The 117,591-nt window shown below is 42.7% G+C and overlaps 2 protein-coding genes across 2 annotated transcripts; both read left to right on the top strand.

Moving 5' to 3' along the window:
• Positions 1 to 23,591: 23,591 nt before the first annotated feature.
• Positions 23,592 to 46,282, top strand: LOC141796146 (zinc finger protein 536-like; the record flags this gene model as incomplete). The annotated part of the gene is made up of 2 exons (XM_074677113.1): positions 23,592 to 23,943; positions 44,966 to 46,282. A coding segment is annotated over exon 2 (1,128 nt), but the record flags the coding sequence as incomplete, so codon positions are not given.
• A 6-nt stretch (positions 46,283 to 46,288) lies between these two features.
• LOC141795995 (uncharacterized) lies at positions 46,289 to 98,632 on the top strand. The gene is made up of 3 exons (XM_074676844.1): positions 46,289 to 46,721; positions 55,358 to 56,290; positions 98,201 to 98,632. Exons 1-3 carry the CDS (start codon positions 46,298 to 46,300, stop codon positions 98,434 to 98,436), a joined length of 1,593 nt encoding a protein of 530 aa, XP_074532945.1. The 5' UTR covers positions 46,289 to 46,297; the 3' UTR covers positions 98,437 to 98,632.
• Positions 98,633 to 117,591: the final 18,959 nt, after the last annotated feature.

Genomic DNA, 117,591 nt, shown 5'->3' on the forward strand with positions numbered 1-117,591 from the left:
TTGTCTATTTAGCAGCAAATATATTTTATGTTTGGCGTCCAGGCTCCGGCCTCATCACCCCTCACAATAAATTTACATAGTGACATTGAGGAGGGATGAGCAAAACATACTGAACATAATCCCCAAAAACAAAATTTAGGAGCCTGGGCCAGAATTTAGAGCCTTCTATGTGTGGCCATGGCACCAGCCGCTGTGAGGCCATTCCCCGCCAGTACAGCGCCTGTCAGGGAATATACTATCTAGTGTTCTCTTCTATGTGTGGCCATGGCACCAGCCGTCGTGAGGCCATTCCCCGCCAGTACAGCGCCTGTCGGGGAATATACTTTCTAGTGTTCTCTACTATGTGTGACCATGACACCAGCCGCCGTGAGGCCATTCCCCGCCAGTACAGCGCCTGTCGGGGAATATACTATCTAGTGTTCTCTACTATGTGTGACCATGGCACCAGGCGCCGTGAGGCCATTCCCCGCCAGTACAGCGCCTGTCGGGGGAATATACTATCTAGTGTTATCCTCTATGTGTGGCCATGGCACCAGTCGTTGTGAGGCCATTCCCCGCCAGTACAGCGCCTGTCGGGGAATATACTTTCTAGTATTCTCTACTATGTGTGACCATGGCACCAGCCGCCGTGAGGCCATTCCCCGCCAGTACAGCGCCTGTCGGGGAATATACTATCTAGTGTTCTCTACCTTGTGTGACCATGGCACCAGCCGCCGTGAGGCCATTCCCCGCCAGTACAGCGCCTGTCGGGGAATATACTATCTAGTGTTCTCTACTTTGTGAGGCCATTCTCTGATAGCACTGTGGCCGCAAGGCAACATTCTACGTGGAAGATGCAGACCTATAGCATTTATTAGATACTTTCTTTAACCCAGCAAAACACCTGATATGCATTGACAGTATTAACCAGCAAGTAAATTCAACTTTTCTTTTATTAACACTCTCAAGCAGAAGTTCAAGGGCTTTTGAGCAAACTGGATCTCTTGAGAACCATCGTAGCATTGCTAGCAGAAGACAACCAGCAACCCAGGGATTTGAGTGTTGAGGCAGGCAGATGAGCAGCAATGGGCATCGTTGATCGTCAGGGACTGAGGGGACTAGAGTTCGTCTGGCAGGCAGTAGCACAGGCAGAGAGCAAGCAGCTTTTGGAGAACCACGATCTCATCATAGGTTTGTGACCATCGATGATGAACAGGAGGACGATTGATGGGTTGAGGGATGATAATGCCAATATTCCATCATAAATAAAAACAAAGAACAAATAATGGTATTAGTTTCAGCAAGGGGCTGCACGGTGGTGCAACGGTTAGCGCTGCAGCCTCACAGCAAGAAGGTCACCGGTTCAATTCCCCACCTCGGCCGGTGGGTCTTTCTGTGTGGAGTTTGCATGTTCTCCCCGTGCATGCGTGGGTTCTCTCCGGGTACTCCGGCTTCCTCCCACAGTCCAAAAACATGCGTACCAGGCTAATTGGTCACACCAAATTGTCCCTAGGTGTGAGTGTGTGCGTGCATGGTTGTCTGTCTATGTGTCAGCCCTGCGATTGACTGGCGACCAGTCCAGGGTGTACCCTGCCTCTCGCCCAATGATTGCTGGGATAGGCTCCAGCCACCCGCGACCCTAAACAGGATAAGCGGTATAGAAAATGGATGGATGGATGGATAGTTTCAGCAATAACCATTGGCAAGATCTGTCAGAGTTTCAAGAATATGGAATACATGTGCTCTTCTAAGTTAAATCAGAATAGTGAGCTCAAATGATAATATAGGAGAGGCCTAGATTTGGATTTGCCACTGAGAAATTATAAAGCCATGAAGAGAACTGCTTCTCAAAGAAGTACAATAGAAGTCAAAAAGGTCTTAATCTCAACACTGACTTGTGCACCAGTGATTTAAAGAGGGGCATTCTTTATCATTGCTTGGAGGATATGCCTTAAACCATTGAAAGCAGCAGAATGGAAGGAAGACTCTGAAGTCTTAGCACCTAATGTAAAACCAAATCCAGACGAGCAAACCATTAACCATAAAGAATCCCCCAAAACCAACTAATGGAGCAGGATCATTATAAACTAGAGAGAATCTTAAGTCTCCACAAAGTCATTGCAACTGAAGAGAGATCTAATGAAACCTATATTATTATTATAACTTTATTGACATTCCTTGTGGCAACACCATAGCTCTTGCTCCAAATGGAGAAGGGAGTTTGACCTTAACTTACTGAGAATTTGACAAGGTTGTTTAAAGAGCACAGGACTGCTAAAATCTTTTAACTAAACCAGTACTCAGATGATTCACAAAACATCTATTGGGGAGAATAGACCGAGCTTTGGAAAGAGCCAGCACGTCACCGGAGTTGAAAGATACTTCCTATTAATTCCTCGATTTAGCAGGAGTGAGCCTCCTGAAAGACAGAGCGAGGGTGGCTGTCTGCACACCAACTCCACATAGGCATTATTTAACAATTAGGAAATGCAAAAGTCGAGACCCACCCTTTGAATCAGAAACGCCGAGAGACACCGCAATCTACGCAGCCAGAAGGTAAAATCACGAGTGGCAAAGAAACATGCAGCATTACAAACGCAGGGCAGCCAAGGCATTGACAGGCAGAGAGGGATGGGAGACTCCCGGTTTAAATAGACCGCCCAATTGAGAGAGTGTGATTGCAAGATGGTTATGACGTGTGAGACACGTGGTATGTGCATCGCAGTGCTGCTCGAGTTGACTGCCTGAACTAGCTCGCGGGCTGGCCCCATTTATTGTACAAGGGTTTAGAGACAAATGGCGTTTCCCGCAAATAGCAGGTGCCATTGATGGTGACACAGATTCCAAGATGGCCGCAGGGGTGCAGACACACAGCTTGGCAGGTCCTGTGAGTTTGCTTAAAAAGTCTTCCCGAGAGCAAAAAAGGCCCTGGATTGTGCTATCAGTGTATTTCTTTGTTGTGTGGATAACTCTTTTTCTGTTAATAAGTTCAACATGTCCAAGAAAAAGGGACACTTTAACCCTGTATCCAGTCAGATGGAGTCAACACATGCTTTTTACAAGTGTACTGGATTGTGGCCATGCCAGGCCACCACCACCTGAACAGGAACAGGCAACTGCAGGCAGACCATTCATGGGTGGGTTCAGACTTTTGTTAATACTTCTTCTGGCTGGTGATGTTGAACTAAACCCTGGACCAGTGGCAACTGGGCCTCTACCTCTGCTGGCTGGATCAACATCACTGCTAATTGAGTCCTCATGTCAGGCAACCAGGCTAACATCAATGCAAGCTGGGTCCCCTTCTCTGCTTCATGGGCCTACTCCACTGCTAACTGGGCCTTCACCTCTGCTAGCTGGGTTTCCACCCATGTTACCTGGGCCTCCTCCACTGCTAACTGGGCCTCCACCTCTGCTAGCTGGGCTATCATCACTGACTGAACCCTCTCTTATAGCAGACAGGCTCACACCTTTGCTAGCTGGGCCTCTACCTTGGGCAGCTGGGCCTCCTCCACTGTTAGCTGGGCTTCCTCCAAGGCTAGCTAGGCCTCCACCCATGCTAACTGGGCCCTCTCCACTGCTGGCTGGGCCTCCTCTACTGCTAGCTAGGCCTCCACCTATGCTAACTGGGCCTTCTCCACTGCTAGCTGGGCCTCCACCACTGCTAGCTGTGCCTCCACCTATGCTAGCTTGGCTTCCTCCACTGCTAACTCGGCCTTCATCTCTGCTAGCCTGGCCTTCACCTCAGGCAGATGAGCCCCCACCACTGCTAGCTGGGCATCCACCTCTGCTAGCCTGGCCTTCACCTCAGGCAGATGAGCCTCCACCACTGCTAGCTGGGCTTCCACCTCTGCTAGCCTGGCCTTCACCTCAGGCAGATGAGCCTCCACCACTCCTGGCAGGGCCTTCACCTCGGTCTGCTGAGCCTCCACCTCAGTCAGCTGGACATCCCCCTCGGGCAGATGGGTATCCCCCAACAGGTATGGTGGGAGAAAATCTGGTGACCCCCTGGGTGCTGTGTAAAGGTGACCATGATGTTGCTGGATTCAGTAAGCTAGGATCAACATCCACTCCTAAACCTAGAAACCCTGTATTGAAGAAACATCGTGCTACTAAAATATTTCAAACTCTCAATCAAGCTAGGACCATATGGGATGTACAATATAAAAACAAGGGGCTGCTTGGGGGGCATCTGAATATACGGAGCATGGCTTCAAAAAAAGAACAACTGGAACATCTTCTCATAAACTCTAATATTGACTTCATGGGGCTCACTGAAACGTGGCTATCTCATTCCTCACCAGAGGCACTTGTGACACTGCAAGGCTATAATGTCTTTAGAAGGGACAGACATTTTGGGAAGGGAGGGGGTGTCTTGTTATATGTGAAGGATGCTATAAAATGCTCACAGATATTTTGGCCTGTTGATATTCTACTTGAGTGTGTTGGTATTAACGTGTCACTGTCTGCAGAAATGTCCTTTTCTGTGATCTGCATTTATCGTCCACCCTCTTCAAAGGTTGATTTCTATGAACAACTGAAGGCCCTATTAAATAACTGTGATTTTAATAAAGAGGTTATCCTTATGGGAGATTTTAATATAAACTGGGACAACAAAAATGATAGAAAAAAGCTTAAAGAGATCACCGACCGTTTTAAATTAACTCAAATCATTAATGGCCCTACGAGGATAACAATTAACTCTAGAACGCAAATAGATCTGATGTTCTCTAACAAACCTGAAAGAATAATAAAATCCCACAATTTTTTGACTGGCCTTTCAGACCATAATGCTATTTTTATTTCTAGAAAACTTACTAAAAAGCGTCATAATCACAAAAGCTGTAATCCAAAGCGGTTATTTATACCAAAAAGTCAAGAACAAAATGTAGCTATATTTTTAAATAACTTAGACTGGTCTGAAATGATGGCCTGTGATGGCGTTGATAAATGCTGTGATCTCATGTACTCTTCAATTAACTTTGCATTGAAACAGTTCCAGAGAAAAACATTTTGTAAAAAAGGTGTATATTCTTTGCCCTGGATCAATAGGGAATGTAAACAACTCATGATTTATCGGGACAAACTCCTTAAAAAATCTTTGCAGTCAGGTTTAACAACTGATAGATTACAATTTGTATCAGCAAGAAATAAAGTCACTCAAACTTTAAGAATGGCAAAAGCTAACTTTTTCATGGCTGTGATAGATAATGCAAAAGGTAATTGTAAACTTGTTTGGGATAATATAAAACGATTAACTGGTCAATCACGAGAAAGTGGTCTAAAAGAACTTATACTTGAATTTGACAATGAATTGGTTTCTGAACCTGTTATCCTTGCAACTAAACTAAATGATTATTTTCAGAGAACCATAAATGATGTCACACAAATATTTACAACTCCCTGTGACTCTCACCCAAGTTATTGTAAGGAAATAATTAATTCAACTCCCGGTACTCAACTTGAGTTCAACCTTAGAAGAGTTGCAGAAACTGATGTGTCTTGTATAATCTCCAAAATGAAAAATTCAAAGGCAACGGATGAATTTGGTTTCGATATCACTTTTTTGAAACAACACAAGTCTTGCCTCCTAAAGCCCATCACACATCTGATTAATTTATCAGTCACACAGGCAGTTGTTCCACTGAAATGGAAGGTGGCCAAAGTAATTCCCATATATAAATCAGGCGACAAAAGAGACCCTGCTAACTATCGGCCCATCAGTATTCTGCCAACAATCTCAAAAATTGCTGAAAAGTGGGTGGCCACATCGATCACAGAACATCTTAATAACAGTGGCCCAGGCCTGCACCCCATGCAATTCGGGTTTAGGGCCCAGCATTCAACTGAAACAGCTGTCTGTGTGTTCGTTGAAAAGGTAAAGTCGTACTTAGACAAGAATAGTTGTGTAGCAGCCGTCTTTATTGATTTTAAACGTGCCTTTGACACAGTGAATCATGTGAAACTTCTTTCCAGACTGTATGCTTTTAACTTTAGTGACCTTACAGTTAAATGGGTGGATTCTTACCTTGCAGACAGAAAGCAGTCTGTCCAAGTCTGTGACAGCAAGTCGCCATATCTTAATTACACAGTAGGGGTTCCTCAGGGATCAATTTTGGGTCCCCTACTTTTTTCTCTCTATGTTAATGATTTACCAACTGTTTGCAAGAGTGTGGACACTATTATGTATGCTGATGACACAGTAATTTTTACAGAAGCAAAAAGTGCTGAGGAGGCAGCCCTTAAACTGTCAACAGCCCTAAATGAGCTACAGAAATGGTTATTAGATTCATGTCTTTGCCTTAATGTAAAAAAAACTGTGTCTATGTTTTTCACTAAACCAATAACTAGGGTAGCCCCAAGCAAAGTTTACTTGGGAGGGGAGGCTCTACAAAATGTAGAAGAGTTTAAGTATCTTGGGGTGGTGTTAGATTCAAAACTGCTGTTCCAAAAACATGCTCAGAAAATAGTAAAAAATATAAATTTTAACATACGTAATTTTAAACATATTAGAGCATCTTTGACTGATAAAGCAGCACTTACATTTCTCCACTCAATGATACTCTCTCATATCGAGTATTGTATTACCAGTTGGTCCTACACTGGCCTCTCTGTCATTAAACCCATTGAATCATGTTACAAAACGGCACTGAAAATTTTAGACAAGAAACCCTTTTCTTACCATCATTGTCAAATACTTGATAAATATAATTTACTAAATTTTTCAAATTTTAAATTATTTAAATCATCCTGCTTAATTTATAAAGTTTTACACCATTTGGCCCCTCCTGCAATGAATGAGTTCATCAAACAGAAATCTGTCTGTGGTCCTACACGAGTGACCCGGGCCACGGCCAGAGGAGACTGTGAACTTCCACTGAGACGAACAGCATTCTCCCAAAACGTCCTGTCAGTTCAGGGTGCAAAGATCTGGAACAGTCTTCCCCTATCAGTGAGGGACTGTCCAAGTCTGCAATTATTCAAGAAACACCTAAAACTGTGGCTGAGAGAAACGCAGTCATGTGAGCATGTGTGACTTTTAAGTTGCTCATGTTGGTGCAATATAAGCTGGTGCAATAATACTCAGTGCAGTGGGCTCTGTGGGATGTGAGGTTGTGCAACATGGATGTTTCTGTTTCTTTTTATACTTGTCTACTGTTCTGTCTACTTGTCTTCTGTATTTAGTTTGCAGTGTCTTGTTTGTGTTGTTACCATCAACCTGCCAGGGGGTCTGCAGATGGAAATTAGCCGAAGGCTATAATCTGGCATATTTACATTTGTAAAAAAATGTTCATTAATATGTGCTGTGCCCTCTTTAATAACCAATAAATAAATAAAATAAAAAATAAATGGTACGCATATCAAAATACGTGCTCCATCACAAAACTCTGCCTCCTACTACAACCGTAAAGGGGACTACTCAATAATTCTTCAGGCTGAAGTAGATTATCGGATGAGATTCTGGGACATTAACGTGGGTCGTGAAGGTAAAATACACGATGCTCGTGTATTTGCTTTGTCTTCTTTGTACCAAAGAGGCATTAATGGAACTTTATTCCCAAACTGGACAGAAACATTTGAGGATGTTGAAGTGCCACTGGTTCTGCTGGGGGACTCTGCTTATCCACTCCTCCTGTGGCTTATGAAACCTTACCCTGAAGGAGCAGGAGTTACAGCAGATCAGATCAACTTTAACTTCAAGCTGAGCCAGGCCGGCATGACAGTTGAGCGTGCATTTGGAAGACTTAAAGGATGATGGCGCTGCCTGTCACAAACATGTGATGCCCACATAACATTTGTGAGCCGAATTGTCTCAGCACGTTGTATTTTACACAACTTTACAGAAATGCACAATGAAGACTATTTGAATGAAGACAATGAAACTGAGGAAGATGCTGAAGCTGTTCTGGAGGTGAGATTTGGTGATATCAGCAACAATCAGACATTTACGATGTCCTATGTAGATATTTTTCAACATTGTAAAAAAACAAAAAGCATTTTTGCTCTAATGAATTGATAGTTCTCAAGTTCCTCCTTAAACACTCACACATTGACATTAATTTTGTGGATTGCTATGTTACATTTTATGCGGCATATTGAAAAAATATGTATATTTTTTTGTAGCTAATGAGAAAATAAATCAGCTCATCTACCTTTAAGGTGATAAAACAACATGTAAACTTCAAATTTTAAAACACACAGGTACAGCATAATTTGCAACAGACCTGACAAAATATATGCTACACAAAAATCTTAAAGGTTGTAATTTTCTGGATTTGTGTTGTGATGTGCTGGGGCTCCAGACGGTGGCAGCTGATGAGGGGTGCTGTGTGGAAGGTGATGAGAGGGGCTCTGATGAGATGGAACACCAGACCAGGATGTTGAAGCAGGAACCTGTGTGTGCATCTTATTTATGAGCTGTGAAAAAAAGATGCACCATCAGCTGATTTGAGGCTTGTTGCTGGGCTTGGAGCTGGGTCATCATGTCATTGAATCTTCTTTTATCTGCTTCTTGTTGAGCACTGAGCATCTCCTTCTGTAGAGCCTGATCCTGTTCAACCTGCCTGGACTGTTCCTCCCTCATTTCCTCCAGAATCTTCTCAAGCCTCCCATTGGCTTGGGTGGGTTCACTCTCATGAGCTGATGAGACATCACTGTCCACGCTGATGTCTGCATCCTCCGCTGTAATAGAGTACAGCACAATATCTATTGAAGTTAATAGTTCAACGTCTTAACTTTGTTATAAGGAAAAGTTTCTTACCATCGAGGGACGCAGATGGCCCGGGGACAGGTTCGGTCTCAGTGTCAACATCTGTCAGAGGCTCCATTGTGTCCTCATATGACTCAGCAATGTCAACAGGTTGTACATCAGGTTTAGTACCGAGAATTTTGTCCAGTGCATCGTACCATTCGAACTTTTCCTTAATATATAGATATACAGATATAATGCTGTCGAAGTTTTTTGGTTTTGACGCGGCACTGTTCAACCGATCGCATGAACCCGCGCTCTGTCATCTGTTAGCTGAAAATTCCAAACATTTCTGCATTTTTGTGGGTGCTGGACAGTTGAGCACAACTGTACTCATCAGCCCCAAATTTTGATGAGGCACTGTACCTCCTTCTTCGACCATGTTTGTCCTCGATTCATCTCTAGCATCTCCAAAACAAACTTGTGCGGAGCAATGAAAAATGCTCTTCCCAGAATGCACCACGTCCACAGATGCCTCCGTAGACCAAAAAGGACGCTACATTACAGAGCTGGGCTGAATCGAGGCCAGTAGCGTTCTCACCATCAGGGAACCGCACCAGAGTTCACTTGAAACCGCACCGAGACCACCTCCAATTGGTGGTCTCAGTGCGGTTCTTTAGTCCGAACTAAAAAAAACTGGTCCCCTTTTACACCAGGCCAAGTAAACCATTTATGCAGGTGTTCTGGACTCCAGTCCACTTTATGCGGACTAAATGCTTTGGGTGTGAAAGCCACCTGAGGGCGTATTCAGACCTGAACTGTTTGGTCCACTTCAAACGGACTAGGGTTTGTTTCCCATGCTGATACTTTTCATGCAGGTGTGAATAGACACAAACGAACCCTGGTGCGGACCAAACAACCAGACCGAGACCCACTTTTTGAGGTGGTGTTGGTCTGCTTCCAAACTAACTCTGGTGCGGTTCGTGGTTCCCTGGTGCGGGTCTGAATACAAACCAAGGTCCATCCGAACTAACTACAGGATACATGCACCTTTTTGGCCTATAAAGCCACCGTAACCTAACCGTCTTTGGTTCATACCTGATCCTCCGTCTTCTCTTTAGCCACGCTGTTATTAGCATGTTGTGGGTCAGGACACGCAGAGCATAGCGCCTCCTTGCTGTGATCATTCGTCTTCACTGTCCCAAAATTGTAAACGGTGTTGTTAAGCTGCTTTGAAGGAGCTGCTCTTGAAACTGAAAATGATTTTGCAGCTCTAATAAGAGCACAAACACACCTTTACCTCCATTTCCAGGTCTGTACTCTGTATGCCACCTCTGTCAGTGCTGTCCAATGAGACACGTGGATGTGTTTACAGAATATAGCCCACTTGCAAAAAGTACAATCTGAATACGAACTGCACCAAACGAAAAAAATAAAGTCTGCTTTGGTCCTGACCAAACAAGTGGAGCAAAGGACTTTTCTGGTCTGAATACAGCCTGAATGTGAACACTGATCATGAAGCTTAGTGGAGCTTAGCTTAGCTTAGAATAGTGGACAGATCTGGGGCTGTCAGGCTGAAATGTTCTGTTTTTAGCATGTCCACCTTTTCCTATTACCCCACACCTTCCAGTCCACTTGACTCCAGCGTGTGCCAAACAAATAGAATTCAGATCATGATCACTTCCGGTCAGTTGACTGTCCTGGCCCCAGATCCTTGAACAGAGTAATGTTTGTGCTCAGTTTTAGTCCCAGATTCAGCTTACATCACAAATCCTGCGCACAGACTTTTTTCCACAAACTCGTCATTGTTTTTAGAGCGCTGAGTTTCTTTAGGTTTAGCTTTCCTCTAAAATCTGTCAACATTTTTGGATTGTAAATCCCAAAAAACCTGTCCTTGTTTTGTACTTTAGTGTGGACTGTTAAATTTTTTCAGATCCATGAACATGGAGAAAAATCAGAGTTAAAAACACTGACTCAATGTGTTTGTTGTGGTCGTTTTGTCAGCATCACAATACAGTAAGTGCAGGGTGCTCTCTGTAGGTGGTACCCAAACCTCCAGACAGCAATTTAGGCATGTGACTTTCCTGTGACAATCTTAATCCAGAGGTTTCTTCTCATTTTTTTTCTCACACTGTTTTTTATTTCTCTTCTTTATAGTTGTTTTTCATATTTTTTTCACTGCAGTCAGGACAGCCAGAGAGAGGGGCAGGACTTGCACCTGTAAGGACCAGGAATTCATCCCAATTAAAAGTCAACATCCTTTAGAAATTTCATTTTTCAGACATTATTTTATGATTGTAATAATAAAATATTTTTATTCATCACCAATTATATCTTATATCTTGGATTACATGAACTGGCATGCAAAAAAGCTGGTGGGGAATGAATAAAAAGAGGGTTAAAATGGATACAAGGTTCTCTGTAACATGTCAAACTCAACACTCTGTCCATATAGACACCATCCACTCAGTTTTTAAAAGACATTGGCACATTCTACAGTCGGACAGTGATCGTTCCTTTGTGTTTAAGGACCCTTCCCCTGGAGACAGAAGAACACTGTGGACCTCTCAGTCCTTACTACTTTTGAGTAAAATGTACCCACTAGACCCACTGACGCTCCTCTGGCCACTCCCTAAAGGAAACTATCGATGTGGCATCTGTGCTCAGTGCAACAACACCCGGAAGACTGACAATTTGTCTCATCCCTGCACAGGTAGACTATTTCCCATAACAAAGCGTGATCACCTGGGCATCCACGCACATGATCTACATAACACGATGCCCTTGTGCCCTTGCCTATGTAGTGAAAACAAGAAAATTAAAGGGTCACTGAGTATAAAAGCGCAATAAGACCCAATGACAGAGACTGTCCTGTGACTGCGTATTTTAATGATGCACCCCATGACATCAGTGCTGTGCTTCTGTGGGACTGAACAAGTTACCCTCCTTTCCCTTGTTAAACTATTATAACAGTAGGAGGCAAACTGGATCCACAATCTTCAAACGCTGGCTCCAAAAAGGATCAATGATGAAATCACCCTGGATGTTTTCTCATGAACGGTTGTTTTGTTGGATGTTCTTGTGATGTATTTCTGATTTTTCTAAGGTAAATCTTTTCCCTGGGCTAGAGTATCTTGCTCCCTACACACATATGAAATAAGCACATTGACAACCAGGCTCAAATTAAGTCACCTGTTTTTGTGCTTTTTGATATATATATATATATTTTCAGACATATTTTATTATCCCCGAAAAAAAATCACAAGGATGGCAGTCGTCAATCATTGTTAAACGTAACGTAAAACCTCATTTTCAACCTCTTATAACTAATGAAAACAAAACTTTTCAGAGAAAAAGAGAACTTGAATACAAGGCAGCCAATTAAACCTTTAAATCACCCCAACAAAAGAATGTGAGAAATATTTCTATGAGGTGTATTCAATTTTTAAAGTTTGACCACAGCCCATCTGACTGGAGAGCCTTATTTTTTGACCTGTACTACAGCCAGCCACCAGGGGAAGCAGTTTTTGTGGCAACTTCACCTCAAACCTAGCAAGATGGCACCTTTTTTTTTTTTTTTTAAGTCTATCATCTTGATCAGTTGAGCTCTGATGTCATGAAGGTGGCTGCAAAGGTTTGGTACAGTTAAGCCTGATCCTGTTTGTGTTTCAACAGCAAACTGTGCCCTCTCGTGGTAGGTGGGGTGTAAGGTGGATTTCGGAAGCTGCAGCTGTTAAACAATAGCGTGATGCCATAGCACATAGCAGCTTACCCCGCTATTAAATCCAACAAAGAAGAAATATGTGGCACAGTAAACAAAGAGCACAGATGGAAGACATGCAGCATTTCATCCTCTCTGTGAATGTCATGTAGCTCTTTGATACAAAGAACAATCAAGCTTTGTTTCAGAGAAGTCTGTGAGCCTCCAGGAGAAATGCAGCTGCTGTCAGGTTAAGTGACGATTCTTTTTGACCAATCACCGTTCTGCAGTGTGTTGCTCTACCTTTCGAGAGCGGATTGGTTCAGTCTGGCACCCATACAGAAGGGTCCCAAAAAAGTAGGCCGGCTCTTCTTGGTTTTTAGGGATCTGTCCTGGGATAAATTAGTGGAAACGTTGCAAAAAGCGAGCTGTACCGAGACGAACCGAACCGGTCTGCTTGGTGGAAAGCAGCTCAAGTGTGGCTGCTGTCCAACATGTCCTGGCCTTTTGAACAAACTGTTTGCTGGATCAAGGTCTTGTCCCGAATTGTTGCAAATAATCAATCAATCAGTCAATCAATCAATTAATCAATCAATCCATCAATCAATCCATCAATCAGTCTTTATTTGTGTAGCGCCAAAACATAACAACTGTTATCTTAAGAAACTTTCCAGAAAGATTAACAGGTCTACCCCATTAATGTTAATAGAATTTTATCAACAGAAACCCAACATCAAGACCAGACAAGGAGTCTTATCTCAACCTAACCCAACATAAGTACGGCACTTTGCAGCATTTAGCAAATTACAGTGGAGAGGAACAACTTCCCTTTAACGGGCAGAAACCTTGGACAGAACCAGACAGACAGACATCTGAGAAGACTGAGATGGCATGAGAGAGAGATAGATAGAGGAGAGAGGGAGTGGGAGAAGGAGAGAGGGGGGTGATGAAATAGGGAGAGGGAAGGAGGGACAGGATGTGAGGTAGAGGAAGACACACACTCTCATACTCTAACATACATGCGTGCGTGCTGTAACTGTAATTTCATTGTCTCTGTTTTCACTTCTTGAGACGCCCCATCTCCTGATTCCTCAATGTGGATTCCTGCAGCAGACAGAGGAGCATGAAGAGCACTTTAGGGGGCGTTTCCTCAAGTATAAATGTTTTCTCTCTCCATCGTTTAAGGTCTTTCTTCATTCTGACAGCTTGGGTGTTGACTGACCTTTTCTTTGCAAAGAAAATAAAACCTTGCTGGCCAGCAGAAGTCTCTATTTCATTCTTCACCAGAAACAGGATAATTTCCACAACAGTGCGGGCACACACACACACACACACACACACACACACACACACACACACACACACACACACACACACACACACACACACACACACACACACACACACACACACAGAACAATCCGAACTTTGGCGATGAAGCGATTGTTAAGGTGAAACTTATTATGGGTCCACAGCAGCAGGCCCTCCACAGCTACAATCCAGAGGAACCTACAGGAGAATCTCAGAGCCTCCCAGAGAGATGTAAGTTAATGTAAATAAAAAGCCACTTTCTTTACAGGTTGGACAGTCTGTGTTCACTTTTGAACTGTTTGCTGGATACCCAGCCCTCCAATGCACCTGTCCCGAGAAACAGATGTGTGGAGTAACCTTTCCATTGAGAAGTGGTGTGTATATTATATTTAAGCAGATACAGATAGTGTCTTTATCATCTTTTAAAACTACTTAGATCTCACATGTGGCCAAAGGGAAAATGAAAGTTTTTTTTTTTTTCAGTTTGGTGAAAAGTTTAGAAATGAAGTGGAAACATCTCTCACACAGAGTTATTAATAATTGAATCAGGGTTACCAGAGGTGTTATTTTGGTGTCACCTGCAAGCACAGGGCCAGACCTGACTCCTGAGGGACAGCTGAGGGCTGTCTCAAACTGACTGAGCTGCACTGTGTGATGTAGTTGATATTTTCTCAGCAGGGCGGCTCATACACACCCTGTATTTAAAGCCCTCTACAAGCAGCTTTAATTAAAGCCATGGCTTGTGAGTTGAAAGGCTATCACCCCCCTTTAAGCTAAACGGTGGGAGTGCAGGTCTCTGATAAGGAGCTTTTAAACAGGTCCTTAGGTGACTTTGCCCCCTCCTCTTCATCAGGATTATTTCTCCAATATGAAAATCCAGGTAGCATGAGACAGATTAGGCGATGCTTAACATGCTGACGTTGTGTTGGTGAGACACAGATCAATGGGCTTGTGTAGGTTAAGCTGTGAAGGTATATGCTGGAACATAGAGGAGCTACATTAGAAAGAAACCAGGCCCACAAACTATTTAATGAACCTGAAACACACACAGATCTACACTCCAGGGATTAGGGGGGATTTGTTGGGAGTTGTGCAATAAAGGATCAAGCAGGTATTGTTTTCTGGACAGGTACTTCAGCCTGAGACGAGGGGAGGAAGAGCTGCTCTGCATGTCAGAGTCACTGGATTAAACAGCAGCCAGTAAGAGTGCTTCTTTGGACACACACTCAACCTCGAAGAGCGCCTGCTTCTGCTGCTCAGATGAAGCTCAGTGGGAGACAAACATGTTCCGGTGTTCAGACTGATGTCACAGCTCTGCAGTGTCACCACACATCCATCCTCACACTGCTGCCTGTGTCCTACAACAGGACACACTCAGAGTGTCTGCCTCGTTGTTTTCTCTGAAATAATCTTCAGAGAATAACCAGGGATTGAAAGGATTTATGTAGAAAATCATTCTGGGCTTTTTTTCCTAATAGATTTTTTCAAATTTTAAAGCAGAACAATAGATTTATTGATCATGAGAGTCATAGGATAAACTGAATCCAACAAGAATAATCAAGCCTATTTGAAACGTAAAAATCTTCCTTTGATTATTTTAACTGCCAGAATTATAGACACAGAGCATTGAGACTTCAAATTCACTCGACTACACCAAGACCAGGACCTGTTTCTCTGTTGGTTCCTTTTCTTCTGAATTTGTCAGTCAATTTTTTTCTGAAGTAACAAATACAAAAACTCTATATAGACCTTCTAGGTCATCAAGAAACAGTCCCACTTTTATATATTTGCTTGTTAATAATCCACAATTAAAATGAGATTATCATTACCAAATTTCCTTTTTTTTTCTCTTAATACAAACAATAACTATGTGAATACCCCCCTGTACCTTTGCATCAGAGAAAAGGTGTCTTGAACAGAATAAAGTAGAGTTAAAAAATAGAATAGAGTAGAACAGAATAGAATAGAATAAAATAGAATAGAAAAGGATATTCTTTATTGATCCCCCTTGGAGGACATTTTTTTGCCACGGCAACTCACAAAAAAGTGCAGCAATGCAATAACAATAAAAATAGAATAATGATAATAGAATATAAGATTAAAAATTAGAAGAAATATAAAGAATATAAGAAGTATAGAAAAATAGAAAAAAATATTACTATTTACATATTTATACAGGAGTGAGGTATATATACAAGATTGGTTCTGGAGAATAAAAATGAAAAGCACTTGACAATGAGAATTTACAGTGAGTACTGGAATGGGGTGCAAAAAGGCATGCATTTTTAAATGCTTGATGTCATGGTGTGAGTTCAGGTTTGTGTGTTATAAAGTCTTATTGCAGGAGGGAGGAATGACCTGCGGTAGTGCTCCGTCTTGCAGGGTGGGAGTCTGAGTCTGGTGCTGAAGGAGCTGCTCAATTCCCTCACAGTCTCATGTAGTGGGTGAGAGGGATTGTCCATGATAGATGCCAGCTTAGCCAGCATCCTCCTCTCACCCACTTCCTCCAGGGAGTCTAGGGAGCAGTCCAGAACAGAACCAGCCCTCCTGACCAGTCTGTTCAGTCTCTTTCTGTCCCTCTCTGTACTCACTGCTCCCCAGCAGACCACTGCATAGAAAAGTGCTGAAGCCACCACAGAGTCATAAAAAGTCCTGAGCAGAGTCCTGCACACTCCAAAGGACCTCAGTCTCCTCAGCAGGTGGAGACGACTTTGACCTTCTTGTACAGGACGTCTGTGTTGTTTGACCAGTCCAGTTTATTGTTGAGGTGAACACCCAGGAACCTGTAGGACTCCACCATCTCGATGTCCAGACCCTGGATGTTCACAGGTGCTGTCTGGGGTGTCCTCCTGCAGAAATCCACGACCATCTCCTTCGTCTTACTGGCGTTGAGCTGAAGGTGGTTCATGTCACACCAGTTGACAAAGTCAGAGACAACAGTCCTGTTTTCCCGCTCGTCCCCCTGTGGTACGCATCCGACGATGGCTGTATCATCGGAGAACTTCTGGAGGTGACAGCTCCCAGAGTTATAAGAGAAGTCCGAGGTGTACAGGGTGAAGAGGAAGGGGGAGATAACTGTCCCCTGGGGTGCTCCTGTGCTGCAGATCACCATGTCAGACACACAGTCCTGGAGCTTCACAAATCCACAGTCCATGTAGCCAGGTGACAGTCCACCCCTGCTTCTTGAAGCTTCCCCCTGAGCAGTGAAGGCTGGATGGTGTTGAAAGCACTGGAGGAGTCAAAAAAACATGACCCTCACAGTGCTGCCGGTGTTCTCCAGGGGAGACAGGGATCTCTGCAGGAGGTAGATGACAGCGTCGTCCACCCCGTTGTTCCGTTGGTATGCGAACTGCAGAGGATCCAGATGAGAGCTCACCATGGGGCGGAGGTTCCTCAGAACGATCCTCTCCAGGGTCTTCATCGGGTGAGAAGTGAGGGCCACAGGTCTGAAGTGGTTGGGCTCCCTGGGGTGCGCTGTCTTTGGGACAGAAATCATGTTGTCTCGATGTTGTCATTCTTAGCTCACAACTTAGAACCAGCACATCGCCCTCACCTCCTTCTCCTCACCTTGTGGGGAAACATCAGGCCTTGCACTGGTTAGCATTGACATGCTACAGGCTGCTAACAGCTGGTGTCACATGTAAATAATGCAGCTACAGTTACATGTAGGATCTCACAACAAAGACAAGGGCAAAAAAAGTAAAAAATATCACCTAAAAAAAAAAACATTTGGGTGTCCCTGACCAACAAATGAACCATACAAAGTAATGATCCACTCTAAATACAAAGATGACAAAAAAGAGATTAAAAAATGACAAGAAACAGACAAGGAAGAGAGAGCTGCCGCAAAAGGCAGCCACAATGGGGCAGCACCTGGCAAACCAATAAAATCAGAAAAAAAAGAAAAAAAATTAAAAATACAAAAAGAAATAAAAAAAGAAGCTCTGCCCTCCAAAACAAACACGCACTTTGGCAAGAGTGGCATCTGTGTAAAGGCGGGTGAGGGGGCTTATGGGAAACTGAGTCCTTATCGAAGAAGACCACCACTGATTCCAGCCAAAGGTGCCACAGCTACCAAACTCAAACAGATTGTCCTCACAAAAACTGTGTCAGCATTCCTTTTGGTCCAAAGTTGTGGCTCTCTCTCCTGTAAACAGACTGCGCAGTAAAGGTTAGGAGGTTGTAGAAATGTGATTAAGGTTACAAGCACCAAATTTAATTAAGCCATGTACCAGCTAAACACTGAACCATCTTTTCTTACACTGTGAACATGGAGCAAACACAACACCAGCCTACCACGTGTCTGGCATCTGACACTCAGCTCCTGATTCTGCTGTGAAGGTTTACGAAACCTGGCCCTGACCCAAAACCACTACAAGACTGTTTGATCTGGATTCTATTTTCTAAGACTCTCCAATTTTTGTTCTAGAGACTAAACTCTTTACTATGGTGGCCCTGAAAGCTCACGGTGCTGCAACTTAAGAATCACATGCAAAAACACAAGACACAAGCAGATTAAGAAAACATCTTGATCAATTTGAAGACATGTCCAGCATCTAAAAAACGTACTGCAAAGACCTCAACACAACACATTAGAAAAACAGGCTGCAAACACCACAATACAACACATTACAAAAATGAGCTGCAAATATACTACGACACAATGGAAGTGTTACCAGAGGACACTTACAGTGATGCGCATCTGTAGACACGCTTGTTGTTGCCGGGGATTTACTGAATGTTTGTCGTCAGATCATCAGAAACGGTGCATTTTTGTTGTTGCTGTGTGGTTAATTTATATAGTTATGTTGATGATTTTAAGTATGGCTTGTTTTTTTACGCGCTGAAGGAAGTAACGTGTGATTGTACGTAATGTCCTTTTATAGACGGAATGACAGCTCTTTCAGCCTTCTCCACACCACTGCTGTGTGGAGTAGGACAGATATAAAATGCTGAATAGAAATAGAAATAGAAATAGAAAATACTTTATTTATCCCCGAGGGGAAATTCAGGAGTCACACCAGCAATCAATAAAACAAAAGTAAGCAAGTGTATTGAAAGTGCAAAAAGGTCTATAAGAAAATAGATGACAACATCCCGTCCACCACTCTCCAGCCCAGCCAGTCTCCACCTCCACAGGGTCCAGGACTGAGCCTCCCCAGCAGTCTGTTCAGTCTTTCCCTCCTGTCTCCTGGATCCTGTCTGCTCACAGCAGGCGAAGCTCCTCCAATGTGGCGCCAGCATCCGATGTCAGCTCCGTCAGCCACGTCCTTGTACAGCACGATGCTGCTGGGTTAGCACGGCTAGCTCGTCCATCCCACCAGAGATAGATCCCACCAGTGGCGTCGTTAGGCCTAATTTGAGGGGCTGAAGCCCCCCTAAAGTATCATCAAGCCTCCCTAAATGATTTGAGGTGATTTCAACATACTACTCTCACCCTCTATGGTTTTCGCGGGAGATGTGAAATCGCGAACGTGTCGAGTCTTTTGTATAGCTTTTTCAAATGAACGGTGAGAACCAATTGACAGTCGTGAGTGAGCTGTTCGTTCTGAAACGTGCAGGCAATTTGTATTCAGTAATGGCCTGCAAACAAAGGGCTGACAGAGCAGCGAATCAGTTATTTTTGTTCACTGAAAAGCGCTGTTCGAAAGAGTCGACTCGTTTGAGAACGTCCCATCTCTCGCGAAAACCATCCCAGTACTAGTACAACTGAAGTTACGAAACAAAGCCTCTTTTTAGTAGTGAAAGGAGATAACACTTTGATAGTAGAAGCTAGCTTAACTAATGAGGTAAAAACGACTCACAAAGGGCACACAAGACCGTTTGGAGGGCTGAAGAGTTTATCTGATGAGGCAGAGACAGGCTAAACTTTCATATTGGCTTTCAGCTAAGCTAGGAGCGGTGGGCAGGCTTTATCCGTCTCTTCTTCCTTGTTACTGGACGGACAGTCAAAAGGATGGAGGCTATCTTCTTGTCATGGACTCAGGAGTAAAGGAAGACACAAGAAGTCTTTATTTAAGCCATCAATATAGAATGGATATCAGGAAGTTTTTCCAAAAAGTAAGAATTTATCACTGATGGTAGTTAACAATTGACTCCCCCCCCGGCTAACAGTAGTTAATGATTGTTCTTATCATCATATTATTGTGATGAATATAACAACAATAATACAATAATACATTAACAATAGCCACTCCACCATCCCTATTGATCTGTAGGAGTCAGGGCAGAGGAGCACAGGGAATGAGATGACCTCCACTGGAAAGGTGAGTCATTTGTCTGTAGGACACTGAAAATAAATAAAATAAAATTTGAATAAGTAATATGGTAAAAATGAGATAGCCTAACTTGGTGGGTAATAATAACAGCTAAAGCAGAGCGGTCATAAAATTAGAAGTGATAGATCTGGTCTAAAAAGGAGAAATAAAACAGGTTAAGAGGATTTAAATAAATAAAATGATACAATAAATTATACTAAATACAATCAGCTGAAAGCCAGACTAAAAAGGTAGGTCTTCAGTTTATTTTTAAAAATATGAACAGTAGGAGCTACCCTCAGGTCTTGAGGTAGGCTGTTCCACAGATGGGGGACATAATAATAGAAAGAGGCTTCCCCATATGTTTTAATTCTAACTTCTGGTACCATTAAAGTTGACTACCTGATGACCTGAGAGCCCTACTTGGCTCAAATGATAAAAGCAAATCTGATAAATATAAAGGAGCAAGACATTTAAGAGATTTTTTAGACTATTAAAAGAACCTTAAATTCTATTCTAAATCTTTTCTAGTTACTTATGTGCCAAAATTTTATCAATCTGACTTCAAAATAGAAAAACTATTATTGTGTTGTCTGCAAAAGTCATGGCATTAGTCTCTATGTTGAGCAGTAATTAACTCTATGTGTTGTGTTTCGTTTGTTACACATTTGATCATTTGCATCTCCTGGGGCTGAAGCCCCCCCCTGTCCCTAAATCCTAGTGACGCCCCTGGATCCCACGTTCCCAACAATGATGGATGGAAGGACAGGTCCACGTCATCACCTCCCAGCTCACACCTGAGAACCAGCACGTCGTCCTCACCTCCTCCTCCTCAGCTTGAGGGAAATCATCAAGCCCTACACTAGTTAGCATTGACATGCTACAGACTGCTAACATCTGAGTTCACATGTAAACAATGCAGCCATGGTTACATGTAAGATCTCCAGACAAACACAGGAGAAAAGTAGTAAAAATATCGCTGAAGCCACAAAAAGTTTGGTGTCCGTGTCCAACAATGAACCATACAAAGTGATGATCCACTCCAAATACAAATATTACGAAAAAGAGACAGAAAAATTACAAGAAACGGACAAAGACTAGAGAGCTTCTGCAACAGGCAGCTACTTGGGCAGCGCCTAGCAATGGAAAGAGGATGGAATGGAGAATGGATTAACAATTAATCTCTTAGGAGGAAGTTATGTACATTTATTTGTTCAGTGATGACAGTTGATATTTTGCTGGAAAAACAACGTTGTATCGATGTGTGCTAACCGCTAGCATATTAATGCAATGTACGTAAGCATCAAGTTAGCGCTAAGTGCTCTGTAGCGTTTTGGTTGATTATGATGTGAATGGATTAAAAATAAATCTCATGTGCCAGACTATGACACTTTTCTGTGTGTTCAGTGATAAAAGTTGATGTTTTGTGGAGAAATGGCGTTGTATGGATGTGTACTAACCGCTAGAATTTCAATACAATTCCCATTGTACGTTAGCATCAAGCGCCAAGTGCTCTATAGTGTTTTGGTAGCTTAAGAGCTATATAATATGTTGAAAGTATGAAATAGTAATCTCTCGTATGAGAGTTTTGTATAAAGCCATTATGGGGCTTTGAGGGAGATCGCTAGTAGCCCCATTTCTACTCTTTACTTTTATAAAAGTACAAACACATTAAGGAAGAGTTATATACATATGATTTAACTTATTTTACAGTATGATTGACCTGAAACAAGTCTTTTAGCTCAGGCTTGGCAGTGTTAGCAAATTACCTTCAAAGCTCCAAACAAATAAAAGCACATTCATTTCAAGGCCTACAACTTCTTAAAGGGATAGTTCAGTTTTTTTGAAGTGGGGTTTTATGAGCTCTATGTGACCACTAAGGACATTAGATACAGTAGAAAGGTGTCTCCTCTCCCTCAGTAAGACACAGACTGTAATCGATGGTGACGAGGAAATAGACGCTAACAGGGACAGACCGTACCAAATTCAAAGGCTATTTTCTCTGCCTACAAGAACTAAAATCAAAAAGAAATACCACAGTTTAAGAGTACGCTATATCAAATATTTTTTAAGTGCATTAGGTCTTCGGAAATATAAACATTTATCCGGACCTAACTAACTGGTCATTTATCCTTCCGCCCAGCGCTAGTGCGCTCCGTCCCCCCTCCTCCTTTCAGCTGCAGGGAATGTAAACAAGCTTCGGCGCCGGTTGTAGCCTCGTGTAAGTTTGATCAAGTATCGTAATTCTTTTGTTTGTACTCTAAGGATTGTGAGGCAGCGGAGGAAATTCAAAATGAGTGACTATGACAGCGACGATGAAGTTCCATTCACTTTGGAACCAAAAGGATACCTGTATGAACCGGAGTACACAGAAGAAGAGCTGCTACAGATGGCGACTGAAAGGAATACAGAGGAAACATCTCTGAATTTGGTACAGTCTCTCCCTGTTAGCGTCTATTTCCTCATCACCATCGATTACAGTCTGTGTCTTACTGAGGGAGAGGAGACAACTTTCTACTGTATCTAATGTCCTTAGTGGTCACATAGAGCTTATACAACCCCACTTCAAAAAAACTGAACTATCCCTTTAAATGGTGTTGTACTCGATACCTTTAGAGTTCTCTGTATACCACTGTCAGACACTTTAGGCACCTCCAGCAAACACCTTATTTATTGAAACTCTGCAACCATAACACTGTCTACTGTTACTTTCTACTCTTTCTTTCAGTAACAGGAAATGCCGAAGCCACCTCGAGGTAATGTGGAGCGACCTGTGCATATACTGTAATACAATGTAAAATAAATAGAAAACATGCACTTTTCACTTCATTTCTCAACGCAACTGACGGAAAGATAATAGAGCTGTGACTGTAAATCCCCGGCAACAACGAGTGTGTCGACAGATGTGCATCACTTTAGTGTCTGAAATTAGCTACTTCCGTTGTGTTGTGGTGTATTTGCAGCGTGTTTTTCTAATGTGTTGTGTTGTGGTCTTTGCAGCGCATTTTCTAAAAGCTGCGCACTTGTCGTCAAATTGATGAAGATGTTTTCTTAATTTGCCTGTGTTTTGTGTTTTTGCATGTGCTTTCTAAAGTTGCAGCGTTGTGAGCTTCAGGGCCACTACGCTACATGGAAAAGTATAAATGAAATAATATAATGGGCTATTTTTTCTGTGTTGGCCACATAGGACCAGGTCCTTATTTTGACTCACAAAACCTAGACCTGTCAGATTTAGGCTAGATTACTCCAAGCCTCACAGTTTTTCAGAAATGCCTTAATTCGGCTAAAACATCCCCTCTCTCGATCTCTTTGTTATTAATTAATCAATTAATTAATTAATTAATTAATTAATTAATTATTATTTATTTAATTGACCTGTTTCTTTTTTAGGTTTAAAAAGCCTAATGGTGTCCAGATCTGTCGATTCTCTGAACAGGGAATCTGAATTAGGACCTGATCTGATGTGGTCTAGACAGAAAAACCTTCTTCAATTTCTTTTTTATTTCGCATTTTTTGATAGTTCTTTAAAAATCTGAACCGTTTTTTTAAAATCTGTCTGTAGCCTTCACTTCTCTGACCCTGAGTGCCACAAACACCCAGGATTCTCTCAGACACGCTCATCAGAAGGAGGATTGATGGGGACGGCGGTGCACTATTTACGCGCGGTGCTACACTTACACACCAGCGGCCAGATGAGGGAGACATACGGCTTCGGGACAAGTCGAAGTATCTCCAGTTATTTTATAAGATTTCATTAGCTCTTTTAGAGAGTGGAAGCACTCCAGAGCACCGCGTTCCGCTGCCCGTGTCTGAGGAGAGCGTCCGAGGCTTCTGTGAAGACAGGAAGCGGCAGCCTGAGGAGAAATTCGAGTTCCACTGAGCGCTCTACGGCCGTGACAAAGCGTGAGAAGCAAACAGCCCGTCAGTCAGTCATCCGGTTCTACATTACTGAGTCTCTGCTCAACTTCAGCCGTCACCGCGTGTCCTCCGCGCCTCCTCCAGCCGGACAGGTAAGAGGAATCACCGCCGGCTGTCTAACATTTCCTCGGACCGTTAGTCAGTCTGTAGTGGGAGAGTTTTAAGTTTCTGAGCAGGTCCTGGTGGACCTGCGCCTTTCTCGTGGCGTTAAAGAGTAAGTGTGACCGAGGGCGAGAAGGGAGCGAAGAATTAAAACGATGTGTAACTAAAGAAAATACCATTTACCAGGCAAACAGCTACTGTGTATGTTTCCAGGAGGTGTGTGTGAAAAAGAGTCATGGCGTTCGATTTAATGTTTCCATACGTTCTCAGATCACACGTCATCCTGCTGATTAGTAGCCTGTTTCCTTATGATCAGTTTCAGGTTCAGGTCAGAAAGCAGAACTGAAGCAGACTCACACGAGTCTTTAATAGCAGGAGCTATTAAAGACTCATAGTGTGACTGAGAATCTTTAAACATCACCCTGTGTGTGTGTGTGTGTGTGTGTGTGTGTGTGTGTGTGTGTGTGTGTGTGTGTATGTGTTTTCTTATGAATTCACCTTATGACAGTTTTTTAAAGTTCTGCCCCTCAGTTTTTTTTTTTTTGGAGTGCATGCTCCAGGTAGTTGCGACCTTTTTTGTGGTGGTTCCTGTCACCTGTAAAGAGTGGCACAGCTTCTCTTCAAAGCCCCTCGCCCTCTGCCCCCTCCCTTCTTCCTCCTGTTTCCAAATGCTCTCCTCTGAAGCAATGATGCCCCATCTGTCATATGTGAGCAAAGAGAGACCATGCTCTGCTCTTCTCAATTACTGAATTCTCCTCATGCCAGCTCCGGTGGGACAGGAGGAGGAGCAGGTGGGTGGCAGTCAGTAAGATCAATCAACATGAAATATTCAGCTTTGAATATACACATCATTTACTGCTGCTGCTTGCTGGCCTTGTTAGAAACACGCACGCCAAAAAGAAGAGTTTCTTTGAAGAGTGTGTGTGAGGCGTTTTCTTGCCATGATGGGGAATGGGCCTCAGGTGACCACCTTTCTTTCCTCTAAAGTACGAACCCCACTGATGCCCATATGGAAGCTGGAGGAATGCTTGAAATGCTCACCATATCATGGAGAGGAAATGGAGGTGGGGGGGATGAAGCAGTATTAAATGTAGCACCACAGCCACTTTTCTCATTATGCTGCAGTGAATTCATACAGCTTACATGACAAAGCTCTGCTTGGCAACTTTCTCCCCTGATAGAAACACTTGTTTAAACATGAGGCACATGATTTGAATGTCTATAATCCACGCTGAAATCAACAGGCCAGATGAAATTTTTGGCATCCTCTTACAACCACATTGAGTAGGACCCCCCCCCCGCCCCCTCCGCTGAAATGCCTGAGCTAACCTACACTTAGGCTTAAAACCACTTTAAAGGAAAAAAATGGAGGCAAAAGTTATTTGGTTAGTCTTTTCTCAAACTTTGAAATCTTATCAGGGAAAAATGTAGGATCGCTTCGATTGCTCAAACTCTTCAGGAAACTTTTAATCTCAGAATGTGTGTTGTGTGATAATAATATCTCTGTGATGTTGCCTGGTGAAATTAGCCGGAGTACCATGGCCCTAAGTATTTGAGCTATGAGGCAATACAGTGAAAAGCATAGCCCCCTCATATGAGAACACAACAGTGAATAATTAATAACCTTGCTCCCAATTCCAGGAAAACAATAGCATATTGTAGGAACACTGCGCTAATTTAACTAGAGGAAGAAAAAAAACAACTTTGACAAAATGTGGAGTGCACAGCCTTTGTTTTAAAGCATGTCTGCACAAGTTTCACTGAGTGTCTCTGCTCCTCTCTCAGCGCCGCCGTCTGCTGCTGCTGGATCCTGAGGGGTTGCATGCTGCATTATATTCCAGTGTCATGTTGTTTGCCTTTGAGATTAATCAGAAAGCATTAAATACCCCTCTCTCACCTGCTGGCGCTATGTGAGGTGGAAGTGCACATGCAGGAAGCTATTTTGCACAGGCCTCCGCTCCTTGCTGTCAGCTCCCATTAAGGGGGAAGGTGTCATATCTGTAACACAGCTGAGTGCAGATGGCAGAGTGGAGGGGATGGCTCACCGATTTAAACAATGATTAATGAACAGAGATGGAAAACAAATTACATTGGACTATTGGAGGCAGGGAATTGTTTTTATGAAAATGTTAATTGTGTCTGCCAGGCTGATACCCGGAGTGGGGGGAGGGTGGAGAGAGGGCACGGCAGCAAAGCAACTGAGGGGCTACTGACAGGACAAGTACGACTCCCCCAGCTCAGATTATTGGCGTTTCTCAGCACGCCATGTTTAGTGCCATGCCTTGGCTTTAAGACCTCTTATGTGCCATAACTTTCAAGGTTTGGCTTTTTATGATGAACCCCGTGAAGAATTGTCGCCCACCACTGCACCAATTAGCGTTATCTCTAATAATAAGTGGTTGTAAGTGACGGGAGAAGGCGCCCTGTTCTAGTTGTAATTATTGCAGGCGGGTGCAGCTGCACTACTTAGGGAGATGATGATAATTATTTTTCCTTTTTTTCACTGCGGGTTGATTATTTAAGAGCATCATACACTCATCAGAGTAATCAGGAGAGAGTGATTAGTGAAAATCCACGAGGCTAACAGCTGCCACATTAAACACTTGCCTCTGTTGCCAACACACAGAGTCAGAGCCTTTCCACAGGACAGAGACGAAGAAAAAGCACTTCACTTCAAGTCGGGGGCCACATGTGTTTGTTAGAAAGTCAAGGCCGAGGGCATGCAGAGAATTAGAGTAAACACAGTGCTCCGTGAAAAGGTAGGTTGGCGTGCTGCAAGGTCAATCTACGATGCCTGGATTCACAGGAACAGAACCTGGACAGGAGGAAACTTAGACACACGAGGCTGATGGAGGGAGAGGTTTTCCTTTGCAGTCTTTTCTTTGTTGCAACATCACATGAAATACACCCTCACAATCATTCACACTCCACATGCAGATATCAAATGGAGTCAAATCAAACCTTAATTTCCCCTACAGCTCTACTGTTTCCTCTCAGGGGAAGCCTCCACAATGCTCACCCAAACCAGAAGGCCTATTCAGAGTCTGATCTCTGAAGGGACAAACTCTCTGGGACAAACTCTCATGTATTAAAAATTTTAAAAAATCCCCATGGAAACATTTTATATCCTGCTTCACAATGATAAAGTCATTTCTTTGTAATATTTATTATCTGTGCTTTAGTGATCTTAAACACACCTCATTCCAAGCTGCCTTATCTTCTTGTAGTGTAGTGTAGTTTATTTGGCGTCATCCTAATGTTATCCTAATGTTACTGTCTTTGATATGCTGAAGATCCATGAGCCTTTCATTACCTCAGGTTTGATAGGTTTATTGACCAGGCACAGAATCATGCAGTTAAAAAACAGTTCTTCTAGGTGTAGTGGAATGAAAATGGGTGCTTTATTAATTAAAAAAAAAAAACAGCCAACACACACACACACACACACACACACACACACACACACACACACACACACACACACACACACACACACACACACACACACACACACACACACACACACACACACTAATTCTGATAAACAGGTAAACAGGAGGTGAAGAAAGCAGTCTTTTGACACAGACCCAGACTCGGGGTCAGTAACAGACCTTCTCAATTGTATTTTCAGAGCTCAGTCTGTAAATCCCCTTATTATTTAGGAAAATTTTCTGTGCGTGTGCAAATCTTTTTTCTGGTGGGATTCTGCATCAAGGTGCAGGTTTTATGTCAGTGTTGTGGCTGTTTTGGTAGTGGCACTGTGTATGGATGGCACAGGAGCTTGCCTCCTGCCTCCTGACTTTTCACCCTCAGCAGAGCCTTCCTCTGCCTTAATGCACCCAATGCTTTGCAGTGAACAAGTCTCTACAGTGGTAACATCATTTTTTTTTAAATTAAACCTCAATGACTGCTTGAACAGTGTGTGAAACATCAGGACATCTGAGAGGTGCTTAGTGTCACTTATTCCTCTTAAGGTTGTGTCCATGTCTGATTTTGTCTGGCAGACACCCGTAGCTCACTCATTAAACTGCATGTGGACAGCTGACATGCTTTATATGTTGGAAATAACAGCCCACTACAACTTGTGTGATTTGTTCACCATCAAATGAAAATGGATACAATTAAGGTTATCTATGGTTTTGTGTCCTGGAGTATCTCTACCTGGAGTATCTCTACCTGGAGTATCTCTACCTGGGGTATCTCCACCTGGAGTATCTCTACCTGGAGTATCTCTACCTGGAGTATCTCTACCTGGGGTATCTCTACCTGGAGTATCTTTACCTGGAGTATCTCTACCTGGAATATCTGTTGTTTCTCTGCTAAAAGAAAAGAAAGCAGACTCACTGACAGTCTCTGAGAGGGCTGTCACACCTGCATGGTTCTGATTCCAGAACCAGTTTCCCTCTGTGTTCTTAAAACCTTGGTGCTTTCTAGCAAACTAGCCCAGTTCATACCAGTTTAAGAAGAACAGAGTGGGGTGTGTGTGTTAGTCAGGTGGATTATCTAATCTGGTGTTCAGGTGTACCTAGCTTGGGACTTCCTTCTCACACTGCTCTCCTGATTCAATTAAAATTATGGTGATGCCCAAATTGCCATCAAAAATTTAGTCTTCTCACTCGACCTCCTCTCAATTTTCCTCAACCTCCTGCTCATTGTGTCATCACAGAATATGACACGCTAGGGCCGGGGGATATATCAAATATACTCAATGTATCACAGGTTTTTGCACCTAAGTTGTATAAAATGACTATATCGCAATCCTTGAGTACAAACAGCAACTTAAATGTTGTCAGACGTCAGAACGTAAACCCCTTCGGTGATTCGCTCGTTTCACTCTCTGCTGCTCAGCCGGTGCTCATCTCACAGGGAGCACCACGTCCCCCCGCCCACTCAGAAAAAGTGTTCTGCGCATGCACGTTTTGGTATCAAGAGAGGAGAGAAGAACAGCTCTTACACATCTCATCAGTCGCATATTGTTGGTTCCCAGGGCTTGTTTACTAGTGTGTACTTGCTTATTTGGGTTTGCTTTGCTCCCTGTATGATTTCTCATACTCAAAAAAAGTCATATTATCTTCAACTTTTGTTCATGATATTTTCAAGTATAATATAATATAATGTAATATAATATGATATAATATAATATGATATAATATAATATAATATAATATAATATAATATAATATAATATAATATAATATAATATAATATAATATAATATAATATAATCAGCCAGTTGAAAAAATATGAATGAATTATTTTACTGTAACTAAAAATATGAGACTAACTACTTAAAGTTTGGTTTAAAATGAAGGGTTCGCTCAACTTAACCTGATTGAGATTTCCCCTTTTTGCGTTCAAATTTTAAAAATCCAACTGAAAGGTCTGCTTAAATCATTAAACTTATGTCATTTTATGCATCAAAGGGCTGAATTAAACATTCATTTAGTGATTTAGAGGAGAAACCAGGGTATTGAGATGTATATCATGTATCGAGACATAGCCTACAAATATCGAGATATTGGATTTTGGCCATATCGTACAGCACTATGACACGCCCACTGATAATGTCACAGTTCGTGACCTGGAACAAACTACTTTTGGTTCCAGCTGTTTATTACTAGTTCTTCAGGGTTCAAACTATATTTTTTTCTGCTCTGAACACGCTTGCCGGTTCAAAATTAGGTTCAGATATTGGAACTAAAGCTCCCTTCTGGTATGATTGACAGACTTTGATCATTTTTTTGAAATCTGCACACCAATCAAACATCAGTGAACTACAGCCGATATAAACATAGTTTGTGCAAAAGATGAGCCAATCATTGCTCTCTGAGGAGGCATTGTGAACCACTGAAGTCACTTCATTGGAAATGCTGATTCAGTCTAAGGTGTAGTCACACTGACCATCCATATCGTGCCTGAGCATGCTTCAACCATAAAGTCCAGTTCTTGGATATGCTGTGTGATCCATGATTTCTGATTGCTGCAAACGCTCCTCTCCACTATCATTTTAAACAGTAGTGGGGTGTTAGAGGGCTGTGTGGGACCAAAAAGACATAACATAAACCTAAAAGTCTCTAAAAGTTGTAGCAGTGCTCTCTGTGTCCCATTGTGCTGACTCTGATGAGATTGTGCTTCATGTGAACACACTTCAGGATGAGGCCATGCATGTGCCTTAACTCCAGTTTAAAGTGGAGCAGAATGGCCGTGGGCTGTGCTGTTCAAGCCAGTGTTTTGCGCTGCAGGGGGGAATCCTGCTTCGAGTTTCTGGCCTGTGTATCCACTCCCTAACTGGATTATCGTAGACACCGGTGAATAGGTGGAGCTGAGGTTGGCCTGTAGCCTCCTGGCACTCAGCTACCATGCGCCGACCTGTCAGACAAGCAAGTCTTGCTCTGAATATTCAGATTTATACCGAAACTCTTTGTGATGTAATTGAAACAAATGTTTTCTGAAGCAAATAAACACCTCAAGGTTTACAGAGACCTGTGTTTCTATCAGCATGCTGAAGTCTGCTGCAGAAACAGGCTGTAACAGGGATTTTAATGCTTTCAGCCTCAAGTGGACACTAGAGAAACTGCAGTTCTGATGGTTTTGAATTTTTAATACTTAAAGGAAGTATATTTTGGGGATCACATAATGAAGGTGTCTCCTGTTGCATAAACTTTTAACGGTTTGATCAGGGCTTCTGATTACGCACAGTTCAGTCTGAACTGAAGGTGTGTGGAGGTGTTTGGAGGTGTGTGGAGGTGTGTGGAGGTGTGTGTATGTGTGCGGCATGGCCGTGTCCGGTGTTCATGCTGCGCTGCTTGCCACTGTGGAAGGCTCGCTAAACTAAAGGGCTAATTCTCTTAGCCCAGATGTTGCCTGAGCACAGTCCTGGGATCCCACTGGGTTGATGAGCTCAATCAGTGAAATGATGAAAAGATGATTTTGTCCCTGTAATTACAGTGTGTAAACTACTTAGCTAGGATTGCAAAGGAAGTCATTTTCTAATTACGCTGGTACCCCGTTGTCTAATGGTGGATGTTTTGTTGTTTTAGAGAGCATGCGAGAGAGAGAGAGAGAGAGAGAGAGAGAGAGAGAGAGAGAGAGAGAGAGAGGAGGAATATATATGTTGTTGTGTGTGTGTGTATATGTGTGTGTGTGTGTGTGTGTGCGAGAGAGAGAGAGAGAGAGAGAGAGAGAGACTTCATGAGGGGTCTGTGCTCTGCTGTTGTGGCTGAAAAAAAGACCATCACAAGGGCAAAATGGCTGCCAAATGAGAGCTGATTGAATTATCAGCCCAGTTAATGTGCCTTGGATTATGCTCTTTGTTTGTCAGTTTTTTCCCGTCCATGCCATAGCTTAATGAGATACTGTAAGTGGCATTACCAGACCCTTGCTGTGATTTTGTGATGACTCGTTTAATGACTTTTCTTTTAGTGCCTCTGAGTGTTTTACCAAACTGAAAGCAGATACTGTATTTAACCCTGTTTTATCCATCTCTATGGGGTTTTACAAACATTAAGCAGAGCAGAAGACAAGTGAGGCTTGAAACTGAATTATCCTGTCTCTTTGAATGATGTAGGGTTCGGATTGGTGACGGGGCTCTTCTCTCACCACAGGAAGTTGTACTTTTCAAGAAAAGCGAAACATGTCAGTGTGTCGCAGACAAAAGGAGCTTCTTTCTTGGAGATCTGTGTGAGCTCTGTTGGAGCTAGCTGCTGCCCTGCAGGGCCCAACCATCTGATGCAGCCTGCACCATGTGGACCGGCTTCTCTTGTGCAAGGCATCCCCTACGCACCCCACACTGTTAACACACCCTGCCGTACGCCAAAGCTTTGTTTGTGTCCAGAAAGAACAGGTGGTCTGTGCAAACAAGAGCAACTGTTTACACATTAGTGATTTAAAATACATTCCATATGCATGTGTGTGTGTGTGTGTGTGTGTGTGTACAAGTGTGTGTGTTCGTCTGTGTGTGTGTTAGATTGGGAGGTATGTGAGACCTGCTGTCTTTGCATGTGCATGATGAGGATGAGTTGAGAACACAGTGTTTAGATTTCTGAGTGTGTGTGTGTGTGTGTGTGTGTGCACCATTGAAAGCATCAGAGAAGGCTCATGAATGCTGAGTTTGTCTAAAACACACACACACACACACACGCACACACACACACGTGCACACGCACACACACACACACACACACACACACACACACACACACACACACACACACACACACACACACACACACACACACACACACACACACACCCACGGCCTGTATAAACAATGCATGCAGCAGCTCTGACATGGCCCGTTGGTGCCTGGACTGTGTTAAAGAAGCCATGAGTTCAGCATCTGGCAGTTTTTAGGAGCCAGAGGTGACCGCATTAGGCCAGCTGTTTGTTTATTAGCGGGATGAAGTGAAGAGGAGGACATGAAGAGAATGTCAGGTCATCACCACTTGTTACCTAAATAACTGGTCATCTGAACACTTGCATTACAAACCCATAACTGATAAGTTTACCTGCAACAACATAAGCAGAAAAAAACTTCCTTACTGCACAGCTCTTACTGACTAATTGTAGCTGTTTTATCACTTATGAGAAAGTGACCCCAACTCCAAGGCTGTTTATGGCTTAAATGGTGAGGTCTTCAAACAGAGGAATGGTGCCTTCAAATAGAGATACACTGATCCTGATCCTGGTATCGGGTATTGGCCTTATCCAGCCCCTCAAAGCTGGGTTAGATTTCAGTGGTAAGGAACTGATCCAGGAAACCCGCCTTGTTTTACCGGCACCCTCGGATACTTGATTTGGACTGTTTCCTTTGATGCACTTCCTTTTTTCGCTGCATCACCAGTCTGCATGTGTGAAATTTGACAGTTGAATGAAAATTTCTGTACATTCTAAAGTAGGGCAGCGACTAACAATTATTTTAGTAATCGATTACTCTCATGATCATATTTATAATTAATCGATGAATTAAGAAAAAAAAAGAACATGAATGACATTAGGGCTGGAACGATATGCTACTATTGCGATTTGATCCTATTACGATTTTTTGGGTGCCAATTCAATTTAAAATGTGATTCTTTGATATTTACATTTTTTGCAATTGATTTTTAATTTGCTTTTTTAACACTAGACCATAAAAATGAGTGAACTAATGATGACAATGTCTACAGACTATATCAGGAGCCATATTTTCCCATAAAATACACATCATATGAGTCAAAGAGAAATATTTCACCCTCTGCTGGAGAAAAGTGGTAACTTTTATCCAATCCAGTTAATAAACAAAGACTGAAATGAAGAATTTGAATTCGGAAAAAAAAAAGAAGAATTTTCTGAATCCTGATTTTGATATTGTCGAACAAAAAATCCTTATAAATTGGTTTTCTCCCCCACCCCTAAAAAACATGAATGTATCGTCACTTAGAGAATCAATAGTATGGGCAAAATAATAGAAAATATAATGTAATGTCATCAGATTATTATAGAAATCAGTGGGCCAAAAAGGCAGATGTATAGAAATAAGAGTGCGGTCACACTTGCCAACCAAAACGCCGTGCCTAAGCACGATTGCCCCCCTGCAGCGCTGTTCCCCAGCTGTATAGTACGGCCGACGGTCACACTACCCCAATATGAACCAGACTTTAGCGGGTATCAGACACGTGCACAGCCCGCCTTCGTCATTGTGAAGCGTCTGTTTACATGAAGGGCGATCTCATCAGAGTCAGCACAATGAGACACAGAGAGCACTGCTACAACTTTAGAGACTTTTTGACTTATATTAAGTCGTTTTCGCCTGACACAGCCCTCTAACACCCCGCTTTGTTCAAAATGACTGTCGAGAGATGCGCTCGCTGTGATTATACGTAATGAATTGCACGCACTGTCCGCGTGCTTGTGCTCGTGCTCGTGCATGAAGTAAACTGTGCCGAAGCCCACCTCTCTGAAGCGTGCCGAAGCACGGAAGCGAATCGTGCTTGAGCACGGCACAGTTGCGGTCACACTGGCCATTCCAAACATGCTTTAGGGCTGAAGCGAGCTTAGGCACGGCAAGATTGGCCAGTGTGACCGCGTCCTTAGTCCTCAATCTGTTCACCTGCAGGTCAAACAGTACACCCCCTCTGCACTACCACTATCTGTAGCAGCTAACGCTAATGCCAACGTTGTTTGAATGGACTCCTTGTGGTTTTTAAATGGGGTGACAAGAAAAAGAAAAAAGTGTCCTAAAAGACACACCATGCGTTTCATGACATAGAAAAGAAGTATATGTGGGATTTTGTAGCTCCTCACCTCCCTGTTGAGCTTCCTGGCTTGTCATCAATGAGCCCAACATGTTTGCATCTTAAGTGCCGGGTCATCAGCGGCGTCGTATAGGGGGTTAAGGTTACGATGATTATAAGGACCCACAGTCCTCTAGGGCCCACACACAGCCCCCAGTAGCTTCTATGACAAATTATCATACATACACTGAAATAATATATATTCATACGAATGAATCCGAATTAAAACAAAGCCACAAGGCATACAATTTTCTAATTTTAATCATTTCAATAACCGCCTTTGCCCCTTCTTAAAAAATGGTTTGGTCCACACCAAGATTTGTTCTTCTTCAGCGAAAGTTAGTGAGCGCGAGCAAACCCCAGCAGGGCTCGGATGGCCCCCAAAAAACACAAGTCTGGTCACTAAAAAAGAGCTGAAAGGAGTCCAGGAGTAGAAGCAGCAGAGCAGGGGCCCAGGACATCAAAAGCTTTTTTTCTAAGAATGGTGAGAGTAAAACTACAGAAGGCGGCTGAAACACTGCCTACTTGTTCATTCGTTTAATGTCTGCAACATTAGCTTACCTTTAAAGAGCGCAGGCTGGAGCCCACGTTAGCTGTCATCTGGCCGAGCTACACTCTGGACAAGTCGTCAGCTCAATAAAAAAAAGTTACCAGTTCCTAATTATTACTATTTCAGAGACTACTGCAGTAACTGTGTGTTTCACCCATATTGTCGGACAGTGCTCCAGTACGCGCCCACTCAGAGGCTGCATTGAATTGTATTATGATGCATTCAGGATCTGCTCAGTAATTATGAGCATCCGACAAAGGTCAGTTACATTACCACGATGTGTTCAATGCAGTGTTGTAAATGTGTTATTAGTTGGACTCAATACAAAAAAATGAATGTTCAAAGTTTTGTTGTTGTTTGTTCGTTTTCATAGCAGCATGAAACAACAACATAATAGCTGACAGCAACATAGAAAAAAGACTATTTAGAATTTTGGACAGTTAACACTGACTTTTGAATTGTTTAAAAATATTTTTTGTCTGGGAAAGTGAAGCTGTCCACTTAGAGCTATGGTACTAAGAAGCTCATTTGGATGTTTTCCATGAATAGGTTAGTTCTGCATCAGGTTTTCCATGAAACATAATATTTGATGTTTATTTAATGTAATATACACAATGGAACAATAAACCTATATGCTCTGCTGCTCCAGAATCACCTGAATTTGACCCCACAGACGCCCCCCCCCAGCAGTCCAATGATGCTGGTGCGTGACGTAGACACTGGTCGCCTATTTTGGTTCATTAGTGGATTTATTTTCCTTATTTCAGCCTGGACCCCTTCAACTTTTCCTGACATGCTCGAGCCATTGTCAAAGCCCTGTCCTCTGCAATCTGCAATGTCAATGTGGTGCTCCTCTAATGTCTTCAGTATCATCTCTGATATTTCATGGCCAGTCTTGCCACTGAATTCTTCAAACTGCAAGAAACGTTCAGTTACATCCCACTGATCATTCTCCTTCTGAACAACATATCTCAACAGGATTACATCCTGTTCCTTGTGGGAGACATCAGGAGTCACATCACATATTACTGAGTAATAAATTGCACACCGTCAAGAACACTGAAAAACAGGAAGATTGAAGGTTGTAATGAACGGGGCAGAGGGGCCCACACCAATATTCTTTCAGGGGGCCCAGAATTCCTAGCAACTGCCCTGCGGGTCATCACAGTTGTACTGCCATGCCATGGGAGGTCATTTTTGAAAATTTGTCAATTAACATGCTGTGTGCTTTTACTCAGTGTGAAATACTCTCAAACTCTGGAATATTATAGACAAACGGCTTTCTCCAGCTCTGCCATTATTTACATGTTACTTGTTTCCCTCACCTGCCGGCTCGGCTTCCCCTCTGCCACGCTGATCTGTTTACATGTGACGCATGCAGCCCCGCAGCCCAGGTAATCTACAGTCCAGTCAAGTAGCTGGTGATGTACCTTCAGCCAGTTGCCAACCACTAAATAATACGACAAAAAGGAAGAAGACAAATAAACTAAAGACAAGCATTGATTATGGAAAATGGTTGTTGATGCTTTATTAAATCGTTTTTTTTTATCAATTTTATCTATTCATCGTTGCAGCCCTATTCTAAAGCTTTTTTTTAAAATCAAACTGCTACTAAACATTTACATATTTTATAGTTTAAATAAATATCAACTTCAGTAATTCCATATACTCACTTTTTGTCTATTACCCGAAACTGACTAGTCTCATCCCACAGTGGGTCATCCTGAATTCGGGTTATTATTTAATACAGGTGTCAGATTGGTATAAATATTGGTTGATACCTAAAGCCCAGGTATTGGCATTGGGGCATCCGTACCTTTAAATGGGGTCATGTTTACCGAGATCTAGGCCTGGGCGATACATTGATTATATTGAATAATTTGAATTTTTCCTTGTGGACGATTTAAAAAATGAAAAATTCGACTTTTTTCTCCCCCGCTATTGTGCACCTTCTATACCACGGCAAGCACTGACTCCGCGTGTGTGCAGCGTGATTTAACAGTTCACTATCAAAACAACAGAAACCTAAATGTCATAAAAATGTTCGTGTGCGTCTTTGAGACCCAGCACCTTGACGGACACATGTTCCTTATAGTCTGTATCAACAGGCCAAAGAAGTTAATATAATCTAGACCTGTCGTCAGTAAACGTTCAAATCCCTTTCCTCCAATCCTCTGTTTTCTATCAGTCACCTTTCAGGAGTTTGATAAAGATCTTTGACTCAAACATTTCCAACGCCGGGACCCTTTCGTGTTCACCTGCAGATTATTAATAATGTGACTGAGGCGCGTAAAACCTGCTGCTCTTCAAAGTTAATACTCTGATCATTTTGAGATTTAGATAGTAAAGAAGTATACATTATTTTTTCTCAGAACATCCCCACTTTACTGAAGAAAATCCCCTCTTATGGTGATTTGGATGGATCATGATATGTGATAGCAGACTGCGGGGAGGGAGACAGGACAACGATAGGCCATCGAACAGAGCAGCGCTGCCTGGACAGACATGACTGAGAAGTTGTTAAACTTTTACCTGGGGGGAAGCCGAGTTCTGTCTTTCCCAGCAAGTCCCGCTGTTCCACCAACTAAATCCTCCATTCAGCAGTAATCCATCCGCTGACGAGCAGAGCAACATAACGAACCAGCATCGAGGTGCGCTCTGTCAAGCAGGGGCGGACCAGACTTTTTAGACTGGGGTGCCCCCAACCAGGGCACTGACTTATGCAGGGAGGCATGACATTTGTGAGCCCGCACTTGAATAAATAGCATTTATTTTTTACTTATTTTTTTGTATTAAACTTTAAGGATAAAGAGGCTATAGCCTTAAAAAATAAAACTAAACAGAAACAAAGTGTTTTTTTTAATCATTCAAAAGTAGAATATAACTGAATAGTGTTGTAGTGCACTGAAACAGTACTGTACACGCTTTTCCTGGCAGTATTTTTAAATTCAAAATGTACAAAATGGTGCAGCTTTCAATGTGAATGTAAATAAGTCTGCCTCCTTTAAAACTACAAAGTGAAGTTACTGAAACAGAAGAAAAGCTGAAAATTCAATTCCAAGAGTCAAATAGAGGTTACCGCATTTTCCGCACTACAAGGCGCTTCGGAGTATAGGGCGCACCTTCACTGAATAGCCTATTTGAAAACTGTTTTCATATATAGGGCGTATCGCATTATAAGGCGCATAGAGTAGAAGCTATAGTAGTGGCTGGGGCTGCGTTATGCATCCACTAGATAAAGCTGCACTAAAGGGAATGTCAACAAAACAGTCAGATAAGGCAGTCAAACTCAAGCGACATCCACACGGAGCCGCACATTTTCCTATCCAACTATTTTCTGTGCCGTTTTCAAAAAAAGTGCGCTGTAAAGACAAAGCCGTTTCTGCCGTCCACAAAAGTGGTTTCCAGAGATCATTTCACATGCCAGACCTTTTGGGGGGGGCGCTGTATTGCTCTAACAGTAAACAAGAGAAGACGCCCGGGCCAGCCTATGAGCTGATGCTAGCACTTGGCAGAATTCCTCTTTACGGGTTCTTACTGCTTACCGCTGTTCCTCCGGCGACGCCCCCTAACTATGGTAGGGGTATATATAAGGCGGATTATAAGGTGCACTGTCGGCTTTTGAGAAAACTGAAGGCTTTTAGGTGCGCCTTATAGTGCGGAAAATACGTTACTTTTATTAAGTTTTTGACTAAATTAAAACAAGACTGGTTTTGAGTTTTCTCTGTCATTTGTACTTATTGTTTTTCTTTAAAAGGAAAAAAAAATAGTAAAAAAAAATTGAAAAATCAAATTTTTTGTGAAAAATCAGAGATTTTATTTTTAGGCCATTTCGCCTAGCCCTACTGTGATCACATAAACGCTCTGTAATTGTGGTCACAACATCGTAAATTGGATTTTTCTGAATCTTGAGTTTATGAATTGTGACATTGAAAATTACACTAGGTTGTAACATCATTGACAAGGTCTGTAGTAAAAGAAGTAATGGCAAGTGTTTAGAAAGCTAGTGCTAACTTTGTTGTCTTTTTTTCTGTTATTCTATTTGGTATTTCACTCAAAAACATCATCATTTAAGTATTTCCACACTACACTTGGATGCAAAGCTTTCAAAGCACATCTGAACCATACCATGCCCAAGTTTTAGAGAATTTTTGGTTTATGTTAAGTCTTTTTACGTCTGACACAGCCCTCTAACACCCCGCTGCTGTTTAAAATGGTTGTCTAGAGGAGCGGCCACAGTGGTCATACGTCCTGCCCGTGTTGTATTTCTGGGCTGGTGCTTGTGCATGAAGAGTACTGTGCTGAAGCCCACCTCTCTGAAGCGTGCCAAAAAGAAGAAGTAAATTGTACCTGAGCATGGCAGCAGGGTTAAAGCTGTGTGATCATATTCTGAAAACCCAAAACAAGGGCCCCCAGGCTTCTTGGAAGTACAACAAAAATACCTTAAGAGACTAACCCCTAAATTCCACCGCACGCGCAGCGCAGCGTCGCGCCCTTGTGGAGCACTTAGATTACATTATAATCTATCAGGCAAATTCCACGGCAAAGCGCCCAGGCGCGAGAAATACGCTTCAGGTCTATTTTCTGCGGCCGCTTCCAAACCTTGTAAATTCACTGTCGATAAGAACGCACTAGACAGGAAGTCACTGTGTAAAGTACCTGGAAGATTCCAAATTAAACACAATGCACAAACTCTTGAACGTGAATTCCCCCCATATGTTATAAATACGTCACATCTGGAGGCACATGCATCAGGTAAACAGTCGGTCAGAGGGTCCCAGACCGATGAAGAGAAGCTGATCTTGGAAGTGGAGAAGTTCAACATTCTGTATGATTTCAAACATCCTTTTTATAAGAATACAGGCAGAAAGGACAAGGTGTGGACTGACATATAAAAAATTATGGGAGTGTATGGTGATCGTGTGATATCGCTATTCATACGAGAGCCTGTGAGAGCATGCGCCTCGCAGCATCTGTGGACTTTAGGGGTAAGAGACTCAAAGACAACAAAATGGCTCATTGAACCAAACACTTATTTTAAACAGTGGTTCCTAACTTCTGGACAGTGTGGCCCCGCCTTTTACTGTTGTACGGTTTTTAAGTCATAATACCCCCGTCACAGGCACCACTATTGTGCTGTCAGAGTCTGTGCAGGAGAGACAATGAGGAACTCTGAGAGAATTTGAGTGGAGGCAGGTGACAAAAATATATATATTTTTTTCTAGGGTGTAATCTATTCTCGTCTCTCCCTCCTGACATATTTTAAAATCCCCCAACAAAATACACAAAAATGTCAACTGTCAATCATTGTTAAACATGAGGTGAAACCCCGTTTTTATCCACTAATAACTAACGAAAAAGAAACTTTTCAGAAAAAAGAGGACTGGGACACAACCCAGCCGAATAATACCGTCATATCACCACAGCATACAGATGTGAGAAACATTTAAACACATTCAGTGTTTTTATGTTTTAAAGTTTGACCACAGCCCATCTGGAATACCAGAGGGGAAACAGAGTTTTTGACCTTTTACTGCAGTCAGCCACCAGGGGGAGCAGTTTTTGTGGCAACCTCTAAGAGCTGAGCTGAGCTGAGTGATACATCTGCCATTTTTTTTACAGTCCATGGTTGGGAATCTTTATATGATGTAACACAAATAATGCCTCACTGCGTGCTCAAAGAAAAAGAAGAGAGGTAGACATTGCTTAAATTTCTTTGTCTTGTGCAAAAATATGAATAATACTTTAAAATCTTGGTTAGACTTAACTAAGATTTAAAGCCTGACTTAAATCCGCTGACACATAGGTGCCAGCTTTATGGACAGTTCACAGAGCTTCCCACCAGTCACAACCACAACGAAAAGAGGGGAATGTTTTCTGCACTTCATCTGTAAAATTGCTTTTACACTTCAGCGTCTTCTGTCTAAAAGCACAGTGCAGACAGTCAGGGTATGTTTTCTGTTTTGATCTAAAAGTGGGGAATGACTTACAGCCACAGGCTGAAGTGGAGCCTGGGCCACTGGCTCAAGGGTGAACCTCATACGACCTAGACTGCTGGTTCATCTGTGCCCCTAAGGCCAAGGGTTTTGCATAAATTTGCATGGTTATAGACATGGCCGAACTGACTGACTGTTTAACAGAGGACTTTGGGCCCACCTTGGCTCCACTTATTTTCTATCTGTAGACTGAGTCAGATTTGGATCAAGCCACAGCCCCAATCTAAAATTCAAAGCCTTTGTAAAAGTGCAAAAAACTGCAGTTCCTCTAGTGTACACTCAAGGCTGGCTCCAGAAACACCAAAAACCACACACACAACCATTCAAAAGGCCAATACTTTCAGCTGAGACTAACGTGTTAACAGCCTGGGTCTGAACAGTTCATTTCTCTATCAGCACACTGTATGGAGGAAGAATTTCTTCATCACTCCTGATTTTTGTAGTTCATCAACATCACAGAGACTGCATCCATGTCTTATGCAGACTCTGGTTTTGTGGTGTTTCCGTTATCAATCACCATCTATAGGCTTCATCACATCACTCAGATTACATCAATGTTTTACACAAGCTGAGCATCAAGTTTTTGGTTTCTCCAGCCAGCCTCGGTGGGACGGCAGTTTGTTGAACTTCCCCTACTGTGCACCCCCCCCCCCCCCCCCACCCCCCCCCCCCCCCACACACACACACATACAAACAGTGATACGGTTATGTCTTACCAAACACTCTCTCACACACTCTCACACTCATGCCGTCTGTGTGGAAAAAGACTTTTTTCTTCAGACACACAGGTACAAACACAGTTGATCACCTCTTTACGTGCTGCTTGTTTAAAGGCTGTTGTCAGATGAACTCATACTTCTTCCTTTGCTTTCAGCAGCAGCTATCTGCATCCCTGAATGACACAAACAAAACCAACCCAAGCCTCTTTTCACTAAACATGTGGATTAGCTGACTCTCAAAAAACCACACGTCACCGCTGCGCCACATGAACGGCAGATTTATTTTTGCGGGGCAGGAGCCAGACTTTTTGATAGTTGTGAAAGGAGTGGCATAGATTTACTGCATCCACAACAAATGTGCATGTATTCCTTTATAAGTTCTTTAGCTATTACTCACAAGGAGCCGGTTTGTCAGTGCTGTGTGTGCTCTTTCTGTGCTCCATGCTCCTGCAGTAATGAATGGTGCTGGTTAGACTATTCTGTCTCCGTCAGGCTTTTGGGGGGCCTACAGAGAAGCTCCTATAGGGTTTCATTAATCTGCCTGTCAGAAAGTATATGGGTGCTATCCTTTGTACAGGTCATGGTGGGCAGCTGTGCTACCACTGCCCCTTCCTTGTTCATCCTCTGACAGGGCAGTCTGCGGGGTGGCTGGCTGCTGGTTTGGTGGGTGGGCGTGTGGGTGAAGTGAGGCACAGGGGGCGTGGAGTAGGGCTGCTACAGTCTGCACTTAACAGCGCTCTGTAATAATGAATAAAAGGGTTGTTATCTGCAGACTGGGAATCCCAGGAATCTGGGAAGTCATGATCTCTGGTTTGGTGATTTGGACGTAGACTGAGGTATGTCCCTGAGAGTGTGGGACATGAACAGAGATGTGTAGCATGGCATGAGATTATTAAAGTGTACACCAGTACTCTGTCACAGTGAGCTACTGGATATGCTCTTTGATGTATTTGATGATCACTGCAGCTTTATCTGTATGAATACAGTGGTTGTATATTCCGAGCCTGACCGGAGCACAGATCCACCAGTTCACCCTGGATCAGTGAAAATCTCTGACATCTTGATTCCAGCCTTTGAAATGATCTGTTGAATGTGTGCCGTAGGCATGTTTTGCATTAGTCTGTCGTTGATTTAAAGACTTTCTGGTAATTTCCCTCCTCTCCTGGCTGTAGATCTCAACTCATTTCAGACTACACTGGCTGGGCTTCTGTAGCTGTTGGGTGCAGGCTTATGTAAATGTTTGTGGTGCTTTCATTGTAGCTTTCAGCTCCACCATCCACATAAATTATTAATGCTTAACTGCTCTTAAAAAGAAATATGAAATATGCACTACTGATCTATAAATTTTAGTTGCGTGTTTCACTACAGTGTCACCTCTTTATGGATTTACAATATTGCCCATCCATCCTTGCTGACAAAATGCTACAACACAACATAAAAAGATTGGGCTGCTCTGATTAGATGCAGAGACGCAGAATCTTTAGCCTGTCTGCGGTGGAATAACTGTAACAGTGTGGGCTTTTGTCTGATCTGGAATCATCCAGCTCCTCTTGCTGCTCTTACTGCGTAGCTGACATATTTCTTTCTTTTTATTGCCTTCTGCTAAATCACACCTGCTCCTTGTTCATCTATGCACGGCCACACCTAAGAGCTGCTATTGTGACACAAAGCTTGATAACAATCAAGCTCTCTCTCAATCTGCAGCAAAAGAGCTTAATCCAGTCTGACAGAGAAAACACCTGATGGCCCTGCATGCTGTTCCCATCTCCAACTATTCATACATACACACACACACACACACACACACACACACACACACACACACACACACACACACACACACACACACTACACGCTCACACACTGCTCACACACTGCTCACACACTGCTCACACACTGCTCACACACACACACACACACACACACACACACACACACACACACACACACACACACACACACACACACACACACACACACACACACAGGTAAAGGCTTCTACCTCCTTGCTTTGCTTAGCTAATCAGAGAAATACCACTTTAGAAGATATGAAGTGGATCCAGTGTATGCTAATATGGTTGGCTCTCTTTCTCCCTGTCAGGTATGATTAGGTCAGACTCCGATCTGTGCACTGATTCAGAGCGACATGCTGCTCACACCGACTCTCTGTCTGTGAGCCTCTGAGAACACCGTCCTAACTGACTGCTGTTGGTCATCCTCAGCAGCAGCAGCAGGTGGCGCTGACACTGTCACAGACCTTTTACTTTGAAGGCTGTTCCTGTTGGTCCCATGACAGGACACATGTTGTCTTTTTGGATTATATCACAAAATGAAAGGAATCTAAATAAGGGTGTCAAGTGCTTGTTAAAATAAATCAATGAAAGAAATAATCACGGCATTATCTCTGTCCAGGCTGGGCCTTCTAAAGCCTTGAACTGATGTGCTTGAAGAATTCAGGTCAGCTGAGTCAGTGATCTTCTTGAAATCCCAGCAGTACTTGGTGGTGGATTGTGATACTGGGGTCTCTTTCTCTCTGATGTGATTAGACGGGGGCCACATGTGTACCCTGATCCCTGGTCTGATGCAGAGCCCAGCCTGCTGCCTGCTATCTATCTGTGTGGGTTTGTGTACATCATTTTCATGACTGACTGAGGTTGCAGTCCAGGATGATGTAAGCCTGTGTTAATTCAGCGTGGACAGTGCAGGCTTTGTTCTGTGCCCTTTGGTGATGCAGCAGAGCCGTGCAGGGCTCGCTTATGTGACCTCTACCATTGTGGCACTGTGTGAATCTGAAGCTTTGTTTTGCTGTTGCAGTTCAATGAGAGAGCGGGGAGCTGAGCAGGAGAGAAGTGAAGCATATTTCATCGTCTCTTTAAATATTCTTCCTTTAATTTTGCATTTTTGCATCATCAAGTTGTTTATTTCCCTTAGTGCTCCTGTGACATAATTATTCAGGTAAGGGTTTTATTTAAATATGCATCAGACCTGATGAAAACTCTTTCACTTTAATCTTTTTTTTTAAAAGCGTTTCATGATTTGTGAAATGCAAAGGAAGGCCGAGTGGAAGCAGACGCTCTTTGATGTTTGTGCTGCTTTAGTATTGTGTGTCAGAACAAAAATGAGATCAAGACAATGATTTTCACCTGAGTAAAGATGAGACATTTGTTGAGGAAGCCTTTGCGGTTAAACTTAATCAGCATTTTAACAGTCTCCAACAATAATCTGAAACCACAGGTTAGCTTCACACAGGATGAGGAGAGTCGCAGCTGGCTCGGCTCTGCTTCCTGACCTATTTGTGGTACATTACCGGCATCATTGAGCTGCAGAAGCACAGATTTACTCATGACAGATTGTAACTACACTCACATTTTATTGAAGTTCTCTGAGGCTTTGGGCTTCCTCTCTGTCTTTGTATAATGTCTTTGTTTCTTCAGAATCTGAAGCACTTAATGCCTGTTTTGTTTCCTTTTTAGGTCTGAGCTTCAACCAACAGATATTTGATGTGAGCAGCATGAGTCTGCATCCTGTTTGAACTGAATAAGAGCAAACAGTCAGCTCACAGTTCACTGCTTGCCCCTGACCACCATACTGTACAACATCAGCCCGGTCCTGAAAGGACAGCTTCACTACCCCGTCCACCCACCCACACAATCAGGAGCCAGATGGCGCTTCTGGCCAATCAAATAATGGACGCACAGGTTCTAAGCAGTATGAATGGGAGGGCAGAGCTCTCCCAATTCTTGAGAGTCACCAATCCAAGCATGATCCCCCATGTAAATGCTGCCCAGGACGACAACCGCAAGAACAGGAAGTACCCCTGCCCGCTGTGTGGGAAGCGCTTCCGCTTTAACAGCATCCTCTCTCTGCACATGCGCACGCACACCGGGGAGAAGCCCTTTAAGTGTCCGTACTGCGACCACAGGGCTGCACAGAAAGGCAACCTCAAGATACACCTCCGCACTCACAAGCAAGGCATTCTAGGTAAAGGCAGAGGGCGAGTTCGGGAGGAGAACAGGCTGCTTCATGAGCTTGAGGAGAGGGCGATCCTGAGGGACAGGCAGACTCGAAGTGGTGTTAACCAGCTAACACCGCCAGTGAGCCAGCTTCAGCTTGCACACATGCTCTCAGCACAGCCCCACTTCACAGCTCCCTCTGCTGCAGAGACACAGCCTCATACGTCATCATCTCCAATGGCGACCACCCTCCCTGATGACCCCGTCTTGCCCCAACCCAACGGATACCGCTGCTCCTTCTGTAAGGGCAAGTTCAGGAAGCAACAGGAGCTGGAACGTCACATCAGGATCCTGCACAAACCGTACAAATGCACCCTGTGTGAGTTTGCCGCCTCGCAGGAGGAGGAGCTGATCAGCCATGTTGAGACCACACACATAACTGCTGAGTCAGGACCAGGTCAGAAGCCTACGATAACAGGGGCAGACAAGAAGAAGCCTATGGGTGAGTTCCCCTGTGAGGTGTGCGGGCAGACCTTCAGCCAGGCCTGGTTTCTGAAGGGTCACATGCGGAAACACAAGGACTCCTTTGAGCACTGTTGTCAGATCTGCAGTCGACGATTTAAAGAGCCCTGGTTCCTCAAGAACCACATGAAGGTGCACCTCAATAAGCTGGCTGCAAAGCGAACAGTCCCCTCTGAACACGAGCCCACTGTGAACCTGAGTCACCTGACCCCAGATCACCGGACCAACGTCTACTCCCAGTACGTCTCCCACATCCACAACAGGTTCCTCACAGGTGAGATGGTCGAAAGGATGTTTGCTCCTATCGGCATCAACATGAAGGTCAGGGGGATGTTGGGGAGGACGATCTCCTCAGGTCCGGGTCTGACAGAGACACAGAGCTCCTCATTGCTGGGTTTAAATCCTCCTCAGCATGCACAGAGCTCCACCGGTGTGGAGTACCTGCGGAAAGTCTTGTCTAACAGAGACACACACAGCAGCAGCTTCCCCGGCTGGCAGATCATGACCCCAGGTCTGCCTGTGGACCAGCAGACATTCAGCCCTAAGGAGCAGCAGTGCTCCCCCTTCCTGTCTAAGAGGGGTCTGCCTGCGGATGAGGTAAAAGTGTGCAACTCAGGTGCAGAGGCCATCAGCAGACCAGGCAGCCCCGGCAGTATGACTCACCATGGACCAGCAGGGACCAGCACAGAGACCAGGACCTCCCTCTCTGACAGCAGCCTGGATCATCGACCAAAATCCACCTCTCCAACTGCAGGTAACTGATCGACTTATCAGATTCAGTTTAAGAAGAAAGTTTGAACAGAGGGGGAGATCTGATTGAGGGGTGGGGGGATTTGAGTGAGGGACTGACAGTCGACCCATGTGAGAAGGTCTTGGGGTCGGATCCTAAAATTTAATATAAACAAGGTAGTTGGAGGCAGTGGAAAGTGCAAACAGAATTTTCAAAACATAAATGTAATATGTGTTGAGTGGAGCAAGCAAACATGTCTGCCACAAGGGGCGCCAAATATTCCAAGAACCTTGGGGAAAAAAACCCTGTCCATTGGCGATGACGGCTTGTCCATCATTCTTCAGCCAACCTCCACCTTCACAGGGTCCAGGATTGAGCTGGACTTCTTCTCTAGTCTATTCAGTCTTACTTCACTGTATCTTGTCTGCTCAAAGCAGGTGAAATCCCACCAGTGTAGCATTTATGTCCTGTGTAAGCGCTGTTTGCCATGTCTGTGAATAGCATGATGCTACTCTGCCCTCTGGTATTCCCTCTGGTTCTGGGTTAGAACTGCTAGCTGGGCCATCTTATTGGAGATAGATCCTACTTCCCCCATCACAATGGATGAAAGGACAGGTCCACATAAGCCGCGTTTCCACCGAGCAGTCCAGGTCGGTTCGTCTGGTACGGTGCGCTTTTAGCGGCGTTTCCACTGACTCATCCCGGGACGGATCCCTAAAAACCGAGACGAGCCGTCCCACTTTTTTGGGACCCTTTAGTATGGGTGCCAGACTGAACCGATCCGCTCTCGGGAGGTGGAGCAACACACTGCAGATGGTTGATTGGTCAAAAGAATCGTCACTTACCCGACAGCGGCTGCATTTCTCCTGGCGGCACACAGACTTCTCTGAAATGAAGCTTGATTGCACTTTGTAACAGAGAGTTACATGAAAATCACAGAGAGGACGAAATGCTGCATATCTTCCATCAGTGCTCTTCGTTTACTGTGTCGCGTTTTCTTCTTTGTTGGATTTATTAGCAGGGTAAGCTGCTACGGCGTCGCGCTATTGTTTACCAGCTGCGGCTTCCGGCATCCGGCTTACACGCCACCCACCACGAGAGGGCACAGTTTGCTGTGGAAACGCAAACTGGATGAGACTTAACTGTCCCAAACCGTCCCAAACCGTACTCAACCGACCCGGACTGCTTGGTGGAAACGCAGCTATAGTCTCTTCTTAGCACACAGCGTGGTACCAGCATGTCAGCCTCGCCTCCTTCTCCTCAGCCTGCAGGGAACTTTGGACCTAGCACTGGTTAGCATCGACATGTTGCTGGCTGCTAACAGCTGAAATTTGGAGTGTAAACAATGTGAACATAGTTACATGTAGGATCTCCAGACAAACACAGGAACAAAAATAGAAGGAACACCACTGCAAACACAACCAGTTTAGTCTCAGTGACCAACAAATGAGACATAAAAAGTAATGACAGGTTCCAAATACAAAGAGAACCAAAAAAGGAAGACAAAAAGGGGAAAAAATAGGGAGAAGGCGAAAGCTGCTGCAACAAGCCACAGCTCGAATGGCGCTCAGCAAAAATAAAATTAAAATAAATGTCAACTTTCAGCTGACTTAGAAAACCTCTTATTTCTCAAACTGGAGGACTTTTTCTTCCTCTGTGGATACAGGCAGCTTATGTTTTATGAGCTGGAACTGAGTAGTCCTCTAAAACCTAAAGAAGATCCACTCAGGTGACATGCTTTGTTCCAACTTTGCTTGTTCTTTGTTTTCTCTTGATGGAAAACAAGCTGTAATGGGACTACTGTTTCGTACATGAAATAAACTGCTATAGGTTTTTTTTTAATGAGATAAAACTGTTTTATCAGAGATGTAATAATCTCTTTTTGTGGGCTGATATCCACCAGCTCCATATAAGTCTCATCTTTCGGGACATTTCAGAGCATAAATTAAGAAATGAGTAATCAGACTAAAAACCTGAGAGAATAAGGTAAAGAGAGTGGTTCCAAGCACGTGTGCAAATGTTTGAATGTTTTTATCGCAGTGTTGAAGGGTAGGATTACAACAATACAAAACAAGACTCCATCACCACTAGAATTGCCATCAGTGGTTGCTTTGACCTCTGGATTCAAAACGTTTTAATGTGTCTATATGTAAGCATATCTCTATAAGAAATAACACAACGCAAGCATTAAGTTTGAACATGTTTAATAACACATTTATCTCTGACATCACAATGACTCACCGTCTAAAGCTCGCAGCATCTCCTTCCATCCTTTTTCTCACTCAAACCTTTGAGACATTTTATTAAAACTTTTTCCCCACTTTTAGTGTTCACAGTTGACCTACTGTGCAGAATAACAGTTGCAAGGTTGCTAGGTAACCAAAATGTGCAATTTTGAGAACTCTTCCTTTAGTGAAATCTATGTAAAACCCATTACACATTAAACAAATAACTTTTGGTACACTTCCGTTGGGGTGCTAGACATACTGATTCAACCCCAGAAGGTGGAGCCAAAAACACTGCAGTGTGGTGAAATGAATTGTCACTCCCTGTGTGACAGCAGTAAAGAACAGCACATAACCCTGCCATGTTTAAATCTCCAGTCCCCCTTCCCGAAGAGAACTTGCTTTGTGTTTGGAAAATGGCCTCACCAAACAGCGTCAAACTGCTGTTGAAGCAAAACTGTTGTGTTCTTCTTCTTCGTTGGGTTTACTAGCGGGGTACACTGTGTTGCGCTGCTATGGCGTCAGGCTATGTAGCTGACTCAGTTTTTGGCATCCAGCTTAAACCCCATCTACCAAAGGGCACGGTTGGTTAGCTGTGAAAACACAAACAGGATCAGGCTTTACCGATCCAACCCATACCATACTGTACTAATCCATACTGGACACCCCAGGGGTACACAAAGTTTCATAGAAAGTAAAGAGAATTGATAGCAACCCCATGTCTACATCCAAAACAAAGTGATAGATTTGCTCTGATGTGAGGCAGGATGGAAGGACTGAAGAAAAAACTGAAGAAGTTTAAAGGTGAAGCTCATACACATAAAGATACAACAACATTTCATCTGCACATTCTACTCAATAATCTCCTGAGTCTACAAAAGTCACCCATCAACAAGGACACAGGGACAGAAACAGGCTGAAATGAGTTTGACTGTAATAAAAGCATTAGTGATTGTTGCAGGAGCAGACAGTGTATAGTGAGCAGGTGGTTGTGAGAATTGGAGTCCCAGTACACATGAAGAGATTCTCATTTGCATGACCACCTGTTCACTATACAGTATCCCTTTTATTACCCAGCTGCTGACTACAGATATAAAGTCATAATTTTACTGATTCAAAAACACTTTATTTCTTAGGACAGATGAGAAAAAAAACCCTGTTCCCATACTGGCTACTCTGCCATGGTAGCAAACCCTATTATATATGTACTAACATTTTCCTAAAAGCTAAGGTTAGACATGGTCTAAGTTTCTCCCATGATATGAGCTGTTTGAAGTAATCATCACTGATGGGGTTTTGCCCAATCAGAATGAAGTATTAGACACAGGTAGATGGTAAATAAAATAGGATACAGTAACAAAGAAACCCTTTTTTATCACCATCAGCTCTGATAAAACAGATCAGTTTTCTTGACAAACGTGAGCGTATTTGCTTTGTAAATACAGCTGTATGGTGCTTTCTGTGGCTCCCTACCATGGGTTCCACATTTTTAGAGTAAAAGCGTCCCAAAGATGAAGAAAACGTTTTCAGGTGGTCCATCTGTTTACTGTCAGAACATGAGGAGGTTGAAATGCAGGGTGTCTCTAATGTTGATGTGGTAAAACCTTAAAACACCTTGTCTAAAAATACCTCAACACGGACTGCTTCATGCACCTCTCATGTTTTCTGTTTTTTTTTTCTGTATTCCTCATGAAAGGTGCAGTTTTTAGTGACAGTTTTGATCTGATCTGTCTCCTTGCTTACTGTAGGTGTTCATGCAGTGTGGGGTCAGTAACACCAGCAGTGATATTACTGTTATCCTGAGGACTCTGTCTTCTTTTTAAAGTTAATGGCATCATGTTGAAAGCAGGGATAATTAGTACCCTCTATTTTTTATCCATCACATCCCCACCCCTTGCCTACGGGGGCACAAGATGTTAATGCATGCCATCTGGTGTTTTTAATGATTTGATATATACCACCCAGTGATTTTTATGATTTGATCTACCACCTGGTATTTTTATTGATAGTCTTCTGTTCCACCTGGTGATTGGGATGATTCAGCTCTCTGGGTAAATGCCTTTCTTGTCATGGCATCCTGCTAACATGTTATCATGAGCCTAAATCACAGCTTTAACAGCACTGCAAAGAGCAGGAAAATACATCCAAACTTTTGCTCTCGTTCCTCAAAGCTTCCACTTTGATTATCCTGCTGCTACGTACATCTAAGTCTGATCTAGTGGGATTGCATCCAGTATCCTCTTAGATGTTGGTCCGTATAGCAGAGATAAATGGATCAGGTCTAATCTCATTAGATGTTTTGTTTCCATATCGTACGCACATGCTTCATGCTTGTATCTGCATATTTACATGGAAACTCAGGCGATTTATGTCCAAATCCCTCACTGGTTGCTCTATACGAAACGTACCCAAGCTCTATTGTTTTTACTTTACCCCTCTTCCCTATCGCCACCACCATACGGTGTCACTCCCAGAAACATTTATGATCGCTGGCTCAGACTGAGGATTTGAGTGCACACAGTTCTGGGATGTTGCATTCAGTATCAGACTCTAATTTCAGTCAATATTAAGCATGGAAACTAATTCATTGTAAAGGTCAGGCGTCATTGCTTTAGTCAATGATGGATCCGGCAGAACCCCCCCCCCCCCGTTCTTAGGCTTGTGTAATGGTAGACTCACTCTGGGGGCTTAGCACCGCATTGTTTAGCTCTGACAATATATCCCAGAGACCTCTGCAGCTGCTCCCCGCGCTCACAATGACAGATTAATTAACACAATCACACGCTGCTGGCCCTGGCTCAACACACAGGTCTGCTGTGGGACAGATAGGTAAATCCTACACATATGGAGAACACGCACCACTTGATGAGGGTTTAATAACAGGGGTAAGTTTGTTTCTTAGGGAGATGTGTGTGTGTGTGTGTGTGTGTGTGTGTGTGTGTGTGTGTGTGTGTGTGTGTGTGTGTGTGGGGGGGGGGGGGGGGGGGGGGGGGGTTGCAAGTGATCGAGTCTGTCTGGATGGTCGGAGGGACGTGGAGGGAGAGAGCGAGTGTGTTCTAATTCAGGAGAGCAGAGATGCTGGGGAAGAATTAGCACTGCCAGATGTTCAGCTTGAGGAACATTGATTAGTCCAAAATTACTAGCTGCATTATTCATAGTCAGCCTATGGTAGTCATGAAGTTATTGATGCTCTCAATATGGATAGCAAATATAGTACAGTCATGGCTGTCAGAGAGACACACACACAGGAGACAGCATCTTAAACTAGAAGTCCAGCTTTGATTTTAATAGGCAAACACACCCTTCAACATGTCAGCAGAAGATGTTTAAAGATGCACTTTGGCTTTAATTATGATCTGAGATTTAGAAGAACGACTCTGTTTAAAATGATAAACTAATGAAGGGTGCATGCCACAGGCCCCTGACCTACATTGGCCCAGCCCATACTAAAACATACCGAACAAACATAAAATGCTCTGACAGTTATTAATAAGTCCCATTCAATACCCTTAACCTCGAGGTCAGCGAGGAGACACCATGTAATGATGTCCCTGCATGTGTTTTGCCCCTTTTACACGTCTTTTACTGTAAATGTTTAGGGCTCAGAGCGGCTGAAATGAAGAGCAGCCGGATGGAAACGTGAGCCGAGGTTTTACCCAGAAACACAGATAAAGCAGCTTGTGCTCAGAGTATCACTTTACATTGGGCCCTTCCTGTTAGATCAGTCTGTTCTTTGTGATTGCTGACATTCAAAGCATCTCTCAGATAAACCTTATCTGTCTCAGCCTGTGTGTGTCAAGCTTTACAAATCAGCTCTTTTCTAGAGATCAGAGTCAGCCTGCACTGATTACCTGTTGGCTTTTCTGTCTCCCTCTCACTTCTGTCTTTTAATCCTCTTTTTAATTATTATTGCAGATATGAGGCTCAAATTAAGCTCAAAATGCTTGTTTTCCTAGCATGCAGATAAAAAGATTTACCCTGGGAGTTCTGAACACCTGCCTTGAAATATTGTTCCACTGTCTCCTGAATGCCATTTGGCTTAATTGACTTGGAAACGTCCCAAATGCGTCATTGACTATGTGGTCTAATTAATATTAATAATATATGCTATTATAAACATCAAAGAACATCTGGTGCCCCTGTTTCACCGCTCTTGTGTGTGACTCTCTCTCTCTCTGTTTCATCTTAAACCAAAGCATGTATCTCTGCTCTGCATTTCAGGTACTTTAAAACAAACACACAGCTACACCACACACACACTTTGATACCTACAATATAACTGCCTGTGCAAGCAGAGTGTGTGAGCCTGTGATTGCATTGACGCTGATGTATGGGTGTAAATCTTCAGGTCTATTTCCATATGAAACGAGTCACTCGTCCAAGCTCTGCTGCGACGTGCTTCCTCCTTACACACGGCTCACTTCAAGCTTCTTCTTTTTTTTTGACACGTATTTATTTACCTCTTCTTCCTCCGCCTCACACATCCAGTCAGGGTAGATAACTGGAACGCATCACTTCATTAGATGCTCTGTGTTAGGTGAGAGAGGCTGGGGTTTGTAATGATGCAGTAATTGGAGTTTTGGTTGATAAATCTGAGCTCTAAAATTACTCCCCTCACATAATGTGAGCCTCGGCAGTGTAAGTAAATCTTAAACTGATTAAGTTAGCATGAACCAGGCAATCACAAAGATGGCACCTGTCCAAAGAAAGAGGAAAAAAGGCAGTGTGTTCAGCCTTTGTGTTGTTTTACTGCTCTCATGGAGGCTGGCGGGTGGTGTTAGGAAGGTCCACACTGAGAGATGAGGTCAGACTTATGTGTTTCTGCATCTGGGGCTAATGTCATCGTAATTTAAGCCACAGAATAATTGAGATTAACAGCATGTCTCAAACACGTCCATTAAGCTCTTTGGATTGTTTTTTTTTTTTGGGTCTCTTACTGGAGTGGAGGAGAGAGTGGCGCTGGGGAAGCCTCCTTCCCGCTCCTGCACGCCCTTTCACATCGCCACATACATTAAACGTACACAGATGTAAAATCAAACCCCCTTTACTGACTTAACACACACACACACACACACACACACACACACACACACACACACACACACACACACACACACACACACACACACACACACACACACATACTCAGGAGTGACTGAATCTGCCTTTTCAGCAGTGATTTCTCCAAATCTCACCGTGTTCAGCTCTATTTAATTAACAGGCGGGTGTTATTTTACAGTTTTGAACGTCTGAAACACTCTTCCTTCCTTTTTAACAGCCTTCATTTCAGGAAGGTGCTCTTCTGTTAAACTCTGAGCAAAGTAAAGGAACAAGCAGAGATCTAGATTTCCCTTGGAGAATAAGCTCAGGGTCAGATCCTGAGTTGTATGAAATTGATATTTCTCTGGCAGAATGAATCACTGTTGTAACTCAGATATTAGTCCATTAAAGAAGAACAATAAGGCATCAATATGCATAGAATTAAATTAATGGTGGTGGGTTTATCTCCCCATCCCAGACGCATCCCTAAAAGACACAGTATAATGTATGACCTGACCTTCAAATGCCAGGAGAGTGTTGGGCAATAAACTGCCAATATTTGTGGCTTAATGGCGTCGGATGACTTTTACTGTAATTGGAATGGCAGCGAAACAGCTGGGCTGTTTAAAGACAGAGCAAGGCCGAGGTCTCCCACAACCACTAACTCCAGACGCTCTCAGGGAGTGTGTTTAACCCTGTAGACACGGCTGTGATGGCTGTGAGGATTAAACTGTAGGTAAACAGAGGGGCAGAGACATTTAAATCACCTTTAATTAAAAGTTATAGCCAGCAGGATTGTGTCTGGGCTGCACACAGACATTTTTTAACCGGCTCCACGCTGAGAAAAATTACCCTTTGTCGTTCTTTGCCATAATACACTTTGTACTTTGTGAATTATGGTTCCAACACACCATTTTTCAAGTGTGAAGCAGAAATAAACTCAGCTTCAGTCCATAGGGTGGTTAATCAGAGCCGCTCATGTTGGGCCCTGTTATTTCTGACTGGGAAACCCACTTACTGGTTTTGATGGAATGAGGTTCTTCTGGGCGACATCTGCCTTGTTCTGCTTGTTTTAAATGTTCACTGTTTATTATTTCTGGAAGAATCTTGTTTGCTGTTAACATCTTTGGGTGTATTTATTGCACACGGTGGTGGCGTCCATACTCTAAAATGATGGATCACTGGAGCTGAAAGCTGATTACAAGCTTGATTTACTGCAGGGCAGCGCCTAAATCATTCAACTCAGCCCGCTGCAGGATTGCAACATTTTTCATGTTCAGACAACAGTTGTTGGTCCCTACATTTCTCAGGACAAAACGCTCACTGTGCCTTTTATACACTCTTTCCTAATTTAATCCGGATTGTGTTATGTTCTGCTGTTATTGTCTGTGTTAGGGGAGAAAGTCTACAGGTGTCAGCTCTCCTCTGACTACACCACTGCTCAGTCCGCCCCACTCTGCTTCCATCTGGATCGCTACTGCTTCCCCTCCTGGCAAACCGGCAGGGACCTCTCCTCTCCACTTCAGCCCAGCAGCAGCAGCTCCAGCCCCAACCCCAACCCTAAACTTAGACCGAGATCCAGGGAGGACTGGAGCCCAGCTGCAGGTCTCTGTCATGGTCTTGAGATCCACAGTGAGACCTCCCTGCTCATAAACAAAACGCGTGACAAAGAAGCAGGAGGAGAAACCTCTTCGTCTGCAAAAACCAGGAAGTCCCAGTATGAGCCCCTAGACCTGTCAGTCCGGCCCGAAACTGTCACGTCTCATTCAGCACAGGTGTCTGCTGTTTTTAGTAATGGACTCTCCACCTCCTCTTCCTCCTTTACCTCCCCTTACCCTGGTACCCACCGGCTGCAGAGTTACACAGCAGCTGAACTAGGTGTGAAACCTTCCTATCAGTGTGACCTTTTGGGGCACGGAGCAAAGGAAGACATGATCTCACAGAATGCAGATGCTGAAGATAGATTTGAGAAATTGGAGCTGGAGGCTGAAGCTGACAAGGCCGTGAGGAGGAAAGTAGTGAAAAACAATGTCCTGAAAGCAGAGGAGCTGGGACACACCAAGCTCAACGAGCCAGGCCCTTGGAGCCGACCTGTGTCTGAGTCTCCCAACTCCTCTCTGGAAAACCTGACTCCAGTACAGGCCGACCAGCAGCAGCAGCAGCAGCAGCAGCAGCAGCAGCAGCAGCAGCAGCAGCAGCAGCAGCAGCAGCAGGGCAGCCTCCTCTCTTTCCTCAGGACCCAGGGGAACCTGAGCCGATCACCTGCAGAAACACACAAAGCCAGCGTGAACGGAGGAGGAGGGGACACAGAGACGGATGCTGCATCAGGTGAGCATCATTCTATGTATCATAGATGTTTAATAGAAGTGTCTGTTAAACCCTTTTCCCCTAGCTGCATGATATTTGAAGAGATCTACTGCCATCTAGTGGACAAACATCAGCCCTGTTATCTGCTGATCAGATCCACGCAGCAGTGAAAGTGACAGGAACAGGAGGTATTAATTCTGAGCTAACTTGGCTCTGTGTATGTAAGAATGGTGTGACTTTGTCAGCCACGAGGATGCTGTTATCAAAAGCCTAAAAAACTTGTTGTTGGTCTCTCAGCAGAGGTGTGAGGACTGAACGTGAGTGTGTAAAGAAATCCTGTCAATGACAAACACCTATCTTGCTTTATACTCACAGCACTTTAGTGTGTGTTTCCCTCTTGCCATATCCTATCTGTGATCTCAAATAGAGGCTAAAGAAGACACAGGTGTGTGTGGCACTGATTACCCCACACTTTGAAGGCTGATATAATCTCCTAGTGTGATAGGTTACAAATCGCCCGATCCGATGGAGCCCCTGATGGAGTGGCTTAAGCTCTAGTGCTGGTGTGATATGCTTGCTGAGTGCAGATTTAATAATGCTGTCTCTCAGGAGAGGGAATCTAACAGCTGGGTCTTTGATATGCATGTATTATGAGTGCAACATGATACACCTTCCTTCTGATCTCCTTCTTATTCAGAAACTCAATATGTTTGTGTGAAAGACAGGAAAGTGCCTGTCAACTCCATTAGGGATTAACATCTGTTCCCTTTCTTTATGCTTCCAACAGGAGATGTAGTTTTCTATTTGACTGTACAGATGGTTGCTATGATGTGCCCGAAAGAAACCCCTCCATCCTGTCACAGCTGCCACTCTGTGCATGTTTCTGCTCACATTCATACAGGATCAGCTTCAGATTAAAGCTGCAGTAAGGAACTTCACATTTGGGTTGATTGTTGTACACCCTGTGGACAAAACAGAGCCTCTTACTCCTCTGGTATTGTTCTGTACATTTGTAAATAGTGTAAAATCTCCACACAGCAGCTCCATGATAGGCTTTTCTCCTGTTCTGATTCTTTTACAATTTTTGGGGTGCTGATCTGATTTATAAAACAATTCTTTGACTTTTGTGATTTTTACTTCACTTTTTAAACACCATATGAAAAAGCTGAATGATAATGAGGATGATGTCTACAGACTATATCAGGAGCCATATTATCCTGAAAAATGCACATCACACGTTAGTTTTTAGGATTGATTTAGGGATCTGACGTTACATCACTAAATGGTGAAAGAAAAACATTTTGCACAATGTTGGAGAAACACGGTGACTTTTACCAGCCCAGATAGAATGAAAGATATACATTTGAGAAAAAAAAGATTTTTGTACAAAATAGTATCCAGGGTTATAAATCGCATGAATCATTTTTTCTCCCAACGCTAGGCTCCAGGCTTTAAGGTCTCCACAGAAACACGGCGTGCTGTCTTACAGCAGGACACAACTGACAGTCTTTCTCTCTCTCTCTTTCTTACTCTCTCTCTCTCTCTCTCTCTCTCTCACACACACACACACACACACACACACAAACAAACACACATCAGTGTTAGTTTCTGTCCGTTTCAAAAAATCCCTCACAGCAGCTTTAAAGTCTTACATTCACAGGCTTGGATTAGGTTATTATCTAAGTCTAAAGAATTCTGAAAAGCTGTGAGTTTTGACTTGCCTTGAGCAAAACTCGTGCTTTAAATCCCTAAAAACTCCACAAACAATTGGCAGCATTGAAGGTTTGGAACCTAGAATAATTCCCCCTCTTAGTTTCAGAGCAGTCTGATGTTTGCATTGCTCACTGCGGCTCTGTCACCTGTTCAGATCCTCTTTAATGTTTCCCCCTCTCTGAGGAAGGGGGCATCGGACACACAATAAACAGCTGTCAGTCAAACTGGACCCTGAGATGAGGAGCTGACATTGAGAGTCCATGGAGTGTCCTCCAAAGTGGAGCGTGGCAGGTGGCCCGGCAGCCTGTCCTGTCTGCAGAGCTGACCAGGTGGCTTTGTCACAGGGCTGTCTCCTGTTGCCCCATCCTCTCCATACTGTACAGCACGTCGAGTGGCGCGCTGACATATTGCCGGGCAGTTTGGACATGGAGTGATGTGTTTGTGATGACAGTTCAGGTCGGCTCCAATGTGCCAGCAGTGGTAATTGGCCAGATGGTGACCTCTGGTTGAACCTGTCTGCATGCTCATTAGTCTCCCTGAGCTTCCCCTGTGTTTTAAATGCGCAGGCTTCTCTCTGCACTGCTTATGCTCAGCCACTAGAGGGCAACCTTTACCACCAACCAGGCTCTGCTGCTGAAATCCTGCTCATCATTCTGCACCTGCTTTCATGGCTTCCATATTTCACAGGCACATTTAGGACACCTATTCCTGGGGACAAAGGCATGAGGCATGGGAATCCAGAGTTTGTTGAAGACCTGCACAAAAAGGTGCCAATCCATCATTTTTACATCATGAGAAAACAAATGAAACACATGCCAAAAGTTTGAAGTTTATCACATTACCTGCAGGTTCAGGTCCTGACGAATGGAGGTCTGAGTATTTTTTTCACCACTTACTATTTGTAAATTTCATTGTTATTGCAGACAAACAACACACTGTGCATGTTCTTCTTATATCCTGCAGGCCTGAGCCCGCATGCACGTTCAGTTATTAAACAAAAGGGACCATTAATCCTAACATGCTGTTATGGAAGCACCCGTTTGGCTGCAGCATTAGCACAACTGCAAATAATCAGCCAGTTAACTAATCACACCATGAAAGAGACGCAGGTGCAGATTACATCATAATTCAGGGGAACCTCCTGGAAAACCCTGTCAAATAAACTCGAACTGCGCATGTCTACCACTCATAAACAGTAATGAACCTGGCGAGCAGTAACAGTGTGACTGAGAGAAGATCAAGAAAAACATCTCTTAGCTGTAGAAATGGGAATTTTATTACAAGAATACACATGGATGAACAACTGTTATCAGTGAGTCAATCTGGTAAACAAACAGAAAACGAAAGTTTGAAGATCTTGAACTGAGTACATGTGTGTGGTGTTTCTGAGCTCACAGTAGAAAACCTCAATAATAAAATCAGTAATATGAAAGCTGCTTTGCGAAACAAGTGCTGCAGCAATGCCCCAGTACCTTGATGAATAACTTTTAAAGCAGTTTATGAACTCCAACATTTTACCACACACATCTTGAAGGACCCAGATGTATAAAAGCAAAGAGTGAATCAAACTTATAAAAGTTATAAAACTGACAGCAGTGAGCCTTGCTGGTTTGAGACTTCGATTGTCTCCTTTATCTCATCTGTTCACTTAAAAAAATATTGTGCCTCCTAAATCTGTATTTGCTGTACACATCGCCCCCTTTCCAAAAGATTATCCACCGTCTTTGTATATTTTGTCTCAAACAGTAACACATTGCACAATGTCCACATTTAAACAGCCGAACAGGTGCTGTAATCCTGCTGTTAGCGCCTGTAATGGTGGGGTATACCTACATTAAATCTAACACGCTTTTGGCCTGTTAACCTTGCTTATGCATAGCACTAACCAATTTTTTTTCGCCGTTAGTACAGAAGGCCCGTTTTCCCCACTAATGGCTTGACATGTCAACAGCCCTGGTCTCTAACTTTGAGACTGTGATACACAGAACTGTCCCGTTTCTCCTCGGTGACATCAGGTCAGGCCTCTCAGACACGTGAGAATTAGAGAATATGAGAAGATTGATGAAGAAAGAATTGAGAATGAAAGAAAAGGTCCAGATTTGAAAGGTTGAAAGGCCTAAGTCATTATCTCATTGTCTGACCTGTGTGTAGCCTGAGCAGAGGGGGAGAAAAGGAGAGAGAAAAGGGAGCAAGAAGGAGATCACCATAGATGGAGATAGATGGAGTGACAGCAAGGTGAAAGAGGAGCAGTGGAGCGGCCGTCTCCATGAGCAGATGTCGTTTGAGGGCAGGGAGAGGGCAGCGCGGCCTGCCTTTGTGCTCAGCCTCTCCCCGTAGAGATAATGAAGGGTGGAGCTGAGGGAAGGATGTGCAGTCATCACTCACTGTCTGTGTGCCATCAGAGCTCAGCCCTGTGTCATCCGTCACCATTCAGCTCTCCTGGCCCCCATCGGCCCCCGCTACTGTCATCATGGTCATTATCTCAGCCTGTGACACACAACTACAAACACACACAACTGAGCACGCTCACAGGAGCACATATGTGCAGGTGCAAGCAGTTCACGCAGATATGCTCTCAAACAGTGCAGTGTCAATACGTTTCATCACTTAGACCAGGGGTGCCCGAATTCTTTTCAGTGGAGGGCCAAAAACGAATCAGGGTGGAGGGCTGCGGGCCCAAACTCAATATTCATGTTGCAGTGCATGATATTAAATATGCCTATAGCATAATTTTGCTAAATAAATACTCATACAAGTAATTTTGAAAATGAAAACACCTTTGTTAGGTGAAATTACTGAACATTCTTTCTTTTTTTTTCTTATGACAACTGTATGTACACTAATTTAAACTGGCACAGAGCAGAACATGCACCAAAGTGACATAAATTTTAGGCCTAGGCCTGAACATTCTTCTGTGCTTGAAAAAGATTATTAGCTTGCAAAAGAACTCAATACTGTTTTTATAGAATGACATTTGTTGCAGTGAGTAACATAAAACACAAAATGACCTTCTGGTCCAAGAACGTTACACCCATCTCTACCTGGAGCGTGCATTTTAGGCATACAATCCTCAGTGCATATTACATGCAGAAGGCCTATCAGTGGGAGACATGGAGCCTGTCCTTGGTTTTTAAAAGTCTGTCAATGTCAGGCTCCAGCTGACTGACTGACAAAGTGAGAATGTCGTGCAGGTGAGAGTCAGACAATGAATTTCTCAATTTACACTTATTGAGATTCAACAGACTGAAAGCCTTTTCACAGATGTATGTACTTCCAAAGAGGGACAGCATCACCTGTGCATGTTTGCGGATCTTGGCATACCTGTGTGCAGGAACACTTCTGCAAAAGTCCTGTGAGGGAAGCTCTCTGAACTTGCTATGGAGGTCTGAATCAGACTGAAGTTCCAGCAGTTCCATTTGAAGCTCCTCACTGGAGCTGCGCAAACACCTCAAATGCTATAGCATTTTCTTGGAAATCTTTGAAGTGGTTGTCAAACTCCGCCACAAGATTGCTGACAATGTCAAGGTATTTTGGTTTCTTTTCCTCTATCAACCCAACTGCTCTGAGGCTGGGAAAATGTGCCAAATGTCCTGAATGTAGACACACAAAAACAAAAAGAACAATTTAAGATGCTGAAGTCACAGATACAAAATGTGGATGCATAGGTAACACAATTAATACACTAGGATCAATAACAAGCCTGATTATTTTTTTCTTTTTGTTGTTGTTGATTATAATACTGAAACCAGACCTCACCTGCTGAGAGATGTCTGCTGAGCAACAGGAGTTTTTGCTTGAAGGCTCTGAAGTGATCATACAGCTGACTGATGATCTGGTCCTTCCCTTGAAGCTGAAGATTCAGGATATTCAGCAGCTCTATAACATCCACAAGAAAGGCCAGGTCACAAATCCAGTCTTTGTCTGAAGGAACTTGGATGTTGTTTTTCTTCGTAGCTTGAAATGCCCTGATCTCCTCGAGCAGTTCAAAGGAACGCCGTAAAACTTTCCCCCTGCTCAGCCACCTGACCTCCTGGTGGTGCAGCACGTCTGTGTACTGTGCATCCAGAAGAGCTTTGAACTCACGATGGGAGAGTGCCTTTGAGCGAATATTGTTGATGATGGAAATGACATCTTGCATCACGTTTTTCAAGGGATCCGAGGGATTTTGCACACAGCTGTTCTTGGTGTAAAATACAATGGTATTTTAAAATCGACCCACCAGACTCGCGGACTTTATCTGACACCAGTGCAGTGAGGCCCGTTTTCTTACCGACCATAGCCGGCGCTCGGTCTGTCGTGATGCCGGAAAGGTTTTCCCACTTCAAGTTATTTTTTTCCATAACTCATTTAAACAGCCATAAAAAAATCCATGCCTTTTGTTGTCCCTTTGAGTGTCTCAAGGCCCGCTAGTTCCTGACACACTTCGAAGTCCTCATGAACACCTCGCAGGAAGACGAGCAGCTGGGCTGAGTCCGATATGTCCGTGCTTTCATCACGCGCAATGGAGAGGGCAGAGAACCGACCTGCTCTCTGGACAATTTGGGCCCGAACGTCTTCGGCCATACCCCAACACGGCGGGTGATGGTATTCCGTGACAAGCTTATCTGAGAAAAGACCGCGTCTGATTTGGGCACACAGTGTCAGCCGCAACTGTCAGACACTGTTTCACAAAATCGCCCAATGAAAAGGTCGTCCACTTCTGGCAATGATGGTGCTAATCTGATAACTTGCCCGAGTAACACTTTCTTGTACAGTTTATGGCTGGAGCAGGGTACGTTGTTGCGAGGTTAGCTTCGATAGCAAGTCCCTAGCCTTCACCTTTCGCTCCTCTCCGGTGTACTTCGAGAACAGATGGGCATGTCGCATTTCGTAGTGGCAGCGAAGATTGTACTCTTTTAAAACCGCGACTTTCTGCCTACATACCAGGCATACTGCCGTGTAATCAATTTCTGTAAAGAAGTATTCCTGTTCCCAACTATTTTTTAATTTTCTTTTGTCAGAGTGCCACTGCCTCATATGATCTATCGCAGCCATGACCCCGCACAATGACCATTCTCCGGTCATCGACTTCCAGATCTGAGCTGAGGGGAATACATAAATCATGAATTAGATATTCAGGCTGCCAGCAGTGGGAAAATAATGATAATAATAATACAAATTCGAACATGGGCGGCGGGCCAAAAAAAATTGCGCCAAATTGGGGCCCTGACTCAAATAACCAACAGTCCACTTTAAGCCTTGTAGTGGGGTTTCATGTATGGGTAATTTCCCATTTTCATGTTAAGTTGATGCAAAAGTTGTTTTTGCACTTCGAAAATGATTGAAGGGTCTACAGAACAATTTTGGTTAGAGGGTCAAGCGAGCAAATCAAACAATTACCCTCTAGGTGGCGTTGAAGGCTACAAACCCACCACCAGCCTTAACACAACATGGAAACTGTATTGATCAGATTAACTAATCCATAATTAATAAGTATTGATTCAGGATCAGGAGTAGCAACTGATATTTCTAGCGTTTGGCCAATGTAAGCCATTTTTTCAGGATCAGAGCATAACTTGAAAAATAGTTTGAAAATCATAGGTCTGCAAAACATGTAAAAAAGGTGTCGTTTTTTTTTTTTTAATAAACTTGGTGATTAGTGGTTGGTCAACCACTAACAGAGGGACTTAAAAGGGATTAAGGTGCTCTGTTGTCTTTTTAGCCAGTCTATAACAGGAAGCAGTACTTTGGGACAATATTCTTTTGCATTGTCAGCTGCTGCAGCTTTCGACATGTTTTGTGTCAGATGCACATTTCTGTTGCATGGACTCACAATCTGGAAGTTCAGCATATGGGTGGAGACCAGCACCAATTGCTCTGAACTGAGATGCAAGGCTGACAATACCTGTGGATGCTCCCTCTTTACGACTGGCAACTGGATTTGCAAGAATAAAACCAATTTTGTTCTCATTTGTTTTTGATAACAAACAGACATTTGTTATCACAGGTCATCTCAAGACACTTTCCTAAAACATCAACATATCTAAACCCCAAACACCAAGACAAGATAAGGAGTCTGATCTCATCTTAACCCACCATGATTACATAGCTTAGCAGCATTTTTTAGCAAGTTACAATGTAGAGGAGCAACACTTCTTTAACAGGAAGAAACCTTGGACAGAACCAGACTCATGTTAGATGGACATCTGAGGAGACTGGGATGGGGTTAGAGAGAGATGGGACGCGCACACACACACACACACACACACACACACACACACACACACACACACGCACACACACAAACTACAGGTAGACAGAGAGACACAGTCTGTAGTTTGGCCTTGTAGTGCCGATTATGGTTTAACTATAAAAAGCCGTAGCAGCTGGAGGCTGACCGGTCCACGGCAGCAGGTCGTCCAAATCACAGATCCAGAGGAACCTACAAAACAAACTCAGAGCCTCCCAGAGAGGTGTATGGTGAGCAACTATAACAGGACATTTAGACTAGAATTTAGACTGACAGATAGAATAGAATAGAATAGAATAGAATAGAAAATACTTTATTTATCCCCGAGGGGAAATTCAGGAGTTACCGCAGCATTTAAGAAAACAAAAGTAAGAAAGAGTATAGAAAGTGCAAAAATGTCCATAAGAAATTAGATGACGACATCCCGTCCACCACTCGTCCACCACTCTCCAGCCCAGCCAGTCTCCACCTCCACAGGGTCCAGGACTGAGCCTCCCCAGCAGTCTGTTCAGTCTCTGGCCCCGTTTACACGGAGACTCCCGCAACGATTCTTCCTTTGCGTTTTCAAAAGCCACCCGCGTTTACATGAGGACGGCGTGAAAACGATCCGCGTTCATACGACTCCAGGAGGAGAAGTCTCCTCTTCTGTTCTTTCTTTTTCTGCCGTTTTGTTGTGTGAGACGGTCGGCAATCCAACCATAATGCGCATTACCGCCAACTACTGGCTCAACTGGAAATGTGGCTGAGCGCGGAGCCTTCACCTAAAACTGCGAGTGCGCATGCGGTGACGTCAACGTTTCACCCTGAGACGCTCCGCTTTGTGTTTACACGAAGCTGGATGGAGGAGCGGATTCAGATCTTTCCACTCTGGATAGCGTTTTCAAAATTTTGCGTTTTCACTGAAAACGCAACGTGGTCTCGTCTAAACGGAAGGCCAAAACGCAACGAAATGTTTGCGGAATCGACCGTTTTCGGCGTCGTGTAAACGGGGCCTCTGTCTCCTGGATCCTGTCTGCTCACAGCAGGCGAAGCTCCTCCGATGTGTCGCGGCGTCCGATGTCAGTTCCGTCAGCCACGTCCGTGAACAGCATGATGCCGCTGGGCTAGCACAGCTAGCTCGTCCATCCCCCGGAGCGAGATCCCACGTTACCAACAACGATGGATGGAAGGACAGGTCCACGTTGTCACCTCCCAGCTCACATCCGAGAACCAGCACGTCGTCCTCACCTCCTCCTCCTCAGCTCGAGGGAAATCATCAAGCCCTACACTAGTTAGCATTGACATGCTACAGGCTGCTAACAGCTAATTTCGCATGTAAACAATGCAGCCATGGTTACATGTAGGATCTCCAGACAAACACAGGAGAAAAGTAGTAAAAAAAAAATACCGCCGAAGCCACAAAAAGTTTGGTGTCCGTAATGATCCACTCCAAATACAAAGATGACGAAAAAGAGACGAAAAAATTAACAAGAAACGGACAAAGACGAGAGAGCTGCTGCAACAGGCAGCTACTTGGGTAGCGCCTAGCAACCGTTTAGATGGAGAGAGGAAGACAGTAGCCCTTTGTGTCAGTTCCCCCCGGCAGTCTAAATCTATAGCAGCATGACTAAGAGCTGGTTAAGATCTGATCCAGCTCTAACTGTAAGCTTTATCAAAAAGGAAAGTTTTAAGTCTACTCTTAAAGGTTGAGACCGTGTCTGCTCCCCGGACCTCAACCAGTAAGTTATTACAAAGAAGAGGAGCCTGATAACTAAAGGCTCAACCTCCCAGACTACTTTCACAGACCCTAAGTACAACTTGCAGGCCTGGTCCTGAGAACACAGTGACCTAGACGGATAATACAGAACAATGAGCTCTTTAAGGTAGGATGGCCCTATGCCATTAAGCGCTTTGAAAGTCAGAAGAAAAATTTGAAACTCTATTCTAGATTTTATAGGTATCCAGTGTTAAGACACCAACACTCGGGGGGTTGTGCTCTCTCCTCCTGGTCCAAGTCAATACCCGAGCTGCAGTGTTCTGAACCAGCTGAAGAGTCCTCATAAACTTATTAGGACAGCCGGATCCAACCTGGAGGAAACGAAAGCATGGACTAGTTCCTCAGCATCGCTCTGAAACAAGATGTATCTAATTTTCCTGTTATAACGAAGATGAAAAAATGCCGTCCTTGAGACTTGTTGAATGTGAGAGTTAAAGGACAGGTCCTGATCAAAAAGAACTCTCAGGTTCCTGATAGTGGTGCTGGAAGCCAAGTGATGTCGTCCAAGGCGGCGGTGTTGTTCAAGAAAGCTTCTCTGAGATGTTTAGGTCCAAGAACAATGACTTCAGTCTTCTCTGAGTTCAGCAGTAAGAAGTTTCTGCTCATCCAGGACCTTACGTCTTTGAGGCATGCTTCAACTAACTAAATGGAATTTGCGAATGAGGCACAAAGCTGAATGAACTTGATCACATCAAAGCAGTAGAAGAGAGAAAATAATTAAATAATGAAATAAGACATAAAAAACAAATAACTAACAGACATGCAGTCTTTGTAAGATTACAGAAACTCCCTGACACACATACCAAAATTTTTTTTCCGAATACAATAATAAATAAAAGCCTTCCCTTATTCACAATACTTCCCTTATACACAATAGTACAAAATGAGAAACTGAATGAAACACTTCTATCTCAGTGTAGCAGCCGTACTGTAGCGGCTAATATATTCAATGTGAAAAAGCTATGAAAAATGGCAGCCATCTTTGATTTCTGCCAATCCATTATATGCGTGTCCACGTCCACATATACGGACTCTGGCGTTCCCATGATATCAACTCTGCTTTGTTCTGTGTTCAGATGTTAGTGTTTCTGAGCCTCAGTGAAGGCATCAGGAAGGCTGTGAGTGGGTCAGAGAGCAGCAGGAGGGAGGAGTGTGTGTGTGTGTGTGTGTGTGTGTGTGTGTGTGTGTGTGTGTGTGTGTGCGTGCGTGTGTGTGTATGTGTGTGTGTGTGTGTGTGACAAAGAGTAGATGAGCTGGAAATTATGATTTTCATTTAGTGTTTTGTTCCTGCCTGTTTGGAGTTGGTGGGTCACGGCCGACGATGACCAGAGAATAAAAACACAAGTGTTCACCAATCACCATTGTCATCATCACTGCAGTGCCCGGACAGATGTTACAATATTCAAACACCCTCTGCCTTCATCAGCAACAACAGTAACACCCATCAAAATGGCAGTTCAGCTTTTCAGATGTTTGGGGTATCCATGGTTACCACAGTTACAGACCTTCTTCCTCCATTACACAAAATGAATCTTGTGGGACAAGATTTAACACAAGTTGTGCACAGTTCTAGGACTCTAATTTCGTAGACCAGGCGCAAGCGCAGGTGCACCAGCCCTGCGCCGGCCTTCCCTGCGCGGACAGGGTGTGACCGGCGCACTTTGCAAGTTTCCTGCAGTGCCAAGAGAGGCGCAGTCAAGGGGCAGAGGAGCGCGTCCACGCCTCCCGCCGCGCAAATGGCAGAGAGGGAGGAGAAAAGCCGTGAGTGGGTTTAACACAGCCGAACGCTGTTTTCACCAATCAAACGAGGGCTTCTCCTCGCCTTTAAATGCGCGGTGGCCGCGGGGCAGCGTCTGATTGGTCTGACTGATTCCCGCCACCACGGGAACAGTGTGCTGGAAAGACCCGGTAGTGGAGACGGTCAGAGCTGCTGTCCCTGCAGCAGGAGAATGGACAGCGGGGCGCATTGGAGGACACGAAGCGCGTCACCGTGTGGGCCAGCTCCCGGGACAGATGTAATCTGTTCCTTTGTCATTAATAGGAGTACAAAATGAAGAGACAGTTACACAGCTGGCTTATCCATTCAGAATACTTTTGATCCACCTGCACTCCTGGTTAGTTATCACCGGATAGCAGAACCTTTGGTGATATACTGTATACTCTCCCAGTGTCTCCACCTCATCCTCCTTACAATAATGTACTCCATCTTTTTAGATCAGGTTAAAAATAAAGACTAAAACAGAGAAATATGGGAAATCACGGGTAAATCCTGAGTGACATACATTTATTTTGTCTCTTTTTTCTTTGTCTTTTCTCTCCCTCTTTTCTTTGAATTAAATGAAATGAGAGAAGCCAGATATATACTCAGTATCAGATGTTAAGGCTGTTTATTGTTTAATTGTAAGATGTGCATCAAACTTCCAGCTGCCGTCAGGTTAACTTTCCATTATGACAAACGGCTTTAATCTGACATCAGATGTGACGGGACAGTTAATATAGATATAAATGTATATGCTGGTTCAGACAGTTACATTAAATAGTGATTGCTGTGATTGTTTCTTGCATTAAAATGTGCCTGACACTCTGGAAACCTGCCTCTGAGGCTTTGTTGACATGTGCGCACATGTGCGCCTGTCACCAAATTACAGCTGCAGAGGGAGCGCTCCGCGCCGAGAATAGACCAGGTTCGAGCTGGCGAGCTTTCAGCGCACTTTCTGTGCTGTTTTTGGCACAAAATTGTCATTGCGGCAACATGAATATACTGACACCTCCCCCTGGTGCGCCGTCAACTCCCCCTGGCGCGCTGTCCCACCCATCTCTGCACAGACGGTCTACCAAATTGACAAATTGGCAGCACACGGCTGTGTGCCACACGAAATTAACACTGCGCAGGCTTGCGCCAGGCTTGCGCCAGGCTTGCGCCAGGCTTGCGCCAGGCTTGCGCCAGGCTTGCGCCAGGCTTGCGCCAGGCTTGCGCCAGGCTTGCGCCCCCTGCGCTGCGCCATGAAATTAGAGCCCCTAGTCTTAATGGAAACACCAGCAAGGAGTAATTATACTTTATCCTACAGCAACAGGTTCCTGCAGAAGCTCTTTACTGTGGCGCTCTCCATCAAACTAGGTTCCCAGGGCTGACCTCTGCGCCTATGATCCTCAGCATTTCCTGTTTCTTTGTGCCTCTTCCAAAGAGCTTGGACAGCATGTGTTAAAGCCAAGTCTACGTCACACCTGTGTCTGCAGGTTCAGATGGTCTACCTGCTGTCTTGTTGCTGTGCTCAGTCTTGTGGTGGTGTCTGACCTGTGACATGAGACTCTCTTTATCATCCTCACCTTTGTAGCGGAGTTTGTTTGTTCCTCTTTAGTTTTAAGCCTCCTCCAGACTTTTCTGTTTCCACAGGTGGCACTGATGGTCATTAGCTTCTGTTTGGTATGACTGGCTAATTAAAGACCTGACTATAATCATACTACTTCCCTGACTTTGTACAGGTGTACTTACACTGTGTGCACAATAATTGGGCAAATTGCATTTTTAAGGATTAATTTCATTATTGAACACAACAGTCAATCAATCAATCTTTCAATCTTTATTTATATAGCGCCAAATCATAACAAATGTTATTTCAAGACACTTTACAAAAACATTTACAGGTCTAGACCCGTAAATGTTAATAAAATTTTATTAGCAGAAACCCAACATCAAGACAAGTTAAGGAGTCTTATCTTATCTTAATCCACCATGAGTACAGGACTTTACAACAGTGCTCTTGATCAATCCAAAATATTAATTTACCTCAATTCTGAATATTTAGGGAAGTAAAAGTGAGGTTTTGGCTTTAGTGGAGAATATTTGTGTGTGCACAATTATTAGGCAACTATTAGTGTGCAGAATTATGAGGCAACTCAAAGAAAACAAAAATATTCCCATCTCACTAAGTTATTTTCATCCTTTTAAGTCAGAATGATAAACAAACAACTGAAACTTTACAAGTTAACAATTCTGATCTTTCCAAAAATAAATCAGTGATCGTCGTAGCCACCCCTCTTTGTAATAACATGGAAAAGCCTTCTCTTTGTGGAGTCTGTCAGTTTCTTGATTTCTTGGCCATCAGCTTTTTGTGCAGCAGCAGCTAAAGCTTCCCAGACACTATTCAGAGTCAGTACTGTTTTCCTTTACTGTAACTCTTACATTTAAGAAGAGCCCACAAGTTCTCAACAGGGTTTAGGTCAGATGAGAGCGGAGGCCATGTCATTATTTATCATTTTTAAGGCCTTTACTAGCTAGCTACACAGTTGAGTACTTTGATGCATGAGATGGAGCATCGTCCTGCAGAAATATCATGGACTTCTTGAAAGATGTAGACTTTTCCCTGTACCACTGTGTGAAGAAATTATCTTAAAGAAACTGAGTTTGAGCCTGTCTTTAACCCAAAAAAGCTCAATAAGCTTATCTTTAATAACTCTAGCCCATACCAGAACCCCACCTCCACCTTGCTGATGTCTGAGTTGGAGTGGGGCTCTAACCCCGCTGCTGATCCACGGGCCCATCCAACTGGTCCAACAAGAGTCACTCTCATCTCACCAGTCCATAAAACATTGTCAGATATTTCTTTGCCCAGTTATAGCATTTCAACTTGTGCGTCTTGTTCAGTTCTGGTAGGGTTTAAGCCTTTCTTACCTTGGCCATGTCTCACTGAACACTGTGTACTTCTGGACACTCCAGGTAGGCTACATGTCTAGAATATGACAGTACTTGTGGATAATGGGTTCCTGGTAGCTTCACATTTGATTTTCCTCAAATCTTTGGCAATTCATTTGCATCCTTTTTTCTCGTTTCTTGTGCCCCTTTTGGGCATTTGCGAGAAAACATTTGATGGTTTTGTGGTCACATCCGAGTATCTTGGCAATTTTAAGAGTGCTGCATTCCCCTGAAATACGTTTTACAGTTCCTAAATTTTCACAGTCCGTTAAATCTCTTTTTTGGCCCATTTTGCCGGAGGAAAACAATCTGCCTAACAATCCTGCACACCTGATAAAGGCTGTAAGGACTCTCACGGCCACACCCTCCCTCATCACACACATGCACATCATCAGGCAAGCTTGAGTCCATTGGTATTCGAGTACGTTCAGCTTGGAGTTGGAAAATATGTATAAAAATTAAAATATTTTCAAAATACTCACTTGCCTAAAAATTGTGCACACAGGGTTAAGTAGAACATTTAATACTGATGTGGTTTATATTTTTCTTTTTATTCTCTAAACTGATGATAATTTATATTTTTGTCAGTACTCTTTGTTTTTAGTTTTTCTTCACACATGCCAGAAGCTCACGTCTGTTAATGCTGTTCTGAAACTTTGGATCTACAGGTTAGTAAATAAAGCACTCAAACGCTAATTGTCCTTTAACACACACACTGGCGACAGTTTCAGCAGGAGCTGGGGGCAGTCTTTACTCATTTTTCAATCCCACACAGTCCCAACCCGCTCATTTCCTCTCAGCCTTTTGTTTAGCTGTGCATTTGCTATAGGTATAACAGGTTGCTGGGCGCCGCCCTGTTGGTTGTGGCTGCCTGTAGCAGCAGCTCTCTCTTCCTTGTCTGTTTCTTGATAATTTCTCATCTCTTTTTTGTCATTTTTGCCTTTGGAGTGGATCATAACTTTGTATGGTTCATTTAATGGTCGTGGACACCAAACTGGTTTTATCATCAGTGATATTTTTACTATTTTGGCTCCTGTGTTGGTCTGGAGATCCAACATGTAACCATGGCTGTAGTGTTTACATGTGAAATCAACTGTTAGCAGCCTTTAGCATGTCACCGCTAACTGGTGCAAGGCCTGATGATTTCCCACGAGGTGAGGAGAAGGAGGTGAGGGAGATGTGCTGGTACTGAGGTGTGAGCTAAGAAGTGACGACATCGACCTGTTTTTCTGTTCATTGTTACTGGGAACACAAGAGCTTTCTCCAATAAGATAGACGAGCTAGTCGTGCTAACCCAGCAACAGAGGGAATACCAGAAGGCAGAGTAGCATCATGCTATTCAAAGACATGGCTAAAGGAGCTAACAAGAGCTTCACCTGCTGTGAGCAGACAGGATCCAGGAGACAGAGACTGAACAGACTGCTGAAGAAGCTCAGTCCTGGACCCTGTGGAAGTGGAGACTGGCCGACTGGACAATGATGGACAAGCTGTCATCATCTATTTTCTTATGGACATTTTTGCACTTTTTCTACACTTTCTTACTTTTGTTTAGTTGGTTGCTGCTGTAACTCCTCCTGAATTTTCCCCTTAGGGAATAATTAAGTATTTTCTATTCTATTCTATTCTATTCTATTCTATTCTATTCTATTCTATTCTATTCTATTCTATTCCATTCGTGCAACTGTACATGTATAGAAGTGGTCGTGTGTGTGTTTGTCAGTGTGTGTGTGTGTGTGTGTGTCTGGGCTAAACCTATGGCTCTGCAGCCTGTGATTGGAGGGTGGTGTGGTGTAGAGATGGATGGCTCGGAGCTTGCTTCTGTCTCCTCTAATTGTAAAATATTAGTTACATTAGACCCTGGCTTGTGATTAATGGAACTTATTTGGAGGTTGCCCTCTCTCGGACCTCCCCCCTCCTCTGGTGGGAGGAAAAGAGGAGAAGGGGGGAGAAGGCACAGACTATGGAGGCAGAGAGGGACTGACAAGAAGGGCAACAAGCGTCTGATGCTGACACAAGACCTTTTGGCTTTTTATTAACGGGCTTTATGAAAGTGGAAAAGCCTTCACGATCGTTCTCATGGTCTGAGGGTACCCAGAACAAAGCCTTATCCTCCAAAATACAGAAATGGAGTCATAGAGCATCAAACAGAAGGAGAGGAGTGTGGATGGAAAGAAACAGTGCTTAACTCAAAGTAGGATAAATCAGGTAGTGTTTATCTGCTGAATAGGAAAGTAACCGTTACACCAGCAGTTATACAGGGAGGTGGTAGGAAGAGAGAGCAAAGATGCACACGTGTCAGAGGGATGCTCAAGTCTTTTTAAAGTCAGGTGGTAGAAGTTACATCACCCGTTTCCGCTAACACTTGAGCCACCCAATGAAAAGTCATGTTCTGGTCTGAACATCCACACTAGGTTAGTGTGACTGTGCTTGTGCTTTTCCTCTTTGTTATTAGCAGATCACACAGCACCACCCACTGTCAGAATGTGCAGTCTGGTTTGCAGGCTTGGGAAGTAATGGACTACATGTAAAAGCTTTATGTAATAAGGATACAAAAAACGTAACTGTAATCCATTACATAACAGAAGAAATGTGTCATCAGATTACCGGTCCATGTGAAAAAACAGGGATTATTTTACTTTACAAGGATCACATTTTAAAATCAAACAGGGTTTACTACAATGCAGCAGACACATGCACAGTAAGCATGCATTGTGACACAATATGACACAACACCACAACAAACCAACATGTGGAGCTACCACCCTCGTAGCCTTGAGCGGTATGTAAATGTGACACTATTCTGCTTTGCGCTGCTGTTTATCAAAACACTTTCAGGACACTGGATGGACGTAGCATTCAGGTTTATTCTGCAGTATGGGACACAAAACAACCACAAAAGCTTAGTTTCTTCATAAGTTGATCATCAGTTCGCTCCTGTATAAACCCCAAGCAAAGGAGATGAGAAGATGAGACCACTGTGTGCACATCTGGCTCATTAGCAGCTAACTACAGCTATGCTAGTCACGCTGTTTTTAAGTTCGTTATCACTTATCAAAGATATTAAAATGCAGTCAATGCGCAAAGAGTTTAATTTAAACACATACTCCTTCAGGATTTCCCTTCAGGACACAAATACTCGAGAAGTTGTTCTGGTTTTACCTGGGGGAAAATTGAGTCCCGTCAATAACTGTAACTCTGTCTCTTCCATCTCCTGAACTCTCCGTTTAGCATTAATTCATTCATTGATCAGCTGAGAAAAGAGGTACATGCTGACAAGTAGAGGTGTGTCTGGACTTTTAGACTGGGGTGCCCCGACCAAGATTATGACTTATGCAATTGGGGGGCATGAATTATGTGAACACAATAAATAGTATTATCTTTGCTTATTTGTATGTAATAAAATTACAGGATTAACAAGCTACAGCTTTTCACACATAATAATATTAATAATATTAGTAATAATAATATTAATAATATTATTGTTATTAATAATAATAATAATAATATAAAAAAGATAAAAAAGACTTTATTAATCCCAGAAGGGAATTCATTTGGTTTGTAGCTCATCTTCCAAATATTAAAGAATTGAAGACTCTGATGGCTGCAGGGAGGAACGATCTTCTGTATCTCTCGGTCCTGCAGTGCAGAGAGGTGAGTCGTCCACTGCTGCTTTTTCTGTGGTCCAGGATGGTGTGGAGTGGGTGATCAGTGTGACGAATGATGACCTTCACTTTCTTCTGTGTATACCTTTCCACCACAGCCTCCAGTGAGTCCAAACTGGATCCAACCACAGAGCTAGCTCTCTTCACCAGTTTTTCCAGTCGCCTCTTGTCCTTCTGCTTTAAACTATTTCCCCAGCAGACTGCACCATAAAACAAAGCACTGGCTACCACAGACTGATAAAACATCTGCAGCAGCTTTCCACAGACGTCAATTGATCTGAGCTTCCTTAAGAAAAAGAGACGGCTCTGCCCCTTCTTAAAGAGTGCTTCTGTATTAAGGGACCAGTCCAACTTGTTGTCCAGATTTACACCAAGATATTTGTAGGATGGCACCACCTCCACGTCCACCCCATGGATGTTAACTGGCTGATGGCAGAGCCCAGACTTTCAGAAATCCACAATCATTTCCTTTGTTTTTGAGGTGTTCAGTAGGAGACAATTTCTATGACTCCAGTCACAGAAAGCTTTTATCAGATCCCTGTATTCAGATTCCTGTCCATTTTGGATACACGCCACAATAGCAGTGTCATCGGAGTATTTTTGGATGTGGCAGGACTCAGAGTTGTATTTGAAGTCTGCAGTATAAAGTGTGAATAGGAATGGAGCCAGAACAGTTCCTTGTGGAGCCCCCGTGCTGCTCATGACCGTCCCAGAGACGCAGTTTCCCAACCTGACAAACTGTGGCCTCTCTGTGAGATAGTCTGTGATCCAGGAGACAAAGGATGGGTTCACTCCTATGTCTTTGAGCTTATCTCTCAATATCATGGGCTGGATGGTGTTAAATGCACTTGAAAAATCAAAGAACATAATTCTTACATAGGTGCCAGGTTCTTCTAGATAGCACAGGGCACGGTGGAGCATGTATGTAACTGCATCATCCACTCCAATATGATTTCTATATGCAAATTGCAGAGGTTCTAGTGTGTCTTTGACCTCAAGTCTCAACAGATGTAAAAGCAGCCTCTCAAAGGTTTTCATAACATGTGAGGTGAGGGCAACTGGTCTGTAGTCGTTAAGTTCAGCTGGGCATTTGAGTTTTGGTACCGGCACAATACAAGATGTTTTCCACAGAGCTGGGACCTGACCCATCTGTAGACTCAGGTTGAAGATGCTCTGAAGGGGTTCACACAATTGGGCAGCACAGTCCTTAAGCAGTCTTGGACACTCACCATCTGGACCAGCAGCCTTCCCTGAGCACAGTCTTCCTAACTCTAAGCTCACTCCTAAAGCTGTGACAGACGGTGACGGTGGAAGAGGCACAGGTGTAAGAGGGGATGTAGCAGGAGTGGTGGAGAGACACAGATGTGTAGAAGGAGCAGCAGTAGAAGAGGAAGTGGTCGCTGTGTCAAACTTGTTGAAGAACTGGTTGAATTCATTAGCACGTTCAACATCACCCACAATTGGCTGCCTTGTCTTTGTGTTATAACCAGAGATGTTGTTGATTCCTCTCCACACCTCCCGCATGTTATTATTTTGTAGTTGTCTCTCAATTTTCTTTTTATATTTCACCTTAGCCTCCCTTAATCTCCTCTTCAGCACTTTTTGCACCAGTTTGAGCCGTTCTTTGTCGCCATCTCTAAAGGCTTCCTTTTTCTGATTGAGGATATCCTTGATGTCACTTGTGATCCAGGGTTTGTTATTGGGGAAACGGAGTACAGTCTTTGATGGTATGATATTGTCTTTACAGAAGTTGATGTATTCAGTAAAACAGTCAACTTGTTTATCAATATCTATACTATTTTCATCTGTTTCTAACAATACATTCCAGTCTGTGCACTCAAAGCAGTCTCTCAGAGCCTCACTGGCCTCAGGTGTCCATTTTCTAACTGTTACAGTAGTTGCATGCTGCCTCAATACGCAGGGTCTGTAACAAGACTGAAGTAAAACCAGGTTGTGATCCGACCTGCCCAGTGGTGGTAATGCAGTGGCACTGTATGCATCTTTGACGTTGGCTTATAGAAGATCAAGTGTTCTGTTCACTCTGGTTGGGCAATTAACAAACTGTTTAAATCCAGTGAGATAAGAGGAGAGGCTAACATGGTTAAAGTCTCCAGATATTATTATGAGAGCCTCAGGATGTTGAGTCTGTAGCCTGGCAACAGTTTCTTGGATAACATCACATGGAACTTCAGCAGTTGCTTTGGGTGGAATGTACACGAGGATTGTTATTATATGACTGAATTCTCTGGGAAGGTAATATGGCCTCATACCAACTGCCAACAGTTCAATGTCCGGACAACACATCTTCACTTTGACTGTAGTATGATCAGGATTACACCATCTCTGATTGATGTATAAAACCAGTCCTCCACCTTTTGACTTGCCACTAGCTTTGGTGTCTCTGTCCAGACGTATCAGCGTCTGGACAGAGATTATTTTTGTAATAATAATAATGATAATAATAATAATAATTTTTTTTTATTATTATTATTATTACAAAAATAATACTTTCCCATGTGAAGAGGTTGCTCACGTCAATATTTATTATTCCTCACAGTTATTAACAATGATTTACACAACAATGGTGGTCGCAAAACAAATATGTTTAAAAGTTCAACATTTATTTATCTGTTCCAACTAGTGCTGCACAGTTTAGCAAACAAGTAGCCCTCCATATACCTCAGTTCCCTTCAGGTATCCCTCAGTTGCCAAAAGCTGGCGACCCCTAACCCATGTACTAAAACAGAGCTTTCTCTGTTTGCCTTGTAAAAGGAGCATATTTTCTCTTTATTTCAAAAAAGGAGCTGCATCAGTCAAAAAATGTTTCATGAAAAGGAAAAAATACCTTTGGCTCATTTGCTTTGGTCTGATTCAGGGGCAAAAATGATACAGTGATACTTTTTGTCACTTGGTTCGTTTGTGTTCACAAGGCAAAAGTCTGCTGCGGTCCAGAGTGCAAACAAATGCCACGTGCGGTCGATTTTTTTTATTATAGTCAGAAATCATACCCGGAAGGTGGGGAGTTTCTTTATCTTCATGGAGCATCAACAATGTGTGTGGCTCATTAGCATTATAGCATTTATGGCTCATGTAACACTGTGTGCTATATGATCAACATTTGTTGCTTTTGAGAGTCCCAACTGCATTAAGGCACTTTGATTGGGCATTTTATATCTTTACCGCTCCACGTGAGCCCACCACTCATTTTCTTCAGTTCTTAGGTCTTCTCTTCTTCTGCTGCAGTGGTTGTTTCTTTTACTCCTTCTTCTTCTACTGTTTTGACTACTGCTGCTTGCATCACTACAGTGTGAGCCACAGTTATGAGTCAGTTGTGCCAGCTGCTGGGGCGTTTGTGTTCTCACCGTAAAGGAACCACTACAGGGCTCAAACGGAGGCCGAGACCACCTATTTTTGCCGATCTCGACCTGCTTGTTTTGTCCCACAACTGAGAGCAATTACTGTGTCACATATGCCCAAACAAACTGGGGTTTCAGGGTGCTGCTCACTGTTTTGGAACAACTGCCCCAAATGATACAGGTGTGAATACACCCTAAAAGTCCTCATTTTTAAAAAGTTAAGAGAGTTTTCAAACTAGTTTGCGTTATTAGGCAAATTACTTAAAATAAAGTAATAAGTTTTAGTTGCTCATTACTTTCCCCAAGAAGTAACTGAATTAGTAACTGAATTACTGCTTCATAAATGTAATTAGTTACCAGGGACAGTAATTCTTGCGTTTCTTTTTTGAATAACCTTTAAATTTGCTAAAGAATTCAGTTTTTGAGCAGGTTTTGCTCTGGGGCATGATGTTCACATGTCCGTTCTTGCCTTTTCCATCTCTGACACTGAGGTCAGTGTGTCTGTTTACTTCCATCCTGAAAATGAGGTTAATGTAGGGCCTGTAGGCCGACTTCCATCCTGAAAACTCCAGTTTTAACCCACAGACCGCTCAGCACTGGCTCATATTAAATCTGCAGCTCCTGTCCTGTGTCTGGCTGAGTGAGCCAGGTCAGATACACCTGACAACTCTCCTGATTTAAAAGGGATTCTTCTGCTTTTTAACCATGTCTCTAGCTCTACTCCCCAATTGTAATTTCTCCTGATTAACCCTTTTTTTTAAGTCTGCTCCTGTTATCTCTGAAATTTTTTCAAGTTAAAACAAGTCAGCCTCTTGTGCCTTACATTCAAACCTCAAAAAGCATCCACCCCTCTCCCTGGAGTTAGTTTGATTCAAAGATGCTGCAGGAGCTCCTCTCTGGCAGCAGCTCGCACAGACACACACAGGTAGCTTTGTGATATTTGTTACTTTAAAGTTTACTTTAGTATCAGCTCTTTGTTAAAAACGTGTCAACATGATTGATCACATCCTTACTTGTGTGTCTAACAATTTTCCTCACATTTAATTTATAGCTTTTCTATTGTGCCTGGGTGGGCAAGCCAGGTCGGAAACGTAGTAACGTGTCATTTCACTGTAGGTAACATTAACAGCGTTATAACATTTGTAATAGTAATAAGTTAGATTACCTGTTACTGGAAAAACTAACAGCATTAGTTTTAATGCCATTATTCCCAACACTGTTAGTCTGTGACTCAAATCCTGAAAAACTTTAAATCACAGAGAGCTGTCACGCTGTCCAAGCTGGAGAAACAAAGGCTCAGTCAGCACTCACTGGAGATATTTCCTCATCATTTAAATTTAGTGATCTTTATCCATAAAAGGATCCAATGACACAGGACCTTATCTATTCAACACATAAGTCGCACCTGACTATAAGTCACAGTTGGCTGGTCATATTAAAGTTCAGAAAACACAGTATGTAATCAGTGACTTTGTGAATTGTAACCCAACAGTTATTGCAACCGTGAATGAGGAGGGAACACAGTGGATGTGAGAGCCTGCTCTACATTGCTTGTGTGCAGGAAAAGGCTGCGCTCCGTGGCATAGGCTGACTGTCCTTCAGTTTTACTCGTAAACAGTCTTGTATAAAGTACTTGAAAGCAGTACTTGAGTAAAAGTACAAGTGTGTTACTAGAAAACTACTTTGGTAGAAGTTAAAGTCACCTTTTAGAATATTGCTTGAGTAAAAGTCTTAAAGTACCTGATTTTTATCGTACTTAAGAATAAAAAGTAATTTTCTGAAATAAAATGTACTTAAAGGTGCCGTAGGCAGGATTACCCAGGTAAAATAGTGATTTGACCCATGTAAGATGGCGATTTGAAAACCAGCACAGCCCCTCCCGTCCTGTGTTCTCTGACATCGCACCCACAAGTTTAGCCCCACAAGAACGCACGCGCGAACGCAACACAATACCTGCCGGTATCAAAACACTCAAGAAGCCCCTGACTGGCACGCCTTGGTCTGCAGACTGCAGTCAGGGGTATTTGGAACACTCTGCACTCAAAGGCTTCACAACGACGAGCAACAGAACTTCTGCAACGATGTTTGATTCTGAGGTAAGTTTTTAATGCAATATCTTAACTACAAGTTGTGCTCATTAGGGTTCATCCAGCGTTTACTTATCACTGTTTTGTGAGATAGAACAAAGCTGTATTAGCGTTTACCAACCGGACAATCGATCATGTACTTCCACAGCGTTAGCATGTAGCCTGCTAGTCAACCGATGGATAAACTAAGTTCATTTAATGTTTTTGTAGTATGTGCCAGAAGAAATCTCTGGGGATGAATACGCACCAGGGACATCCACTGGTGGAAGTGTGAGGCAAGGTAAAGCGGGACCAAGTACAGGCGGTCAATCGAAATAAAAGCCACGGGGCCGGGGTGTTGGTAGAGGAGACAGCTGCGTACGCGGAAGAGGCCGTGACCGAAGAACCACCGTCGGGTCCAAAAGCCTAACGGCTGAGGACGTCGCAAGGATGGAGCAGTTACTGGCTCAGATACTGGCAGTAAATCAGGTATGTATTTAGCGAGAAACTATCATGCTATTTATCATTATTTCACCTAAATTAATGATCCTTGTTTCTGCTCTACCAGGCCAGAATCAGGGCTTTATCGTTCGAGCAGCTGCAGGGGGTCGTGGAGAGATGCCTGGAGAGAGACCCGAGCTTGGTTTTCGACGTTTCAGCAGCGTCTACACCTGCTCAAAAAAACTATACAATTTTTACTTGAATTTAACAAATAAATATGCTGCACTGTATTTCTTCCTGTGTTTATTTCTGCTATTTGCACATTGTTGGGCTGGTTTCCAGCCTGACATTGAATATGGTCTTTATCTTGTTGATTTTACGTTCGTCCTGAGTACATTTTTTTCAATGCAACAACTTGTCAGCTTGACTTAGAAGTGAATTAATCTCTAGACCTCAGCACTTTGTTGAAGATGCTTTTTAGACAACTTAGCAGATTTGATTACAAATCCAATCTTATATCTTCTAAGGGACCCCAGAACAGCATGTAAACCATTATACATGTTTTCCACATTTTCACACTTTAGTCTTATTGTAGATGTAATTGTAAATATTTCAATCTGTGTTAGCTAATACTATATACATAACATCTTTGGATTTGTTCTAAAACTGTGGTGCTAAATTTGTAAATTGCTCCTTATCTAAGTTATAAATTTAACCTGACAGAAATTTTAAAACTTGGGACATACTGTAAAATGGTCAAACATTCTTAACATAAATTCTCATCCAACATCAGTCATATTTTATAAGACAAAGTCAAATGCGATGCTTCATTATAGACAAAAAAATGTTATAAAAAAAATAAAGCCATTATGTACATTTTCTATTTACACAAAAGGGACAGGTCCATCAGCATCACTATACATCCCCAAGGGGAAATTAGGGTCAGGCTCATTTGGTCTTTACACAGTATAGCATTTGGAAATATCAGATAAAGACAATAGAATATAGAGAGAAGCATTATACTAAATTAAATTTAGCGCAAATGACATTAAAATAAAGACCATAAAAAGAAATTAACAACATGCAGAGCCTTTCAGATATATCAGATGGGACTCTATGACAGGGAGTGCAGAGGAGAAAGCGTATCACAACCAGCCAGGACTTCCTCAAGTGCGTCCGCAAGAACGATGAGCTTTACAACCAATCGCGATGAAGAACGAAGCACCGCCCCTCGACCAATCAGGATAGAGCCTCAGGGGTTCACTTGGACACCTGGAGCGGTCGAGAATCCTTGTCAGCTCATAACAGAGACAGATGGAAATGCTGAGACCTCGCGGTAGTGCAATTATACTACACTCACAAAGGGTTATCAACAGATACTCTAACATTTAATCCAAAGAAAACACAAAAAAATTAGCACTGACTAGCTAGATCCTGCCTACGGCACCTTTAAGTATTAAAAGTATATATATTAAAACTATTTAAAACTGGGGGTATAACTTATACATATATAAGTTTCTCCAGTTTAGTATTTAGTTACAGATGATTATCGTCAATTAATTCAAGTTGACTGTGATTTAGAAGAGCAGAAAAGATAAAATGGGATTTTTTCTCATTAAAAATGAGAAAGAAACATAGTTTGACACTGGCACAATACTTAAGAAAACCATCCAGGTTGTTATTTTACAAATATTTTCTGAAACAATACATTTTGTATACTATTTTTGACAAACAGAAAATCCGTTTTAAAAGTTTAGGATCGGGCTGCACGGTGGCGCAACAGTTAGTGCTGCAGCCTCACAGCAAGAAGGTCACCAGTTCCATTCCCTGCTTTGCTGGTGGGCCTTTCTGTGTTCTCTCCAGGCACTCCTGCTTCCTCCCACAGTCCAAAAACATACTCACCAGGTTAAATGGTCACCCTTAATTGTCCGTAGGTGTGAGTGTGTGCGTGAATGGTTGTCTGTCTATGTGTCCGCCCTGTTACTGACTGGCGACCAGTCCAGGGTGTACCCTGCCTCTCACCCACTGACAGCTGAGGTTGGTTCCAGCCATCTGCGGCCTTGAGCAGGATAAGAGGTTCAAAAAATAAATGAATTGGTGAAGTTTAGGATCATTAACTATAAAATAAGGGCATTTTTTATACAGTGTACAGCTGTATGGGTTTCATTTGTTTTATACTGAATCTCTTTATTACAGTGAGTGAAGGCCAAAATGTGCATCACTGAGGGCACAACTAGATCTCCAGGAGTCTTAAGGACTCAGCTCCACCTCGGCCCATCTCTACATTGAAATGTCAACGTTAATTGCTCACTCAAATGTTGACTGGAGGAAACATTTATTATATATAACAGCCTTTAAAGTAACCAGTGGGTGGCATCACTGTGACTGTGCCTATGTTTTATATGGTCCCTGGTGTGTTAAAGCCAAGTGGAAACCTCCAGACTAAGAATATGAGACAATGCTGAAGTGCTAAAATCTGCTGTTTCTTGAGGTCCACTTGAGGCTGGCTCCAGAAGTACCGGAGGTCACATACACACCAAGCCAAAAAAAGCTGTTTTCAAAGCAGAAATTATTTACAGCCTGGTTCAACAAAAACATCTCCTGTCTGAATCACTAATTTCACAATCAGCACACACTGTACAGGGGGTGAAGTTTTTCTAACTCAGCAGTTCAGAAGATATTAGGATAGCTAGCTCACCCAATCAGAGTCACAGCTCATGTCACATGACTGATGGGCACCCTATAGCTGGAAGAGAAGCCCTTGCAACTTCCAGTGTTTGCTTCATTTTCCATTTCAGAAACAGACAGGTCACGTCGGGGAGACTAAGTCCATGTTTTATACAGTCTATGGTTTAAGCTCATGTGGTGGATATAAAACAAGGCCGGCCTCTAAAAGGAAGTGAACTATTAGCATTTGAGGGTGCACCTAAGACAGCCAATCAGATTGAACTCACCCATAAAGCCTCTGAGACTGCTCTGTTCTTGCATTTTATCAACACCGTCATTTACTTTTGTTCCTAGACCACACACACACACACACACACACACACACACACACACACACACACACACACACACACACACACACACACACACACACACACACACACGCTGTGCCATCCTGATGGTATTTAGATGTGTCAGGTCTTCTACTCTCCTAGTCGAGAGTGTGAGTGAGGAAGTGAGTAAGTGAGGGACTGTGTGTGAGTGTGTGCGTGTGAGTCCTTTATGGCCATCAGGTTATTATACACCAACAGATGGAGCATTACCTTTTATTGCTCACACCTTCTGTGAGCTTTCCCACTTTCCCCCAAAAAACACCTTTTTTATGTAGATGTGAAGCCAGTGTTAGGCTGCCTACAGCTGTCTGAGCTCTGATCTCTGATGAGGAGGGGAGAGGAGGAGGAGGAAGAGAGGGCTGAGACAGCCCTCAGGTTTTGGGAAATGATGTCAGATGACATCAGCACATAATGGTTTACTGTAAGCATGAATCACAGAGAAATACACTAAAGAGTTGGACAGAGAGACAGTCATCATGAGGTAACATATCAAAAATAGCAGCAAGGACACCGAGCTGTCACGCACACACACACACACACACACACACACACACACACACACACACACACACACAGACACACAAACACACACACACACACACACACACACACACACACACACACACACACACACACACACACACACACACACACACACACACACAGGTAAATGAGTCACCCAGAGACTATTTGGTTTTGATCTTAGAAACACCCCCAGGCTTTGATGTCAGGATGATTTTTATTGAGGATAAACTTGTGGAAGTTATTAGCACCATGTTTGTTGTTCCTATCGTATCCTAATCTTCATGTTCGTAGACAAGTCATGGAGCTAAAGAGTGGCACAGGCAGGAGGTTTTGGCATGCTTAGCCTCCCAGCTGCAGACGTCTGTCATTCCTCAGCTCAACACGTGTGTGTGTGTGTGTGTGTGTGTGTGTGTGTGTGTGTGTGTGTGTGTGTGTGTGTGTGTGTGTGTGTGGGGGGGGGGGGGGGGTTGGCTGTGTTTGTGTAGTAACAGGAAATGTGTTACAATGAATGAGAACTTTCAGGTCTCTGTGTAAAGCCTGTCTGACCTTGAAGTGTTGCAGTGTTTGGTCAAAGTCAGGGAGTGTACACTGCTATCCTGAGGCTGAGCTCAAAGTTTTTTTAATTTGGGGGTAGCAAGAAACTCGTTTGATTCCTGATGAACTGTACCGTGAGTGTGTGGTTTTATTTCATCTCTGGTCTTTAAGAGGCTTAAACTTCTCACCTCAGTGGTGATCCAACGGCAACAGTGGTGCCAGTTGCCATTGGAACTTTGGGGGCTGTAACACCGAAACTGGGTGGATGGCTCCAGCAGACACAACAACATCTGAGATTGTTGTCCAAGAGTGCGCATTGCCAGGAACAGCTAAGATCCTGTGCACAACCCTCACCCCTAATTCACACACTGTAAAAAAGGACTCTTCAATCAGTTTAAGTGATGTCGTTTTTTTAATCAACCCAACTTAATATTTTAAGTTGAAGTTTCCAATGTATTTTTGTGGATCATATCAACTTAAAATTCTGTGTTGCTACAACTAAAAAGAGGAAGTAGTTGGACTAACTTATAGTATTGCTTTAATTGGTCACATCTAAATAATGTTTTTCTGAATGAAATCAATAAGTTCAATTACACAACTTAATAGGTCAAATTAACTTAATATTTATTTTTTTTCTCAAATCAACATTTGGACTCATCCCAACTTAAAGTTTTCAGTTGTTTCAACTCAATAATTCAGTTGTTTCAACTAAAAAATCCCCCCCCCCAGGGTGAGGGGGGGGAACGCTGAGGATATGAGACCCTGCTGCACATTGAGATATTATGCAGGGCCAGTGTGTCTGTGCTCCACAGCAAAGCCTGCCTGGCTGTGCCCCACAGCACTGACCACCTGACTGCCTGGCTGCCCCATGGCAGTGAGGCTTCCATATACAATACTCTTTCAGTAATTGCAATGTAAATATAACTGAAGACAAAACCAAGTATATCATTTCTAATCATAATGTTAGCCATTCAACACATCTCATTTATTAAAATATTAAGCATTAAACCTGCTTAAAAGTACACGGCCCATGCCACAGGACACCAACAGCAGGTCCATGCCATGTGGAAAGTGGGAAGCTTGTGTCCTTGGCAGGTTAACATCTTAATGTACAGCAGGGTCTAATATCCACTGCAGTCCCTCCTCACTCACGGTTAAAATTAAGCAAATACTAGCGATGTGCCGGTCTGAGCAAGCCAGCTCCTCAAAGTGAATGACGGGAGCTGGCTCCTGATTGGGAGCCAATTCGTTTTTTTTTTTCGGCTACCACAATTTCTGCCCTCATTTTTTTAAGCTGTGCGAGGTTGGAGCCAATTCATTTTTTTCTGAAAGAATGAAAGACTAAGATAAACAAAATGCTGTAGTAATAAGATAAATGAATACATTAGTATACAGTAAATCATTTTGCATTGTTTGTGGTAAAAAGGTAATAAGGTAACTTGGGAGCTGAAAGAGCCCAATTACTCCCACTACTCTGTGCTGAGCAGATGGGGGAGGGGCGGTAGTTACACACAAACAGAAGGGAGGGGGTCAGGGAGACAAGAGAGAAGGAGACAACAAACGCACTGTAAAGGTAAAGTTAAGAAAATGAGTGACAGCAGGAAAGGGTGTAAAGTCTGCAAAATCTCTTATCGAGCCACTAACTCTGTGTTGTTATACTGAAATTGTTTTGTAGCACAAAGCTAAAAGTTAAATTGTAAATAGTTACACGTTTGTCTTTGTATTTTATAATTAATTTTTTAACACCCTGTAAAGTGAGTAAATAAAGGCAACGTTTATAAACCTAAAAAACAAAACAAAATGCTTTTTTTTTAAATTAGAAATTAATTTGCATACAATTTTACATTATTGTTGGTCATAAATTAATTTAAGCAATAAAAAAAATTGAAGAGCCACTTGGGAGTCAAAAAAGCCGTCTCTTTAAAGTGAGCCAAGCCAAAAAAAGCCAGCTCTCTAAAAAGAGCCAGAAATCCCATCACTCATAAATACAATAGGCTGTAAAGTAAACTTTACAAGTAGATACAAAGTAAACTTATCTTGAGACTATTAGTTATATTTACTAACATTTTGTAGTGCAATTGGTTTCCTAGATTCTTTTTAGTAGGCTGAACTTGTTACAGCTTTTCAGTGCAATTAAGTATAAAAACACCTCAAATTCTACATTTGGGTTTTGCAAGTTATTGAGATACAACAACTGAAAACTTGAGGTTTGATTGATGCAAAATATTGATTTCAGAACAATACAATTTTTAAGTTCATTTGACTTAATTAGTTCTGTTGATTGAGCTTTTAAACTTCTTTCAAAGGACTTAAATTATTTAGGTGTGGCCAACTGAAGCAATAATTTAAGTTGGTCCAACTGTTTTCAGTGCACATAAAGCATGAGCGCCGCACTGTGCAGCGCCGTGGATTTTGGGCACGTGCCAATTCATACTGGAAATGTCTCTGGAGCGCCGTGCAGTGCAGGTCAGTGCCCATAGCAGCTTGATACTCGAGATCAAAAGAAATTGAGATCAGTGGGATTATGATGATTGACATCAGTGACCACTTACCAGTCTTTACAGTTTATAAAAATTTTCAAAGTAATAAATTGCAAATCGAAACGACTAAACTTGTTAGAGATAAATCACAAAAGGCCTTAGGAGAAGCTGAAGACCGACCTAAATCAACAAAACTGGGATGAAGTGTTTGTAAATGATGTCAACATAGCATATGATTCGTTCATGATATTACTGAAAAGACTGTATGAAAAAAACTGTAAAATATGGTCTCTGACTTAGAAGAATACCACTGACAAACCATAGATGACAAAAGGCCTTTTTAATGCATGTAAGAAGACAGAATATATTTATAAAGATGTTTCCTAAAATTATGAACCAAAGAAGCAGAAAACAGGTATAAGAAATATAAGAATAAATCAGTATCCATACTAGGAATACATAAAAAAAAAAACAATACAGTGATCTATTAAATAAAAAAAGAAACAACATGAAGGAAACATGGGGAATACTAAATAGTGTGATAAAAAACCACAAAGTAATGTCAACTCTTCCAAATTACTTAATATAATTTATGGAATGATCTAAACAGAGAAAGAAGCTAAATCAATCAATATCTTAAGAAAAAAGACCAAATCCAGATTTCTCAGTAAATACAGTAAAATTAAATAAGGTCATGCTGAGTGGCATAAATGGGGAAAAAAAGATGTTCTTTTGTTTTTTTTTTGTTGGCTGTTTTTCTTTTTCTTTTTTGAAAAGAATGAAATGTTAAAAGGCATGTTTGCCTGCAGCTGTTCTGTTTTGTAATTTTTTTATGTTATTGTCATGTGATTGTTGATTAATATCCTGTGAAAGAAGGGACAGATACAATAAGAGTTTTCTTTTTTTCTGCTCCTTTTCATTCAGTTTTGGGGATCTTTTATTTTTTCTTTGTATCCATTTGTATTTATAAAAGAAGGAAATAAATAAAATAAATAAATAAATAAATCACAAGAGAACCACATGTTTCTGCATGTCCACCTATGGCAACGTACTAACGTGGCATGCTAAACTCACCAGGGGCCTGTACTCCGAAGCTGAGGCCCATAGCACGAAGCGCGGTCAACTTATCCACGGTAACTCACATCTATCCAGGATTGAGTAACCGTAACAATAGCAATCAGGATAATTGATAGCACGACGCAAGTTATCAACACGGTAACTCAACCCAGGATTGTCTCATCAAGAGCCGTGAACGCGCACGTAAAAGAGGAGGGCTCAGAGGCAGCTGACCAATCACAATCATGAGTGACAAAGAAAGCTCCGTACGTCACCGCTGAAGAGCAGCGGCTGATAAGACTACAAGGGAAGCTCAGCTCCCCCTAAAATGTTCCCAAAAAAGTGGTGATATGTTCTGCTGTGTGTACATTTAATTGACTAAATCTGCGCTAGAATTCCCTCATCTTTTGTTCAGAATCAGCTACCTATCACAGGTAACTGGCCCCACCTCCTTCTCATTCATCCTGGGAACACTATGACTTCGTCCCTAAGTTGCGTGAGGGCAGCAGCCAATGCGGGATGCTGTAAACTTGCTCAGCCGCTCCTCATCCCCGACAGAGTACATGTAGCTGCCCGTGGCAAAGAATCGCAGGGCGATGCAGAATGTCTGTGGGACAGTCAGTGCACTGCTCCTGTGGGTTGCTCGGGCAATGTACGGCTCTAATATTTCACAGAGGTACAGTAGTCCAGGCCGTCATAACCTATACCTCTCATACAGCGAATCGTCGCTTTGATCAAGTGGATCTGATCGATCTTTAAACACCCTTTCTCTTCGTAAAGCTCTTCATACAACTTGTGCCTCTGTCCACCGGGTTCGGGAGAAAAGGGCAGGCCATTGTTTCGGGGAAGCCGATTGGCCAGTGGGAGGGGCTTTTTATAGGATCAGATTCAACCTCCAACTTATCCTGCTCCAGAGCAGGATAGCCGTTCAGAGTAGGTCACCATGGTGATCTACTCTGATAAAAGAGGAACCGGCTTCGTGCTATCGGTAATCAAGAGTTAACCCTGAAGTTATCTCGCTAAGACATTAATCCTGCTTCGTGATATAGGCCTCTGGATTAAAGGGATAGTTCCGTTTTTTTGAAGTGGGGTTGTATGAGCTCTATGTGACCACTAAGGACATTAGATACAGTAGAAAGTTGTCTCCTCTCCCTCAGTAAGACACAAACTTTAATCGATGGTGACAAGGAAATAGACGCTAACAGGGACAGACCGTACCAAATTCAAAGGCTATTTTCTCTGCCTACAAGAACTAAAATCAAAAAGTAATACCACAGTTTAAGAGTACTCTACATAAAATATTTTTTAAGTGCATTAAGTCTGCGGAAATATAAACATTTATCTGGACCTAACTAACTGGTCATGTATCCTTCCGTGCAGCGCTAGTGAGCTTCGTCCCCCCTCCTCCTTTCAGCTGTAGGGAATGTAAACAAGTTATGCTTTGGGCGCCGGTTGTAGCCTCGTGTAAGTTTGATCAAGTATCGTAATTCTTTTGTTTGTACTCTGAGGATTGTGAGGCAGCGTAGGAAATTCAAAATGAGTGACTATGACAGCGACGATGAAGTTTCATTTACTTTGGAACCAAAAGGATACCTGTATGAACCGGAGTACACAGAAGAGGAGCTGCTACAGATGGAGACTGAAAGGAATACAGAGGAAACATCCACGGTCACTGGACATCAAGACAGAGTCGGAAATACTCAGTGGTGTAAATGTCTGAGCTGTGACTCAATGCCCACAGATGCTGAGTGTTACTGCTGTCACGAGTGGAACTTGGTTACACACACTCTTCAGGATTTGTCTGAGTTAGAGGACACTGCTGGCTCTAAAGCCGTCTGTGTAACTCATCACACAGATTTTCCTGCTCTTCTGAATTCTGGAGTGTCCTGTAACAGCAACAACAACAACAGTCGTGGCAGCAGTAACAGTCAGCATCTTGATGTCCAGTGTCCGTGGATGTTTCCTCTGTATTCTTTTCAGTCGCCATCTGTAGCACTTCTGTGTAACTTCATCGTCGCTGTCATAGTCACTCATTTTGAATTTCCTATGCTTCCTCACAATCCTTAGAGTACAAACAAAAGAATTACGATACTTAATCAAAATTCCTTGAGGCTACAACCGGCGCCCGAAGCATAGCTTGTTTACATTCCCTACAGCTGAAAGGAGGAGGGGGGACGAAGCGCACTAGCGTTGCGCGGAAGGACACATGACCAGTTAGTTAGGTCCAGATAAATGTTTTTATTTCCGAAGACTTAATGCACTTAAAAATATTTTATGTATCGTACTCTCAAACTGTGGTGTTACTTTTTGATTTGAGTTCTTGTAGGCAGAGAAAATAGCCTTTGAATTTGGTACCGTCTCTCCCTGTTAGCGTCTATTTCCTCGTCACCATCGATTACAGTTTGTGTCTTACTGAGGGAGAGGAGACAACTTTCTACTGTATCTAATGTCCTTAGTGGTCACATAGAGCTCATAAAACCCCACTTCAAAAAAACTGAACTATCCCTTTAAGTCATCCAGGATAACTCTGCAACAACTCGCTGAACTTCACCGGATCTCTGTCTTCCAGGGGGATATTGCACAAAACCAGGATAAGGGATTAAGCTGGCAAACATTGGTTATCCTGGATGAAGTTAGCCTCAAGTCGGTTGAACAAAAGCTGGTCAAGTTTATCCCGGACTAGTTACCATGGTGATTTATTCTCTGCAGCTAGCCTGCTTCAGACCAGGCTAACTACCAGGATAAGATTAATCCTGCGCTGGCTCTGCTCTCTATAATGTAAGAAATGAGCATGGTTTACAGCATTTCCATGCTTTTTCTACACATTACATCATTAAATAATCCTGCACCGAAATCTTACAACTGTAGTCATTGCATTTGCTGGTTGACTTTAGTATTGTTTATTTGCACAGATTATATGAAGACAAAAATAACGTTTAACACAGACAGTTGAGAATCCTTTCTTTATTGATACAAGTCCTACAATAAAAGGTTTAGAATTATTATAAAGAAAAAAACAGGCCTTACTGACATTGATACTAAACCAAACTGATGTAAAAAATAAATAAAAAATAAAAAACAACCCTAAACCTACAGAATGAGAAAGAGAAACAAAGGAAAAATAAATATATCACACTACTGAAATGGACTACAATATAACAGTCAGAATATAATTTTGTCTTAACTGTCTCCTGAAAATAGGAAAATCATCCTATTTTAAGACCCCACCCTTAGGAGTGAAAGGGTCCCACATCATTCTGACTCCACTTTTTAAATTTAACAATCTTTCTATTCATTCATTCGGTCTTGCCAGCCCTACTATTATATTGCAATACTATTAAAGACAGTTTGTCAAATTGCTTTCAGAGGTTTAATTAATATGTATATCACTATCTGTCACAGTCCCCCCCCCACCCCCACCCCCCACCCCCCCCTCCATCACTGACCTTCCTTTATTTAAGTCGAGTGCAGCTCCTCTGCTGGGGTCAGGTCCTGGCTTGGAGGGCCACCCCCTGTGCTGGTTTGATGTGTCTTTTTTTTCACGGCTAAAATTGTACAGAAATTCAATCTCAGCAGACAATAAATTTATCACTTCATTTGATAATTTTTCTTTGGGCTACGCATGAGTAACTTACCAGACTGCAGAATATTTTTAAATTTGGTTTTCACCTGCTGCCTGGTTCTTTTCTGGCCAGACAGGTTTGTTCTTCATGACAGATGAGGGATGAAACATAAGAACACCGACACAGAGTTGAAATTTTCTTTGAACTTAATTATACTTCAAATAACCTAAGTAACATGCACTTCCACGGGCCACATAAAAAAAACACAAGTATTGATAAGCGGGCTTGAAAAGTCATCAGCTCCGCATCCTAAAACTGTAATTATGACAGTCTGTGGAGTACTGTTTCTTTTTTGTACATGTTGGCGCTACTTACGTATTAAGCCAGTCCGTAATTAACTGCCAGGCTTTCTCTCTCTCCTTTTTTTTAATTTTTTTTTTTTTTACCACACTCGTGTTGCCTGTCTTGTGGATTATACTTCTTCATTTAGTTGAAGAAGAATTGCCCGTTCATCCCGCGCGAAGAAAGATGCACGTCCTTGTTCTATTTTCAATCTGTGATTCTGTGGTCGATCTTGTGGTCTTCTGTGAACGCGCACTTATCCAAATGATCCACACCTGGCTTGACTAAGCCGCATTTTTTCATACTGGCTCGGCAAACGTGCAACCAATTAATCCGAGAAAGCGCCGACTAGTTTTATTCAAGCCACGCCTGCTCATTTATCCTGGATGTATTTATCCTACTTTTATGCAATACCCCACAGATCTGCTGTACTACAAAGCTCATTATTAATTCGATAAGTGAAATGGCTGGGATCTGTGTGCGCACACATAAAATGGGCGTGGTTGGCGGCCCCGGAGCATTTTCCACAATGGAGAAGAGAGCAGCCTACTTTACAGTGGAGGAGCAGCAAATAATCCTGCTAACATACAAGGAGCACTGCAGTATAATCCAGGCCAGGAGCAACATGACTGCGGCCGTGAGAAGCCGGAGGGATTGCTGCAAAAATCTCAGACTCTGTGAATGTGTAAATTTCCAAAATGCTAACGTTAATAGACCTATCTCATCATGTGATGACACGGGCAGTTAGGTCCTTGTTCATTCATGTTGACAGTGTGTGTGTGATCAGCATCGTATCCAACCTCAGAATTAGAAAGAGTCCACTTTCCTACAAATCCCAAGGAAAACGCTCATTACAGGCAGTTTGTATTGCAGATGCAATAGCAGTGGGGAAAAAAGGACGTGGGAGCAAATAAAAAATACATATAAAAACATCCTTCAAAGTGCTCAGTATGAAAGATTCCATTTGCACACATTTCTACTTTTCCCTGACAATGTCTCAGTTATGATGATCAGTAAGATATTGTTTGTTCACCGCCCATAAGAAAAAATGTTGGTCCAAAAAGACAGGGGGCGGTCCAACGTCGGAGGACTTCACTCCGGCTGAGCAAATTGGTGACTGAGCGGTCTTTCATGCCCGCCCGAGAGAACCGATTGGTAAGTGGGCGGTCTGTCACACCCCGTGAGCTCTTATCCTGGAACTTAACCTGCTCCGGACCAGGTTTGGCGTTCAGCATCAGTTACCGGGGCAACATGTCTGGATAACAAGAGATCCACATTCGTAGTACGGAAAACCCAAAACTTATCCTGGAAGTTATCTCTCTAAGAGCTAATCCAGCTTCGTAGTACAGGCCCCTGGCCCTCCCAAAACTTCAGCACCTTCAGTCCATGCCTTCTACTTTCTATTGGTGTCCTTATAGAAAGGATGTGTTGTGTCTTGGGATGAGTACTGAATTAGGTATTTTTATAGGTACTGACCAAATTCAGCCAAAAGTACCAGGGTACCAATTCATGTCAAATTGAAAGGTACGATGTTTAGGTACCCAAATGCAGCCTTGACTTTGAGGGAGTGGAAGAGTAGGCAAACACAGCATTGCAAGGTTATATATTAAAGAATAAATAAGTGAAATTGAAGAAATTTGAGATTTTGATATTAAATATATATTTTTTACCACATAAACACACAAAAAACTTGGTACTGTACAGATACCGATTGCCAGGTACCAGGCATTGGTACTGTAGCGTTTCAAATGTGTGCCTATTCCTACACAGCAAATCCCTTGGTGTTAAAATTCCAGTGTTAATACGAGTTCAGTGTTAAATACTACTGTCAGAGTTACTTTGCAGTGTTGATAAAAAAATAACTGTTACTACAAACACTCCTCGCTTATGGTTGCAATGATCATGGGTTTGTACAATAACCTGTCCTTTGATCTGCGCTGTTGATCCAAAAGCTGTTTGTAAGCAAAACGTCTTGGTAGAGTTTCATTTAAAATTTGGAATGGGCCATTTATTACTTTTAATTCAATCAAAATAAAACTGAAGCTTTTGCCAAGAACTTCACTGTTTTAAAAATTGAGGCAAGTGATTGCACTCAAATGGTTTGAGTCATGATGAACTAAACATAAGATTTATGTAGGTTCAACTTCAATGCTAAAAGAGTTGACTTAAACTGCACTGCACTATAAAAACAAACTGTTGTCCCAACTTAATGAAGCTGTTTCAATTGGTAACACACTAACAGTTTTGTCAAATAACTTTTATGTTGGACTAACATCATTGGCTTGAGTCTCATGTGCTTAGTAAATTGATTTATGTTAAATCATCATCACCTTGTAAAAATCCAACTCAGAACAAGCTAACCTAAATTTCCAGACTTTTCAATCAAATATTCTCTGTAAAAAAAAACAACAACAACAACAAAAAAAAACTGTAAAAAATACTGCTCCTTTACAATTTAAGACAATGCTTTTAGTACAGTCATTTTTGCTGTTCAGCAGGGTCTCATATCCACTGTTTTCTCCTCAATCATGGTTACAAAACACCATCACAGCATAAATTAATGTCTAATGGTAAAATGTATTTAAACAGTCAAAGAAATCAAACTATGTTTTTTAAACCTTACTTAAAAGATTTGCTTGCAAACAACTCTGGGTTTACAGAGCAGTTTAAAGAATGGTTTACTGTAAAAACACTCAATGAAACCATGAGTGAGGGGGGAACAGCATTTATGGGCTACCTTCTGTTTCAGGGGTGTTTTGATGAAGGGGTCTGTTATCAATTCAGTCTGTTTTTGGGTGATTATCACACATGAATGTTTTAACACTCAGAAATTGCACACTTAAACCCTTACTTCAATTAACTCTTTAACAAACAGATAACATAAAACAGATCAAATAAAAGGGCATAAACAAGTGTTAACTGAACACTGGTTCAGTGTAATTTCCTTACTCCTATTGAGTTACTGATGGAAGAAAATGTACACCAACATAGTGTCCATTTAACACTGTTGTGGTGTAAATATTTTACACTGAAAATTGACTGGGTGGCACGGTTGTGGCGTTAAACTTTCCACACTTTGAAAAGTGCTAATTTAACGCTTTTAAGCGGTTCCCATATAAACACCAAAGCATTGTTGATTTAACTTTTTAAAAATGGTGAATGTAAAATTTTTTCTGAGGTTCATACATAAACATCAGAGCAGTGTTGGATTAACACTTTGAAAAGTGTTAATAAACATTTTTTCTGAGGTTTCCATACAATTACCAGAGCAGTTGTGGGTTGTTAAATTTAACCCCTTAGGGAATTACATTATGCCATTTCAAATTTGCAGTGAACCGTGAGTGAGGAGGGAACAGCCTTTATAGACTATCTTGTGTTTCAGAAGTATTTGGAAGACAGGGTCTGTCCCTTTACATTTACTATTGCAGTTGCTGAAGAGAAAAAAAAAAAAGTATTCTCAGTGTCACTTCAATCTGTTTTTGGGTGATTATCATAGTGGTATCCATGGAAGAACAATTCACACCAACTTGGTGTTAGTTTAACACCATTGTGGTGTTACTTTACATTGTAAGAGTTGACTGGGTAACACTGTCGTAGTGTTAAACTTTGAGCACTATGTAAAGTGTTCTTTAATATTTTTTTCCTATATATATATATATATATATATATATATATATATATATATATATATATATATATATATATATATATATATATATATGTATATAGATACACATATATTAGGCTTGTCACAATACTGGATTTCTAACTTCGATACGATATTTTGAAAAATATTGATTTTCGATACGATTTTTGATACCACGCAACCACATGGATTTTCAGTGCAAAAACTTCTCTTTTTATTGAACGAAAAGTACAGAACACATTTGCTTAGCTGCAACTGAAACAACAAAAAACAGTGCATTTGTACTGAGGCAGGGCACTTAATTAAAGGCCTTTGATATTTGTCAAGAATTCAAAAGTAACTTAAATGCAATTGAAAATAAAGATATGTACTGTACACTTATTCAAACTAAGGCCTCAGAGTCAGACTATATAAAGGCATTTTAAAGCAACTGAAAATAAAGATAGTGCAATTTTGTTGAGGTAGGGCACTTATTTAGAGGCCTCTGATATTTGTCACACATTCAAAACTCACTTAACTGTATTTGGAGGTAGGGAATATAAAACAATGTGATGCAATAATTCTGTTTTGTTAAGAAACTTTTCTGCAATTGGGGTAGGGGCAAAGTGCTATGCAATCTAATGCATTTCAAAAGAGGAACAAGATTCCTCTCACTTCAGATTTTGTGAGAGGAACACCAACATGACAATGTGCTCCTCTGTATATAAGTCACACTGGACCACAAGTTTCATTTATTCAGAATGATTTAGTTTGTTTACAGTATTTCCAGAGTGAACTTTTTACATATAACTTTGATAAATGTTTGTACATTAGGAGGTTTAAATATTGTTCCTACAGCTCCTCGTATCTGTGACCAGTTTCTCTTCTCTCCATGCGCTCCTCCCCTCTCCCCCTCCTCTCCCCTGCTCTAGGTGAGTGTTGCTGGTGAGATCGGTGCAGTGTGAGTTTAAATGAGCTCCATCTGATGAACGTCCTCACTTTTAAAAAGTTACAGGAGTTTTGGCGCTAGTTTGTGACTTAAACCCTGGAATCTGTTTACAATGGAGAACCAAAAAGACGTGAGTGAAGTTTTAAATCACCATATCAGGCGCTAAACACCGGGAGCTGTCAGGCTGTCCAAGACGGAGGCTGGAGACCAGCGCATCCAATAAGCAAACACTGTGTGCAGGCAGTGGCCATGGGAGTTGTAGTGCCGTAGTCTCATATTGCAATGGGTTTAGTATTCCAGATACCGTTTCAGAAAACTACAATTAAATAATTCAACCCGCCAAAGTGGCTGGTAGGAGACGGCGTTACCAGCTACAGCTGCAATTCAGTGTAAGCTAGCGTCTCTCTCTCTCTCTCTCTCAACTACAAGGCAGGACTCAGGGAGGGAGGGGCTGCATGCACTCCGTGTGCGCTCTGTGTGTTTGTTTTGACACCAGCACATGTCTAACCGGGGAAATTTGTTGAGTACCGATCTATCGATTCTAGGGGAACTTTATATTGAATCGTTTGCTAAATTTTAGGATGGATATTTACTGATAAAATGATACTTTTGACAACACTTATATATATATATATATATATATATATATATATATATATATATATATATGAAAACACCAAAGCAATGTTAAATTTATCTCTAAGGGAGTTAAATTTACCCTTTCAGATTTGCAGTGTAGTTGTGTTGTATAGAATTATGAAGATTTTCACCTCCAAGATTTACTTTCCTTGTCCAGAAGGTTGGATTTAATTTGGATCTGACCTGCCGAATACTTCTGGCCATGTGCCAGTCTTGTATTGTTGATAAATGAGGATGCGATTTACAATTGGGTGCCAGAACACGGTGCTTTATTCATACCAGATACTCGGATCGTTTCCATGTCTGATTTCCTGTTTGGTATGATCTTTTCTGCCAAGATTGTTGCGTTCCTGCAGCGCACTCCGTCAAAAAAAAAGAGTCCCAGCACAAAAGCCAGGGACAGCTGTTGGTGATGATGGCGCCAGCAGACCGCAGCACATACTGCGTGAATGCAGTGATTGACTAGGGGTCTGTTTACACAACATTTCATCCAAAAAAGCTAAAACACAGTGTAAAAAATCTGCGTTTGGACAGGAAACTCTGAGGGAAGGTGTGCTGTAATGAGCATGCCAGGCCTCTAGCTGGTGCTATAACTGTCTTGTCCAGAAGCAGCTGTGGTAGATCTCCACTGAAGAAGAGTTGAGCCACTCATTTGTTGTATTGGCAAATACTAAGTTCAAAAGTGGAGCAACAGATGCTCATCTTGTTGAAAGACAGTCAGCAGATCCAGCAGACTGAACAGTCCAAGCACTGCATAGTAGTCCATGCAGATCGTTAAAACAGTACTGTTATTGGTCAGCATTTTCACTAAAAATGCCAGCTTGCCAAGTGTTTACACGGTAACAGTGTCAGCAGTGTTTTAGAAAAAAATACACTCTGGAAGCCATTTTCAAAAGTTTGTGATTTAGGTCATCTAAAACAGCATTTCCATGTAAACACGAGACACAATACATATATATATATATATATATATATATATATATATATATATATATATATATATATATATATATATATATATATATATATATATAATCCAAAAAGACTAAGACTGAAAAAATGCGTCTTGGTGGGTCACCTGACATCACATTTCCTCCCTTTATTCTGTGTAACTAAAAAGATAAACAGATCATCGGAGAGTCTGAAGTTGATGCTCCCTGACTTACTTTATTTACCAGGTCTTTAAACCTCCGCTCTGACTCACCAGTAAATCTATTCTTCCTGTCTTCTTGTTCTCTTCCAGCTCTGAAGCCCTTCCAGTGCAGGTACTGCCCCTACAGCGCCTCCCAGAAGGGCAACCTGAAGACGCACGTACTCTGCGTCCACCGTAAGCCTTTTGACAACAGCCTGTACCCTGACCGCCGCCTCCGCCGCTCACATGTGCCCCAGGGGCCCTCCAGACTGCCTCCAAGCATTGCAGGAGATAATCGAGTGCCAGGAAGGGACCAGATTGGCATGACATCACTCTGTGGGACTTGATGTTGTCTTGGCAACAGCAGACACAGACGGTAATGTTAATTGTTTTAGCTTCACATCCACGGGGTTAGGATGATCACGATTGTTAAAAAAAAGAGTTAACAACCAAACTTGATGTACATTCCAGTGTTTACTTGAAGAGCCACAGTGCGTATTTATCCGTAGCAAAAGAGCTGCTTATAATAACAACAATAATAATAAAGTCCATGTGATGTGAAAGTGTAGCCAGGATGTGTGGTGTGGTTCTTTCTGTCAAACCTTTTCCTTGTGTTGGCATACATCCATCAGATCAACATTCATCTGATTGGGAGTGTGTACCCGCTTGCCCACAGCACTTGTTCTCTCATCCAGTAAATACCTTGTGTTACGTTTTTGTAAATATCGTTCCATTTCCCTTCCAGTCCAGAAGTCTTGTCTATCTGTCAGGATGTGGTGCCAGATGTTCGGGCTTTAATCGCAGCAGATGTAATGAAGCTGAATGTTGCACATCGGAGCTTCCATTTGTTCTGGATTCCACTCCAGGGAGAAAGGCTCTCTCACATATAATTATTGCCCATTAACTCCTATGCTTCATGCTCTCATGCTGGAACAATGCTCAATTAAGGGGAACCAAGGAAATGGAAAAACTGCAGAGATTCATTGATAGGACATTCAGATCCTTTTCTCTCGGTAAATTGAGTTCAAATAGCCATGTTTGAGCAAACCAGTGTTCAGATGTCCCAGTCTGCAGAGCTGTAGCATGTAACGTGGTTTTAGGATGACGCGAGCCTCCCGTGCCACAAGTCTGCCTGCACACCCAGAGATCACCTTGGGCAGCTGTGTGCCTGTTCAGCTGGGGCCTTATAGCCACAGCGATGTGACTTTGACTGACAGCCAGCCTGACAACTCCATTCATGCGCCACCTGCTAGCTGTCAATCAGGGCAGCCATCCTGGGGCTATTGACGGAGCTGTCAGCCTGTGTGAGATGTGTCTGTCAAAGCCCACTCTGCCACTCCGTCTCCTGCCTGGGCAGCCTGACATCGGTTTACTGTCCCCCTGCCATCCTCTCCTCTCCTTCCATCTCTTCCTCTTTCCTTCACCCTGTCTGTCTCCTGTCCGTTTTCCCTTAGTGACACGGCAGCCCCTTAATCCCCGATCCAATCACAGATTCTGTGGTAGCACATTCGTCATCCTCTGTCTTTTACCATGGAGTGCTTCATGAACACTTCTGCAGGTGACCTGATGTACATGTGTTTTTTATTGCAGATTCTTGTTTCTTTGTTTGAGCCCTCAACCAACCCCCCCCCCCCCCCCCCTCTGAGTTTCTTCCTCTGCTCATTCAGCCTTCAGCTCTCCACCTGACAGATGACAAGGTCCAGGCCTGCAGCTGACTAGCTAATCGGAGGCCTGTCATACCTGTCAATAGTTTTTGAGAGCCGTGCCAAGCCAGATCAGGCCGGACCTGAGCAGCTCCTGACTTGACCAAGGTCAGGGCACAGGGTAGGGGGGGAAAGAGGCAGAAATGCTCCCAAATTTGCAGCTTTGTGTGAATTCTGTCCCTCATCCCCCTCCAACAGCCCTCTGGATATGGATCATCCCTGAGGTCTCATCCTGTCAAAGCTCCTCATTAGCTGGGTTTCCCTTAAAGCAGGCCCTTTAATTAATGCTGCCGAGCTGGTTAATTACTACTAATGCTGATGAATGTTTTAGTTAATGTTTCACTATCACACTCAATGTCATACTTAGGTTTGCTGTGGCTCTTTGAGGCCTCATCTCTTTGGCACAGCAGCGTGTGCGGTGACGAATCAAAGATGTGAAAGCCAAATTTGTGTGTTTTACCCCCTTAGCTAAGGCTGACCCTGACCTTTACCTAGGGACAGCGTCGCTCACCTGCAGAGAAATCAATCCTCGCTCCCTGACACCTTTAAATAACTGTTCTCTAGAGGGAAGGCTTTCATTCAGGGTTTATCAACAGGCTATATAAAAGATGGATGGCATGACAAGTCCTGAAAGTGAAATCAAAAAACACTGAGGTCCTCTTTAAGAATTCCTTTAAGCAGTGTGAATGTGGAGCGGGGATACTCATGGTCATGCTGGTGGGGGTGATGAGAAGTGTGAAGCAGGATAAATGAATAACATGGAGGTTCATGAGGAATCTTTTCAAGACCAGAGCACCAGAGCAGTGATTTAGGTCTGCACATGCAGAAACTTACATCAGTGTAGGTCTGTCCTTCCTCCAGAGACACACTTTCTGCCTCCCCTCATCCTATAAGGGAGACTTCCTGCTGTGAGGGACTTGTGAACAAGGATCATCAGAAAACTCTGGGGCTTCAGAAAATTGGCCTTTGGCTAGTTCCTGCCCTCAAACGCAGTGAGCCAATCACAGTGCCTATAGAATAGAATAGAATAAAATAGAATAGAACAGAACTTTAATGTCATTGTAACAAGTACAACAAAATTGAAGTCACAGCAACAATCAAGAAAACTAAAGCAAGAAAGTGTATAGAAAGTGCAAAAAGGTCCACAAGAAAAAAGATGACGACATCCCGTCCACCACTCTCCAGTCCAGCCAGTCTCCACCTCCACAGGGTCCAGGACTGAGCGTCCCCAGCAGTCTGTTCAGTCTCTGTCTCCTGGATCCTGTCTGCTCACAGCAGGCGAAGCTCCTCCAATGTGGAGCCGGCGTCCGATGTCAGCTCAGTCAGCCACGTCTGTGAACAGCACGAGCCACTCTGCCCTCCGGCAGCCCCTCTGCTGCTGGGTTAGCACGGCTAGCTCGTCCATCCCACCTGAGATAGATCCCACATTCCCAACAACGATGGATGGAAGGACAGGTCCACGTCGTCACCTCCCAGCTCACACCCAAGAACCAGCACGTCGTCCTCACCTCCTCCTCCTCACCTTAAGGGAAATCATAAAGCCTTACACTAGTTAGCATTGACATGCTACAGGCTGCTAACAGCTAATTTCACATGTAAACAATGCAGCCATGGTTACATGTAGGATCTCCAGACAAACACAGGAGAAAAGTAAGAAAAATATCACTGAAGCCACAAAAAGTTTGGTGTCCATGACCAACATTGAGCCATACAAAGAAATGATCCACTCAAAATACAAAGATGACGAAAAAGAGACGGAAAAAAAATAAAAGAAACGGACAAAGAGTGAGCTGCTGCAGGAGGCAGCCATAGTCAACAGGCGCCTAGCAACAAATAAACTATTTCCAAACAGTCAGCCATCCTCTGCTCAGACATCCATTAAAATACATTGCAGAAAGTCCGTTTTTGTTCAGTTATATGAGGTTTTTCTGAGATTTGAAGTTAAAAAATGGTCAAACTGTGTTCATGGGGTACATGTAACTCTGACACAAGGTTTCCTGAGAGGCTGGGTGACAGGGTGTACTTTTAAATCTTTCTTAGGACACAACTGAACAGAGAAAAGTGTTAAGTTGGATAAAGTTGTGCGGTAGAGATCAACATCAACGATGTGTGAATAAAATGAAGAAGGATGTCTCCATCTGCTCTAAGGTTAGCTGACATCGTATTTGAGGCAGCATATTGCTGCCTCAATTTCCGTTGCTAGGCGCTACCCAAGTAGCTGCCTGTTGCAGCAGCTCTCTCGTCTTTGTCCGTTTCTTGTAATTTTTTCGTCTCTTTTTCGTCATCTTTGTATTTGGAGTGGATCATCACTTTGTATGGCTCATTGTCGGTAACGGACACCAAACTTTTTGTGGCTTCGGCGATATTTTTTACTACTTTTCTCCTGTGTTTGTCTGGAGATCCTACATGTAACCATGGCTGCATTGTTTACATGCAAAATTAGCTGTTAGCAGCCTGTAGCATGTCAATGCTAACTAGTGTAGGGCTTGATGATTTCCCTCGAGCTGAGGAGGAGGAGGTGAGGACGACGTGCTGGTTCTCGGATGTGAGCTGGGAGGTGACGACATGGACCTGTCCTTCCATCCATTGTTGTTGGGAACGTGGGATCTAGCCCCGGGTGATGGACGAGCTAGCTGTGCTAACCCAGCAGCATCGTGCTGTTCACGGACGTGGCTGACGGAGCTGACATCGGACACTGGCGCCACATTGGAGGAGCTTCACCTGCTGTGAGCAGACAGGATCCATGAGACAGAGACTGAACAGACTTCTTGGGAGGCTCAGTCCTGGACCCTGTGGAGGTGGAGACTGGCTGGGCTGGAGAGTGGTGGACGAGTGGTGGACGGGATGTCGTCATCTAATTTCTTATGGACTTTTTTTGCACTTTCTATACTCTTTCTTACTTTTGTTTTCTTAAATGCTGCGGTGACTCCTGAATTTCCCCTCGGGGATAAATAAAGTATTTTCTATTCTATTCTCTTCTATATTGTTACTTTGCTGTAAAGACATACAGAGTTATCTTTAACACTAGAACCATCACTGCAGTCTGACGCTTTGGGATTTTCTCTAATGTTTGCTAAAGTTAGCCTACTGTTAGCTCCTACCTGCGTTGTTCATCATGTCTCTTTGTTTGTTGGTTCTTTGGCCTGTTTTGTTCAAGTATTTGTCCTTTGGTGATCGTGCATTATTGTTAGCTGTTGTCCAAAGGGCTCTATTTAAGCTAAGGTTAGCTTCTGGAGCTTAGCTTCATTAGCTTAGCTGTAATAGCTGAGATAAAAAAGGTTGTCAAACATGCTGAATGATTCAGTATTACTGTTACTCCAAACTAACAGAGACACACTCTTGGTAAAGATAGTAAAAAGGAGGTTATATTTTTTTCCTGACCAATGCTGACCCTCTAGATCCTCTTCTCAACAAAAAAATGATTCATATCTCCCTCCAAAGTGGACTTTAGAGCTGTTTGGTGACGTCTAGATGATCTGTGATCTTTCTAACTCCCAAAATCATCAACAGCATCCTGTGAAATGTCCCTTACTGCAACACCTGCCACAGCACCTGTCACTGAATGTTCATCATTTTTCCAAGTAAATGGAGGGGTCGGGGCTTAGCTATTGGTCGATTCTCCCAATTCTTCCTCCTCCTCCTCCTCCCCCTCCTCCTCCTCCTCCTCCTCCTCATCATCATCATCATCATCATCATCATCAGTGTGTAGACGAGCATGCCTGCAGACCACGTTTGAGGTCTCTTTCTGTCTCTGGGCCTTGTTGGGAGAGGCGGGCCATGTACGGCTAATCAGCCTAAATAAGTAAAGGAAACAGTTTGACAGGCCAGGTAATTAGAAGTAATGAATCACTAATCACAGTCTTACAACCCTCGGAGCACAGATGAAAAATTAAAGGTAATTAGCTTGCACAGTTGTGAAAACAATATTTAAGACTGTTGGCATCACATGGCACTGGCTTAACAGATTTTCTCCGCTGACAACATGCATCAACAGAGCGCTGAAGTCCTAATATCAAGCTGTTATTGGAAAAGCTTTCTGGATGTAATTTTAGTGACTGATCTGATCAGGGTATACAAGTCTGCCTCTTTTCTCTCTCAAGGCAATCTCACCAGCATGAGAAATGTTTCACTTAGTTTTTCCCCAAGGATTTTCTCTGTGGAAAGAAAGAACATGCCAGCAACATGCTTCTTTATGTGTGAGAGATAATTCACACACACACACACATACACACAGAGTGTAGGGTAAGTCAGAGACATGTGGTCAGGGGTAAGAGCTGTCTGCAGCTCTCTCCCTGTTTCTGAGCCTGACAGCAGAGTGAGGGCTGCTTTGACAAAGCCCATGTTTGACAAGCCTGCGTGAGACTCAAAGTACAGGATCCAGACATGGGCTGTCAGTCAAAGCCGGCACATCTCCCAGCTGAGACGTGCCAGTTTCGTCACAGTTACAAAGGAACTAATATGTGTTAACTGGAGCAAGGCACACATAAGGGCCTGGTAAAGCCCCGTGTCCCGAGGCAGGGACTGAATGGATGCCAAAGAACATAAGCACAAGATATAAAAAGAATTAGGGGGACAAATAAAACATGGGGATTATGTCAGTGTAGGAGGCGTTGTAGTTCTGCCTGTGTGCTGGCACACCTCTCCTGTTTCAGCATCCTGGACCTGTGGGGCGCAGCCCTGCGGCCCTGCGGCCCTGCGGCCCTGCGGCCCTGCAGCCCTGCGGCCCTGCAGCCCTGCGGCCCTGCAGCCCTGCGGCCCTGCAGCCCTGCCGCCCTGCAGCCCTGCGGCCCTGCAGCCCTGCACCTGTGCTTAAAGGATCCAGGAGCTTCAGGGACAGATAGAGGGGAGGCTGTTACACTGAATGTGTCAGGGAGGGAGGGAGAAGTGGGACAGGACAGACTGATATGGGGTGTTGCAGACAGCAATCAGGCCCCAGAATGCTGTATCTGCCAAATCCTATCTCAGCACCCATGTTTGCAGCTTCAGGCTCACACCTTGGAGTGTAACCCCCCCTCATATCGTACAATACACATGTTCAGTTAAAGACCATTGACAGCAAGTGACTAGATCCAAGCCCACAGCTACTCCCCTGCTCAGCCGCTCATGTCGTGTTATTTCCCAAAGTTCATTTCAGTATCAGGCCACCTCTTGCTGTTTTTCTCCTCTCTGCTTTCAGACCTGTCTTGCATAACAAACAGTTGCACCAAACTCCATTAAAATCACTTCATGGGGATGTGATAGTGCCTCAAGTTAAAGGCTGTAATTGAAAAGCATTTGACAAAACACGCACTGCAAAGCGACAATAGACAAGCTGTGATTCTCACTTGAGTTATTCAGCTGAAATGATTATCATCGTTTTATTCTGCAGCCCGACACAACTTGCTTGAGAAGTGCATCTCCTATACAGTGATTCTGGGATATGTTCATGCTAACGATCTTCAGATGGATAGACACACTAATAATGACTTACTTTCTACGACAGCATTGGAATAAAATGCCAAACCTTTGCCTGGTCGCGATGTCAGCATCAGAAGAGTCAGCTTTTTAAAGCAGAATATCCTACTACAGATAGAGTTCCCCAGCACGTTGAGATGCTCTGATCTGAATCTGGTCTCCAGTTATCGGGTCTGACAATCCTGCATCAGTAGAAAACAACACATGGACTGGTCTACAGTCTGACTCTGAGTTATGTTTTAGCTGCAAACTGTTGCAACTTTCTCTGCAAAAGGAGCACATCTTGTCTGAAGTCACTGCAGCCAAAATGGTGAGAGCTCCCCCTGGTGACATGCTGCAGTATTAAAACATTTTCTCTAACACATTTCCAGTCTTTATAAGTTCCCATCATGCTGGTTTAGGTGTTCATGATAGAGTTAGTTTGAATAAGTGTTGCAAGGAATGGAAAGATTCTGGTAAAATTTCAGGAAAGGTTCCTGAAAATTCCCATTTCAGTTTTAGTTTAGGAATATTGGAAGTTTTCAGGGTTGTATTGCCATCAACTTAAGTGAATTTTTGGGTCAGTCCACTGAATCGGTGCCATTAGCTTGTTTTAACTCTGAAATTTCTAAAAATGTCTAAATTCCTCTTTTTTTTTAGTTCTTAATCTGATTATTCATACAGTCCTGTTAAACTCATGTGAGCTCTAACAGCATGTTAAAAGCTAGTCAGCTTATTTCCAGCTGCTTTTCTGCAGCTTTCTGTGGGAGCTGGGTTCACTGTGAGTTTTTTTATTCACACTATGAAACTGATCAGAGACCTCAACAACTAAAGTCATTAAAACTTAAAAATGTAGAAATCCTAAAAATCAACACTACATTGGCGAATATTCACAGTCTGTGAATTCATTCATTTTCAGAGGTGGTCTGTGTTAGGGTAACAGGACTGAACTCAGAAGCCCCTCAGTCATAGCTGAAATACCATAGAATATCCAGAAAAATAACAGGTTTTTGTTTTACTTGTTATTAAGTAAAATAAGGGTTTTCGAAATGGTCCTGGTTGAAACAACATGATAAAATGCAAATTCAGATGTGTAACAGTTGCAGGCATTTTTAATCATCATCATCATCATCATCATCATCATCATCATCATCATCATCATCATCATCATCATCATTACCATCATCATCATCATCATCATCATCATCATCATCACCATCATTATCATCATCATTATCATTACTGTCATCGTCATTATCATCATCACCATTATCATCACCATCATCATTGTCATCATCATTATCATTACTGTCATCGTCATTATCATCATCACCATTATCATCACCATCATCATCATCATCATCATCATCATCATCATCATCATCATCATCACCATCATCATTATCATCACAATCAACATTATCATCATTATCATCATCATCATCATCATCATCATCATCATCATCATCTTCACCATCATCATTATCATCATCATCATCATCATCATTATCATTATCATCATCATTATCATCACCATCATCATTATCATCATCATCATTATCATCATCATCATCACCATCATCATCATCACTATCATCACAGTCATCATCACCATCATTATCATCACCATCATTATCATCACCATCATCATCATCACCATCATCATCATCACCATCACCATCATCATTATCATCATCATCATTATCATCACCATCATCATCAGCATAATCATTGCAGTCATCATCATCACCATCATTATCATCATCATCATCATCAGCATAATCATCACAGTCATTATCGTTGTCATTATCATCATTAATCACTACTTCTCCAGCCTACAGCATTTCCTCTGAGACCATTTTTTGGAATTGGAGTCTAGAAGTCCGGTCAAGGTAAGTTTTGATGACAGCACTGAGGTGAAACTTGGTTCGACTTTAAGTGATGGACACATTTAAGTGAAACTAATAAATGCTTCTTAAAATGTGGATAATCTTTAGAGGCTAGCTTGCCAGTTTTCCGTTAGCTTATCCAGATTTGACCACCAACTGACAGAAGTAAATCATTTACATTGTAGAGAGCTAACACTGGTTAATATATGATAGCTAGCTAGCTAATTTAACTTTGTGAAACTTGGAATGCATTATTAGCTCTACTAACTTACTGTAGCTAACTGGAAAGAAAAATCATTTTTGTCAGTTCCTGATCCTAAGTTAAAAACATAACCTATATTACTATCTAACTAGCTTGGTTTTTAAGAAAAGCAAACTCGCTGGGGATCGATAAAGCCTCTGGATCAGTAAAGAACAAGTAAATGCAGAACTCAGAAGATGCTCCGGTGGAGGGTAATACATCAAGATCGCTGACTGGCTCATTTCACTGTCAATCAAAAAGGGATTTGGCCTCAGAAAGATCATCCAATCATCATGCAGAAGCCCAGCGTCCAGGCCAGCCCACTGCCTCATAGACCCCCAGAGACGCTGAGCGGGTTTATCCAATGACCGTCCAGTTTCCACAGTGGATCAACCCACTCTGCACTTCCCCGCTGAAGTCAGAAGACGCTTAGCGTCCCACTGTGTTAAAGCGCTGAGATGTTGTGGGGATGAACGAGAAGGAGGTGGAGCCAGTTACCTGTGATAGGTAGCTGATTCTGAACAAAAGATGAAGGAATTCTAGCGCAGATTTTGTCAATACAATGTACACACAGCAGTACATATCACCACTTTTTTGGTACATTTTAGAGGAAGCTGAGCTTCCCTTGCAGTCTTAGAGCAATCGCCGCTGGTACACATGTATATGACCAGGTAAATGCAGTTACAGTCTTTTCTGATTGCTTAAGCACAATTTTGAAAACAGGGCTGGGAATTTCAAAACACTTCACACAATTAGCACAACCACACACACACAATATCTAGAACATATGTGCAAAATAAAACACTCTTGTAAAAACTATACACATTTATAAATACCATATTATGTGACTTTATGAAACACACACATTTCATGAGGCTTTATTCTGTTTAAACCAGTTACACACTGCTGTGTTTAACTTAAAACATTTTTAGCTTTTCTACCTCTCAGTGATTAGATTGCTGTGAGTGAAGTACACAGAAAAGAAGTGAAGTTGGTGTTGTAAGTTTTGTGGTGTTCGAGCAGCAGCTTTTTTTACCTTTACGTTGTGTCATCAAGAGAGGAGCAGGCTGAAACAGAGGAAAAGTCAGCATGTACAAGTGTCATCCAGCTTTGCTGCATCTCTTTTCTTCAAACTACCATGAAAAGGCTGCCAGAGTTGGACACCTGGTGTATGATAGACCTCAGTTCATGCTCATTATATCAGTGTGTTTGTAAAGAGGGCCCAAACTTCAGCCTCTCTGAGAGGTGATAAACTCAAGAACACCTTGTTTTGAAGTTACATGTTGTCATTTTTTCTCAATTCAAGACAGAAAAGCTTCAGCCTGAGTCATTCTGCATCAAACTGAATCTTTCTAGAAGCAGATTCGATCTTTTTTTAAGGAGGGAGGCACACCACGCACTGGTATTACAACACAACAAGTGAAAAGAAACAACAACATGAGGTAATGAGGAGGAAGAGGAGTGGGATTGTGAACTATTTGGGCTCCCAGATAAATTCAGAGCTCCTTTGGATATTTTTAGGGTCCTCGGCCTGAGCCAGGGCACCTTCTAGCAGGGCTAGAAGGTGCCCTCGGCCGAAGGCCGAGGGCACTATTGTTCCTGCTGCGTTTCTTTTTTTTTCTTATTATACCACCCGCCCCGAGAACGCAAATTACACCCCCTAAACATATTCAAAAACTCACCAAAATTGGCACGCATATCAGGATCGCGTGAAATTGCGATTTGATACCAAACATGACCCCCGACATCCCATAATAATCTCCATAGAGCCAAAAAACCCAAAAAACACACTTCAACGGCCCTAGCTCAGGCCAGGAATGTCGCAGAGAGATGAAACCAACACCAAAACGTTCAGCTCATCAAGACGCACAAAAAATATAGGAGGTATTTTCGCGTAGCTCCAACAGGAAGCCGGCAATTTGCCCGCCAAAATAAGAGTTTTCTGAAATTTAAGCCTCTCTACAAACATTAACTTGTCAATAACCAAAAATGGTACCGGCATGAAAATTGGCTCACATGACAGACCAGACCCTGTTCTACAAAAGTTGTGGGGGAATTTGTTGTTTCTGGCCCGGTTTTCGAATGGCGAGCCCTCAAAGTCGCCGACTTCGCAATGTTAACAGATGGGAGAGGAGCTTCGGTGAAGCAGTTGGGCCTCTAGACAAAAAAGTAAAAGTCGCACAGCTTTAAAAATGACATGGTTGGATTCCTCACAAAACGCTCTTCAAGAAAATCATATTTTTACACAGATTCGGTCAACATCCTGGCCTACAGGATGAGAAGTTTGTCCCCTTTGGGAATCTCATCCTCCTGCACTTCTGTGATGATGTCACACACTGATTAGGGGTTCCACACAGCTGGTCACATGACTCAGCAGAGGCAACAATGACTCTCTCCTCCATTAAAGTGCTTATTAGACCCCTGAACATGCTCAAAAACTCACCAAAATCAGCACACACATCTCAAGCATCAAACTCTTCAATATAATACCAAACATCCCATAATATTCCCTCTGTCCACATTCTGACACATTAAAACAGCCATAGCAGCCGGTAGGAATGTCCTAGAGAGATCAAACCAACATCAAAATGTTCATCTCATTAAGACGAACAAATTACTTGCCGACACCCTGACCTTTCCCAGACAGGAAGTTGGCTATTTCTCTTCAGCATAGCAGAGGATACGTTGCCATGGTATCAACTGACTCCCTGACATCCCATAATATTCTCTCAGAGCCATTAGGCTCACTTCCACCTATGCACAGCAAAACAGCCCTAACTGGGGCTAGGAATGTCCTAGAGAGATGAAACCACCACCAAAGTGTTCGTCTTATTCTGTTGGACACAATGGGGCCAATACCATGATAGTAGGGCAAAACCGGCATGAGCCCCGAGGACCCGTCTAACGCTGCTTGCAGCTTTAATTTGATCTGATGACACCTAAGCAGGGCTCTCTGAATGCCACTTTGACAACTTACTGTTCTGCAGTGAAGCGCGATGTAACCAGTCAAAGCTCAGGAGTGGAAAGCCTCCCTGGAAGATGCTCCCGTCCATTGATTTGAAGTGACAGCCACATCCTTGACAAACACACCTGTCATTGTTCAAGTCACATCAAATTTTCAGTTTCAGAGACGGGAGACAGTGTGTGTGTGTGTGTGTGTGTGTGTGTGTGTGTGTGTGTGTGTGTGTGTGTGTGTGTGTGTGTGTGTGTGTGTGTGTGTGTTTATTCACATGTGAGCATGAGTGCCCATAGGAAATTTTCTTTCTCTTTTCTTTTTTGTTTTTCTCGGCGGATAGATATGCCCACTCTGCTCCAGCTGCTGTGCAGGAACACAGCCAGATTCTTTCACTGGCGTCTTCAGCCGATGTTTATGAAACAAGACATCTGGTGTATTTATTTCTCGTCAGGAACGGATTTAATGTGCCAGAAGCTGCTGACCATCGCTCTGTGTGTTGAAGTGAGTGTCGCTGAGCTGGTCAGAGGCTCTGCATGTGTGTGTGTGTGTGTGTGTGTGTGTGTGTGTGTGTGTGTGTGTGTGTGTGTGTGTGTGTGTGTGTGTGTGTCTGTGTCTGTGTGTGTGTGTGTAGTGAGTTTTTTTTTTTTTTTTGTGGGGAGGAGCTGCTTATGGGGGACAGAGGAAGGGGGAGGGTGATGAGCTGCTGCAATAATAAGCAGATTTTAATGATTTACTATAAATCAGCAGCCCAGGCCTCTGCATGGGGAGACTGAGAGGGATGACAGCTCCTGACTCACACACCTCGCAAATGCCTAGCTGATGATGTGTGTGTGCGCTCCAGATCATCAATCACAAAGCACACACACAATCATTCACACACACACCCACACGCGCACATGCACACACACTTACACACTTACACACACACACACACACACACACACACACACACACACACACACACACACACACACACACACACACACACACACACACACACACACACACATGCATGGACATCGCAGTTTTATAAAAACATGCTTTCAACACACGTACACAGGAGAGCACACACAAACACCCACACACACACATAGACACACATGTGTGGCCACACACATGTTTTGTTTCTCTAATGTCTCCTCTGCTGTGGCAGGGGACAAATCAATCACGGGTACAGAAGTTCAAGGGGGTAAGAGATTGTCTGCTCGGTTTTTCCCTCTGCTATTGATCCCATTTTACTGGCATCATCGCCAAGCTGTCTCACAAACCCCGGCACCGCGATGGATTGAAAGTGGATGATTGAGAGAGGAGGTAGGGTGACATTCACTGTAATCTCGGCCCCCACCTACACCTCCACCTCCACCCCGCCCCTCTCCTAACACACACACACACACACACACACACACACACACACACACACACACACACACACACACACACACACACACACACACACACACACACACACACACAAATCCAATGACATTGAAATTGAAATTGAAAGTTAGCGTTGCAGCAGGAGTGTTTTGGAGCAGATAGAATCAGGCCCATCAGCTCCAATCTCTTCCAGTGAAGGAAAAACTCTTGGCATGGATTAAAAGTGTTTTTTTTTTCTTTTTTTCCTGTCTCTTTGCATCACACTGTACATTTGAGCATTCAAAGGTGTTGTGCCGTCTCCTGTTCCCTGGATTTGACAGAAAGAGCCATTGGAGAGAGAACACATCCTTCTGACAGCACAGGATGTGTGGGAGACCAGAAAGGAGTGACACAGACGATTCTCCAAAAACTCAAAATGAGGCTCGAGTGGGAAATTTTGATACAAGCTCAATTTCCTTGGAAGCACTTGAGATATTTTCTTATCCCTTGTGTACAAACAAATTAGGGGAAATTTTGCCATTGCATGAAAGAGATTCATCTGGTTCTTGAGAAATTGAGACATAAATGTGTCAGAAAGATTTTAAAAACAACTCTGAATTCCTAAATGTTGATGTTAAACTGTTTCCCGGTGAAGAGTTGATTCAAGAAATTGAGTCACTTTTAAAAGAAGTGGAAGACAAAGAGAGCAAACCATTCACATTTCCTCTTTTCTCTTCTGTTTTATGAACCCATGGTCTTCACTCAGTCAGAACTACGGACTCAAAAGCAGATCCACTTTAAGTATGAAGACATTTACTTATAAATGCAAACACTGATCCAATGTGTCCCATGAGGCTGGCATCTGCTCTGTTTGAGAGAGACTTTTCATACACCTCTGTAAAATGTGTGACCCACTCTGATTCTTATCTGTATTATTGTGGTTTATAAGGAGGACCTGTTCCGCTCTGTGTTTTGGTCATATTGTTATCTCTGTGTGCGTTTGTGTGTGTGTATGTATGTGTGTTTGTGGTGAGTGACAGACCTTGTGAAGAACAGTGGATTCTTGTGTTAATGTGGATCCTGATGAAGACAATACAGTTAAAGGAAGAAACCGCCAAACATTTCCAGTCATGTGTGACGTAGATCACAAATGTGTAACACCGTTCATAAAAACAGCTCATGATTAAAATTTGTGACAGGTTTCACGAAGGAACTTAATGTGTGAGAAATGTGCACGTGACTCAAGCCTGCAACATTTTCAAAGTGGTTAGGAACATGTGAAGAGATTTACAATGTAGGACAGATCTTAGAGGATTCCTTGTTACACAAGGCCTCCCACAGCTTAATGAGTCTAATGTTAGGCACAAACTACTGTGAGATTCACGTACCTGTGATACCATACACTGAAAAAAACCACCAATTGCTGGCCCAGTATAATTCAAGATGGCCTAGCAGTCTAGGTTGCACCCCTGAGCCACTGTCTTCTCCTCTCTGATAAAAGGCATAAAAAAGCCCCAAAAAAACGAAAAAAAAAAAAAAAAAAAGAGTCAGATGTGCTTAGTAATTTGAGTCATTTCAAATCATCACCTTGTATAAATCCAACTCATATTTAAACAAGCCTTTTCAATTCAGTACTCAGAGGTGTAAATATTGATGCAAACAGGACTTAGACACCGCCAGGGGCCCATGAAAAAAGAAAATGTTGTTGCTGTAACGGACTGGGTGGGTGGGTTGTTAGTGTTCGATACTGAGTTTATGTGCGTGTGAGAATTACAAGGTTCAGTGAATGCATCACCAGCAATGCCAACGTCTGGTGCGTCTCCTCTCTCCTCTCTCCTCTGTGGCATCGGAAGTACTTTCTGAGTCGCCATTTAGAAAGCTGCCCCAAAGCGATAATTGTGCTCAGTGGAGAGAGTAGAGAGGTGACTGATGGGAGGAGTTATGATTGAGGAAACACTAGAGCCGGCTTTGCTGAAGTCTTTTCACCAACATACACCATATGGAATATCACTCTCTGATCTAACAAGACACATTTTACTGCTAAAGTGATCCGTGAGCTTCTGGCCTCAGCACACAGAATAAGCAGAGAGCAGGTTTTCTTCATTTGAACATGTTTGTTAAACAGGTTAAAGGAACAGACAGAGCTGGGTCACTGTTTCTGTTTTATCAGAGTTATTACAGCGTTATTTTTGTTATTTAGCATGGTTATGGCCAACAGTAACCGGTATGGAATTATTCAACAAACTGTTAACATCAACCCTGGGTCAGGTCTCAGGGACTCATTTGCAAATGCTATGATACCAATTAAAGGCTCATTCATGGTACTGTGTAGGACACATCTTGTCAGAGCTGGTATTTATCTACAAGCATCAGCAGATTACAAAATAAAACATGGAGGTCAAAGAGTTGAGGTGGGGTGATAACACGAAAAAAGTACCCGAGCCTATCACCATATTACACCACTAGAAATTTTCCATGTAACCAAACTTGACAAAAACCTCCACATTTAAATGTAAGGAAATGGCTTTGGCAGTTTTTTTGTGACTTTAACTTAAAAATCCTAGTTCATCACATATTTCCCTCTCCTCTGCCTAATGTTTCATTTCATAATCTATTATAACGGAGAGCTGGGCATGCTAGCTCTACAACAGTTCTTCCATTCCTGTATTTCCCATGTCACTTTGTGTTTTATGTGTCTTGAAGGGGATGGAACTGAAATGTTATTTCCCCTCGGGGATCAATAAAGTATTTCTGATTCTGATGATTAAAATACCATCTCAATGCTCATCAATACATTTCATTAATTTATACACTGTATAAAACATGAAATTCATATAATCCTGCAATAATCCTTGCTCCACGATGTTCTCCAGATTTGGAGACACACTCAAACTATGATTCTGAACCCCCACCATCCATCATTTTAACAGGAGTTGTTTGCTTCAGCTTCATCACAAAGTTAAACTGATGTTGAAAAATTAAAATAATCCTCTTTGCAACACCAGATGACTGCTAAGATATCATTCAGCAGCAAGCTTAACAATGTTTTCTCATAATGTCAATCAAGCAGAAATTCTTTAGCTTCAGTATTACAAAGCAAAGCTGAAGCTGTGATGAAGCTCGGATCAGTCACTGCATTATTGGTATTAATATATCAGCGTCAGGCTGTTTATCACATTATATCTACATTATGATGATGCACAAGTTTAATTACAGATGGATGGATGCTTCATTCATCTCTCCTGCTGCTGATGTCTTGATTAAAAACGTTTAAAGGATTATCTATGGGACTTCCATTTGTGTCCTTGTGTTTGTCTTTTCAACTTTCATCCACATGCCTGATTTATTCCCTCCGTCTATAAATAAGACGACAGCAGCCATGTGATGGATTAGTCTGTTGACATTGTACCAACTGCAGGTAAACAATTACTATTCATGCTTCATCGTCGTGGAATCTATAGCAGGATGCTGCCACTTAGCACAGGGCAAAAGGTTAGCTTCAAGCTATTGTTCTGCCTCTGGTCAAATGTCATTCACTCATAATTTCCTGTTGCAACAGAAAATTTAAGTTTCAGGTGCAAGGGAGAAAACTGTGTGAAGAGGTGAGTGTGACAACCGTGAACTGGTGAAACAGATGAGTCATGTAATGAACAGCAGGCCTGAATTATATCAATGCGTCATACTGTAGTGAAATACATCCCCTTTCTTTTTTTTTTCCACCAGAAAACACTGTCAAGTTGTTCAGAAGCAACCCCCTGAAACACATCCAGGAAGGACCACCAAAAAAAGGCAGGAAATCAGGCTAAAGGCTGGTAATAAGTGGTACAAAGTTCAAGTCACGTCCTACTGAGACAAAAAAAGAGGGGAAAGAACAAAAACAAAGAAAACAAAAGTCTAACAGTCCATCTTTAGACTGTGACTGCAAGATGGATGGCACACATGTGCACCTTCTCCTGTGGTACAAAAGTGAAGCCATAATCTCCCAACAATGATTACCGACGCCTTTTATGATAGGGGTCGGTGCAGCACAGATCGGCTGATGCAGTGTCAGCCCCTCACCTGTAGCCTGGCACATGCTCAGAGATGTTTAAATTATGAACAGCTGAACACATTTCTTCAGTGCCTGTGTTGAATTTTTCTTATAATATTCTGTAAAGTTTGTGTTTTGATGTTTCTTTTATTGTTTTGTAAGGTTAATACAGCACAAGTTCTCCTGCATTGTTTCTGTCTTGTATGTATCTTTGTTTGGGAACCTTTTTTAAACAGGATGATTCATCTTGAGGGGCTTTCCTGTCGATTTAAACAGGTATTGAGAAAGTGAGACATAGGGATGTGATCCGGTGCCATGACTGAGCCGAGACAGACTGGAAACACATCTGACCGTGAAAACATTCACAGGATCACAGAGTGTGCAGGTGCACAGAGGTCACAGAGGTTAGCAGACTGTGGCTAACACAAGTAGAACTAGCACCAGCAACAAATTTGACTTTTTATCCTTCCAGGTAGGGGGGATCTACGGTGGCCAGAAGGTGTCAGACGATGTGCACAGCTACAACATGAATTTAAAACCATATCTTAAGGATTGTGTCACTAATCTGGGGGTCAAATTTGATCCTGATTTTAAATTTGAAAAACAGATCAGCAGTGTGGTGCAAAAAAGCTTTTATCAGCTACGCCAAATAGCTAAGGTGAAGCCTATCCTTTCTAAACCAGACTTGGAGAAACTAATCCACACTTTTATTACATCACGCCTTGATTATTGCAACTCCCTGTACATAGGAATTAGCCAGGCTTCCCTTGCCCGCCTCCAACTCGTGCAGAATGCCACTGCACGTCTGCTGACCCAGACCCGTAGGCGTGAGTGCATCACTCCCATCTTGGCGTCCCTACACTGGCTCCCTGTGTAATACAGAATTAATTTTAACATTCTTTTACTTGTTCATAAATGCCTGAACGACCTTGCCCCTCCTTATCTATCTGACTTGCTTCAGCCTTACTGTCCACCTTGATCCCTAAGATCAGCTGATCAGTTGCTGCTAGCGGTCCCTAAGACACGGCTAAAACTCAGAGGTGACAGAGCTTTTGCTGTCGCTGCCCCCAAGCTCTGGAACGAGCTGCCTCTAAAGGTCAGACAGGCCTCCTCACTTCTCGTTTTTGAATCCCTCTTAAAAACACACTTTTACTCTGTGGCTTTTGATTTCTTATGATTTATCATGTTGGTTGTCTTGTTTTAATGGCACTTGCCGTGAGCTTGTCTGCTTTTTAATTTGTATGTTTGATTGCTTGCTTTGCTTTGTTTGCAGAGTTTTTTTTTTATATATATTTATACTGTGCAACACTTTAGCTACCCCTGTTGGTTCTTTTAAATGTGCTATATAAATAAAGCTGTATTGTATTGTATTGTATTGTAAAAGACCCAACACAATGGATGTACAGCCACATCAGACAGTAAAAGCTGTCAAATGTAACAACTGTCTAACAGACACAGAAAAGTTGTGAAAGTAAGTATGATTGTTTTTTAACTTCAGCTATGATTAATGAAGCTCTGTGGGGGTTTCACCTAATGTTGTCCCTCATGGTACTTATTTAGCATATATATGGTAATGTGTCATCTTGACTTTAAGAATCAGTCATGACATAACATTAGCTTCATAGCTATATTCATCACAGCTTTAGTTAAAGAAAACAATGTTTCTCCTTCTTTCACAACTTTTCTGCATCCATTGGGTTAACCATTCGTTAGAAAACCCCTCAAGTTGACCTCTTTTAACCACTGTTGTGGCATTTGCAAATCATTTGACACCTACCAACCACTGTAGAAAGAGGACCTAAAAGAGGACCTAAAAATTCATGCTCTCTCTTCCTCCCACAGTCCAGAAACATACTCATCAGATCGATGGCCACTCTAACACTGACCTTAAATC

Source organism: Halichoeres trimaculatus, unplaced genomic scaffold (genome assembly GCF_033239565.1).
Source record: "Halichoeres trimaculatus isolate MK-OKI-2021-1 unplaced genomic scaffold, fHalTri1.1 fHalTri1_scaffold_10, whole genome shotgun sequence".
Classification (NCBI taxonomy): Eukaryota; Metazoa; Chordata; class Actinopteri; order Labriformes; family Labridae; genus Halichoeres; species Halichoeres trimaculatus.

What these genes read in the sequence shown, in the direction of transcription:
- LOC141795995 (XM_074676844.1), top strand. Translation starts at nt 46,298, where the DNA reads ATGTTGGGGAGGACGATCTCCTCAGGTCCGGGTCTGACAGAGACACAG. An exon ending in ATCCACCTCTCCAACTGCAG is followed by an intron (nt 46,722 to 55,357) that starts GTAACTGATCGA and finishes TGTCTGTGTTAG; the next exon opens with GGGAGAAAGTCTACAGGTGT. An exon ending in AGAGACGGATGCTGCATCAG is followed by an intron (nt 56,291 to 98,200) that starts GTGAGCATCATT and finishes GTTCTCTTCCAG; the next exon opens with CTCTGAAGCCCTTCCAGTGC.